Raw genomic sequence first — 119034 nt, forward strand, 5'->3', positions numbered from 1 at the left:
ACAGCTCTCTCCACTTTGCCTATTCTGCCGTCACTCTCACACTTATCACTGTTTCAAGGCCTTCTTCATCATTCCTCATTCCTCACAGGGATTAAAGACACTGACCTGTCTGAGACTGGAGTTGTTCCTATCCTTTATGTAAGTTTTTATGTTGATTCATTTCTAACACTTTTGCCATTACTTCTGTTGTGGATGTGTTCATCTTCAGTCCCTTGCATAGCCACTTTTTTTTGCATTCTTCTTTGCTGTTGGCCATAAATGCCAATTCATCTACAAACAACAGTTACCATGCCAAACCATACTGAGTACTCTTACTTTTGAGTACTAATAGCATTCAGTGCAACAGTGATTGAGTAAATCCCAATGAGAGTTCCTGACACTTCCTTCGGGAGCTATCGTGAACTCACAAGCTACTTCATGGTCTACGGGTTCCCTGGTCTACTCTCCACTATATCTTTGCTAGCAGCTTAAGTTCTTCCACTACATGGCAGAAGGTACAGTGCACTTAACCTTTGTCCACTTGCTGCTATACACGATAATAACTGTGCTCAAATCAACTGGCCAACATTTCTTACTAAGTACATCTGTGAGTAAATTGACATGAGATCATATTTTCCATATAAATAAAGACTTTGTGACATATTTATTAGATGGAATGCTATGATTTTTTTCCGATGAAAAACATGTGCTTTGGCTCAAAATCAAGAAACACTCTCGATTTTATTTGGAAATAAACAACAATTCGACCACCGGCAGATGGCAATCAAAATTGACCCGTCATTTCTATGGGTGTGGCCTAAGTTCTGTTCCGCCTTTTTTTCTCAGCCAATGAAGTGCTTTTCATAATTTGATTGACCCAAGTTCCTGTCAATCAATGTCATCGGTTCTCGCACGCCACGCCCACCACGCTCACTGGAGGGTTCATTCGTGCTTGACAGCTCATGGGTGGCTGTACGGCGCAGGTTGGGGACTTACCATTGTGTTTTTTCTTTGCACGCGTCTCCCGTTATATTTAATATCTGTCCTGTATTTACTTTATAAACCGTTTTTATTTGGCGGTGTTTTGTCGCTGTGAAATTTGGTGGCTTAGCTCCCAGGATTTGTCCAGTGCTCGCTGAACGCCGTGTCACTTGCCGTCGGAATACATGTACAGTAGGGGCTAACAGGCTATTAGCTAATTAGCCGGATAGCTTGTTGGCTAACCAGCTCGCCAGAATTCTGCACAGCAAGTCCCACCCTCCACGCAGTGCGTGGCCGTTGTGCGGAGCTGCAGCCGTGAAGCGGTACTTCCCCACCCCCTACCCTTAACTCGGCCGGCTTCTTGTTACAACCTCCGACGGGGCTACGAGCAAAGCTAAACCATTAAGCCCTAGTACGTTAGCAAGGTGACGCCAACGACATTGTTGGCGCTACGTGGGAAGAGACGTGTCTTCTAAGGAGGGATACGTTCGCTGTTCTGTTCTCATCACCTCGGCGGAGCGGGTTGGCTTCAAGAAGCGGTGGAAAACCAGAGCGGACGAGGAATACTACACGGTGAAGCGAAGGAGGGGACTGGCTGGTTTGGCCGGTGAGATTGAATTCGCATGTAAGTGGACCGCTTGCCACGAGCTTTCCCCGGCGGCTTATCCGAACAAGAACCCGCGATTAACCGGCAGACTGCTTGTGTTCGCTTTAACTTGTCCATCCGTTGATTGGAAAATAAACCATTAAAAGGTGGCTTTACTCCTCGCTAGCATGAAGCTAGCTCACGTCCGGATGCATGGCGAGACAAGTGCCGTCGCACGCACACCAATTTGCCCGTTTGCATTTGGAAGTTGAGATCAACTCTGTTCGGTGTCTTTGTATCTGAAAGGCGCCGCCGCCTTACCGTAACTCACGAGTATTGGTCTCTATTTCAGCCCAGCCCAATTTGACACATCTGTGCGTCTGAACGTGTATGTATGTTTGCGCGTGTGTGTGTGTGCACACGCGAGAGAGAGCACTCGTGCAAAATGAGCAAAAACCTAACCACTGACTGTTTATCTTATGTTCTGTCCACCCCCATGCCCTCCCGCATTGGCAAACGTTAGTCTCATATCTGCCCATTGCAGCTGTGGGAACTCCGTGTTCACTGGTTCAACACGAGATAATACGTCCGTTCAGTGTCAATGTCAGACAGCACCACAAATCGTTACTGCGTTGCACCCACTACCTTGGATTGTCAACATCTGAGTTGATAATTCTTTGGTTAACTTGGCAGTGGAATTTCAGCTGTCATTCAAAATCCACAGCGCATGAAAAGAGCAAAACTTTTGCCATGGACACGAAAACCTTGGCTTTGCAAACCTGCAGCATGGGCCTGTTTTAACCTTGTGGCCGACTCATTTTGATGATCCGATTGATGACCCTAAGTAACAACAACTTACCTTGACAATGACCTCTCCTATCACAGATCGAGAACAAGCACTGCAACTGAGCCACACACACAACCATGAGTATTGAAATACCAGTGGGCTTGAAGGAACTGCTGGAGGGCTACACGGTGGAGGTGCTTCGGCAACGGCCGTCGGACCTGTTGGAATTTGCCGTCCAGTACTTCACCCGCTTGCGGGACACCAGGAGTCAAGATGGGGCCAGTGACGGTGGCAAGATGGGAAAGGGGGTGATGTTCGATGGCGAGCCGATGCAAACAGAGTCCAATGGCGACGATGACGAAGATGACGACTCAGACTTTGAACGTAAGTAGCACTAATTTTGTGTATATCAATCCTCGCTTGTCGCTGGTTGGACTGGGTATCGATTCAGATTTCCAAAATCGATTAGATTCACAAGGGCCCGATTGAATTCATGATTCACTTTGATTGATTTTCACGCGGTACAAATTTTACTTTCATATGGAAAACATTCTCACAGGCAATGGTGCAAATAATAGAAACTAGCTCTAATTTGGTGCATTTGTAATCTAAATATTTACAAGAATTTAACCCTTTAGAGCAACATTAATCATGAATGTATTTTTGAATACGGTGAAAACAATTTATAACAATTCCAATCACAGGGCAGGCTGTGTAAATAAAGTGGCAAAACCCACTTGAAACTCATGACTTTCACATTCCTATCACTGTCTCCCAAAGTTTCATTGCTGTCTTTGTGTTTTTCAAGGCCAAAACTCTTCTAGACTTCTGCCTTCAAGTTGATGCTAATTTCAGCGCTTCCGCCATGTTTTGATATTTGCTATCCACCTGTTGTTGCTATTTATTTTATTTAAAATATTTATATATTTGTCTGATGTAAGTTTATGTAAATTCTAGCTGTGTGTGTTCAATGCACTACATGTTGCACTGTGGTTGAGAGAGGAAAGTAATTTCATCTGTGCTGTCTGTTACACATAGAGCATATTTGACAATAAAAGCTGACTTGACTTGATATGCAACTCCCGCATCTTGGCGAGATCTCATGTGATGCGAGAAGTCACATGAAAAATGGGAAAAGTCCTATTGAAAGGATCTCTTTATGGTTTTATGAATCTATCGAGTGATGGAAAGGAAAATCTATTCGAGATATGAATTTTTTTTTTAAACCCAGCCCTAGTCGCTTGGTATAGGGACTGAGCTTCTTTTCTACAAAACTTAGCTTGTAGCAGACGTGTGCACATTTTCAGCATGACATCTCTGATCCACTGGTGAAACGACACTTTGATCCTCTTTCATCTATAACTGCTTCAGACAACAAAGTATATGCAGAAAAGTGGTGAAGATTGCACAACTGTCTGTGTTGTTGTGTTATTTTTGTTATTTTGACTTCAAAATGGCGCCGCGAGAGTGGCTGTCTTTCTAGCAGCTCCTATATTTTGTTGCTCTACTTCTTCCTTTCATAACTTTGCTTCTGTGAATTGGGAATTTCTCCATTGCGAGACGAAAAAGGTTGTCTTATCTTATTAGCCAGGGACATCGTGTGACGTCTCAGGGTGCTGCAGAAAAAGTACAAAATTAGCCTAGGTGGGATTTGAAACAACACATTCGAGGAGGATGGGAAAAAAAATGTTGAATAGTGGACCATGAACAGATGGCAGTTCCTTGTGTACATATTACCTAATGCAGTGGTCGCAGACGTTTGTTTTTATTATAGTATAGAATTCTAGACACTTATTGTTTGCATTTATTCCATATGGTGCTAACATTGATTTGGAGCGCGGCGTCTATTGATCTGGAAACGATGGCTTGGTCATGGGTCTCTCTCCCAGCAAAGAAAGTTTGGGTTGTCATGTGCGTTTATGAAGCAACTGTGGTTTCAGCCTGCGGCTAATACCCACAACACACAGCCACTTGAGAGCTCAAGTGCCGGTCTCAAACCCGGATAAATGGACGGGGGGATGGCGTGAGGAACCAAATCTTATGTAAAATGGTGTGAGAAACATAACTTATTATGGATACCTTCAGATTCCCTTGATTGACAGATCAGACAAATTGAGAACTGTTTATTTCCGCCCCCCCATCCCTCTATCCAAAAACAGGACATTATTTCAAAGTGACAGTGCTGAAGATGCACAAACAAGTTCTGATTCAGTTGCTGGTTGTCAGAAAATAGGCAAAAATTCTGATCGTAGCTTTCTTTCGTAAAAGCAGATGTTTGCATGCGTCTCTAAAGTCTGTTTTCAAGGACTACAGAAAACAATTACTGTTGAGATGTGCGTCAGATTCTTTGTAACAAAGGGGAGCAAATTGACTGGGACCGAGTCGAAATATATACATCTGCTGTCAGCGTCAACACCTCACCAACTTCTAATGCCATTACATTTGTGATTTTAAAAGCTCGTTAAGCTGTTCTCCCTCCAAGGTATCTTTTGATGCCGCGGATGCAAACTTAACCTCCCTCTCAGTTTGCATACGATTGCCACCCGGTAGACATGTTTGCCGTTGCCGCATGTCTGTTCAGTGCGAAGGAAGGGGAAATGAGGGACGCTACACGGCATGCAGGTCGGTGTCTAGTTGGTATGAACTACGGGTGGTAAGCTTATATGATCGGCACCAAGAGACTGATTGATATATGCCAGTCAAATACTTTCCACAGAAATCGGCGAATCATGATCATTGGCTGATCGATCGCAGAGCCACTATTTCTTTGATATTGCCCCCCGCCCTTCCAATATGTGAATGCCATGCCAGACTTGTTGACTTGCCAATTGGGGACAGTCACACGAAGCGTTTTCCAATAGTGTTGCCTGTATTTAAAAAATGTACACTTTGTTCCTCATCAACAATTTTGATTTTTATTATTTAGTCATTGAAGCCACCAGAGACTACGTCAAATATTGTTGGCCTTGAGCCGAAACCTCCCGTGTCACAATTTTGTTAATTGACTATTTTTTCACAAAGCTAATCCACATGTCTGGATGATATTTCTTCAATGGTTTTCATCATTATTGCCCAATCTAAAGTGTAGAATATGGCTTGCTCCATTTTACGATACCATGGTCATAGTTGAAAAAACATCACGCCTGTGGGGACTCCTGAAAAGTGATGGTTTTGGAGCTAGGAGGATTCAGGCCGACGCCAAAGAAATTGACTTCTACTTTCTCTTTTGAAATGACATTGTTATTTCGGAATTTCAACGTATTCAAATTCGTCCGATTGACAAAAATCAGTCCAAAAAAAAAAAACACTCCACATGTTGTACATACTCTGATCTCTCCTGAGGATTAATAGACTCAGAGGAGATGCAAGCTGCTCCACTGCACTGCTCTGCTCTGCGTATGCTGCACAGAGCAGCGTGGCCTACATCTGTTTAGCTGTGGAGCCGGTACCGGTGTGTGTGTTGTTTTGTGAATGAGATTTCTTTAATGCATTTTCTCAGTGGGTTGATCTTATTTAATGGACTGTGAATCTGCCGAAGGTTTACATGTCTTGGAGCCATTATTAGGTTGCCAGTTACCCTAATTCATGATGCCCACGGATGGGGATAGTCATTGGTTAATTGATCATTATGTGTTTGGTTGGTTATTTATCATTATATTATTCTGTCAAATTAAAATTGTATTCACAAAGTCATGAGTTAATTAGTCATTCATCTCCACCAACAATATATCAAGGACTTTTTGCCCATCCTTACACCAGAAGCAAGGAATGGTTGGCTGGCTTTGGTGGTTGGCTCAGGGTAAAAGCGCAATTACTGTCCGTTTTTCTTTTTCTCTCTCTCGCTCTCCCTCGATCTCTGCATGCATACAAGTGGGTAAGTGTGTGTGTGTGTTTGACAAATGTTCAGCGTACCCCCGTATGTGTGAAAGCCAGCTGAGCTGCTTGTATTTCCCATTCAAATTCCAGTCGGAACATTTTGAGTAACACGCATTCCGCGTTCAGACTTTCCTCAATCCAACGAATCAGTAAAGAACACTGCTTGAAAGTGTTGTGCTTTCTTACCTGAGCAACCCTTATTGCACACAGGACATGAGATTATCCAGCCAGGCTTGCAACACAGCCCCAAGGCACATATCACACGGTGTGACAACACAGGCTTATAGAGCTGTACGCATCATGTGTTCTAGCCTGACCGCTCTTATGCATGGCCTGCAGATAAACAGTAACTCATGCTCAATCGCTGATCTGCTGGCCAGAAATACTTTCCAAAATTACTTTCACCAATCTGAGATGGTTTCTTTAACATTTACGGGTAACTCTTATGATTTATATGCCGTTGGCACGGGATCAAAACCCCATTTGTCACATTTTGGTAACTTTTCTTCACAAATCAATGCTATTGGTCAATCCACATGTGACTGTTCCATCCATCATCGATCCGTTATCTAGCACTTGGAGTAGCGGCGGCAATAGCTTTAGCAGGAAGCCCAGACTTGCCTCTCCTCTGCCACGTTCTCCAACTCTTCGGAGACATCCCACGGCAATTCCAGGCCAGCCGGGGGACTTAAGGCACCTTTATTGGAGTTTTTCGAGGCGGTTCAAATGGAGCCTCTTCTTGGAACCATCTCAGAAGTGGTCCTAAAGCGCCGGCCAAGCAGGGCTGTGTCATCACTGTTATCTGATTGGCCAGCGCCGATACAGCAGGGAACTCCGCCGCTCATGCCCATTTCCTGGTTTTTGACAAATCGCCAGCCGTCCGCCGGCAAAATCATTCGAAATATGTGCACAATTAATATAGTAGAGTTTGACAATGGCGAACTAAATTTCCAATTCGTATGTACTAATGAATGCATTTTTTAAGATTAATGTTAAAAAATTGTCGCCCCATCATGCTGCCACAATTCATTTTTGAAATTGTGAAAGTGAAGGCAAAAGAATGGATAGAAGTATGCAATAATTTTTAGACATAAGAGAATTGACTTTCGGCTGGCAAACTTCACAGCTCCGTCCGAGCTTCGCTCTGCGACTGCTTGCAGACTACGCTAGGGTACATATTCCAACCCCAAAATACAGATCGGCTAAGAGAAAAAAGGCTGCCATCCGGAACTTATTCTACACGGTCAAAAAGACGGCTTAATTGTCAGGTCTTACAATATGGTGCTTCTAAGATTTTGGAGAGGTAGTGTTATATACATTTTTTCTTATTCAATTTTATGGTCTCCCCTTAAGATGAGCAAAGCAGGTTTGTGACAGTCATTGCTCTGCATGTTCAATTTGTCCTCCCTTTTTTTTCTAATGTCTGAGGCTTGAAGGTGCCCTCCTATCATAATCCAATTTTGACCAGTTTTCTGCATTTCCAAATGAGTCTGTGACCGCTTAAGTGAGACATCTATACATTTTGTTGATTGTGTCCAATAGCCAATACAGTAAAACTCCTCGACAACGAAATCATGTTTGCAGCAAGAACTTTTTCACAACAGGGGACTTTTCACTGTAGCAAATTTTATCTCAGACGTAAACACTAACACACATAAAAACGTATATGTGTACTTTTTTAAATTTTATTCCAATGGTGCACAAGTATGAGCATACACTTTATAAAGCCAGCGAAATTTACGATCAGCATTAACTTTCACTTACATCAATTTCTTGCATAATGTCTTTTATTTTGCTTCCTCCATCTTTCATTTTTATTACCTTTATCTCGTCTTCAAGCGGTAAAGCTTTTCTTAACTCCTTGGTATGCAAAGGTCCGTTTTGTCGCCCTTTTAGCAATGCAACGTTCGTGCTGCGGCTGAAACGAATACTTCCTGTAGTACTGCGCATGTGTAAACCAGTGTGGTGGTTGCTGTTGCCGTTTCCGAATGAAGCAGTAGAGATCGCTGTGGCATGCTGAGGTTAGATTAGACTTTTGCGGAAGGCTTGTTTTTGTTGTAGTGAATCTTGTTGCGAGGCAAGAGCAGAAACAAATATTTTGTGTAAGGGAACAGTGGGACTTTCCGTTGTAGGGGGAGCAGAAAAGTGGGAATGGCTTTCATGCATGAAAATATTTTCACCCATGTAGGTTTCATTGTAGAGGAGTTTCACTGTACAAGCATAAGGCTCAGATTTGATTTTGGCGCCTTTGTGATGGAGGAGGGTGACTCGTTACTCAAGTACTTGCCCACTTGGTTTTCGATACATGCCCACTCAACTCTGAAAAGATGACGGCGACCATGCACAGCTTCTAAAAGTTTGCTTCAACTGCCAATCTCAAAGGAGTTGAGGAATATAATGCACCAATTTATTTTTGGGGAAATTCCCGATGCATTTTGAAGACCAGGCTTGTGCCGTGTTTGGTCACTTTTTGTGCACGGTTGATTTCCTTAACGTTCACGCGACACACTTATGTTTCCCGTTTTTAAGCAACATGCGTACGCACTGACAAACATTGATCAGTGTCTCACTTTCCACAGAGACAACAAAATGAAGAGACAACGGCCACAAGATGCCCCTCAGTGGCAAGCCTTTTTCTATATTAGGAGAACAGAGACCCAATCGGGAGTCCAGCTAATTTACGTAATTGAATATATACATGTTTTAATTTATAAGAAATCTGACTGTTCCATGCCTAAATTATTTCTGACCAGCGAAAATATCTTAGGAAAAGGGGCCTCCTATTTATTTCCAACGCAAATTATCCTGCAAATCCCCATAAAAGGACATCAAAGATAATTTTTAGAAAATCACTTAAAAACGATGTCCTCCAACCGATGATAAACTGCAGTACATTGCGCCTGCATTTTCATTCTTTCACCACTTTGCTTATTCTGATAACATAAGTCCCCCCCTAAAAAATAAATCAATTCACTAAATGTGTTCCAACTTGTCTTACGCACAAACTCTTGTACTCGATATCCCAGTCTCCCTTCCTCTGCATGGTTGACCTGGATGTATGAGACCAATCTAATTAGGCAAGATGGCTTACAGGGAGACAAGGTTATTATAGGATTTAGTAGAACTGTCTTTGCCATTCCAAGTCAATAGACTTAATAAAGGTGGAAGCAACCACAATGAATAGGTTAAACATGAATGGGCAGAAGAAACTGAATGAGGAATTATTGATTGAAATTAAGTGAATGAATTGTTTGCTTTTTCAATCCGTATGTCTAAAGGTATTATTCGGGTGAAAGTATCTTTTTATTTTGGGAATGCCTCTCAACGTGCATCAGCCAGCCATTTAACCGGCGTCAGATGGATTGTTTTTCGTATTTGTGAGACTCCCGGGTCACAAGAATAAAGTAGATACGCTCTGCCCGAATGTGATTTTCCACCTTGAGTGCTTGCACAGCAAAACATGCCGATGCATTCCATTTTCACATTAAAGAGGACTGTGTCTGATCCCAAGGTAGGATTGCAAAGCTTTCGAAGACCAGCCCAGTGATTCGGGATGAAGCTCAGCTTTTCTTACTCTGATTAAGGGTATAGAGAGAGAGGTTGCCTGAAGGTGACAATGGCCTGTTTCAATAGCTTTGGAGAACACATGGGCCATTTACCATCCATAGAAAGTGATCCGTGTACATGCTGGATGAACTCGAGCTATTTGAAAGATGTTTTATGGTTTTGTTTTTTTTTTGTGGCGCCACAGAAAAAATAAAATTATTTGGACAAGGAAAGCAATTACAAGTGAAATGTCATCAAGTGTGGATAATTATTCCCCACCGTGCTTGGTACTCGGGTTTGATTTTTATGGACAGTCAACCCTGGCCTATGTTGTTGTTCACTTTGGTGCACAATGCCAATAAACTCCACCACTGAGGAATGTGAGTATCCACTCGCACAGCTTTATGAGAAGGGTGACGGGAAAGCACATTTGTTCCCAGCCGCTGTTTCATTATTTTAAGCAGGATCGGATGAAAATGAAAGAACACTTGAGTGTTTACTCGCTAACAGAGAGTCTAAATAATTCACCTCTCATTTGAAGTTAATTTGGATCCCGTCAAATGTGTTTGGTGCAGTCCGCATAGCTGGTACAGCCACAGTTGCCATAGAAACTGCTGGCCTTGAGCAGCTCAAAGCCGATCCCTCCCGCCCATGACTGCGATAGGCGGTCGGTAGCCTTGTTTCGTTTTGATTTAGATAGTCAGAGGTCACGACAAGTCCAAATCCCTTTCCTTTTCAAATGTTGCTCTGTATGTCTATTCTGAATGTGATGTAAGTGCTGCCATAAGAGGAAAGTCGTTGAGAAACAAAAAATTATTTGTTTCTCAATGAAACAGAAGACTTGCCGACAGCTACAAGGCTATTGGATTTAATGACTCGGCTGTAAACATGCTTGAGTTTGAGGAGGTTTGGACTTCTTTTTGACTGTAAATGGTCATGTAATCGGAGACCAGCTTGGCCTTGTTTATGTTTCACCACAGGGGTTTGAGGAGCACTTGTTCCGATTTCCCTACCCACTGACTGTTCACAATTGTATTTTTCCTGCTGCAGATTACATCCGGTGGTGTGATCTTTTGTCACACTGGCACGCATTACACAGTGTTCATCCTGGAGAATGAAACATTGAAATTTTTACGTTCTGAATTACTCTTTGAATGCTGGTGTCACACTGAGCTAGCTGATGCAGCTTGAAGGTGTTGCCACAGTGGAGGTTTGTGAGAATGGGTCCCCTTCATGTCCCCTTTGAGCTTGGGGGGGGGGGGGGGGGGGGGGAGAAATCGCACAGAGTCAGATTGGGTGAGCTGGGAGGTTGCTCCAGCATAGTGTTCTTCTTCTTAACCAGGAAGTGTTAGATGCTCAGGGCATTGCTTGCAGGTGCGTTGCCATGGTGAAGCTGCCACGAGTTGTCCTACCACAACTTCTGCCAAGTCTCGGGTGAAGTGAACGACATAGGTTCTCCCTCTGTGCCGGTTATTGGTCATTGTTATCATATCGCTAACAATGAAGGAGAATGTCTGTTGCTTATACAGTGGATTGGGTTTGACATACATTGGACCACTGCTTTTTGCGGGGGAAAGATTCTGGGCCGGTCCGTGAACAGCGAAAATCCAATCGCGATTATGCAGGGTCCACTGTATCTTTTGTAACACTCGACCTGGAAATTTCTGACACGCTTCCTAGACTGCTAACAGCACCCAGGAGACGTGTGTGTATGTGTATGTGTTTGTGTGTGTGGTTTCCAGACACTGCGACACAAACGACAGATTGCTTTTTCACATTGTTATACATAGACTACTGTTGTAATCCATGATTGATTAATTGCTATTGTTACCTATTGGTTGTGTTTTATTCAAAGCTGAAGAATGGGCACATTCTTTCTTCCCCACAGTAATAAAACACAATGTTGGGTTTTTTGCTCTATGTCCTGCAAGTAGAAAAACTTGTAGTCACTGATAAAATGTGACACGTTTTGGAGATCAAATACTTTGACTTTGACCCTACCTCTCGATGGATTTGAAAATCCTTAGTTACTTTATGAGGAAAAAGGCTTTATTTGCTGCCAAGAATTTTATTTTGGAGATCCGGGAAGGTGCTCAGGTATTGGGTGTGGAATTCTCTGCTGCCGTGTAATAACAACATAACATTTTTAAAATTCACTTTAAAGCAACACATGATAAGAACAGTAAGTTGCTGTTTTTGACGACTGGGATCCCACTTAGGCCTTGAAAACAAAGCCCTCCCGTAAACTCTGACCTGGACTTGTGCGATCAATGCAATCTTTCCTCCTGCCAGTTATCAGTGAGAAGCTTGCGTAATGGACATGACTAGAGGACTTGAAATAATTCGTATAGAAATGTTGCAGGTGATGCATGCATATAGATGGGCTAGAATCCAAATGAATGCAAAGCAGTTCTTCAAACCATCAATTTATTGTTATTTCAGAGCAGGTTAGATAATTCATGTTTGTGCTCTACAAGACGTTATCCGTTTACATACTTAAATTTTTACGATTTGGAGCCCAACCGATTATTCATCCAACTTCTCCTTATTAACTAGCTGAAGCCTTTCCCAGCTGACGAGTGGTGAGGTACACCCTGGACTGGTTGTCAGCCATTTGCAATTCAAATACAAACATCCTTTCATACACCTAAATACATTTTAAAGTCTCAAATAACCCTACATGTATATTTTTGGAATTTGTGTGCAAACCCGGGGACCTGCAAACAACTCGTGCAAGCAAAGGCAGAACATGCAAATAAGTCCACACAGGAACGTGGGTTCAAACTCCCAATTGAAGATGAGAGGAATGAAATTAGCGCTAGTACACCGTGCCACCCAACTAATTCATGATCCAAAACGCTCGCAGTCACTTCGGGCAAAAGTCATATCGATTGAGATGTCCATTTCCTCCGGTCCCAAACTTTCTTGAGATTATAGTTGCGGTCGGAGTGAGCCACTGGGAAAGGCGATGAGCACGATAAGTGACCAGTGGAGATTGAGTGGGCGGGAGCAGAAGAAACAGTCTGTCGTTGGGAAGGAGATGAACACAGTAAACAAGTGGGAATGTCTCCCACCCTTATTTGTGACAGCCCATAGCTCATTGCGGTCCCAAGGGCCTGGAGCCCCTCCCGGCTGGTGACCGCTCAATCCCAGTGGTTGACGAGTACATTTCAAACATCTTGTCACACCAAACAGCAATTGGGCATTATTCATTTTGTTGCACAAAATATCTTTTTTTTTTAATTTTATTTTTTTAATGTTGCCGGGGAATAGCTGATGTAGAACGTTTAAGATGACGAAAAAAGGAGTCCAAAATAAGTCCACTGTGCTCCATGTTTTGCTTAAGGCCTCCTCAGCCTCGTTTTCCGTATTCTTGCCCCTCTGTTTTCGAACTGTTTTTAAAACGCTTGTTGCGCCGCCTTGCTGTCATACGATTCAAACAGCCGCTGCAAAGAAACACTTCTAAAGAAGGCATTACCCCTGCAAATATTTGTCTCATTGCCCGCTCAATGATCCTAATGTACCATTGAACTATTTGTTTGCTCTGTCCATTAGGCAGATGCAAGTTTGTTCAACTTGTAAGAAGTGATAACAACGCTAAGCATTTTACTGCGGTGGTCCCGAGGGACAAGTGAAATGCAGAGAAGCAAATGTTACAATTTTTTTCATGTGATTCAGAAAGATTCACCCCATTAAATAGATTTAATATATCAACATTCAATCGCAAACATTAGCGAGAGCTATTACCTGCAATCAAAGCTTTATTCCCTTTGTCTTTTTTTTTTTTTTTGCATTCGATTGCCATTACTAGAACAAATGAAATCATTTTGACTATTGAAAATTGCCCGACCAATTATAATGTCATGTTTTTAATCCAGATACGAGTAGCTCATAAATGTATATGTATCGCAATATGTCATGGGGCATGTCAGACCTTATTTCAAGTTTGATGAGCTAAGTGCAGAGTACATACCAAAAATTTATCAGTTGAGAATCGTTACAGGTTAAGCGTCGTAAACCCTCTGAGCACTTCCAATTATCTCGAGTGGAGACCGACAGAAAAGGCAGGCAGACACACTGACAAAGCTTTCCAGGACACCTGAATTCAGCGACTCTAGCATAACCCACCCAAGTGAAACGGTATTGTCTCATTCTACAGTATATCATGTCTTCTAAACGTACTGCAAAGACTTTCTCAGAACGAACTGACCGTCCCAAACGGGGGCCGCTGCTAGATTGCTACTTTAAAATCAACGAACACTAACATTTTCATTTCCATGTATGTTGTTTCTTCTTTGACTCTACTTCAAAGACACGGTAAACAAATAATTTGTCACCTATTAAGGGTAGATGATCACAATGCTTTCACTTTCCAGAGTCATTCCTTCATCCTTCCTTGTCGTCTCTCTTTGTCCACATGCCTTCAATATAATCATGCTATACCGTTCAAGTTTTTTTTTTTAATCCTCTTTTCTTTTCCATGGTGAGCTCACTGTTCATGTGTCCCAACTTACTGCTATTAACTACTAAATAATGTGTCGCATTTCCAGATATTTCACTCTGTTAAACCTTCTGGTCAGTCATTTGTTTCATCATCTGTGTAAACATACCGCCACTTTTTTTTTTTTTTTTTTGGCTCCCTCATCTTGTCGAACAGTTCTGATATAGCGCATTGTGAGTGGGAGGAGGGTGGGGTGGGTGGTGGGGGGGGGCGATTGCGAGAGCTTGTGAGAGGGTTGGCGGAGGAGGAGGAAGGGGAAATGGAGGGACGAGTTGCCACTTGTTCCAAGCTCGATATTGGATAAGGGAGTTGTATGCAGCTAGGAAAGGACGAGGGGAGGGTGAACGGGGTATGGTTGTTATGGCAATGAGATCCTCTTTGTGTTAGGTTGCCAAGGCAACTTCAGCCGTACATTTAATACAGCCACGAGCATCGCCACACTGCCACCAGCGCCACACAAACCGTCTGACTGTGGGGAGAGGCGCTTCACACTTGCTGCACGCAGACTCATGCACCCACACAACTGAACACACACACACGTGCGTGATCAAAAATATTTCCCAGACTGCATTCATGTGAGACAATATATGTGTGTTCAGCACCAGGCCTGAACATAGAGTGGCGGTCAGGTCACTTTAATTTTCATAAATCATGTTTGTTCTTGTCTCTAGGACTCAATGTCTCTGCTGAACTTTTTTTTTTCCTCCAGAAACATGCAGCTCGGTGCTTAATGAATTCTTCTTTAGTAGCTCCGTGCAGTATTCGGAAAAAAGCAGACTTTAAAACCAGACATGGTATTTTTCCACAGTGCCAGTAGTATATTTTGTATTTCAACAACCTGTATGACCTAAAAAAACATTATCATCTCTACACGTCTTTTTTTTTACATTTTTTTTTTAAACTTGTGCAAGTACAAAAAAAGCATTGGAGTTCATGAATAAGGGATGTTTTCACAATTGTTTGTGAGAATGGAAAAGCACTATGAGATAGTTTGGCAATTAGGGAGGAAAGCTAAATCGGAGAGGCTTAATTGATGTGATGGCTGGTGCACTGGTGTAAAATTATTCAACTCATTTGTGAAGTTGGACAAAGGTAGTCTGTTTGCCATTTTGATGGCTTTTTGTTGTGTCAAGCTCATTCAGGCATTGTGCAATGTTAACAGCACAGTTTGAAGTAATTAGACTCGTTCGCTTTTCAACTAACCAACTGGTTGTGAAATGCATAAATGCACATTTCCTTTTCACTATAAAAAAATAAAAAAATACATGGGTGATCCTTGCTCACCCCGCCCGTAATCCAGCACCCTATGGGTGGTCCAATCGTTGCCATGAAGGTGCATCTCGTTCGCGTCTTACATGTGCAATAATAGTATGAACATTATGACAAATAGTAGAAAAGAGTGTCCGGCTCTCACCCTTTCTCAGGTGAGTGAGGAAAGTGGCGTGTATGTATGATTATCTTTCAGTCACTGAGCTTCACAGTCTCGATCTAATGGGCTCTGACAGGATGGTAATACGGTACCGGCACATTCTTAATGTGCGTCTATGTAACGTGTGTCGCAAGAGAGAGCCATGCCCCCATGGCACCCACTTGATAACGCTCGGCATTATCAAGCGGGTGTTGGCTTACTCATCATGTGGGTTAATTGGCTAACTTTACACACACTCGCCCAAATGCAAAAAGGCATTTGAAGGAAATTGAAAAATAAATTGTCAAATCAATGCACAACTGTGTATCCACAGACACACACACATCCCGCACACTCTTTTGAATGGCCTCTTAATTATTCCTAATGCATATTCATATCCCACAGTGTCCCCTTCAGATAGCTCGATGAATACTATGATCAACGGTGCAACAGCACGCAAGCCACGAGCTCAAAATTTGCATTTCCTCAAATAATGGACACCTCTCAAATAGAAACAGGTCCCCTGCCTGCCAGTGGACATGCCACTAAGGCGATACCAATTCACACGTATGGGTGTTGGAACAAAACTCCAAAAACTGTTCCCCAGCCCCTACAAGTCCCCCTGTGCTCCAGTTTTCTGTCCACTGTCAACTTTAAATATTGAGTGTGATGGTTTTCGGTCCATCAATATTCTATACTGTACCACTTATCCAGTACAGGGTTATGGGATGCGGAGGGTGCCATCGAGTGTGAATTCCATCTGTTAATGAAACTGTGAAGCCACTGAAGAATAACGTTGGTATTTTATCAGAGTGAAATTAGTTGTTGCCGTCAGAGCACGTCACCAGCATGACCTTTTCTGACAGGTGTGACATTTTTATTTACCACTGTGTATTCAACTTGTTTTTTAAAATTCTTTCTCTTTAGCCAGTATCATTCCGACTCGTCTGCTTTTTCAGCCCTCTGATTGCTTTTTTAAAAAAATCAAATTTTCCCTTAGAATTGCATTGTATATTCATTAAAAACAGATAACCCAGGTTAAAAAAAATGTCATATTCGTTTGTATAAACTCAATGATATTCATTTGCCCCTCCCCTTTCTTGTCTCTTTGCAGCCCCGCCACCAAGCAGATTCAACAGAAGAGTGTCAGGTGAGATTCCTGTGTCAGTGCGTGCCTGCGGGTTCACTGTTGTATCTTTTGACGTCATCTCCCTTAAGGGCTATTCACACGGACTATGATACTGCATACTTCATTGCGTAACAGGCCCTACTGCGGTGCGCTCGCGCATATTGTGTTGAGCATGCACGTCCAACACAAATTGCAGATAAAACTGACGGCCTCCGTCACTGGCTCCTATTTTGTCACATTGAGTCTATATGCATCTGCATAGCCTGATTACAGGTAGCTGTAGAAATATTTGGGCAGTGACAAGATCATTGTCTTTATAACGCTGTGCATTTGAAGTAATGACCCAAAAATAAATAAATAAATAAATAAATAAAAACCTCCCAAGTACCTCCATTTTCAGGGGCATTGGACAGTATTTTGACAGTCAACAATTGTAAATACAGATATGACATTTTTAATTTAGGTTGTGAATCTTTAAGGCCTGCGATTGGCTGGCAACTGGTTCAGGGTGTCACTAGGTGGAGGTACACTCAAGGAAACACCAACAGAACGATCAGATGTCAGTAAAACTTATTTAATAAAGCAGCGACACATTTCACTTGACCAACATCAAATTATAACATTGACTCGTTAACGTTGAACTCTTGCCGCTGCTCTATTTCAGTGTTCAACTGCGTAACCGATCGCCTTAAGTTTGAACTCTGTGTTAATAGCATGTCTCGAGCAAAGAGACATTTTGGGGTTGACATATTACCGTAATGACCATACACAAGGCACATCGGATTTTAAGGCGCTGTTAGTTTTTAAGAAAATGGAAGGCTTTTAGTGCGGAAAATACGGAAGTCAAAATGTATAATCAAGTCGCCTTAATGAATGTAAACGTGTAGCGGGTTTGTACACACACTTAAAAATGGGTTGTATGCAACGTAACATGGGTGTAATTCCTCAACGTGAAGAAATGTCACGCTAGAAGTCTGCACTTCAATCTTATCTCTAATCCATTGTGGCAGTGTATAAAGGCAACAAAACAATTGCGTAATTATCGGTCCAGTGCCTGTGAACTATCAGTGCCAGTGTCGTGCGTTTGGCGTTTTGTGTCACTGTTGGTGTCAGTTGTCGTTTGTCAATGGTACTCTTGTTTCCTCTCATTTAATTGTTCTGTCTCGTGTTTACATACGCCCAATTGACTCGGTGGCAAGCTGCACTTTGATTAGGCTGTTGGCGTGTCAGCTGATGTTTACCTTTACCACTGTCCCAACATTGCTCAAGACTCTACTGTCTCTTCCTCAGCTTTACAAAAGGCCCGCTGCTGGCAGCGGGGTTTTAATTTGACTATTTTTCAGTTTTTTTTTTAAACCTGTATTGGTAGAACAACACAAATTCTGAGCTCATCTTTTCAATTTTAAATGAACAATCAATCAAAAAAAAAAATGTCATGCCAAACTTGGTGTTTGCAGTATTCTTTGTTTGTAGGTTCCTCTCTGCAAAAGGTAAAACAAAAAATACATTATGCCTCAATAATTTCAACCAACATAGCTTTATGATGCATTATTTTCATGCAATAAAGAGGGGAAAGAAATTCAAAATCTAATATCAATTTTATCATGACCCTCTTAATCTGAAACCTTTATCATTCCATGATCCGGATATTAGGTTATTCAGCTGTGGTCTATTTTGCAAATGTCTAATCTAGTGGAATTATTTAAAAGGGGTATCTGCCTTCCACACCCTCTGTAACTTGAAAAATGGCATTATACATTCATAAGATCCAGCCGTATTTAGTTTGCGGTAAGTGCAAGGCCACTTTCTGAAGTGAATGTATGGCTCATTTGAGGCCACTTTAAAATCAAAACTTATGTACTCTATTAAGATAAAGTAATAATGTTATCACCATGGGAAATGTTTCGAGATGTGGCCGTGTTAATGGCCTGTCACGTTCATATGGCAACAACTCGTCAACAAGTTGACGCATATAGAATTTCATGGGGCGTGTTAGGAGTCAGAATCACCAGATTCGGGCCAAGACGGTCGTATCTGTGCCCTGTGTTCATTAAACCGCCATTTGGGTTTTTTTTCGACTCACTCCATAATTTCTGGAGAATGGAACATAATATATTCTACACCACCCCCAAAATCATCCTTAAAATGCTGATTTCCCTTTGTACTGTGTATTACCAGTACACGCTCCCCTGAATTTCTGCCATCCATGCTCAAAAATGTTAGTGTCAGCCGCGTGGTAATTTGATAGATTGGCTTTGCTTGTGCGCAGACACTTGTATTTGCATAAGGAGAACTTCTCTCACCATGCTAACTGTCCACACTCGAGCCTTCCTCGGAACCACTTCCTGGACAGAAACCCTCTCACGTGACGCCACAAAAACAATCGGGAAAAGAAAGTCCCACCAACCAATCCTTATCAATTCGCTGAGAGCGTTGTGAAATGGCGAGGTGGTGAAAACGACTTGCTTTGGAAAATTCCCTTTGCTATCGGAAGAACCTACTCTTATACAAAACAGGACATCTGTTAAGATGTGGTTTGATTTACGCCGCTCTCCTTCTCTTTCTGCCAAACCCCTTTTTGGGACAGATCCACTTACAAAGCCATTGTAAGCAGCAAAATTTCTACACGTTATATATTCATTTGTTAAGATGAGACGTTACAAATCACGTTGGAATGAAAGCATACCTTTTTCATAATCATAAGGTTCTGGTAATAGTCTATTCAATGTGACAAATAGTTATTTTCCGTGTATTCATGTATAATACCACAACAACACCCACCCACCCCTTAGATTTTTCAATTTTGGAATTTTCTTTCTAAGGACTGGGAGTCAAAAAGTGTGTCTCAACCGTCATTGTTCAGGAACAGACCAAATAGTCATTGCTGGTCACTTAAGTCAAGAGAGAGAACACTATCATTAAACATAAAAAAGAAAAAAAGTCCAGTCATGTGCAAGTGAGATCGAAGAAGAATTCAGTGCAAATGTTTCTTTGCGTGACCTTTCCAGAGTCACCTGATCTCAGTTGACTGTGCACACATCCAAAGCAAATATATATATGCTGAATCTTATTTTCTGGAGTAATTGATATTGTGGATTGTAGTTCAATCTAATCAAATATGCGTATCCCTTGAACAGTGTGTGCGGAGGCATTCAATCCAGATGAGGATGACGAGGACACAGAACCCAGAGTGGTTCATCCAAAAACAGACGAACAGCGCTGCAGACTGCAGGAGGCCTGTCGGGACATCTTGCTGTTCAAAACACTGGATCAGGTAAAGAATGGGAAGGATGATTTGGCATGCGCGCACACTGATTAGAAAAGGTCCCTTAACCCCATTTCTCTTTTATTTGTCTTTTATTATTGATGGCGAAGTAAAACTCCTCTGAGATCCACCCATGTGTGGGATTTCCCCCAAATTCCAAATCTGTCTTGTAAAGTCCATGCCCTTGATTTATTTGCATCTGCCTTGGAATGAGAATGTATTTTCCCGCCTGCGATCCGCAGTGGTTATCACAGTGATATATATCTCTGACATGATATTTGCTTGGACCCCAGGGATGGGATGATTGTCATGAGATTGCGTGTTCTTGTGAAACATGGAAAAACTTCACTTCATGCGAACAACAAGTGGCTTCTCTCTTTTCTTCACCAAATCCCCTCCTTGATATAAAGTAGTTTGAGCTTGCCTCCCTCCAGGGGCCTTACTCACATGAGCAATGTACCTTTTTTTAGCTTCTAGTTCAATTCCACTGTTGCGCCTTGCTTCTCGTCTTTCTTTTTTTTCCTTTCAAGGGTCTGACATGCTTCTTCTTGTCCTTCTCATCTTCACCTTAGGAGCAGTTCTCTGAAGTGCTGGACGCAATGTTTGAATTACGGGTTCAGCCCCAAGAACATGTGATTGACCAGGGAGACGATGGCGACAACTTTTACGTCATCGAGCGGTAAAGAAACAAATAGCCTCACTTTTCAGTTTTCCCTTTTAAGATTAGTGCAGACCATAATTGTGACACGGTGCAGGCCCAACGGTCTACTAAAAAAATACAAGTTATGGGTGGAGCACTTGCCAAATGAGCAAAATAAGAACTTTTAAAGGTTATTGTTTTCCCCCACCGTGACCTCTAATTACTTATCAGTGCAGTGCAGTGAGAGTCCACTGATTGGGATCTCCATATCTACATACACATGACCCAAATCTTTTTTGGGGTTTTCTCTGCGCGCCATGTGTAACGATGACCTTTCGCAGCAGCAGCACGCCTGCCAAGTCATACTATCCGAGGGTGTGACCAACACCGTTAGCAAACATAAATGTTACATCCTCTAGGGAAGCATTCAGACTTGAAATCTGGATTCTCGGACGAGTGAGTGCTCTATGAAGCGCTCCAGTATGGTACACATTATTACTGCTAATCGGTGGAGTACAGATAACGCTACATGCAGACATTTTGCCTGTTGTTTATCCTAATTAGGGTTATGAGTGAGCTGGAGCTGATTTTACTGCTTAACTCATATTGCACAAATGCAGTATTAATCAGAATGTCGTGTTTTGTACTCATAAGAAGGGTTGCATAGAACTTTTTATTATAACGGAAATTTGGGGATTGACTTTCCCTTTTAGGGCCTTCTTTTTATTGGTCACGTGAATTAATCTAATTTTGTGCAACACCGGATTCCTTATTTTTCTGTCTGTCTGCCATATTCATAAAAATTGAAACAAATAATGGCTTGAAATATTTCACTTTGTCGTGAACTAATATAACCTTCAAGTTTAAGTTTTTTAAACTCATTATTGAAACAAGTGAACTTCCCTCGATATTCAATTTTTGGGGGGTCTGCAGCTGTCTATTTGTAGTACACCCAAAAAGGTATTGGTTTGAAGAAGCAGAACGTTTCATTTATCTTGACCCCAAAAAAAAAAAAGTTATCCTGTATCCCAAAAATATTGTATCAAACTTTTGGAATCTCCTAAACTTGTTTGAACTGTAGCCGCAGGTCTGAGGTGCAATGCTTGATTTTTATTGTTTGTTTGTTTTGTTTGTTTGTTTTTGGTTTGAATTAGTTGAATCACATTCTTTTACTGTGCATGGACTGATTCAAAATCTCTCTCATTGTTTGATTTCTCAATCTCCAGGGGCGTGTTTGACATTGTGGTATCGGACACATGCGTGGGTCAGTATGACAATAAGGGCAGCTTCGGGGAACTGGCACTCATGTACAACACACCACGCGCGGCCACCATCATCGCCACCCAGGAAGGATCGCTATGGGGGCTGGTAAGAGCATCTCCATATGCCATCGTTCCAAACTGAAGCCTTTGTAGCTAGCTATGAAGCTGATGATGTCTCTGATGAGAATATTCTGATACCAATCCGGGTCATCATGTGTCGAAATCCTTGTAATTGTCCCATAGCAGCCTCAACATACTGTATGTTCTCAATGCACTGACGGTGAGGCCCGTTAAACCTTGAGAATGAAATGAAATTCTTCGTGAATGGAAGAGGTGCGCTGCTTGTTCCCCCTTGTGGGCACACAGGGAAAAACAAGTCAGACACTTTTGAGAATGCTCTTAGATGATTTTTTTTTTTGGGGTCTCTCCTCCCCCCTTTAGGATCGTGCCACATTTCGTCGACTCATTGTGAAGAACAATGCCAAGAAGCGAAGGATGTATGAATCTTTTATTGAGTCTGTGCCCTTACTGAAGTCCCTGGAGGTGAGTTCAAGACTGGAACGTCAATAAATCTGTGATAACGTTGGTAAACAATAGCCGCCAACAGAGTGGCTCGCCTGCTTGTTAACTCCATGCTCTGCGGTGCGTCTGTCTTCAAGTGTCAAGAGGAGCCACATCTGTGCCATTAGCCTCGTCCGGGCAACAGAAAGCTAAATGAATTAGCCGGGCTCTCAGCGGTCAGGTTAACAATGTCTGAATTTCCACCGCTTCTATTTTTTAAATCAATTTAGCAGTTGAAATGTGAATAGTGGCCAGCAATTCCGTCTTTCTCTGAAAAATGTCACACTTCTTTTCACTTGATACTTTACGCAGTCAAACTGTGGCGGTCAAGGAGGCGGCTAATTTGGTCACTTTAGCTATTTCCCCTCATTCAATCACAAGCATTTGTTTAGATGTGGTTTCATCCAAGCATGCGAGCGCATGTGTCGTCAAGGTAAAAAGGTCTATAGACAGAGACATGTTTGCAAGAGTGACGGAATTCTCTCAGCATTTCTCTCTTTATCTTCCCTCAACTGATCACCCACCGCATTAAATCTGTGCAGTTAACAGAGAGGATGAAGATTGTGGATGTATTAGGGGCAAAGCAGTTCTCAGATGGTGAGCGCATCATCACACAGGTAAGCCCCCTCACATTTGACCTCATCCACGCCGAGCATGATGGTTGCTTACCTGCCATGTTACGTCAAGGAACCTGGAACCTGGACTAGGGCTAAATCACTCAATAATTGAAATGCGATTTTCCCCAATTCATCTCTTGTACAATATAATACCGATACATACATGTTTTGGTTGTGCTAAAATAAAGGCAAATGAACCATAAATTCATATGAAAGACAATGTATCGACTTCACTGAGCCACAGATACAATGACAGAGTTAAGTACAGTCTCCGTGTTCACCTATCTGTTGTTGACAGGGAGACAGTGCTGACTGCTTCTACATTGTAGAATCTGGGGAGGTCAAGATCATGATGAAGAGTAAAGTAAGTCGAGTTTGCATTTCGCAGCTATCAGTTGGTTGATTTCTAGGTAGAGGGATATACAATATTTATTCAATCTGTTTACCAAAGAGTTGAGGCAATTATAGTTTCTCTACAAAAAAAGTGTTTGATGCTTTCAACAAACACTTTTCACAACTCTCGGGATCCCTAAAGTCTGTTAGCATACATTATATTAATCCATTTGTTTAGCATACAGTATGCAAAGTTGTGAAAGCAAATGTATTTTTCAAACCCAAGCCACTGTATCTCGGCTGACTAGAGCAGTCTACCAGGTTGTTTCTGTGTGAGTCATTTTGACAATGACAACCCACACTCCCCATTAAAATGGTTTTGCCAAGCAACAGAGGGAATCACGACTGTCGGCTCGGCTGCCTAGTGCCTCTCTTGCTGGGGGGGGGGTTGTGATACACTCGGTGGTTGCTAACCTTTCATCCTCTTCCCTCCTCTAACATCGTACAGACGAAGGCAGACCATGCAGACAATACGGAGGTGGAGATAGCGCGCTGTAGCAGGGGTCAGTACTTCGGGGAGCTGGCCTTGGTCACTAACAAGCCCCGGGCTGCTTCAGCCTACGCAGTGGGCAGTGTCAAATGTTTGGGTAAGATCAAATACACTTCTCCATCTCCCTTCAATACATTTGTCCGCAGAAGTTTAAAGTTGAAGGGTTTTTTTTTTGGTTGCCCCCCCCCCCCCCCCAAGATTTAATGGCCTCAATAAATGCCTTTTCAGGGGATCAATATCAATCCTTTTATGAGGAGTATGCAATGCATTATTTGAACCACAGCTGTGCAAATGTGTTTGTGACAAATCGCCTGCTAAATTATACAATACATACAATACATGCTGATTTATATAGCGCTTTCACAACAGCGGCAGCTGTAACAAAGCGCTTAACAAAACGGTTAACATAAAGTAAAATAATAAACACAACACATAACATAAAACACAGACATTGAACCAGATGTTGTCATTCAAATATCAAGACTTTTTACATCTCAATAACGCTGTGGATTGTGACTCTCATCCACTCGCCTCTTTTGTCACTAATATAGCTAATTTATTGCATTACAATATATTGTCATTCATTCATTTATTCTCTTGAAAAGGGATTCACTACCCACACAACCAAAGTTCTTGTCAGGCAGGCTTAGAAATAAAGTAACATGATAGAGGTGCCACCCCCTTATATTTTATTATTTTACAATGCTATAAATATGTTTTTTACGTGTCACAATGACTGTTTTTGGATGCTGAAATGGATTAATAGCATTTAAATTCATTTTAATGGGGAAAATCTGACATGGATCCAAGTCGAGGTGCCATTTTAGTAGGAATTGGATTTAATTTAATTCAACCTCATACCAAATTCGTTTTGATGCAAAATGCTTAATGTGTTGCTTGACTAGATGTTTTAGCAGCTGAGTTGAGTCCACTCTCACGCGTGATGCACTCCTCCTTCTTGCAGTAATAGACGTGCAAGCCTTTGAGCGCCTCCTGGGCTCCTGTAAAGAAATCATGAAGAGGAACATCGCCCATTATGAGGAGCAGCTGGTGGCCCTGTTCGGCTCGAGCATGGACCTGAGAGACTGAGCCTCCCACTCCACCCTCCGTGCCTTCTACCATACATACACATACACACACACACACACACAAACACACACACACACATACACTGGCAACACAGACGCATAATAAGCTTTACCCATACTGTCTAAACATGATAGATTGTATTTGGTTCACATGGAAAGGAATAAAATTGATTTTTTTTTTTGCACATACACTGACACGACCGCCTGCATATTCACTTACGCACGCACTGCACTCCCTGATAAATATACACACATGCAGATGGTAGGCCACATGCTTGTTTTTTTTTCACATCAGATTCAAGTTTTCAGCACGAGTATCTTGGCTGTATCCAGGCAAAGCAGCGTTCAGACATAAAACATATGAATAAACAAGCACACATACACACACTCCATTCACAATGTTTTCCAAAAATGCATCACCACTCGCGCTTTCTATGGCAGTCTTCACTATCACAAGAGCATTTTAACAGCTCTGAGTTGCCTCAGCCAAGGACACACACTCCGATACAGGTGGGTACACTAAGTCAACACAAAACCACATTTGCAAAAACACAAAATTGAGCTGACAAACTAAAAAAAAAACACTTTAAAAAATGCAAAAAACGTTTAATGAAGACTAAAGTTTTAGAAACATTTTATGAAGATAAAAAAACAGAAGCTTTGATATAATATTATTTAAATTATATGTATTAAAAAAAAAGAAGTGTTTCCTCCCTGAGAGGCCCGGGTGCAGAACAATGTGAGGGCACTCCATTTCTTCCTCGACTGTTGTTGAGTTCAGTTAGTGCTGGTGATTATTACAGTACCACAGGAAGTGGTGACATCCTCCATTTCTCTGACTTTATTCTATCGTTGACGCCACACTTCAATGTATTGAATTAATTATTCATGTGTTGCTATCATATTTGTTTTTTTTAAATTTTGTTTTGACCAATTGATAATTTCACCCTTAATCTCTGTAAGAACACAGAAGAAAAGCTAATAAAAATTATTAGTGCTTATTTCTCCTCGATTATCCTAAATGAGTTGTCCTGGATGAAAAGAAAACAAAAAAAATAAAATAAAGGAAAACTTTTGTTAAACGGCTGTCTCCATAATATTTTTGTATACTGCAGTTGTTCTGTTGGAAATTATTTGTTTTTGGAATCAAAGTTATGAGATGATATCGAACGGTTCAATGAATTTCAGTGAGGATATTGTATACGGTATATTGAATACAGTGCTGTATTGTGAAGCAATAATTCCATGTGCTCATTGTTACATGTATTTGCAATACCGCTCCTGTGCGAATGGTGGCAGACGAGGACCATGTGAGCAGAAAGCGCCACCGGCCACACGTTTCTATCTTCGAGTCATGGCAGTATTTTTGGTAATGAAACTGTTCCTGGAGCACTTTTGGCAGTTCTCATGAGCGCTACAAGCCAGGAAAAGCCGCAGCTGACCAGCTGTTTCAGGAGCAGGAGTTGCCCGTACCTTCGACCGAGCGACACACATCATGTAGGTAACGTTATAGCGGAAGTCTGGAAAATACCGTGTGTTGTATCTTGCTCAAGAAAACGTCAACATTCAACACGAAAAGTTAGCACCACTCGCTAGCTTTCAGTTTTACCTTTCGTCACTTCCTCTAGTTTTTAGGAAAATGGCAAGCGAGGAGGGACGAATGTTTTGGATTTCCACTACAAGAAATTTGGCCTCCAAGTACAACCGTCTCGTAAAATTTCGTGCTATATTAGAATTGATACTTTTCGAAGAATAATAGTAGAAATAATGTTACTGGTCATAGACAGTCGTTTTAACTGGGCCGTCCTTGTATCACTGCTTTCTAAAAAGTCATTCGTGCAGATCGATTTATATTTGTTGTAATTGCTATGATCTCCAAATTAAAGTCCTCCCTAGTGTCCCTTGTCCTCATTAGAAAGACTGCAGCGCACTTGTAGAACTATCATGTCTGACCCCACCTCATGAGCTCAACACCCGCTTGCCTCTATTGTCCACTAGGAGAAGCTACAGTTAGGTCTCCATTTATACTCAACTGTGTTTGCAAGCCATTAATGTGTAAAGGAGGGACACTTTTAAAATTCTAAAGATCTGGTGGCACATAACCAACAGTCTCAAAGCATATATATAATGAAGCAAGATCTCACAATTATTTACCCACATAATTGGTTCGTGTGAAATCAAGTTAAACACAAAGCAATTACCTTGAAGGAATGACGACACCGTTTAATTGTACCTTCTCCATCTAGTGGAGGATCGTTTAATATTTCAGCCAGTCGATATATGTTGCTGACACGGATAGAAGAATAACGATGCATTATGTGTCGCAATAATGTTGCGACAGTGGTTCAGAATCACTGTTATACTTTTTCGCCTATTTATATGAATAGGCAGCATCACGCTTCATTCAGATGGTGTGCTTCCCCTGGTTATTCGGTACAATGGTACTTTGACTTAACCTACACATTTTTCGAGGCGAGAACCATTGCTTGGGTGATGTATTTCTCTGTTGTGTTGCAATGCAAATTTGAATTACAAATAAGCTACAGATAGACCACCATTTGACTGAAGTCTAGGAAAAAAAGTGACAGTCGTTGATGCAATTTGAGGAGTTTATTGAATGGCGAAAACGGTATGGAGAAGACATTTCTGCCTATGCCCAACCCGAGCTGGAGTCTTGATTACCGGTATATTTTATAAAGCCAGTTTATTTCCTTCCAATCTGTGTTGTATGTTCTTTATTAGCACCCTTTGTCACTGAAACAAATTCATCAGTCAGGGTACTATTTTAGTTTCAAAAAAACACTTATTTATTATTTTTCAGGATGGACATTTCCTATCACTGCTTAAAGGCTAACCTGGATTAAACTATGATCACCGCAGGGCTGAGTCTGGAATGCCAGTTACCAGAGACGGGCTCGATATGAACCTTCATTTTCGGACAGCCTCTGAGCCTTCAGTGTTGGATGATGAAAGTCAAGTAAAAAGTCAAGCGGAACCTGAGCCAGGAGAAGACATCCATGTTATTCCGATCCACCTGCGCCCGGACCTGCTGCTTCCCTGCGCTGACCTGGTCAACTCCGAGTGGCCGAGGAGCCAGACTGCCCGCGTCCACTCGATGCAGAAATCCTGCCCGGATTTCCCCATCTGTCTGGTTCTCCTGCAGGGTCCCAGAAATGCAGAGAAGGTGCTTGGACACGCCCGGCTCTCAAGAGTCGTAGGCCACGGCGGCAGCCTGTTTGTAGAGTCGGTGGTCGTGTCGAAGGCAGAGAGAGGCAAAGGCTACGGGGGAACTCTGATGAAGAAGACTGAGCTTTTCGCCAAAAGGCAAGGGTTCAAACGATTGTGTTTGACCACCCACGATAAGCAGCACTTCTACGCCCACCTTGGCTACACGCTGTCCACCCCAGTGCAGAACACAGGATCCATGGCGTCATTCGTTCCTATGGAGATGCTTCTCAGGTTTTCCGGGATCCATAATGGCGAGGTTAACATGCAAAAACAAACAGAAAGGGTCCAAAAAGGGAACCGAGTTGGGTCTACTCGACCTCATCCTCCTCCTTGTTTCCGAAACCCTCCTCCACCTCTGCCCTCTGTCATACCTCTTCCTCCTCCTCCTCCACCTGCTTCCATCCCTCCTCCAGCTGAAGGAGTACCTCTGATTCAGACTCTCACAGAAACCCCCTACAGAGACGCAAAGGGAGCATCTGTGTTTTGGATGCACAAAGACCTCTAAACGGCACCTATGGGGGTAAACAGTCTAAAGATGGAGAGAAAAGTTTTTTTCTGATATCAAGTTATTACGTAATGTCCTGTTTACTCACAAGTCAGAACATTAGCATTACTGCCACTGTGAAAGTGGTGAGTACAGTAAATCCCTTTACCCGGTAAACGAGCCAACCAGCTACGGCCGTTGTCTGATTTCTCAAGTTTTCTTTTCAGTTTTGGAAAAGTCCGCTTTGAAAATGAATTTTCAATCGTCTATAGTCCTTCGTGTTTATGCAGACACACATGCACACACACTAAATAATTTTGCTGACTTTTTCTTTTGCAAGTAAAATTCTGTATGTACTTTTACGAATGACTGCTCTTTCCAACTGCACATAATTCCATCCAAATTCTCTCAGGCTTCACTTCACTTCCAGTAGAAAAAATAAGAAAAAAACAGTCCCAAAGCAAAATCATGGCTGGTATAGTGATGAGCAATTTAGAATTATAGTCAAAAAGTTTAATCGGTCTTGTTTCATCCATCCATTCATTTTCTTAACCGCTTATCCTCACGAGGGTCGCGGGCCTGCTGGACTCGCTCCCAAATGTCTTTGAGCAGTTGGCGGGGTACACCCTGAAGTGGTTGCCAGCCAATCGCAGGGCACACAGAGACAACAACTATTCATATTCACAATCACACCACACAGTGATCAGTCATCTTACCATGCATGTTTTTGGAATGCTGGAGAAAACCAGACTACGCTGAGAGAACCTACACAAGCACGATGAGAACATGCAAATTCCACATGGGAAGGCTGGAGCCCGGAATCAAATCCACGACCTCTGCACTGTGAGGTGGACGTGTGAACCAATTGACCACAGTGCCACCCCCTTTTTGTCATATCTATTATTTTAATTCTAGGTCCATTTCAGAGACTTTGTAAGTTAAGTTAAATAATTTCCCCCTCTCTATTGAACATCATTAGCTATACGATTTTTCATATCCAAGTATCTGTGCTTGTAATTAAGAACGGAGTGTGAGTGCTTTTTATTTTACTCAAGTATGTAGGTGAGTACTTCCCCCCCCCCCCCCCCTCTGCCCCCACGGAAGGACCGCCCGTGCGTCTCCTCCCACCCGTCTGTGCTTTGCTCCCTTCCACTAGGACTCCAACCCGGGTTTTTCCACGCGCAGGAGTAGAAAAGTTTCGCTCCCCACTGGAGCAAGGCGACGTAAGCTCCTCTTGTTGTGTCCCGCAGTTTCGGAGCAAGTGGACCCGAAGGACGAGCAGTGGGTTCGGACACCGATACCGGAGCGCACATCTGAACAGAATCACCGCGGTGAGTGTCCGCTTCCCTGTGGCGTTTAATGACCGTGCGTAAATTGAACCTTTTTTTTTTTACCCACTCACACACAAATTCGATAGAAATAAAATCAAGAAGTCCTATTAAAAGACTCGTCGCGTGCTCTTGGAATATCAATATATGTATTCATTTTTTTCTAACTAGTAGGTAAACGTATTTCAAAGGCATGCGGTGCGGTTGCTGAAGTTTCCAACTTTCTCCCGCAGGTTGTCTGAGTGCGGCTGTAAGATGCAAGCGTCACTGTTCGTGTTGGTCTGCGGTGAGTGCACTGTACGCCCGCACCTTTTGAAGTGCAGCCTTGGTTTTTGATCCTTGAGAAATCTTTCAGAAGTCATCCAGTGGTGGACTTGCCGAGGCATTAATGATTGTCTTCAGGTCACTGGAGGGCTACACATGAACTGGTTCATGTTGGCTGCACAAAAACAAGTCAAATGTGCCAAACAAGCCAGATCATTTAGCAGCATTCTGGGCTGGGGCGCACACTGTACATGCGCAGAAGGCAGAGGGCCACTTTAGAGTCACCGTTTGTCTTTTTGACAATTAATTTTTAGGGATCCAAAGTCTGGCAAGGGCACCATCGACAACGTGTTTTTCTATTGGCCCAGTCTTAGAACTAAAAAGTAAAGATATTTATATAATTTTCAATTAAATGTTTTCATCTGCAAAAAAAAAATATTTTTCAAAATGTAAATTGAAGTTATTTTTCGTTTCCCCTCACATCCTTTTTTTCCGTATGCGGCCCACAGTTAATAATTACTTCATCATATGAATTTGTATTTTTGTAAATGAAAATACAAAAGACAAACATTTCAAACAACTTATTTTTACTAATAATAAAATAAATACTAAAAGCCCAACCCTCCCTCCACTTCCCTCATGCATCGTTATGTTTTCTGTATGCGGAAAAATTTGGGACAGACAAATCATTTGCCTCAATGAATGTAAAGTCCACAAAAAGAGAACTCTTTGCAAAGCGTTCATACACGGGCAGCTTGGTGGCCTCGTGGTTTGTAAATCTGCCTCACAATCTCAGGAGATTAAGGTTTGAACATCTGTGTGGGCCCTCCACATTCCAAAAAGATACCCGTTCATTTAAGACGCTTAATTGGTCATGAGTGTGAATGTGATTTGAGTGGTTGTTTGCCGGTTACAATATGCGTCCTGCGATTGACTTGCAACCAGTCCAGTGTATAGGCTTTGGTGTTGGGACACACCCAGGACTGGTGGAAGTCAATCACAGGGCATCCTTTCAAGGGTGTCAAACCCATTTTCGTCACGGGCCACATTTTATTTACCATTTCCCTCTGAGGTTCATTGTGACTGAAATCATATGAAGAAGTCAAGAATAACAGTTTATGCAACCATTTAACTCATTCAGTACCAGCCAATTCTGGACCAAGTCTGGAGTGAATGAGTTAAGTTACTGTAATGAGGTTTTTAGCAACAACAAAATGCTGAAAATGTCTCTCATATTTATTACATATGAGAATTTTAAATTTTGCTACATATTTTGGCAAGCATCATGGAAGTTGCCATGTTTGATTGGCGTTCGCGGGCCACATAAGATCATGTGGCGGGCCAGATCTGGCCCCCGTGGCTTGACTTTGACACCCGTGCTTAAAGCAATCACACTGCTTCAAAATTATCTCTTTCCATCATTAAAAACTTGCTTTACTGTACGGCAACGTTTTCAATCACATTTAATGTGCCCTCGATGTTGTACAGGTGTAAAAATAAGTTAACCATCATCGAACATAAGAACCATGAAATCCTCTACTCTAATTTTGATAAAATGACGTACAGTGAAGCTTGACTCTTACAAAGTGTGTAAGTCCACTTGGCTTGTTTTTCACATCGGAAACTTTGTCAACTGTTGACATCATTCAAACTTAATAAATAGTATAGACATCGTTTATTCTATCATTAAGGTATATAAACCATATATCAAAGACAAGCGCACACGTAATTATGTATTAATTCCGCAATTAGTTTTTGATTATTTATATTTTTATTATTCATGTTGTATTGAGCAGCCAGACCCTTTTTGATATGTCGCAGTCTTCACGTCCCAATGCTGTGAAAGTGTTCCTCCTATTCCATATGATTTGTATTTATTTATGTAGTTTTCTAATTGTGATTTTCTTTGAGAGGGAAGACACAAGAAGGTGGGAGTGCTTGTTTTTTTTTTGGTTACAACATGAAGAGCGGAGGTCACGATTGAGTGCTTTAGAATGTGCCCTGCGACCAAAGACCCCCACAATCGATCCCCCCCCCCCCCACCCCAACCCAAATTAGCATAAGGATGTGGGCAAAGGGATGCCCCCAGCATTCGTCACAAAGTCTCCGCTGAGGTGCCCTTGAGCAACAATTGCAAGCTTAGTTTGGAATCCCGAATCACTTGAAAAGCTGAGAGGAAAAGCGGACGAAGGAAATGGCGGTGGAGAATTTGGGGGTTTAAACATCCCACACCGTCATGAGACACAATGACAGACAGCTGGGGATGAAGACTTCGGGACAAGGCGGATGACTCATTTCCAAACCCTCGGGGGTCACAGACGTTAATTGGTGTTTTGGCGTCTTTGTGCATATACGTGTGCGTGTTTCACTTGGACAAAAAGACCAATGTTGTCCCCTCATTGTCACATTTCCCCTTTCTGCGCTTGCATTTCTCTGGGATGAGTGGATTTGTGTGTGTGTGTGTTTGCGCACGTGTGTGCGCGCGCGTTCTGAACTGTCAATGTGTGTGTGTATTATGAGTATTGTGCGTGTGGGCTTGCTTTCGTGTTTGTGAAGGGCACATCAAAGTGGATTTGAGACAAGGCAAATCCTGGTTAATTCAACTTTTCCTGCACGTTGACGTGTGTAAGGACATGGGGGTTCTCGGCTTCCAGCTTGTGTGTGTGTGTGTGTATGTGCGCGCACAACGCTCGCAGGTGAAGGCGGGTTTAAGGCAAATGGGAGTTTGGGAGTGTGTCTCGGTGGCCTTTTGTAAGCGACAGCCTCCGGAAATGTGTAGATATCGGAACAATGGTGCAGCAAAGCCCACAAAGCAGCAGCTAGAGAGAGAGAGAGAGGGAGAGAGAGAGAAGGGCAGGAAAAAGTTAAAAGAGCAAGAAAGGCTTAGGTAGAATTCGGAAACAAAGAACAAGGGGGCTGGGCCTTCGGGGTGGGTGCAAAAGGGAGGGCAGAGAGAGGAAACAGGTTGGTTGATATGAAAGGCTCGACGAGTTGGGTTTTTTCTGTCTGAAAAGTGGAAGTGGAGATAAAGGTGGGGGGAGGATGAAATGAGAAATGGATCTGGCCTCATTAAAAACAAAGGCCCGACTGGCCGAACCGAAGGATTACTGTTGTCCTACTCGGGGAGGCGCGCGGGGGACGGGGGGTAGCGTTTGACATTCTAACCCAGAGAACATTTGACTTCTCGTGGTAGCAGGGTGACAAATCCAAAAGGTTTTTTTTTTAAGCGCAATCGATCAGGAATTTAAACAACCAAATGTTGTTTGTAGAATCGGTTGGCTCAGTAAACAGTCCTGTGTTGGACTCATTATAATTCGGTTTTTCTCTTTACACAATATGAAAATTTTAAAGTGTGCATTTGAGAGTTTGAGTACCTGAGAGTGTGTGCGTGTGCGTCAGGATTTCAGGCAAAGCAGATGACAGTATTTTCTTCACTGATGTCACCGGTAGCCATCTGTGATGGCCTCACAAAAAAAAGTGTCAACATTCGATTTGAGACGTGCCCCTGTAGTTACTTTAAATCAGAACGTTCTGGTCCCTAACCCCCCCCCCCTTTGGAAGAATCTCAATATTATTTCCACACTCTCTGCACCTCGATCATTTTATTTTCCGAGTCTCTTATTTCTGCCGCAAATCCCCCGGCCTAATGGTAATGACAGGCTGCGTAAAACAGCCCTCTTAAACACCTTGGCAACTTGAGAATTCTAATTATCTAATTTCAGAGAAGGTGCAATTGCATTGCGATATTGTCAGGAGGGAATTGGATCTCTCACTCACTCACTCACTCACACACACACACACACACACACACACACACACACACACACACACACTCACACTGGACAAAGCTTGTAAACATGAGCCAGCTGTCACGTATGTTCGAGGTCATCTATATTTGCATGATATTGACATTAGAATTCCCGAGCACCCCTGTGATATTTATTCTAACAGTGTAGTGTAACATCTACTCGGAAGTCGTATCCTCCATCCCCGTTCATGAATCCATCGATGGTCATTCAAGTGTGTTGGCGCTCGAGATTGCTTTTTCTTCGCCTTGCTGCGACGGTTATAATGAAAAGAGCAAATCGACAGTAGCCTTGCTGCCGCTTCCTATGTTGGCCTGGCGAAATGCTTAGATTTGATCAAACCCCCCAATTGTTTTTTTTTTGTGCATATCTCAATGTTTTTATTTTTATTTATTTTATTGTTTTTTTTTTTAAGTCCAATGACACAGCCCCTTTGTCTTTTCCCCTCCTTGGATGGATGGCTGTTGGCAAACATTTATTGCTCATTACCGCCTCCTTCAAGACTTGATCCGAACAGTATTCAGCTCAACTTACTTGTCCTTTTTCGCCGGCTTCACAGTTGTGTGTTACTCATCTCAGTCTCACACTTGACCAGTGTTTAAACCTTGGCAGATACCTGCACGTTATGAAGGATAATAAATTCATGCGAGTAAACACGTGAGCGTGAGCTTATCCGAGCCAACTTTGGGCAAAAACGTGGATAAACAACCATGCAACAATCATATTTGAATCTAATACGCAAATTTGGGTCTTTCTGAAATATGGAAGTGAACGAGTCCGCACAGTCAGACGTGAGCCAAGATCTGAGCGAAGAACTTTTCGACTGAGGCAGACATGCTAACCACGAGTTCAACTTGCTGCCGTCTCATGAATTAGTGATGTGACAATTAATGTCGTGCCCTAATGCGAAGTCCTACGAAATGATGGCCAAAAAAGTGATTTTGTGGCCAAACTATGCAGCTATATCTTTTTTTTTTTTTTTTTTGGTTGCACATCTTACTAAATTCTCATGAGAAAACATTAAATAAAACAGATTGAAAAATAATGTTGCCCGTTTTCTCCGGCTGTAATGGGTAAAAATTGACTTTGACATATAGAATTGGATGAGGTCAGTGTTGTTTTACCTTGCATGATGTAATGTAAGAAAATATATTTTTGGAGGGAAAAAACGGATTTGTTTCACTTATTTGGTAGTGCATTTTAAGCATTAAGAATAATTATCGTAGCTTGACGGTTGTTCTAAATTTTGCTTTAGTTTTTTTTTTAAACTACATTAAAAGAAGAACTTCCCAACAAACAGACTCCAAATAAACTTTGACAAGTCCCTGATGTACTGTGGGTTTTCTCTGAGCTGTCTCTTCTCAGCCGCACCACATTTTGGTCATCAGGCCTCTAATTAGCACGGACAGTGAAGCCAACCTGCAAGCGCCGTTGACCAAAAAGCCGAAGCCAACATCTGTCGGCCATGTGTGCCTCGTCATCTGCTCTCTTTAGTCTGTGGTCAGTAGCTGATCCTTTTGAGATACGATCATCCTAATCACTTTCATTTCATGGCCTTTAACGCTCTTAATAAGCACTTTTTCTTTTTTTTTACAACGTAGGACTCTATTTTCGTAGACAGCACACATGGGCTCGGCGTAAAAACTGACGCCAGTTAATTTTCGTAATTGTACGCCATGCCGGGTGTTTTGGCAGACTGAGGGATTTTTCTTTTACATGCCCCCTGCGCATCTGACAATTTAGTGACAGAAAGTAGAAAATACTTTCGACCAGGTGAAAGCAGATCTCAGTTCCGGTGGAGCTGACGGAACATGATTTTGATTAATTTGATTGCGCAGCGGGCAGACAAATTCTGCGCTCCTCTGATACATGTATGTGTGTTTGATGCCGTGGTATTTTAGTCAATATGTAGAAATCAATTCATTGAATCCATTTTTATTACCATTGCCCGTTTGTGAGAGGTCACGCCCGTACTGGTATGAATGATCGCAGTGGAAGACGATCTCCAAATGCCCTCTTAACAGTAGTGATCTTTGGTTGCCCTGGCTAACTAATTTTCCACCCATGGAGGTCTGTTTGCAATTCTTTATAAATGTAATTTGCGTTCTTCGATCTTCGATCGCACCTCGACTGCACTGAGATTAAATGGAATAAGAAGAGCCACTTTCATTGTCCAGGAAGTAAGTCAGATGTGTTCACGCCCACAACGGCGCAACCCACCATTATCTACAGTGCATGCATAATCTGCATTATCTACTAAATGCCAAAAGAAAAAAAAAATGTAACCCAAGTGTTGAGTTGAGTTTAGGTACGTCAGTCATTTGATGTTATTGGTTCATTAGCATGTGTTTGATGAGCAGCGATGTTTTCATAAATGTTTGCATTTTTGTCTGTTGTCAGCACAACGCAAATAACGCGTGTCGCTCATTACTGCCAGCTACAAGGAATGTTGGAGTGGAATATTATGGCCTTTGGAGGTCCGCGAGTTACTGATGGTGACGTGGTTTATTTGGTTGACGTCCTTGCAAGCGGCACTGGTTCACTTCACGTTCATTGATGGGATGAATGCAACTATGACTTGTTTGGGAGTGTTCTGTATTTGCATGTGACAAATTTGGTGATGTGTGTCAACATATCTGGTGATGCTGGTGTCATCTTTGAACGCGAACGTCCGGTGTACGTTCTGCTTCTGCTCAATTCTTTTAGCATCCCTTGTTGGAGCTGCCGTCAAAAAAAGCCCAGTAAAAAACAAAGCACTGCCAAGTTGATGCTTGCAAAAGTGAGGTCTTGCACGGCAGTGATTGAAACTCAGGAGTTTTGCGCGCTTTCAACTGTGTCTCATCCAAACATTTGGGTTAAATGACAGAATTTAACTCACGGCACTGGACCTACAGGCTTGGCTGTAGTCAAGCATCCAATCCAAATGTTCTTGGCTTGGCGTTGACTGTTGTTCCCCTCAGCTGTTGCTGGATTTGAGAGTGTTTGACTCTGTCTGGAAGTCTAACATAGTCTCTCAGTGAGCGGGCCCAGATGCTGCCGTGACACATTGTGTCAGATTAGCAGGCACATGGAGACAGCTGGAAGACGCAAAGCGCATTCCCGTGTCGTGGGCGAGACGTCTGAAAGGAGAAGCATGTTGTATCATCCGCAACAGGTGGGCAGAGGACCGCGGCTCTCCCAATGCACATGATCAACGTCAAGCCCGCTTTTTTCGCCTTTCGCGCATCTGCAGCCAAGCGTTCTCTTCGAGCGCTTTCACGCTAGCACCCTTCTAGAACGGGGGTACAGGGACCCCTTACAAGTGAGACATTTTTCCACGGGCACCCTCTTTATCCTACCTGCAATGAAATCCAATTGTTCACCCTGAAATTCTTTCCAAAGAATATGTTTGTATAATGTTTCAAACAAAATATTTGTGTGATTAACCCTTTCAGGGACAGCAGTCACTACAGTGGACAGGTTATCATGTTATCGGGTGACACGGTGCGTGAAAGGGTTAAACGAAGGATTCTTAATCAAATTCATATGAAATAAATGTTTATCGTCACATGTTGATGCACACAGCTTCCACTAACAATGTGGCTGCAACCAGAGAGGAGCTCGGTGACAAGAGCGTAGGCACTGTTGCCAACATTGTGACTTTTGCCATTTCTTTAGTGCAGTGGTTCATAACCTGGGTTTGATCGAAACTTATGGGTTCGGTGAAGCAGTCTCAGGGGTTCGACGGAGCCTCTGCCATGGAGATTAATTAATGACACGCCCGCTTGGCCATCACTGGCTGGTTCATTTTGTGCACAATTAAAAAACGTATCCTTTATATTAATTTTGTTTACTTTTTTGTGTTTTTAATACATGTTTCTTTTTAATTAATCGAATTAATCTAATTAATCGTGTAAAAAAAAATCACATTTTTATTTTTCACTCATGAAAGGTTCTGAATGTGCATATGAACTGGTTGGGTTCGGTAGGATCTCTCCAGTACAAATTTATGTGATTTACCCTGTAGGGTTCCAAGTTGAATTCCTCGGTAAAAATAAGTACTGTTCAGATTTACAAAAGGTACACAAATGGTCCAAACGGACAAATGAATCTTTTGTTTGCATGTCAGGGTACTAACCGATGCTAGGCCGCTGTGGAAGCCTTTCGAAAGGGCCCTCTGTTAAAGTACGTGTCATAATCTCCAACTGGGATGGAAAATTTATTGCAATTTGTGCACTTTCTGATCTCGCGGAGGAAAAAAAAACCACAGACGACAGCAACCATAAATATATTGGTCAAATTAAAATGCACTTGATATTTTTATTTTATTATTCTTTAAATAAACTTCATTGGTGTTGCAGTAGGATGCAACAATTTCTTCTTGAAGAAGTGGAGGATAGTAGTGGCAGTCAATGCTAAACACACTTTGTATGACTATCTGGGGGGTGGTGGCCATTGGGAATCTCGTGATTTTTTTTTTCCTGAACGGCTCGTCTTTTCCGAGTCGGTCGAATGCCTGTTGACAGCCGCTGTCCGTCCCGTTTTTCCGAGCATGTAACCTGCCGATGTCCTGTGAGTAGTGGTATGGAATATAATACTTTACACACCGCTTGCGCAATGATGATGCCTTCGTAGGATGACAGAAATGAGTAAACAGCAAGGAAGAAAGGAGGAGTGCAAGCTGCTTAGAGGGATGCGGCATCCAGGCGGGATTGCGATGAGGAGGAGTGGAGGAGAGCAGCCGGTTGTTTGTTAGCGACTCAGTCATCCTTTCGCTAAGTGCTGAGCAAATTAATTAGCCAGGAGAAGGATGTTGACTTTTCTCTGTTACCTGACGGCAAATCTGCAGCTAGAAGATCAACCAAAGCCTTTTTCTGTTCTCTGCCATCATTTACCTTCATTAGATGTTCACCTTATTACCGCCTTTAGTTGCAGACATTGTTTACTTGATGGGGGCAATACATAGTTTGTCTTTTCCATTCTCGGGATTTGGCCAGACCTCTCTAAATGTGTCATGATGATGCCACTTCCTCTCCAGGACACGCCCCTCTCTAAATCCCCCTTTGCCATCCCGTCTGACTGACAGTTTTCCTGCTTCGCTGCTTTTTTTTTTGTGAATGAATTGCAACCATCCACACGGTAGCTGTACTTTGTTGTCATGCAGATGGATTGAGAGTTGAACTAAATATGGAGTGCATCTGCTACTAGATATAGGTTGGACGTGTGTCAAAGGGAGGGTTTTTTTTTGTCTTCATTCATCCTGAGGTAATGGTGCATTTGAGAGACGGTCTGTCTCTGGTCTTAGTAGCTAGACTTCACTGTGTTCACGAAAGGACTTAACCCTTCCAGGGACAGCGGTTACGACAGTGGGCATCTTATCAGGTTACAGGGTCCATGAAAGGGTTGAACCTGGAATGCTTCCTCGTAGAAAAGCACTGATTCTGATTCATATTGCGTGCGCGGAACATGAATTAAGCAGACAAATCTGTCTCAGGGGGTCGGGGGGGGGGGCTGACGTTTTGCCTTGTTACTGCCACTTGTTGTGCACTGAAAATGACATCACTCTGCTTCAGGGCTCAGCCTGCAAGTGTCACATGACCAAACCGAGAAATCATGTCAGCCGCGATGGGCGTTACCTGAGCCCTTAGGTACTGTGATGTCATTTTCAGTAGACAGCGACGGGTGAAAACAGGTGGACTTAATTCACATTCCACAATTACAAGGCACAGAACATATCGTAAAGATGTATTTGACTTGAATTCCCCTTTCATGATTAATTGCCTGTATTAAAAAGTAGTCCACAGCAGTGTGACAGCGCTAATGGTGTATTTCCTGCTCTTGCGGTCTAATTGACAGCAGTGGCGAGTGATCTTCGAGCCTCTCATACACAGACACGGCGGCTCCTTGCTCAGCTGTCATCCAGCATTCCTCCGTGCCTTCTCTCTCCATGTATGGGTGCAGAAGGGGGAGGAAAGATAACCTGCCGTACTGTATTTAATCCAAAGCACTTCCCTGTAACCTTTCACTTCCAATGTTCACATTCGCGCTGATTCTGAGCTAAACGTCAAAGCCATTTTTTCCCCACATAGTTGTCTACGGTAATTTAATAAATACTTGTTTTGAGAGAAGAGTGCAAAAACCATTGCATTTAAGTAATAGAAAAAAAATACGAAGATGCTAGTGACATCAAATTCAAATTATCCAGATCAGGAACTCATACTCTAAAGTTTTTTTTTCTTCATCTTGTTCTTTTTCTGTTCGGAAAGGAACACTTCAATTCTTAATTTAAATACCTCAATTTGCTGTCGCAAGAGCTAGTTACCAGTTTAAAGGGACGCAAAACCATCTCATTGAAAATAAATGGAACATATACAGCGGTGTCAATAAAAATTCCCTCAGCATGATTATGAGTGATGAAACTAAATTTTAAAAAATCAACCAAAGAGGGGGGAAAAAAAGAACATCCAATCTCTAGCATGGAAAATGTGTCTGTCCTTTACTGGAAAACAGTGGGGGAATAGGATTTGCAAAATGTGCACAACTGATCATTCACGAAAGGACTTTTTCACGTCAAAAGTGAGACACGGAAACCGTGAAAGGTTTACACATTCACAGACAGACACGTAGAGAGATAAATGTGACAAGATACAGTATATGTCTGTTTCCCTCCCCCTAATCCTCTCTCTGCTTCTTTGCACACACACACACACACACACACACACACACACACACACACACACACACAGACCGGTTTATGTGATTTGTGGGGACTACTTTTTAGTTCATCACTTTCGGGGACCACCCTTTCTAAATGACATAGAGCTCTGCAAAAAATCAGGGATACACAAGGTGGTGGTGTTAGCTTATAAACACCTTTAAATATCAGAATTTATGAAGTCATGTGGTTGGACCATGTCATATGGGGACTTCAGAAAAGTCCAGTTTACATGCCTTATGAGGACTTAATTTAAATATATTTAAATGTATTTACATAATTCACACAGGATCTATACCAAGTACATGTGATTACTGGGGACCTCACACAAAGTGCATTACTCATCAAAAATGGCAAGCATCTGAACCCAACTGTCAAATGAAAGTCAATTCATTTGAATAATAATCGTTGAAATAATCTATTTTGATATATTTTGTTTGTTAAATGTCATGTGACTCGAATATGTCTGCTTCAGAGAATGGAAGACATTTCTGGCATGTTGTTGCAATCAAAGATCCAGCCAAATTCAAATGAACAGGTTCAATGTCAGGCTTGCCCAGAGCTTGCTGATGATCTGATCATTTGAATCAGGTGTGTTGCAACAGGGAGACTTGGAAAACATGCAGGGCAGCGGCCCTCCAGGACCAGAGTTTGACACCTATGGTCTACCTTAAACAAACATCAAACAAACTGTTGACATTGTTTAAAAATACATTCAAAGTGAAATATCCATAATGAAAATAAAAGTGCCTCAACAGATTGATTGAAAACTTATTTGTGCTGCAATTTCTTTTTGGCAGCCGAAATGCGGTTATAAACATAATACTTGAGGGTTTGCCAGTCTCGTGTTGTAAGGGCTTCTGGTTCAGCCCTTAAACATCTTTCGCAATCCATTTTTCCTGGGACGCAAAAAGATTTGATGAGTCCCATCATGTGCCTTTCCACTGCCTTTATTTCGCTTTCCTGCCAGGGAGTTCTCTTCCTCTTTCCTAGAAGTACTGAGAAAAAAAATAGTTTTATTATTGAAAGTCAAGGAGAGTAGATGATTAAATTCCAATCTAAACACATTGAACATTTTGCTGTTCAATGAGCAACAGAAGCTGCGCTGTTGCATCATTTCACAACATTTTCAGAACAAATGTACCATTCAGAGATGACTTTAAAATGCACATGAAAAGGAGATAATCATGTCTCAGCGATAAATTACATTTATGTCTTAATTTGGACAGTGACAGTACATTTTCTTAAAAGCAGCATGATTTCTCAGTTTACCTTTGAAGGAAGATCTCTTGGCAGGAATACTTGATGGAATTTCATCATCATCTGATGATGGCCTGTCTATTTGAAAATGGTGTCCGTCGCTTGGGTGTTAATTGGCACGGATTATCATTCTCACTTCTTTCTCCTATGGAAAAAGATTTTTCCAAATTGTGATTACACTTATAGAAAACTGAAGCTTTATCACTTTCATTTTTTAACTTTTTCTTAGTCTTTAGAAAGTTCAACCAGTTACGATTAATTTCTAAATGTATCTCAGTGTTCCATTCATTCATTCTCTTCCGTTTATCCAATGTCGGGTCACGGGGGCAGCAACTAAAGCAGGGAAGTTCAGACTTCACCCTCCCAAACAACTCCAGCTCTTGCTGGTGATCCTGTGGCATTCCCAAGCCAGCTGAGAGACAGAGTTTTCAGCTTGTCCTGGGTCATCTTCAGGGGACTCTGATCAGTGGGACATACCCGAAACACCTTTTCATGGAGGCGTCCCGGTGGCATCCTAAACAGATGGCTGAGCCACTTCCTCTGGCTCTTCTCAATGCGGAGGAGCAGCGGCTTGACTCTGAGCCCTGCTTGGATGACAGAGCTTTTTTTTTTTTTTTTCTTTGCTTGGACCAGCAGTATCACAACAGGGTTCAAGTAAAGTCGCCTCTTTGGGTGTTGTCTTGGTCATCTGGAATACAATTCGGAAAAAAAAATTGGAGGATATGATAGAACACATACTGAGCCTCAAGTAAACCATCTAAATATAGATGCACAAGTTATCTGAGAGAAGAACTTTATCCTGTAAAACCGTGTTTGATATGTTTTAAAATCAAAGTCATTGTGGGGACATTCGTGTAAACGCTTTGTCAGTTGTTTATGGGGACCATATTGAAACTCTTGACACAGTTTCCACCCCTCACACAAACTTAGTCAACGAGTGGTGTGGGGACACCGTGACTGTCCACAAAAGAGAAATTACTACAAAAGACGAAATCCCTGTGATAAATTCAATCTTCCTAATACAGTCTACTAACACTAACCTTCCTAATGCATTATGTGAAATTGCCTGTTGTGCGTAACTATAGTACTTTATCATGAAAATTACTGTCCGTCATCACGAATGCACAGTTATAGAGATACCAAATGGAATAAATCGTTGACTGGAAATGAATATACCTGATGTATTTTGCTTGGACCAGCAGTATCACAACAGGGTTCAAGTAAAGTCGCCTCTTTGGGTGTTGTCTTAGTCATCTGGAATACAATTCGGAAAACAAAATTGGAGGATATGATAGAACATATACTGAGCCTCAAGTAAACCATCTAAACATAGATGCACAAATTATCTGATAGAACTTTATCCTGTACGACTGTGTTTGATACGTTTTAAAATCAAAGTCATTGTGGGGACATTCGTGTAAACGCTTTGTCAGTTGTTTATGGGGACCATATTGAAACACTTGACAGTTTCCACCCCTCACACAAACTTAGTCAACGAGTGGTGTGGGGACACCGTGAGTGTCCACAAAAGAGAAATTACTACAAAAGACGATAATCCCTGTGACAAATTCAATCTACCCAATGTAGTCTACTAACACTAACCTTCCGAATGCATGACGTGAAATTGCCTGTTGTGCGTAAGTACAGTACTTTATCATGAAAATTACTGTACATCATCACGAATGCACAGTTATAGCGATACCAAATGGAATAAATCATTGGATGGATATGAAATACCTGATGTATATTGCTTGGACCAGCACTATCACAACAGGGTTCAGGTAAACTCGCCTCTTTGGGTGTTGTCTTGGTCATCTGGAATACAATTCGGAAAACAAAATTGGAGAATATGATAGAACACACACTGAGCCTCAAGTAAACCATCTAAATATAGATGCACAAATTATCTGAGAGAAGAAGTTTATCCTGTAAAACTGTTTGATGTGTTTTAAAATTAAAGTCATTGTGGGGACATTCGTGTAAACGCTTTGTCAGTTGTTTATGGGGACCATACTAAAACTCTTGACACAGTTTCCACCCCTCACACAAACTTAGTCAACGAGTGGTGTGGGGACACCGTGAGCGTCCACAAAAGAGAAATTACTACAAAAGACGAAAATCCCTGTGACAAATTCAATCTTCCTAATATAGTCTACCAACACTAACCTTCCTAATGCATTATGTGAAATTGCCTGTTGTGCGTAACTATAGTACTTTATCATGAAAATTACTGTCCGTCATCACGAATGCACAGTTATAGAGATACCAAATGGAATAAATCGTTGAATGGAAATGAATATACCTGATGTATTTTGCTTGGACCAGCAGTATCACAACAGGGTTCAAGTAAAGTCGCCTCTTTGGGTGTTGTCTTAGTCATCTGGAATACAATTCGGAAAACAAAATTGGAGGATATGATAGAACATATACTGAGCCTCAAGTAAACCATCTAAATATAGATGCACAAATTATCTGATAGAACTTTATCCTGTAAGACTGTGTTTGATATGTTTTAAAATCAAAGTCATTGTGGGGACATTCGTGTAAACGCTTTGTCAGTTGTTTATGGGGACCATATTGAAACTCTTGACACAGTTTCCACCCCTCACACAAACTTAGTCAACGAGTGGTGTGGGGACACCGTGAGCGTCCACAAAAGACAAATTACTACAAAAGACGAAAATCCCTGTGACAAATTCAATCTTCCTAATATAGTCTACCAACACTAACCGACCTAATGCATTGTATGAAATTGCCTGTTGTGCGCAAGTACAGTACTTTATCATGAAAATTACTGTACATCATCTCGAATGCACGGTTATAGAGATACCAAATGGAATGAATCATTGGATAGATATGAATATACCTGATGTATGTTGCTTGGACCAGCACTATCACAACAGAGTTCATGTAAAGTCGCCTCTTTCGGTGTTGTCTTAGTCATCTGGAATACAATTCGGAAAACAAAATTGGAGGATATGATAGAACACATACTGAGCCTCAAGTAAACCATCTAAATATAGATGCACAAATTATCTGAGAGAAGAACTTTATCCTGTAAAACTGTGTTTGATATGTTTTAAAATCAAAGTCATTGTGGGGACATTCGTGTAAACGCTTTGTCAGTTGTTTATGGGGACCATATTGAAACTCTTGACAGTTTCCACCCCTCACACAAACTTAGTGAACGAGTGGTGTGGGGACACCGTGAGCGTCCACAAAAGAGAAATTACTACAAAAGACGAAAATCCCTGTGACAAATTCAATCTTCCTAATATAGTCTACCAACACTAACCGACCTAATGCATTGTATGAAATTGCCTGTTGTGCGCAAGTACAGTACTTTATCATGAAAATTACTGTCCATCATCACAAATGCACAGATATAGAGATACCAAATATCATGAAACAGTGATGGATATGACTATACCTGGTGAATGTTGCCTGGACCAGCAGTATCGCAACAGTTTTCTTGTAAAGTAGTCTCATTGGGTATTGTCTTGGTCATCTGAAATACAATTAGGAAAACAAAATTGGACAATATGATAGAACAAACCAAACTGAGCCTCAAGTAAACGGTCTAAAATTTAGATGCACAAATCGGAGAGAACAACGTCACCTTTTAAAACTGTGTTTTCTACATGTTAAACTCAAAAACATTGTGGGGACATTCTTGTTAACACTTTGTCAGTTCTTCCCCGCTTGGACACTGTTTTTTCTCCCCTCACACACACTTGGTAAACGTGTCCTATGGGGACACCGTGAGGGTCCAGAAAAGAGACATAACTCCAGAACATAATGATCTCTGTGTCAAATTAAAACGACCTAAAATAGTCCGCTCGCATTAGCCTTTCCAATGCATTATGTGAAATTGCCTGTTGTGCATACATACAGTACTTTATCATGAAAATTACTGTCCATCATCACAAATGCACAGATATAGATATACCAAATATCATGAAACAGTGATGGATATGACTATACCTGGTGTATGTTGCTTGGACCAGCAGTATCGCAACAGTTTTCTCTTAAAGTAGTCTCATTGGGTATTGTCTTGGTCATCTGGAATATAATTTGGAAAACAAAATTGGACAATATGATAGAACAAACCGAACTGAGCCTCAAGTAAACCGTCTAAAATTTAGATGCACAAATCTGACTGAACAACGTCATCTTTTAAAACTGTGTTTTCCACATGTTAAACTCAAAAACATTGTGGGGACATTCTTGTTAACACTTTGTCAGGTCTTCCTCGCTTGGACACTGTTTTTTCTCCCCTCACACACACTTGGTAAACATGTCCTATGGGGACACCGCGAGGGTCCAGAAAAGAGACATAACTCCAGAACATAATGATCTCTGTGTCAAATTAAAACGACCTAAAATAGTCCGCTCGCATTAGCCTTTCCAATGCATTATGTGAAATTGCCTGTTGTGCATACATACAGTACTTTATCATGAAAATTACTGTCCATCATCACAAATGCACAGATATAGAGATACCAAATATCATGAAACAGTGATGGATATGACTATACCTGGTGAATGTTGCCTGGACCAGCAGTATCGCAACAGTTTTCTTGTAAAGTAGTCTCATTGGGTATTGTCTTGGTCATCTGAAATACAGTTAGGAAAACAAAATTGGACAATATGATAGAACAAACCAAACTGAGCCTCAAGTAAACGGTCTAAAATTTAGATGCACAAATCTGAGAGAACAACATCATCTTTTAAAACTGTGTTTTCTACATGTTAAACTCAAAAACATTGTGGGGACATTCTTGTTAACACTTTGTCAGTTCTTCCCCGCTTGGACACTGTTTTTTCTCCCCTCACACACACTTGGTAAACGTGTCCTATGGGGACACCGTGAGGGTCCAGAAAAGAGACATAGCTCCAGAACATAATGATCTCTGTGTCAAATTAAAACGACCTAAAATAGTCCGCTCGCATTAGCCTTTCCAATGCATTATGTGAAATTGCCTGTTGTGCATACATACAGTACTTTATCATGAAAATTACTATCCATCATCCCAAATGCACAGATATAGAGATACCAAATATCATGAAACAGTGATGGATATGACTTTACCTGGTGTATGTTGCATCTGACTCTGAGGCAGTACAGAGGGTTGAGGAGCCACATCTGTGACTGTAAAGGCTGGTCATCTAGAAAGACAGTCAACAATGATAGAGATTCAGAATATTATTTATGAATAGGCCAATAGCCCATCTCATCAAGTTATGCAGGATTGTTATTTGCAACTCTGAAGAACTTGGATCAGATCTACAATTTGCAAGGCAGGTGGAAAACTTCTGGTAAATTTAGTCATCCATAAAGACAAAGAGATAAATCATTGATCGTGCAGCACTTAACTTTCTAAAGTATTTTAGAAATTGAATTGGCACTTGCTTTGAGTTTAGGTTTCAGAAAATAATTATTTGAAATGTGTACCAACCTATTCCATACACCTGCCATAAATGATCATTTTGATCCATCCATCCATCCATTTTCTAATTAGTCTATCCTCATAAAGGTTGGTAGCATGCAGGAGCCTATCCCAGCTGTCTTTGGACAGGGTGTACCCCGCCTGGATACACCCTGAACTGGTTGCCAGCCAATCGCAGGGCACAGATAGACAACACCCATTTACGCTCACACTCACACCGAGAGACAATTTAGAGTACTCCATTCACCTGCTAAGCATGCGTTTTGGAATGTGGGTGGAAATGGGAAAATTTGATTCACAATACTTCGAGTAAGATTCTACTATTCTGATTCTTTCAAAAGTTACTTCCATCCTTATTACACAGAGCCATTCTTTATAATCTGCAATGTATACATACTTGTGTTCTCCATGGGCAGTCTTCGCCACCATAATCATCGGTCATTTCTTCTCCCTCTTGAATGTCATTGAAAGCAAACAAACATAGGTGTGGCACACCATCCACATCAATCCTTTTCATCTGGCAATTTGGCCTCCTGTGTTCATCATTCACTGGTCGCCCAAATGACTCATCTTCTTGTGAAGCATCATTGCTTAACAAATATGTGAAAAAGAACAACATGAAATCATTATCACAATATTCTGATATTGTCTATAGTGGTGCAGAATAGGTGGATAATAAGTCTTACCACCATGTTTTCCCTCTCCACTTGAATGCAAACATAAACGCAGCACATGATTGGTGGTAAACTCATCTTCTGCTCTAGTATTCTGCATCATTTATCATATATCCCCGATATTCAGCAACAAATTGTCCTCTGCCGATTGTACTCTTTGCAAATATTTCACATCCTGTAGCAGACAGCAACAATAGTTTTTAGGGGGGAAAAACGGGCTTTGCAATCTAGTCTTCCATTATTGAGAGGTCCATGGTAATTTAGAAAACATATCTTGTCGAATAAAATTGGTTTTATTTGTTCGGTTTCACATGGTGTTCTTCTACTGAAGTAAGACAAAACACGGAATTAATTATTTATATCACGGCTTGTTTACAAACTGAGTCGGAAACTGGAAAAATAAACTCAGGGTTCATATTTAGTGTTCATCTGATAATAACTGTATATGTTTTATCTACAGTATATGCCATATTATGTAATAATTCCGCAGCATATAAATTCAGACAACGCCTTACCTTTGACTGCATTTATGTACCTCGCACACAATTTGCCTGTTTTGTTGGTCCTTAATGAAATGTGACGAATGGCGTCCTGAAGGGGGCTGACTCTTTGTGGGATTTCAAACTTGAGAGAGAAAAAGAGTTTGCATTGTATTCAGTCAGAATTGATTAATATATCGAACATATAAACGCAATATGAAAGACATGAAAAAAAAACGACATAAAGGAAAAAATATCAATACATGTATTTGTTCAGTACAGTTTATATGCTCAAAGGAAATGGCAATAAGTAGAACATTTGTCTGGTTGTACACCTTGATCTTGATAAATTTAGGGAGTTAGCTTCAACTTGTTTGATTGGAAATTGTTGAACTGTGCATATTAATATTATACAATTAAGTTACTTTTATAGTGTTTTCACAACAGCTGTAGCTGTCATCTAAATAGCTTTTCAACCATTTATGTGCCAAACATCTGATACCAGGGGTGCCCAACCTTTTTTGACTGAAGATCCGACTTTTGAAGTGACCAAACACCCACTATTGAACTGATTGCTAGCATGCAAGCATACACACATTGATTGATTCTTCCACAATTTCCATTATTGCCATAGATGTTGCCCTTTTCTCTCTGAAACCGTATTGATATTTGCAGATTACATTATGCTTTGCAATACATTTGTAAAGTTTGTCTGCAAATAGTTGTTCTACAATTTTTGCCGGAAAAATATTGGTCTGTAATTTGTAAATAAGTGCTTCTCTCCGCTCTTGTAAATCGGAATAACTTTTGCGGTTTCCAGTTTTGATGGGAAAACACTAGTTTTGAAAGACGGGTTAAATAAATGTGGGAGGTTGCACAATATATTTTTTAATACTTTTTATTAATGCCATATCAACATTAAAATAGTCAGTATACCTTTTTTTTAGTGTTGAAACAATTTCCATACATTCATTTTCTAAACTGCTTATTTAGAAATACAAGGGTTGCAGGCATGCTGGAGCCTGTCTTTAACAATATTAAATACTAAATTTACAGAACTAAGGAACATAGTGCAGGAATTGTTCTTTATATAGTTACTAATTTCGTATTCTTTGAATCTGGAATGTCACACAATTAGAAATATTATTGTTTCACAAACAGTGTGCGTGCCCTCCATGTATTAGATTATCACTGCTCATCTCACTTTACGAAATCGATACATTAGCTGAAGTGCTTAAACTTTTAATTGTTCATAAACTCCATCATTATAATTAATGGGTAGAAAGAGCAGCGAGACCAGGCAGTGGCGTTTGAGTGTTTAGCATTTAGCTTTAGCTTAGCCGTAGCCGATCTCGGTAGCTCACGTTTTGTTTAGCTTGTCTCCATTACCTACGCTACTTGCTATACTCGACAAAAATCCACGACGGTTTCACTAGTCGCGCTAGTGCGTAATGAATTTTGAAACTGCGGTTAAAAAAAGTTAAAAAGGAATAGTCACCGCTCGTTCGTCTACACATTTGAGTGTTTAGCATTTACCTTTAGCCTAACCGTAGCCGATCTCGGTAGCTCACGTTTTGTTTAGCTTGTCTCCATTACCTACGCTACTTGCTATACTCGACAAAATCCCACGCCGGTTTCACTAGTCGCGCTAGTGCGTAATGAATTTTGAAACTGCGGTTAAAAAAAGTTAAAAAGGAATAGTCACCGCTCGTTCGTCAACACACTCAGTTGTGCTAGCCGTTAGCCGTTAGGCCGCGACTCGGCCATTAGCCCCGAGACGAGCCGAGCCCCGGCTCTCATTCAAGCCTGAGATGCGTGCACCCGAAAAAAAAATCCTCGAGCTTCAATGTAAATGTACAAACTATAATTACTGTATTTTCAGTCGCCAAATAAGTTAATAAACCATAGGGGGAAGCTCTAGCATACAATAGTATGCCAGAGCATACAATAGTAAGCGCTTACTATTGTATGCCAGAGCTTAGTTATTGTTAATACAGTGTTGCTGCGATGCTTGTTAATTCATAGAGAATAGTGACAATATTCTTATTTTAGTATGTACATTTGTAACATTAAACAAATAAATAACTTGTTAATTCATAGAAACTTGCTTACCTTGCATTTTACTTTTGCTTCTTTTGCTGCCATCTTCGAGCTTTGCAGGCTTCTTCTGATGATCACTAATTGAATGATGACCCCCTCCCACTTGTAAAAATCCTTCCATTAGGGGACAAATGGGCGCGGCATATGCAAATTGTGTGTGTGGAGGAGTGAGTGCAATAGCACCGAATAACCATGTGGTGGGCTGCTGAGCACCGTGTACACACACACAATCAGTAAAAATGGTGACTTGTGGGTTTTTGCTAAAAACTTCACAGGCACATTCAGGGCAGCCCTCTGATGCTTTTTATACGTTATTTTTATGGGGACCTGCTTTTTTGTCCCCATAAGAAAAATGGTCCCCAAGACGTGACTGTGTTTCCAATTTTATGTCCCCTCAAAACATGGAAACGAGTGCACACACACACACACACACACACACACACACACACACACACAAACATTTGAGTGCGTGCGTGTGTGTGTGTGTGTATATCTGTTATTTGCGGAGCAGATGTCGACTCACTTCCGAACTGTCAGATAAAAGATAAGTAGGAGTCGCGCACCTCTGGCTCGACTCGTATCACTCACTGCTTTTGTTGGTAATTACTTCCATCCAGGAGGCTCTGTGCCATTTATAAATCTGTTCAGCAGATTACGTATTCCCCCGCTGATTTCAACAGAGCTTTGTGGGAGGGTGGAACCTGCTCTTAGGAAGGAAAGAGAGTTGACCCATTCCAACTCTCAAATTAGATTCCAGCTTCATAGTGGAATCGGTTTCGATACAACTCGTTTTAGTACAGTATGTTCGGAATGCCTATTAAACGACAGTGAAGATTTGTTTAATCAGATGGATCATCTGGTCGACCATAAAGCATACATTTTCAATTAATTTATGTCAATTTCAGCCCTGCTTACGACAGTTGGCTTCAGTTGTTGTCATGCAAGAGTGTAAAACATTAAAAGGAAGTTTGAGCTTGGAAGCGATGCATTTGATAGCTTAGCGGGAGCCAGTAATGCTGCATGAGAAGAAGAGGGATTCCTGGATGGTGTCGGTTTTACAATTGTCGCGCTCCATGTGGGATATAATCCGAGAGTCAACAAGAATTGCTTTTGGTGTGTGGGAAATGGTCACTGCGGCCCGGTGGTCCAGTCGTTAGTGCGTCGACCTCACAGCGCAGAGGTACCGGGTTCGATTCCAGCTGTGGTTGTTCTCCCTGTGCCTGCGTGGGTTTTCTCTGGGTACTCTGGTTTCCTCCCACATTCCAAAAAACATGCATGGCAGGTTGACATGCATGCTGATTGAACACTCCAAATTGTCCATAGATGTGAGTGTGACCGCGGATGGTTGTTCGTCTCTGTGTGCCGTGCGATTGGCTGGCAACCGGTTCAGGGTGTCCCCTGCCTACTGCCCGAAGACAGCTGGGATAGGCTCCAGCACTCCCCGCGACCCTTGTGAGGATAAAGCGGATCAAAAAATTTATGAATGGATGGATGAAAATTGTCTGGTCAAGTAACAACACTCAGGTGATCTTGGATTAGCTAGCGTGCTGTCGAGGATGACACCCAGACTCTGAACTTTGGGGTGGGATAAACCGCGTTTGGTATTTGAGTGGATATTATGAAAGCTGACACACATTTCCAATGACGTTTGCTAATTGAGATATTTCCACATTTTTCTAATCGGCTCGAAACCAATTCAAACTATTCTACCGTTAAACTGATGAACTCATTCCAGACGTTTGTGCATTGTTTCCTCTGGTCATGATTATGTCACGTCTCATACCAACAGTTAGCATAATAGCATTTCCTCAGTAGTACCAGAAAAAGGGGAAATTATTTTCCCTCGGCACTTTATGCATTCAAGTTTCTATCTTACAATATGTTAGCATGCCAATTACTAGCATCTTAGCATTTTATCAGTTTTAACTGAAAATAGTACTTTAATACAGGGCAACATGTCAAACCTTTTTCGCCTGAGCGTGTTGTCTATTTTAGCATACTACCGCTAACTGTTAGCATTTCATCAACAACCCATCATTGTAACATTCTCCATTTCCGACTGAACATTTCAACAAATAAAGTAGTACTTTTCAATTCAGTGCTAGCTTGTCGGTATTCACACACAATTTCAACAGAAATTGCATTTTCTAGTTATTATTTTAGAGAATGTCTCTGCATATTCTAATGTTTCCATATCAGTTTTGTATTGCTAAGTGATTCTTCGCTAAGGAGTTGTGTTATGGGGAATCTACAGAAAGTGGTGGTGGGTGAGGGAGACATCAAAACTCACTCAATCGATCAATCTCTAATTATCTGATAATTGTGCCTTCTCCTGTTCTAGAACACGGCCCCTCCCTCCTCCTTTTTTTACTTTATTTTTTTAACCATTGTGTTAGTTTCTAAGACACTGATGCATGAATAACACAATTTAGACATGGAGGTCTGTGCTCCTCTTAGTGCCAGTTTGGGTCAGTTTCGTCTCTTTAAAAATGACTTTGTTTTGTGGTAACAACTGCCCGTAGGTCTCATTTTCGCCATCATCTATGTATTAGTTTCTCTTGATGATATTTGATCCCTTCAAGCTTCCACTGTAGCATATTCCCATTGAGAATGGTCGCATAATGGAGCAAGGATTAGAACCACCTGCTGTGGACTTGCTATGGACTTGACAGAACGACCCATGGGTCTCCACTCTACTCTCGCAAATTTCCCTCATAACATCATGCAGTCAAACTTGTGCCTGTAGCATGGAGACAGATGAAAAAAAAAGTCAGCCGCCTGCTTCGGGTTGTCACAAAAGTCTGAAAGGTTTTATTTTAACGTAATCCCACGCATAGCACGACAGTGCAGTCACACTGCCTTGCTTACAGTAGTGTGTCACACCATCGCTCTCCTTCTCTTATGCGAAAATAGGCCCAAACATTTGTCACCTGCAAAATTAAACAAAAAAAAGAGGAGGTGACACTGCTTTCAGTTGCAGGATTGGTGTCATAAAATCCTGAACGGTATTGGAATTGGCGTGTAATGCAATCACAAAAATAACGTTGTAAAGTTGTCATTTTGTGGTAACTCTGACAGGTGAGGCATCACATACGGCAGGGGTGTCCAAACTTTTTGCCAAGGGGGCCAGATTTTATGTGGTAAAATGTCGGGGGGGCCGACCTTGGCTGACATTCTTTACATTGAACAACAATATTGTTCAACAAATTTTAGTAAGCCAGTCTGTTTCACATTTCCATTTTTATTTTAATTTCAACAATCTTAAGAATTTCTTTTGGTTCATTTGAAACAGGTATATCACATGCAACTGCTTATTCACTTGACTTTTTCTTAAACAGAAGTCTCCTGAGTGCAAATTGATTGATTTGAAACATAAAATGTATCACCGTGACTTTTCAATAGTCACAAAACCTTTGACTCGAACAACAGGGAAATGAACAAGCAATACACATATCCACAACTGCAAGGATCATTTGAAATATGACATATCAGTCAATATAAACACGGAGTGATGTCTTGTTAACTCGTGAGTGATGCCCTCTAGTGTCTAAATGCTATAACTCATTTAGTGAATGCTATTACTCATTTAGCCACTAGAGGGAAGCAGTACTCTATGAAACATCACTCACCAGTCTACGAGACCTCAGTCAATGCAACACGTGTTCCATTGCGCCCAACCTGCGGGCCAGACGGCACTGATTGTATGACAGGGGTCGAGGGCCGGATGAAATTCGACCGCGGGCCGGACTTTGGACATGCCTGACATACGGTATACGGTAAATGTATGTTTACTATAGCTTCACATTTTGGAAATAAATTATCCAACGTTGATCCTACATAAGCACAAAAGATGATCAGGTTCAATAACGATAACAGCGTCTCAGCGTGTTCAATTGAAATAGTCATATTGATTGCAATTTGCACATTTACATCGTTCATAAAAATCAATCCATCCGTTTTCTATACGGCTTATCCTGTTCAGGGATGCGGGCTCGCTGGAGCTTATCCCAGCTGACTTTGAGCAAAAGGCAAACTACACCCTGGACTGGATCGCTAGTTAATCTCAGAGCACTTACTGAAATCAGTCAAGGTTACCACGACATCATCAGTGACTGGTATTTACAGGATTCACCAGTTATGCCCCCGCCCCCCAAAAATTCATTAAAATGTCGAGCCTTCTTTTAAGTGTATAGATTGCCATTAAAAGAGTTTCTTTGAAAAAAAAAAAAAGTCAGTCGCTGCTATCCGGCAATCATGTTCTGCTCTGCTGCTTCCTGTGCACTGTGATTCATTTCCCGCCGCCCTCCCTCTCATCTACCTTCAGTTTTGGCTACAGCTGCCGGCCAGGAGCCCGACCGCAACCACGGATGTGCCCATGGCAGCTGTTACCCGGCAACGGGGGACCTGCTGGTTGGACGAGAGAAGAACCTGAAGGCCTCATCCACGTGCGGCATGAGGAGGAAGGAGCCCTACTGCATTGTCAGTCACCTGCAGGTGAGTTCGGGTGTGTGATTTTGTCTGGAGTTTATATTTCACAAATATATCTCACTATTAGGAGCACTCAAGAGCATTATTCTCACTCACACGGTTGAGCAAACTTTAAAGTTTGAGAGAGACATACTTCATAAATACCTTTTGTAACTTCTACCTCATAGAAAAAATACTGGTCGATATGACGCCCATGTCATTTTTGTCAGGTTATTTTTTTTTTTGTGGCTTGCTCTCACCTTTCGACCCTTCAACCCCAATGCAGGAGGAGAAGAAATGTTTCGACTGTGATTCCAGACGGCCTTACGACCCCGTTTACAACACCATCAATCACCGCATAGAGAACGTGATCACCGCCTTCAAGCCTCATCGCAAGAAGTCTTGGTGGCAGTCCGAAAACGGTACCGCATTGTCCCCAGCCGTATGGCACCATCACCCGAGCCGGAATAAAACAGAATCGCACAGAGGAGGAAAGAGAAGAACTGTGGTTATTTTTAGTCACAGATGCTTTTGTATCTCCATGACAACGTGGCGGCTTTTCCATGTCTATAGTGGTTTCACTCACTGGCTTGAAAGGTCATTTACTGTATTAGTATTCATACTTGCAGGGGGAGGGGCTGGGAAGAGGGGGGGATTATCATCTGTGCGCATATTTTCCATTAAAACGGGATATGTACGTTAAAATGGAATTCTTTCTCTCTCTCTCTCTCTCTCTCTCTCTCTCTCTCTCTCTCTCTCTCTCTCTCCACCTTTTACCCTCCATGGAGCCGTGTCGCACCCTTCCTCCTTCCTTTTCCGATTTTTCCTTTCCTGTGCTTGTCAGCCGTTGATTAGAGGCCGAGTATGATTCACCTTTCATTGTAAACCAGGAGTGCCCAAACTTTTTGGATCGAAGATCTACTTTTCGATCAACTAACCTCACGGGATCTACCCTTACTGGCGCGCGCACGCACACACACACACACACACACACACACACACACACACACACACACAAATTTAAGATTTACCCGCTTTATTTTATTTTTAAAATATATTTTTTAGTGAAAATGAGACTGATAAATTGATTAGTGTGCAGTGTATATTAACACAAAAAATATATTACTAACATGTACAAAGACACACAAATGGTTGTTTGTTTTTTTTCTTCTCGACACTCCTCGGATCTACTTGGGACCTGTCTTAGATCTACCGGTAGATCAGGATCTACCTAATGGGCACCCCTGTAATGTAAACCATCCGAGGGGGATAATCTTTGGTCAAGTGAACTGTGGCAAGAATGAATTTTGAAGTTCACCAGATTTAAGATAACATTTGGACAACCAGGAGAAGCATGATGAATATATTCACACTGGTGATGAATATTCATAATTTATTATTAAAAAGGGATTTTTAGCAAATTTATTTCGACAATGTGTGTCCGAAATGGTAGCCCTCCAAATTCATCAGTATCCAAGAAGTAGCTTTCAATTTCGAAAAGGTTGCTGACCCCCGTGCTCTGCCACAATCTTAAAATATATAATTGTGGTAATGGGAAATTCGTATTATCCTTTCACCGGATTGGCACACAATTCGGGGGTCATTAAAGGTGCGAACAGCAACTAATGGGCCCTTGCAGCCCCAGCTCTGGGGTCTCCTCATGATAGACATGCCCACCAAATGAATTGTTCGTTCCAGAAACATCTGCACCTTTTTAAATGTTAAAGGTTTATCATCTGTCAGGATATCGTTATCGAGGCACTAATCGGTTATCGGTTAGAATGATTTTCTGAAAAATAGATACAAAATACTGCAGTATGAAACGACTATAATCTATAAACTGATTAAAAAAAATGGAGACACGTATGTACCTCTCTCTATTTTGCAGGAAAGTCAAATGTAAATATCCAACTGGACCTGGAGGCGGAGTTTCATTTCACTCACCTCATTATGACTTTCAAGGTAACTTCAAAATACTTTGCAACCCCCCCCCAAAAAATAAATCTAAGTGCTCATGATTTTCTTTTGCTTTTTTTTCTGGCAGACATTCCGTCCAGCAGCCTTGCTGATTGAGCGTTCGGCCGATTTTGGTCGCACGTGGCAGATCTACCGTTATTTTTCCCATGACTGCGCCGCCAACTTCCCTGGTGTATCCCAGGGTGCTCTGCACAGCATCAACGATGTTATCTGCGAATCGCGTTATTCCGACATCGAGCCATCCACAGAGGGAGAAGTGAGTAAGGAATCACACTGGATTTCATTTGTTATATTTTTTTATTGGGATTTGCTTATATTCGGATTGCTGTGACATTATTAAAAAAAAATCTCCTTTTTCATGAACTCATAGACTGACTATCAAAATACTCAACTCAACTGTATTTATAGAGCACTCAAACAGCCATCCTTCAAAATTGTTCATTTAAAAAGGATGATGTTTACTGTTTCCAACATTGGTAGTAAATTGTGCATGAAATGTTTGTTCCTGGTCTAGGTTATCTACAGGGTGTTGGATCCAGCCATCAGGATTGAGGATCCATATAGCCCAAACATCCAGAGTAGGTCTCCCTCTGGGCCGCTTGCAAATGTTATCAAATTCATCAAATTTCCACCAATTGCTCATTGTTACATGTCGAAGCATGAACATGATCAAACACTGTCTGACACAAGATAGCTGGCGAGACACACTGTGACATACTGTCTTAGCTGCTCATCCTTTTTCTCACTCCCTCCCTGCCAAATGTCTCTTCTGGTACGAAATTATAAATGATTTCTGATCCCAGATGGTTGGTTGAATGAACGCAGCTGAAATCAGCATCAATCAACCGTCAACCAACTTGGAAGCAACATAAGGAGTTCTTTTGACCCATCTGCACCACACGACATCTGCGCTTCCTGGCTGTGTGAACCATGCCTTTGTGCATACATGGCAAAATCAGTTGTTTGTGCCCCACAGAGAGTAACTGTCTTGGACCTCATGTTAACGCCGTCCGCAACATGAGAGTTTCTCCCCTCAAACAGGATATTCAAGTTCAATGCATGAGCTGCATTTATCTTCTCGTACAATATTTATCTGCAATTGAGTGACCCAAGTGATGACTCCTAATTTTCCTCTCAAGCCGAAAATCGAGTCACTCTGCAGGTTAGTTCATGCATCACTTTGGGCCCGGCATTGCTCAAAACCAGCGCTGTGACATTCATCTTGTCTGCTGATTGGTTTAATTAGGGTTATAATCTTATACTGTACTAGAACAGAAAAGCAAAAATCACAACAGGAAAACAAGAAATTAGACATAACAGTGCACTCACTGCAGATGAAATAATCGCATCATGGACTGGGAGAATGGAAAGTCATCACATCAGAAAGCAATAAATTCAAAAGATGGTTCAAGGAGGCAATCGAAATAAGGCACCATCACCAAGTGGCACCATCATCAGGGAAGAGGGGGCTTTTTGCTCCCATACACCTGGAACATATTGCTTCAACGGCGGCAAAGGGTTGGGGAGTCTTATTTTGAAGGGTTCCCGACCCGGACAGCTGTTTTTAAGATACGTAACAAGGAAGCAGTGACAAGCTCCGACGAAGGCTGAAACGATAGCCGAAACTGGCAGCTGGGTAAGAGCTTTTTGCTTCAGCAAAAAAGATTATATGGAAACCCCCCCCCAAAAAAACCCCGTCAACTTATTGTTGCTCAAACCCTCTTGTCAAAAGGACAGTAAAGTACTGTGTTATCTCCATTAGATAATAAAAATGTCTAAAGTGTCCGGTGTTCAACATGCGGCCCGCGGGCCAAATGCGACCCGCTGGATGCTAGTTCGTGGCCCCCGCCTTGATATGAAAGTTTAAGGTTACTGCGGCCTACGCTAGTTTGATATGGATTCTGTATGCGTTAGCACTACCACCATGCTAAATGATAAATAGTAAACACATAGTTTCTGACCTTCAACCAATCACTAACTGTGCCGTGACCCTAACTCCAGCGGCCCCCAATTGAGTTTGAGACCCCTGGTCTAAAGCAAGGTTTGGTGTGGAAGAACAAATCCGTATTGTCTTAATATTTATACTGTATTTTACATCCTGTATTTTACATCCCATACAGGATGTAAAATACAGTATAGAGAACTGTATACATAAATACAGTTCTCCCACACTTTAAGTGAACTAACTAGTTCAAAGGACAAATCAGATACGTAACTTTTTTTGATGCGAATGCCACGCACTCGGCTCCGTCATGCTCTGTTTGCCCTCACCTCCTCCAGCGGGGTTGTTGTACACTCACTCATGTGTGCACGGTCTCGTCGCCCAATAGGGACTTTTTCGGCTTGTTTATCACCACCTTGACAAACATTAGAGTACAGTTCCATATCCAGTTTAATTGAACCATAATGTCATCTCCATTTTGTTTTGCTCAACAGACCAGCTAAAAATCACCAACTTGAGGGTGAATTTCACCAAACTTCACACACTGGGAGACAACCTGCTGGATCCCAGACCTGAAATCAAAGAAAAGTATTACTACGCTATGTACGAGCTGGTTGTGCGTGGAAATTGCTTTTGCTATGGCCACGCCTCGGAGTGCGCCCCAATCGACGGCATCAGGGGTGACATAGAAGGAATGGTGCGCATTCGCCGAACAAACGGATTTGTTTTTTTTTGCTTTCTAAAATCGACATGTCTCTCAGAATGAGTCCTGACGCTCCCTCAATCGGTGATTGTAGGTTCACGGCAAGTGTGTGTGTAATCACAACACGAAAGGTTTGAACTGTGAGCACTGTGAGGACTTCTACAACGACATGCCATGGAGACCCGCCGAGGGCCGCAACACCAACGCGTGCAAAAGTGAGTCCGCCACTGAAATACTGATTTTAAGATTCGTCTCTGAAATCAGTGGCGTGGAAAGTACAAGAACCTTTTCATTTGGAACAAATTCAATTGGTGAAATAAAATAGTATGTCTTTTATTTATTATATTTGATTTGACGTACAGTATATGACGTTCTTCATTCTCATACAGTGGTTGGTAAAGGGGTTCAGCTTTTTCTCCCAATTTTCGAATCGCAATTTGGTGCTTTTGCACATCAAAAGAGAATTCTATTCAAAATACTTATTTGATATTTTAAAGGACAGCATTGCAAAATCATAGCAATGAGCACTTCTTTTTTCTACATTTTACACACAGCATATAAAAGAAGACTAAATGCACAGCGCTTTCCTACAGCTGCGATTGTTGTGCGGTGCTGTATGAATAAAGTTCTGTTGATTTTTAACTAAATTATTCCATGACATTTGAATTTTGAAAGGTATCATCTCAAAGTAAACTGTTCGTCCAGCTCTGGGATTGAACTCACACCAGAAAGAGCGTAGCCCTTTAACGCAGAAGCCATTTGCTATAACCTGTACACGACTTCCTGCCAAAGCCTTTGTTTCGTTATAGTCACTTTTGTAATATCACTTAAATTACACCCTCCGCACCAAATAAAAATCTGTAAAATCCAATACTCGCAATTACTTTGCCTTGTAAAAATTCACATTTAAAAAAAGATGAATGTGACACCAGGCGAGTAAGGATTCTAAGTCAGGTGAAAAATGCATCAAGTAAACGATGAAGCCTCGTAATCATTCCATGTTTTAAAAATGATTGAGCATTGCCTTTGATTGACAACATTTTTCGAGGTGTGTGCCCTTAGCCTGACGAGGGTGTTTGTTGGTTTTTCAGAGTGCAATTGCAATAGCCACTCATCAGTCTGCCATTTTGACATGGCGGTATATTTGGCCACGGGCAATGTCAGCGGAGGCGTGTGCGATGACTGTCTGCACAACACGATGGGCCGAAACTGTGAATTGTGCAAACCTTTTTACTACAAAGAACCGTTCAAAGACATCCGGGACCCTCTGGTTTGCGTAGGTGAGTGCAATGTCTGCAATCACACGTCATCATGGTCTCCAGTTCCACTCCTACGCTGATGATGTCCAATTGTACATATTTACATTTAATTGTACATTTAATTGAAAGATGTTTGTTGTTTTTTTTCTCTTTCTTCTTTCTTCTTTCTACATACATTCTTGCTGCTGGAGGCTGTAAATTTCCCCAGTGTGGGACGAATAAAGGATATCTTATCTTATATCCACCAAATCATTGACCCCAACAACCCACTCCACCCTGTCTAACTGTCTTTCAGATGCCAAATCCTGGTTGCAAACAAACTTTCTCACTCTTAACTGTACTACATCTCAACTGCTTATCAACAATCGGTCCTCGGTCCCTCACCCAAACAACCACCAACACACCAACAACACCTCAAAAACATTTCTCGTCTCGTTTCTTTCAATGCTGCTCAAACCCTCATCCACACCTTCATCACCTCCTTGACTACTGCAATAGCATGCTCTATGGTACAACCTCCAAACTCCTCAATAAACTGCAGTACATCCAGAATGCCACCGCCCGCCTACTCACCCACACCCGCACTCGTGATCACATCACCCCCGTCCTTAAAAACCTCCACTGGCTCCCAGTTCCCCGGCGTATTCAATTTAAACTGCTCCCACTCACCTATAAAGGCCTTCGCAATCAGGCCCCCTCCTATCTTTCCGACCTTCTTTACCAATACACTCCTTCCCGCAATCTCCGCTCCTCAAACACAAAACCTCCTCGCCATCCCCGTGACCAAGCTCAAAACCTGGGGGGGACCGAGCCTTCTCTGTCGCCGCCCCCGCCCTCTGGAACGCTCTACCAAAACACATCCTCAACTGTACTGACCTCCAATCCTTCAACTCATTCCTTAAAACTCACCTGTTCCGCAATGCTTTTAATACCTTTTAATCTCTTTTACCCATTTTTCTTTTGTTCATCTAAACGTTCATTCATTCATCTTCCGAGCCGCTTGATCCTCACTCGGGTCGCGGGGGGTGCTGGAGCCTATCCCAGCTGTCTTCGGGCAGTAGGCGGGGGACACCCTGAATCGGTTGCCAGCCAATCGCAGGGCATTCATCTAAACGTGCTTTTGTAAATTATGTATGCTTGTTTTAAATGCACATTTTTATCCCTTGTTTTAAGCTCTTGTAAAGTGTCTTTGAGTGTGATGAAAAGCGCTTTCAAATATAATGTATTATTATATCTGATCAGACAATAGCCAATAGCGAATGGCAATATGTGAGCACGTACGATTCCTAAAGGTAATCACAGATCATCCTTAAACCCATCCCATTGTGCCTCCCCCAGCTTGTGACTGTGATCCGGAAGGTTCCGAGAATGGAGGCATGTGTGACAGCCACACAGCGCCGACGTTGGGCATGGTGGCCGGTCAGTGTCGCTGCAAGGCCAACGTCGAGGGCCAACGCTGTGACAAGTGTCGGAAGGGCTACTTTGGCCTCAGTGCCGACAACCCTCAGGGCTGCCAGCGTGAGTACGCACAAGTACAAGTATTGACCTCATCCACATGCTTTTGAAGTTGTGCTTGTTTCCCGTCATGGAAGCCAAAGTCAATTTAGTCAAGCCCATTTCTTCAATTGAACTTTCACTTACAATTTAAACCTTTTACTGCCGTGCATTGTTCATTTAGATGCATACATTTTAACATTACTCTTTGGACCTCAAATCGGTAAGGCAGACCCATTTAGCTGCCCTGTTTGTTTATTTATTCATTCATTCATTTTCCGATCCGCTTAATCCTCATAAGGGTCACGGGGGTGCTGGAGCCTATCCGAGCGGTCTTCGGGTAGTAGGCGGGGGGCACACTGAACTGGTTGCCAGCCAATCGCAGGGCTCACAGAGACAAACAACCATTCGCGTTCACATTCACACCTAGGAACAATTTGGAGTGTTCAAGCAGCCTGCCATGCATGTTTTTTGGAATGTGTGAGGAAACCGGAGTACCCGGAGAAAACCCACGCAGGCACTGGGAGAACATGCAAACTGCGGCCGGAGCTGAAATCGAACCCGATCGAATACCTCTGCACTGTGAAGTCAACGCACTAACCACCGGCCCACCGGGCAGCCCTTGTTTGTCCATCCATCCATTTTCCGAACCGCTTGATCCTCACTAGGGTCGCGGGGGATGCTGGAGCCTATCCCAGCCTTCTTCGGGCAGTAGGCGGGGGACACCCTGAATCAGTTGCCAGCCAATCGCAGGGCACACAGAGACGAACAACCATCCACTCCCACACTCACACAGAGGGACAATTTAGAGTGCCCAATCAGCCTGCCACGCATGTTTTTGGAATGTGGGAGGAAACCGGAGCACCCGGAGAAAATCCACGCAGGCCCGGGGAGAACATGCAAACTCCACACAGGGAGGCCGGAGCTGGAATTGGACCCGTCACCTCTGCACTGTGAAGCCGACGTGCTAACCACTGGAACACCGGGCCGCACGCCCTTGTTTGTTTGTTTGTTTGTTTATTTATGTTACTAACCACAATACACTTCTTTCAGTTCTGAGTTTTGTAATTCCTATGCAGACGTGCTTTGGAATGCGCAAAAAAAAAAAAAAGAACAAAAGAAATATCTGAAGAATGACCTGATGGTATTTAATTATTATTATTATTTTTTTTTTTACAAGTATTGGAAAAAAAGGTTCTGTTTCCTCCCGCAGCTTGCCGGTGTGACCACAGGGGAACGGTGGCGGGCAGCACCCAGTGCGACGCGGTCAGTGGCGACTGCTTCTGCAAGCGTCTTGTCACCGGACGAAGCTGTGATCAATGTCCGGTAAGGCGCTCACCGTCGTGCCGATGAAGGTCATCGGTTTACAACTGGCATTCTGCTCCCTAATTACTGAACTTGCTGAATGAAAATCACATCCCATTGACTCAGTTTTGCACTATTAGTTACTCCTTATTATTGTTGACGTCCTTTCCTCAAGTTTGTTTTCACTGTCCGTCTTGTCCCACTCATCCAGGAATAGCGTTGGCAGGAATGTGAGCTCCTGCCTGGACTCTCTGTCTAAATTTAGTTGAGGTATTTTAGGGTAGTCCACTTGGTGTGGGTTTCTATCTGCCTAAAAATGGTCAGGTCTGAAAGTGGATCTTCATTTACGTAAAACAAGAAATCATTGAGTGGGAAAGAGTTAAAGTACTTGAAACAATGAAGCTGCCTTCTAAATGTGGTTGCTGCATCATCGAAAACACAACCACTCTTTTGAAAGAGAAGACAACTCAAAATGTTAAATAACAGGAACCAGACAGTGATGATATACCACAAAGCTGTGAATGTTAGTCTTTGAGATTACAGGGTTGGCTTCAATCTGTGTGACTCAAACACTTCTTTTAGAGAATGACGGGTGACGTTTTCAGTTGCCAAGATTTCTTCTCTCCGTCCCTAGCCCTCGTTTTATCTGTTTATCTATCTCTCCCAGCCAGAACACTGGGGCCTGAGTCTTGACCTGAATGGCTGCCGAGGCTGTGAATGTGACAGTGGAGCTGCTCTGGATAACCAGTGAGTGATGTTAACTGAGCAGATTCTCATAAATTGAGTGTCAGTAGCCTCCTGTTTAGTCTGTGGCTCTAGAGTTGAACATCCTCTTATTTAAATGTCAGCGCTGAATAATAATGACAAATATATTTGGCACGAGAGAGAGAGAGAGAGAGAGAGAGAGAGAGAGAGAGAGAGAGAGAGAGCGAGAGAGAGAGAAAAAGAGAGAGAGGCAGAGCGGTGGTCAAGTGGTTAGCGTGTCGACCTCACAGTGCAGAGGTACCGGGTTCGATTCCAGCGCCGACCTTCTTGTGTGGTGTTTGCATGTCCTCCCCGGGGCTGCGTGGGTTTTCTCCGGGTACTCCGGTTTCCCCCCACATTCCAAAAAACATGCATGGCAGACTAATTGACAGTCAAAAAGTTTCCCTAGGTGTAAATGTGAGCTGGTTGTTCGTCTCTGTGTTCCCTGCGATTAAATGTCCACTTTAATTACTTAATGCAAAAAAGAAAAACAAATCACATATTGCATTGTAAGTACATTCTGGCCACATTTTCTCTATTAGATCGAACGTTGGGATCATCAAGTGTATCCAAAACAACTGTATCCATTTACATTATTGTGGAAATTGTAGCAACGCGAAGAAAGCGATAATTTCTCACGTTCGCGCTCAGAGAGAGTGTGTCATTTTTTTTATTAGCACAAAGAGCAGCAAAAACTTCCCGCGCCAACCGAGACCCGCCGAAAGTCGGTTTCCATAGAAACCAGCAGATAAACATGGCGGTCCTTAAAGGGACTGCAATTATTTCTACCCCGTTACCAAATCGTGAACTCTCTGACATGCATATGCAACATTGCATTCATACGTTTGCAGTTGGTGGTGAATTATATATATAGAAGTCACTACATTATCATCATTCATTCATCAGCAATTATTGACGTTGAAATATGGGCCAATTTATCCACTTGGTTTAGGACTAAAGTCTATTTGTGAATAAAAAAATAAATAAAACAAATGAATAAAAGTAGTACTTTATGTAAAATCATGTGTTCTCCATAGGTGCTCCATCGATAGCGGACAGTGTCGCTGCCGCAGTCACATGACAGGACGCCAGTGTACACAGGTGGAGTCTGGCTATTTCTTCATGGCTCTGGATTACCTCCTGTATGAAGCTGAGTTGGCCAAAATGGGTCAGGTGAGATTTTTGATCGAAGGAACATCTATGACATGACACATTAAATTGCGCAAAAGAACATATTCGTCTTCTATCAGGGCTGCACACTGGAGACCAGGGAACACCAGCAAGGGCGTCCGGCCACATGGACAGGTATCGGGTTTGCCCGCATACCCGAAGGTGGCACTCTTGAGTTCATCATCAGCAACATCCCTTATTCCATGGAGTATGACCTGCTCATTCGCTATGAGTCACAGGTGGGTATATTTCAAGACCAAAGTGTTTAGACACACCTCATCAATTTATCTGTTTGTCCATTATCTATTTCCAATCCCTCATCTATGGTCACGAGCTATGGGTCGTGACCGAAAGAACGAGATCCCGGATACAAGCGGCCGAAATGAGTTTTTTCCGCAGGGTGTCCGGGCTCTCCCTTAGAGATAAGGTGAGAAGCTCGGTCATCCGGGAGGGGCTCCGAGTCGAGCCGCTTCTCCTCCACATCGAGAGGAGCCAGATGAGGTGGCTTGGGCATCTGATTCGGATCCCTCCTAAACGCCTCCCTGGTGAGGTGTTCCGGGCATGTCCCACCGGGAGGAGACCCCGAGGAAGACCCAGGACACGCTGGAGAGACTATGTCACCCAGCTGGCCTGGGAACGCCTCGGGATCCCCTGGGGAGAGCTGGAAGAAGTAGCTAGGGAGAGGGAAGTCTGGGCTTCCCTGCTAAAGCTGTTGCCCCCGCGACCCGGCCCCGGATAAGCGGTAGAAGATGGATGGATGGATTATCCTCACAAGGGGCGCGGGGAGTGCCTCAGCCTATCCCAGCTGTCTCCGGGCAGTAGCCAGGGGACACCCTGAACCGGTTGCCAGCAAATCGCAGGGCACACAGAGACGAACAACCATCCGCGCTCACACTCACACTTAGGGACAATTTACAGTGTTCTATTAGCCTGCCATGCATGTTTTTGGAATGTGGGAGGAAACCAGAGTACCCGGAGAAAACCCACACAGCAACAGGGAGGACTTACAAACTCTACACAGGGAGGGCGGAGCCGGAATTGAACCTTGCACCCCTGCACTCTGAGGCCGACATGCTAACCAGTCGACCACCAGGCCGCTATATATTACCCTTAAATCTTAATTCTAAATTTATGTGAGCAAATGGAAAGGCATTCCCACAGACACGCTCCAAAATGTTTCCCAGATGATTGAAAGCTTTTATTGACACAAAGTGCAATGTTACTTCCTGTTGGTGTAATGGCCAGCTATCTGAATATTTTTGTCTGATACAAAGATCAACTTTGTAGATGACATCCATCGCCTCATGACATTCATCTATTCCAGATGCCCCGGGACTGGGAAGAAGTACGAATCACAGTCATCCGTCCAGGCCCGATTCCAACCAGCAGCCCCTGTGGGAACACAATTCCAAATGATGACAAACTAGTTGTCGCCCTGCCCGCTGGAGCCAGGTTTGTTGCTCTAGCGCACATGCACACACTCAACCGCAAAATATTGGGATGGTGGAAAAACATTCAGAACTACTTCTGTGTGAAGTATTTATGGTGTAGAGTGTTGCGAGTGCCGCACAGCCTTGCTGACTTTTTTTCCCCTCTCATATTCACTTCAGCTTAGGTAGTATTTATTCATTCATGTACAGTAGTCGTCCTGCTTATTGTGCTCATTGTTATTGGCTGGTGTAATAAATAACGTAAATTTGCTCCTATACAACTGGAATTTCCCCATTGTCTGGCCAAGCAAGACTACCGGGAATTCAATTTCTCTGTTGTAGTCTAAAAAGCTCCGCTGGGATAATTTCATCGATTGACAGAACTAATATAGGACTTTTAAAAGTAAACAGGGGTCTCTATATTCGGATTTCTTATATATGCAAGATACATGCTTTTCAGTATTCAGTACTTTGGCTACTGTATATATTGATCTGGAATGATAAACACTTAGGATGTTGTCATGCTAGAACCCTTTCAATGCCATACGTTTCAAAAAATGGCATTCTTACTGATCTTTTAAGGCTCACCAAATATTGGCGTATGTAAACAGAAACTACCAACTTTGTTCTCAATATTCTTTTTTTGTAATCAGCATTCAAATGTGGTTTCATTGAATCAAATCACTTATTTTGTACCAAAGAGTGCAGAAAACAAGCTTTTTGTGGAAAGATATGTTTTATGCAAAACAATCAACTTTATGATAATTATTTTTGTTTTAGTGACACATCAAACATCCTTTTCTACTATAAAATACGCAATGAAAATGTGTTTTTACATTTGACAAACTTTACAAACTATTTGTGCGCTATATAGTAATAGTAGTGTTTAGTCGCATGTGTGCATCATTCCATTCAAGTATGTTTGTGTATGTATATACGTTATTTAAGCGCTTCTACTTGTAAATTTAAATATTTACTCTCCATCATTGCTTGTAACTACGAATTTCCATCAATCCACCATGTTCACAAGCATTGATGTGGTGATCAAAAGAGACGCAATGCTCCCATCTGCTAGCTATAGTTAGTATCGTATTTACTTTCCAGGCTTAAAGGGATACTAAACTTATTTAGCAAATTTTAACAGTAAAAAGTTATTATTTTCTGGAAAATCAATTTGGAAACTTCATTATTGTTCACGTACAGTTAATGCCTTTAAAAACGCATTTTGCTACTTACTGTCGACTGAAAATGACATCACATCCCACTCAGGGTAAAAACCAATATGACTGTAGGATTTAATCTTCTTTTTTTTTTAAACATATCCTTAGGTTCATGGTTCCTCCTCAGCCTGTGTGTCTGGAGAGAGGTGTGACATATACCATTCGCTTCGAGTTCAGACGCTATCAGGACGCCAATGCTGTCCTTAATGGCGCGGCCAATGCCGTCCTCCTCATCGACTCTGTGAGGACGATTCTTTCCTTTTGTCTCATTCCACACGACAACGTCGTTCCCCGGTCACTTTTGTGAGCGTGCCTCTTCGCTCCAGATTGCCTTGATGCCTCGTCACTCTTCCATGGAGCTCTTCAACGCCGGGGACTTGGCTTCCAGCAACAGGAAACAGATCTATGAGCGGTACCGTTGCCACGAGGGGTCGAAGAGCGTGACCCACCCTTCCATGACTGACACCTGTGCTAAGCTAATCGCAAGCATGTCGGCTGTTATTAACGACGGGGCTTTGCGTGAGTACGGAGACACACTTTTAATTTGATTCAATCATGGTACAGTGAACCTATGAATCCCCCTCGTCGCATTTATTTTTCTTTGTGAACCCATCCTCGGGTGTTCTGCAATCTGCGTTTCCCTCCAGCTTGTAACTGCGACCCCCAGGGTTCCATCAGCTCAGTGTGCGATGTCCGCGGGGGTCAGTGTCGCTGCAGGCCCAATGTGATTGGTCGACGGTGCGAACAGTGTGCCCCAGGAACTTACGGTTTTGGACCCTCAGGCTGCATTGGTGAGAAGAGATTTTTTAAAACTGGGGCTCTATTTTTCTCGTGATCCATATGGAGGCTACTGATGGGCGATTAGCGTTTTTGACATAAAATCGTATTGTTTTGCGTTACCAATGAACTAACTGATATAGATATAATTTTTTTTCAAAAAAAAAATTAATACTGTTATCTGGTTACATTTTAAGTACATTTGTATTTGAAAAGCTTTTTTTCCAAAATGAAACCAAATTAACATGTTCAGACTTAGTCACGAATTGTTTTAGCAGGATAAAATTCATGTTTGTAAATTTCACAGATCTGGATCAATAATATAACATAGAAAGAAATCTTGAAGGTTCTCTATACCTTCTGTAAAATGATGTGTTGAAGAGGAAAAAAATAATAACCATCTTATCCCTTACAAGTTTGAGGAAATGCAATCTTTTGCATCCTTGCACATGGATCTGGGTAACTTCTGACATAACCCGAAACATTTTCATAGTTATTCCTATTTTGAAAATGTATGGTTTTTGATAAAAAATAAACACAGTAAATAAATAAACAAATGAAAAAAAAGTTGGACAAACAAATATGTACCAAAATGTGACCCGAGTATGAATAACTGGTACATTCTTCACTTAACCATGAAGTACTACAGTATATAATTATACAATAACTACGATGTAACGTTTAATAATGTCAACTTAATACAATAATGAAAAGAATTGTCAAATGCACTACATTTAGTAAGTGTTAGTTTCACCCGTTTTCCATCTACAGTATTTCTGCATTACAGTACCAAAGTGTGACTTACTGTACACGAGCGCCATCTACCGGTGTTCATTATTTCGCATTCAGAAAATCCCCCACCTCAGTCCTCTTTATTTGAGATCTTGAAATGCAAAATCGATCCATATCCATCTTTCATGTCACGCTCGTCCCGTTTCCTCCTCTCTCCGTGCAGCCTGCGGTTGCAGCGTGGAAGGCTCGCTCACTCGGCTATGTGACAAGTACACCGGGCTATGCCAGTGTCGCCCCGGAGCGTTTGGCCAGCAGTGCGACAGATGCCAGGCAGGTCACTGGGGCTTCCCCAACTGTCGCCCCTGCCAATGCAACGGCCACGCCGACGAGTGTGACCAGAGGAGCGGCGCGTGCATTCGCTGTAGGGACAACACCGGAGGAGACAAGTGCGACAGGTGACGTCTTACTGTGTCATGTCGCCAGACAATTTGTTCCTGTTTAATTTATTCGGGTTGCAATGCACAAATAATGATAACCTGATAAACTGTCCACTGTCGTAACCGCTGTCCCAGAAAAGGATAATGGCAACCATCAGAGTGCGATTTTTTTCCCCACGTCTTTACAAAGTGCAGAGTTTACCAAATGCTCTGACTGTCTCGACTTTGCTGTTTCTATAGGTGTGCCAATGGTTACTATGGTAACCCAATCCTGGGCGTAGCAGCTGGCGGCTGGTGTCGCCCGTGCCCCTGTCCGGACGGCCCCACCAGTGGACGGCATTTTGCAGCATCCTGTTACCAAGACAACCGTAACCGGCAAATTGTCTGCAACTGTAACCAGGGATACACAGGTAAACGGATCTATGATGAGTTGCTCTCCGGTAGTTTTGAGGGTTTTGACAGCGTCTTCCGCTCATTGAAATGGTAAATTGAACCTTTTAAAGTGAGCAAAGAGAACTATTCCATGAAGCAAAGTGCTGGATTTAATATTTTAAACTTATGGTTTCACTTTCTTTCCAGAGCAAGGTCAAATGATGGCCAATTTTAATCCGGTACTTTAAATATCTAACGTTTTGTTGTTTCCTCCCTCCCCTGTATTACTGGTACAGGGATTGTTAAACGCTCCAGGCTAACCATTTGTAAACGTGAGTAAAAAAAAAAAAAAAAAATGGAATTGACCGTCCAGCCCTGCCAACTGCACCACAAATCTGTCTTTATTTTCCACCATGTCCTGGCCATGCATGCTTTGCTTTTGCACCCTGTTTGTTCCAAGGTGCTCAGACATGCCTCCACAAATTAGTTTTCTTTGTGAGTGCCTGTGCTGAGCATTACGTAGTACCGTGGACACTGCTATTAAAATGTCAGCTGACCACTTTCTGAGGCTTACCATGTGTCTTGTTACGGGATGCAATTGTACCCCACATTGAGATTTCTTATCGAAAGCGTCATGAGACGTTCGTTTGACTGTTTCCTGCAGTCGCAAATAAATTGTGCTTCAATTTGTGTTTCGTATACTGTAGGTCTTGTGGGGTACATCGTTGGTCTTTCCAACCATGCATTCTTACTTTCTGAACCTGTATGTAGATGTCGCCCCCCCCCCACCCCCCATTCAAGGATCTGACCAAGATGTCCTTTTTTGTTTTGTAGTTGGGGCGGGGGGGGGGGGGGGGGGGGGGTTGTGAGGCAAGTCTGTGATTGATGTCAACTCTGTTTGAAGAACTGTTCATTCTTCATCTCTGACTTTGTAACATTGGAAATCACCTCCACAACCAACAAAAGAGCTGATACTCCTTCACTTTTGCCACTCGCGTCCAACTTTCATCTTTTCCCCTCCCAAGGCTTTATGAATGTGACTGTTTCATCTTTCCCCACCTTCTCATTGCCTCTTTCTCAAATTTCCTCTTGTCCTCCCTTCTGCCAGACTCAAATATGCCAGGTATTTTTCCAGTCACGCATCACGGTGTGGAACACGGTTAAGAGAGTACTGGCATTCAAACGGTCGAGCTATACCTGGATGCAACTACTGTACATTATTGTAATGCTAATTGTACAAATTAACTGCATTTACTGCGTTCTCCCAAAGAGACACTTGGTCTGCTCTGCGTAAATTCATTCTCCTGAGTTTGTTTGAGAACCGACCTTGAAATGCCGCATTTACAGTACTGACAAGTTCATTCGCATAAAACGTAAAACGATTGTCTCCTTTCAACAAGCAACTTATTGCACGTCACCCTCTTGAACGGAACTGTAACTTCTCAAATTGAATCTTTGAACTTTAAAACGTACCGCCCTCGAACTGAATCGCACTCCAGGAATTCAGCTACGTATCGAATAGTCTTTTTAATTGGAGAGATGGACATCGCGATGAACAAAACCACTTCCTCCGGCCTGACTGATCTGCGTTTCTCTCTCAATTTAGGTACTCGATGTGAGGCGTGTGCTCCCGGTTACTATGGCAACCCTTCTCAGCCCGGGGGAGGCTGCCGGCCGTGCCAGTGCAACAACAACATAGACATGTCCGACATTGACGCGTGCGACCGGCGGATTGGCGAGTGCAGGAAATGCCTTTACAACACGGAAGGACCCGACTGCGGCGTCTGCAAAAGTGGTTATTTCGGAGATGCTTCAAGACGCAACTGCAGGAGTAAGTCACTTTTTGACCCTTCCTGCTGCCCTAACATTTTTTGTATTTCAAATAAATAATGATAGGGCGGCCCGGTGGTCCAGTGGTTAGCGCGTCAACCTCACAGCACAGAGGTACCGGGTTCAATTCCAGCTCCCTGTGTGGAGTTTGCATGTTCTCCCCGGGCCTGCGTGGGTTTTCTCCGGGTGCTCCGGTTTCCTCCCACATTCCAAAACCATGCATGCCAGACTGATTGAACACTCTAAATCAGGGGTGTTAAACCCTTTTTCACATTTGCCGCACCATTAAAATTATACCATACTCTGCTATAAATCACCAAAATAATGTCTTTCCTTATTTTGGTGATTTATAGCAAAGAACATTATGAAATTTTGAAATTTAATAAACAGATCTAGTGGATACTCCATGAATTGCATCTTATTAAAAGTAGTCATTCCATGTCTTTTATGAATTTTTCACTTTTAAATTATCCTGCGGCCCTGATTGAACCTCCTTGTGGGCCAATTACGGCCCGCGGGCTGTATGTTTGGTCTACGCCAAATTGTCCCCAGGTGTGAGTGTGAGCGCGTATGGTTGTTTGTCTCTGTGTGCCCTGTGATTGGCTGGCAACCAGTTCAGGGTGTCCCCCGCCTACTGCCCGAAGACGGCTGGGATAGGCTTCAGCACCTCCGCGACCCTTGTGAAGATAAAGCGGTTCAGAAAATGGATGGATGGATAAATAATGATATGCTTATCCCCCATGTGCACTTTAGAATGCATATGTAACTTCCTTGGTACGGAGCGCAGCCAGTGTATGGAGCGTGAGGACTGCGTGTGTCAACGGCAAACAGGCCAGTGCCAATGTCTACCAAACGTCATCGGTCAGACGTGTGACCATTGCTCCCCCGGCCACTGGAACCTAGCTAGTGGCAAAGGCTGCGAACCCTGCAATTGTGACCCCCACAACTCGGTCACCTCATCATGTAACGAGGTACATACAAGTACACACGAAATGAAACATCATGGCAGAAAAGAACTTGAGTTCAATACACGTATTGACCAAAAAGTAGAATTGGTACGGGATACAAAATATGAAATGTGGGGCTGTTCCGAGCACAAGTCTCGAGCAAGACACCCGACACCAAGTGTAACCTGATTTTGTGAACATGACTATTTGTGGGGGAACCTTGAAGGACAATCTGCCTCGGGATACTGTTCAACCTCCTCTGTTTGGATTTTGAATTTCAGAACGGACAAATAATGGAACTACATATCATCTGTTTGTTGTGGTCAAAACCCGAGTTGCAGAGTTCTGAATGCACTGCAGCTGTGTGATGATCTTTTGAGGGAGTCCAGTAAAAAGATCAGAACTGAGTTTTTGGTGCTCTTTGATCTTAGTAGGTTGAATGAGGCAAATAATAAGGTCTGAGAACTCCAAAATGTTGTGCAGTAGTCGCAGAAGCCCCCCCCCCACCAAAAAAAAAAAATCAAATTCTCCTTTGTGTAACAGCAGAAGTCAAGAAGGTCACACTACTTGTAATTTTGTAAACTTTTTTTCATTTCCATTTCTCCATTTATTTATTTTTTTCAGTTTAGTGGACAGTGTCAGTGCCGTGATGGATTCGGTGGGAAAACCTGCACAGACTGTCAGGAGAACTACTGGGGAGACCCTCGGACACAGTGTAGAGGTCAGCACCATGAGCCAAAGTAATATACATCTTGATGCCACAAGATGGCATCAAAGCACTACTTTTGTTGTAAATGAAGCCGCTTGACTCACTTCAACATGAACTTGATTCCCACGAGATGGTGGCAGAGCATATTTGTCTCTATACCACAAATAGAATTATGAGGGTGCAGGTGTTGACTTCATTTCCTCTTCTCTGGCCCTCTTAACAGCTTGTGACTGCGACTGGCGAGGGATTGAGACGTCTCAGTGCAACCGAGTCACGGGTCATTGCGTATGCCAGCAGGGGGTGTCGGGTGTCCGCTGTGACCAATGTGCCCGAGGTTTCTCTGGCGTCTTCCCCAACTGCCAGCCCTGCCATCAATGCTTTGGGGACTGGGACCGCGTTGTCCAGGTGCAGGATCTTACTTCGAGGTTTATAGTTAGATGGGGTGGGATGAAATGTCATCAATGGAGCAAAAATATTTTCTCTTACAAAAGGACCTGGCGGTGCGCACCAGGGCTTTGGCAGAGCGGGCCCATGAGATTCAGACCACTGGCCTTACCGGCCCATATGAGAAGGCTTTCAGGGACCTCGAGGAGAAACTGTCCCGAGCTCAAAGTATCGTCAACTCACGCAATGCCACTGCTGCCGCCGTTACCTCTCTGATGGAGCTGATTGAACAGCTTAGGTACAGGTTCCTTTATGACTTTATTGATTTTAATCAGTGTAATGCATGCAGATATCGCTCTCAGGTTTAATGTGTGACAGCGCACACCATACAAACTGTAGTTCCAACAAGTGTGGCGATCCCTCTAATACCATTGTGGCCAGGGGCGGGGTGGGGGGTGGGGTTTCACATTTTTGCATGAGCAAAAATATACAAGAATAAAAACGATTGTTTTTGCAATGTTTCAAGGAGGGAAAAAAAGTCAAATTGCCAGACAAACTTCCAATTTCATTTTGGATGAAAAAGAGTCACAAAAATGGCGAATAGTAGCGATTTTATGAGGCTTTAAGTGGTCCAGCTCACTTGAACTCAAATTGGGATATATGTGACCTGAACCGGTTGCCAACCAATCACAGGGCACACATAGAAGAACAACTGTTCGCACTCCCAATCACACTTCGAGACAATTTAGAGTGTTACATGAGCCTGCCACACATGATTTTGGAATGTGGGAAGAAACGGTAGTACCCGTAGAAAACCCAGAGAGAACATGCAAACTCCACAAAGGAAGGCCGGGGCCTGGAATCGAACACTCCACTTCTGCAATATAAGGTGGACATGATTCAAAAGCTGTCAATTGCAGTGAATTAGGTAAAGATGATCTTGCGTTAGGTGGATGTTGTGTGGCAATTAGCGTTCAAGTCGGCTTTAACGTGATTGTGCCACAACTTTGTAAGTGTTCTTGTTTATCTTCTGGAAGCTTTGCCACTTCTCTGCTTTTCTATATCACAACAATATAAATTATATCTTGATGGTCTTAAATGGATTGAGTCGTATGTTAGTCTCCATTGCGTCAACGTTTAAAAATTGTATATTATAAATCACAACATGTTTTATGACTAAAATCCATTTACAACTACTTGCCCTTTTTCCTTAGATCTCAGATCGGCGACACCACCGACACTTTGAACCGTCTGGAAGGAGATCTGACTGTCGTCCAGGACAGCAACTCGGAGGCAAGCAAGGAGCTGAGTTCTCTAGAGAGAGAGGCCAGAGAACTGAACCTTACCTCAGAGCAGCTCCATCACCAGCTTGATATCCTAAAAAACTCAAATTTCCTCGGTGAGCTTATTATCATTATTATTATTTAATTTTGCAAATGTGTCATTACAAAATCCTTTTCATAAAACTCTTATGTATGTATTATACCTGTACTTTAAAAATGTATCGTTCATGACTTAAAAAATTGTGCGGTGCCAACTACTGAGATACCCCGTTGTGCTTTTTTTTTTTTTTTCAAATTCCAATTTATATCATCATATTAAAGTTATAAACCACAGACATAGACATTGAGGATTTAGAATAAAACTATATAACTCAAACAACCGTTTAGATATCTACCAAATAGAAACATACCAGTAAAGTAACAGATTTCATTGGATTCTTTTTCCTGATTTGCCAGACCACTTGTTGCTAGTCAAAGTTCCCAAATCTTAATCATGAAGGCCTAACTCGCCGATTAAAAAATAATAATAATAAATCACATCCCAGCCATGCCATTTGAATGACAAATGAGAGACAAACTAAGAGGAGTGAGGACAGGAGGACAGGTTTATCCTTACACCTACGTTGCACAGTTAAATCAATACTCTGTATTAAATACAAAATTCTGTTGAATAAAGATGCACTCTGATTCCTAAATGTCTGTAATTTACATAATGTGCTATTTCTCCTATTTGTCTTCTTTTTTCTACCAGGCGCATACGACAGCATTCGTACCTCCCACAACAAGTCTTGGGACGCTGAGCGACGTGCCAACCAGTCGACCGTGAACAGGCCCAGCACAGTCAGCCAATCGGCAGACACCCGCCGTCGCACCGAGCGCCTCATCTCTGTTAAGAAGGACGACTTCAACCGTAGAAATGCCGCCAACAAACGCTCGATGGGAGAAATCAAGACCAAAGTCCAGAATCTGGACTTGCGGAAGATCAATGAGAAGGTCTGATCTTGGTCGATGATAAGTATGAATGATGCTGATGTGTAACTGTTATTTTTATGCATATGTGAACGGTTATTATCAATGAAAAAACAAAACTGTCCCACGACAGGTTTGTGGTACAACGGACGACGCTCCCTGTGCGGAAAGCCCTTGCGGAGGTGCGGGTTGCCGTGACGATGAAGGGAACCGTCACTGTGGAGGCCTAAACTGTAACGGTGCTGTGGCGGCAGCTGACAATGCTTTGGAGAGAGCCAAGCATGCCGAGAAGGAACTCAACAAAGCCATGGGAGAAGTGGAAGGACTCGTTACCAAGGTATGAAAGCATGTAACGTTCGTTCTCGTTGTCATGATAGCATCATATCTGTTGCCACCCAAATGGATTCGGAGAAGTCATATTGGGAGTTGTCGAATGGCATTTCATTGAAACAGGCAAAACATATCTCATCAGGATAAGAAACTCTCAATTACAACAAATATGTGAAAGAAAACCCATCAAATGTCAAAATCTGTGCGCAATCTCAAATGACTTCTGAGATTTTGTCAACATTGCGCTGGTCTTCAAACGATGCCAATGCAAGAATACACTCGATTCATTTCAGTGGGACCCGCCAAGATAGCTCTGGTCAGAAGTTTAAAAAAAAATTGGGGGTAGGTTTTTTTTTTGGTCAATATTCTTCACATTTGTCACCAAATACCCTCTAGTTTTATGTTTTCTCTCGAATTAAATTGGTTTTGCTGAGACTTTTTTTTTCATTCATGACATTTTTGCCGTGTCCACCTTCATTGTCAATGACTTTTTTTTTCAAACTTGCTCCGTACAGTGTGCTAATGCAAAAATATACTACAGAGTGAGATATTGAATATCTCTCTAGGCATTGTAATGACTACCATGAAAATAATTACGTTTTGAAATGTGATGCATTTTATTTTGTAAAGCGGCTGCACAAAATCAAATCATCTGGAGGCATATACATTCTTAGGGTTGCCTTTAAATAATTTTTGCACTTAAAAAATGTGTCTGGATCCAGATGATTTTATTTTGGGCGATCACTTCACAAAATAAAATTCAGTAACACATCTTTTTTTCCTCAATTGTTTTATTTTTAATTTAATTAAAGGATAACTCATAATCTTTCACAAATCCAAGCCCATGGTTCTTTAAATGCAAGACAGCAAAAACTGATGAATTATAACAGTAAGTTGAAGTCGTTGTTTTGTTTCGGTGAGGTGGTGGAAGCAAAGACCAAGGCAGAGGAGGCCAGGGGGAAAGCCCAAGCGGCTCTCGACAAGGCCAAGGCCACCAAGAACCAAGTGGAGCGCTCCAACAAGGACCTGCGAGACCTTATCAAACAGATCAGGGACTTCCTCCTGCGTGAGTCCACTCGATTGAAGACGTCATGATGACGACTTCTTAACTTGAACTCGTCTTGTGCCTTTCTCTCAGAGGAAGGGGCCGACCCTGACCATATCGAGGCGGTGGCCAATCGTGTGCTGGAGCTCTCCATCCCCGCTTCTCCTCTCCAGATCAAACATCTTGCGGATGAAATTAAAGAACGCGTCCGCAGTCTCTCCAACGTCGATGCCATCCTGGCGAAGACGCAGAACGATGTCCGTAAGGCGGAAACACTACTGCTGGATGCCAAGAGGGCAAGGTATTTATTATTGGTCAATCAAGCAGCCAAATTGAATTGGTATCGCACCTTTCATATGCAGTGATCCACATTAAAAACACCTGTGTGCATAACCCTATGCTGCTGTGCAGGCATCACGCTGAAGGTGTGAAGACCACTGCAGAGAGAGTGACGCAGGCCTTGGTGGATGCTAAGACTGCCCAGACATCTGCAGAGAAGGCCATCGCCAGAGCCAGAGCCGACATTGATGACACAGAGACCCGCCTGGCACAGGTAACCAAAAGTACCCAGACTACTATTTCAATATTTTCTTTTTTTCCCTCCATGCCCCATAATGCTGATAGAGTGGAACTTCCTGAGTCAAACATAATCATTTTCATGACACAGGATGTTCTCATTTTAAAACAGTTTTCCAATTGGAATAGAACTGAATTGAATTCATTCATTTCCAGGCTCCAAGTGTCACAATCACGCAACCTCTTAACATTGAGTGTGAGAGCATTAGTAACATTTTAATATTCCTGACCGTCATACAGCTATAAAAAGTTGAACATTGTAATGTGTTATATAAATTATAGAGTGAAACCCCTGTTTATTATCGGGGATACATTTGGACTCAGCCATAATACTTGGAAAAGACAAATAAAAACGATTTATGTAATAAGAGACACATTAAAAAAATCAAACACATTTTAAATGTATTTGAACAATGAATTCTTTGTTCTTGTGTTAGCGGCTTGTAACAATTTTAGAACGGTTGTATCACCTAACATCTGTGCTGGCTGCATGGATTCAATTCTCACACATGAACGGTCCCTGAAAGGGTTAATCACGTGTTTAGTGTATTTTGTTTTTCCAAATAGTCTTACTTTGTTTCAAAATTGTAAAACCACAGTGACACACATACAGTACTCATGGTCTGATTTTCACATGACTTGCACGTGAACCTCCACAGATAGAATCAGAGACATCTAACGGTGAGCGGCAACTAAGCGAAGCCATAAACCGTCTGAGCACGTTGGGCCGTGAGATAAATGTGCTGAAGACCAAACGCGCTAACAACAGCATGGCAGCAGCTCGGGCTGAGGAGACAGCCACCATGGCACGAGACAAGGCAAACGAAGCCAAGCAGGTTTGTGTGTCTATCACTCTATCCGGGCAAATGTTGCCTCATTTACTCACATACACTCTCAACTTTTAATACTCAGATTCTAGATGGACAGCTGACCGATAAGTACCATGAGGTGAAACAGCGTGTTGACACCAAAGCCAAAACTGTTCAAGATGCCAAGACGAAGGCAGAGAGCCTCAGGGACGAAGCGAAACAACTACTGCAGGACGCCCAGAAAAAGTTGCAGAGACTAGCAGGTATTTTTTTGTGCATATAAAGAAGTAAATTGTGGGCTCAAAATGGCTATATTCAAATTCAGGGGAATCATTACATTGTCTGTAATTGGTTGCCGACTAGGCCCGCCTCTTGCAAAGTCAGCTGGGATAGGCTCCTAGCTGACCTGTGACCCAAATGAGGACAAGCACTGTTGAAAATGGATGGATGGATTTTCGTGTTAAAAAAATGGACTGAATGTGCATTCAATGTTGATTTCCCGCCGAAATATTTTGCTCCCACAGAGCTGGAGAAAAACTATGAGGAGAATGAGAGAAGGTTGGAAGGGAAAGCTCGTCAGCTGGATGGCTTGGAAGACAAGATGAAAGCACTCCTCAATGACATCAACAAACAGATCCAAATCTACAACACATGCCAGTAGTAGACGCCTATTCTGGGCTGACTTACTCTTCTGCACACTACATGTCGGGTGCAACTTGCCAGGAAAGCAGAATGTGTGCAAGTTGTATTGGTTTTCAGTGTTTAAAAAACAATCTGGAATTGTATGCTTGTAAATGTCCTGAATATTTAAAAAAATGTGCGTGTAATTTAAATCACAGATGTCAAAGTCCAAAGATATGAGATAAAATAACGGTTTTTTTTTCTTATTTCGAGGCAGCAGGTAAAAAAAAGAATTGGGAAGCTTGTTTTGATCTTTACTCACCACATCTGCTGGAATTTACACATGCTGACAACCACTGAGTGGCTTGGTTTTGAACCGATTAAATCCAAACCGTCATGTGTAACCCACTCCTGGTTTTTATCACAATCGAACGTAAGTCAATAAGGAATGTCTCAAACATGCATTCTGGTAATCAACTCCCAAGATTAAGGGCGATATTAAGAACTGGTGAGTTGAACGTACAGTATGACACTTGTCAGTATTCCATCGCAGTTAACATAACTGTTGAATTTTACCAGCCTTTTCATATTCCTTATTCCTCATAATGGTGTCAATTTAACAATACAAACATGTTTTACTGTACAAAGGCATGTTAGGGCCACAGATAAATAATTATACACTATTATAGTTATATAAGAATAAATTGTAAAATGTATTTCACATCATAACTTGACACTACATTCTCTAACATGTGTTTGACAAAATGTGACATACCAAAGACGAGAACAAACAGCAGTGCCTTAATTTTGCCAATAAAGGTTTTAAGTCTGTATTTATTTGATTTATTTATTGAGGAAATGTTTTCATGTTTCCAAATCTTTCGTACTGATAGTCGGTTTACATTACATAAATGTCTTACTTCTTACAAATAGACATGTTTGAAGTTGAAACCAACTCTTCTTTCTTATCTTTAAGTGCTGATTTTACAGTATTTATTTACTTTTTTAAATAACTGTTTTTATTGAGATCTTACCCAGCTTACGTGACATGATTGAAAAAATATCTTTGCGTTCCCTGACAAAGGTTTGCGTTATGACGCAGTTAGGGCTCCGTACATACAGTACTGTATATGTACAGTATTAAGTAAATGAACAGTGATATAACCAAACCACTGCCTAAATATGCCTTACTACTGTACAGATGTCTGATTTTCGTCAAAATATGTTTTTCTTGCGCTGAAAAAAAATTTACTTTACAAAAAAAGTTCGCATTTGAGAAGGGAGCGCGCACACGACCTGCCAAGTACTGTATTAGTTTTAATATTAATTTGCTTCATTTATTGACCCAAATATTTTCGCGTTCAAGCTTCATGTAAATAAAACAACAGCTAAAAAACAAAAGCCCAACACGATTTCGTGAATTAAATGTGTGTCTCTAAACACCACTAATACACGTGTAACCCGTACGTTGTATCAGCGCTTTGTGCCTCTCGGCACCATGAAAGTCATTTTTTATGACTTTGAAAACCTTTAAACGAATCGTCTTTGTCGAGGCTGTCTCTGAATGTCGTTTCGCATAAGGTCATATTTGGTGTGTCCATGCGCAAAAATTAAAGCGAATTGCTACGGATCACGTGGTGTCGCCACCAGGAAGTGACTTGCCGTCGCTAGGCTCGGCCTGGCAGGATGTTGTCCTAAACAAAGTAGACTTATCCCGCGGATTGCCCACTCATCAATGGCACCAGTAGGCTGACCGTCACTCGACTATCGACTTTTGGTTGAAACACATACCCAATTGTCAATTTCACTTTGTCTGAAATGGCTCCTGGATAAAAAAAGAGAGAACATTCCAGAAGCACCGGAGACTGCGAGGTTGCGAGTGCGGCCAAGAGCGGAGTGGCCTGCTGTCGCGAAGAAAGCTTTGCAGCTGGTGGGAACGGGCAGCGAGTCGCCGCTCATTCTGTAAACGCAAAACAACAAATTACCCCTCCTCAAATTGACCCTTGGTGAGTACGATGGTTTCGTTTTAATACCAACACAGCCCTTTGTCCCCAGATGACCGCAAAGCGGTGCCTATTCCCGTGCAAAATGGAGGCAAGCGTTAGCTTTAGCAGCCGCTAATGACATTAAGCGATTGATTGTTCAGCCTTTGCTTCAAAACTCAGCCGTTGTCAATCTAACCACTGCATTTTGGTTGAAGGCTATGGACATTTAACTGATACCAGTAACACTCTTCTTCACGTTAAGTCTTGGGTGGCAGAACTACACGCAATGTAAATGTATCGATGTTTGTATTGACGCCAGTGCTCCGGTTACCGGCGACCGCAAAATCACTGGAGAGTTGTCAATATTTTGTAAACCCTTAAAATAACTGCAGCGGAATTCACAGAGTGGTGCATTTAATAGGTTCTTGAAGATGCATGGCGGCCAATACGCTAATAACAGCCGTCGCGTTTACGCTAGCAACAATAACAAGTGCTATTGCGTGTATAAGCCGGTATTTCCCAGTATTATTGAGGCAAGGGATGCATTTTACATTAGAATGAGCTCACAACACTCGCTCATATTTGTCGCAAGAAAGTACAGTATTGTTTATGGGATGAAATGAGTATATCGTCTCCCCGCTGTGAAATCAGTGCCGGTTTATTTGAAGACAAAGCTATTTATTATTCTCTTCGAGAAATTGCATCAGGTGGACACACATTTTCATTTTATATTCTCATGTTTTTGGAAGAGCCTTTAATTGTTCTGCCTGTTAAGATAGTTTAACAAAATATATGTTTGAAAACATATACCTTATTGTACTTAGTACACTGGGAATCACTGGTTTTAGGCTACTTGGTAGAGCAAATGTTACATTATGTGATATGTTTAGACACTATCGGAATAGGGCTGGGTATCGATTCAGATTTGATAAACAACTCACGATTCACTTTGATTTTTGAGTCACGTCAAGTGCCAATTTTGGTTTAATATGGAAGACATTCTCAGAAGCAATGCTGCAAATAGTAGGAACGTCTTTGATCTAACTTGGTGTATTAGCAAAAATGTGAATGTTTACATTAAGAATTGAACCGAATTCAGTTCCATGAATCATGTATGTTTTATTGAATGCTACCTAACCAAAATAAATACATAAATTCCATACACGGGACAGCCTGTGTAAATAAAGTGCCATAAACACATTTTAAAACCATGATTCTCACATTCTTGTGACTGTCACGCTTTGTTACAGTTGCCGCTGTTGTAAAAGCGCTATATAAATCAGCATGTATTGTATTGTGTCTCACAAAGTTTCAGTTAATTGTGGTCTCTTGTTTTCTAAAACCAAAAATATTCCTGATATCTGCCCTTCAGCTTGTTGATGCTGAAATCGGTGCTTCTGCCATGGTGTTTCAAGTTTAGACTACTCTTGCGTAGTGATGAGGTCTTGCATGATGTCTCACGTGAAATTATGTGAAAAGGAATAAAAAAGTGGCTCGAGTACCCACTGACATGTACACTCTCAGGAAGAAATCATGCTAACTGCAGCAATAGTTGTTCATGTTATACATGACAGTAACAAGCTGCCAACACACTAAAAGGGCCTACTTCAAAATAAACCAAATAATAGGACATCAACACCTTTATGTGCTTTTATTTTGAAGGTTTTCCCGGCAGCGTGTCATGGCGTAACGACTGACTTGACTTGTTTTCCAGACTGTTGTTTGGGGCGTCGTTTATATCCAGTTCCCGATGACAACAACACATCATTGTTCTGTCAAGTTAAGTCAAGTCAAGTCAACAGTATTTATATAGCACTTTCAAACAGCTATCGCTGCATACAAATTGCTGTACATGGAGCAATTTAACATGCATAATAAACAGTAAGACAAATCGGTAATTCTGCATAATATTCAATCACTAATTAAGGGCGCAACAAAGGAAAAAAAAGTCTTAATTACACTGACACTCGATTCAACGGTGCTAGCAGTGGTACCAGCTCTACCAGGGCTGGCAGCACTCAGTGGACCTAAATGACTCTGCACATTTTGATAATGACAGCCCGACAGTTGCAGTTTCAAGTGATCACTTTTTAAGAAAATAAGCTTTATTCAGTGTGTTGTTTTAACCGGCAAAATCGTCACTGAGCTTCTGACGACACTTCACCTCATATTCCAAAATTTATGGGGAGAGATTGATCTAAATTCTCACTCATGTTTCTAGAGAGGAAAGTACCGGTAGTATACAATTTGTGTAAAATTCATGAAACAGCGAAGCCGTGCAAGATAAACCATGTTATACGTGTATATAAGGTGTGTGTGCGTGTGTTTGTCTGAGTGTGTTATTTGTGTGTGTATATACACACAAAAAATGAAGCTAAGATGAATCATTTCAAAACCTTTCCACCATTTATGCAGGCAAAGTTAAAAATACACGTCTGCGATCCTGTGGTGGAACAAGTTTGCAGATCAACTTGGAATGTGGCTATTTTCTGTATTCATTAATCATTTCATTCAAATTCATCGTAAATGGGACTTGACACACACCGGTCACTATTAAAGAAAAGTGCCTCAGAGTTACTTTTTACATCCATTGTAATATTTGTCCAACCCCGAGAAGATCGTGCAGACTGTCATACTTAACAGCCATGGGTACTGATTCATTCATGCATTATTTTTTTTCATGTTCCTCTCCTCGGTGCCTTAGGTTCCCTTCCCTATTCCCCTTCCTGATTGTGTTCTGAGAGAGGTCGGACCAATATCATCGCCAAGATAGCTGGGCCAGGCAGGAAGCGGCACACCTCAGATCCAGACCCCAGCAGCGGTAGTGAATCCGGTGACGGGCGGCCCCTTAGCGCCAAGTGTCTGAAGATGTCCAGCGGCAGTGGTAACGGGGCCGCGGGCCGACGCAGCGGGGTTCAGAATCAGCAGAGGGGAGGAGGTGACCAGTTGTCCTCCAGTGCCAGTAAGAAGAAGCAGAAAGACCGAGCGAACCAGGAGTCCAAAGAGGCCAAGAGAGCTGCTGCTGCTGCGGGAGTGGATGGAGTCCTTGCAGAGGTCAAAAAGGGTAAGTCGGACAGCATATTAAAAAAAACACTCTAATTATTCTAAAGTAAAAATACAATAAACTTTCAATGAATGCTAAAAACGGAGTCAGGTCAAGCCTCAGTGGATCACAAAAACCGCGGCAAATTTGGACACGCTTAAACCTCGTAGTGCACCGCTTGCGATAAATGTAAAATGATATCTTTTAATCAAAGGCAAAGGCATTCAGAAAAACACGAGAAAGCTGAAACTTATGGAGGGGTTCTAAAATGGCCTAAATTTCATGACGTCACCGGCTGATAATTCTCAGGCATTGCAGCAATAATAAAAAAACGTTTTGATACCGTAATCTTCACAATTTACATATTTTGCACCATAGAGACCCATTATAATTCATATTTTTGAATGCATTGTAAACCTAATGTGTATACATACATTTCACGTGATTTTTACGTCAATCGCTTTGTTTTCGCTTGGACAGACGTATGCATGCCACATTGTTGGGTTGAGGTCATTCCAATTATGCAACTTTTAGGTGGCGCCAGAGGATCGCAAATGAGTTTGCCTTTTTGCAGGAGGCTTCAAACCAATGCATTTTACATGAACACGTCCGGTCGGGATTGTTAGTAGGGCTTGGTTGGGACCTCCAGACACATTTTTTTTTTCCCTTTTGCAAAAAATAAAGAATAAAAAATCCCAAAGAACTAATAAAAACTATATATGTATGGATAGCACAGATGCATCTGAACATTTTCAGTGTTTGAAAAAAAAAGAATGTTTTTATAACACAAAATACATCATTACAAAAATTGTAAAATGCGTAACTTAAGTCCTTTTTAATTTGGAGCACACAAGGGTTAATGTGAATTTGAACACCAAATGCGTCCGAAAATATGGCTTTTGAGGACCCAGCCCGATTAAGTTCGGACACAGCCATTTTGACTCTTCAGTTTTAGAGTTCCAATCAACCTAAGATGCATGTTTTGGAATGTCGGAAGAGGTCGGAATACCCGGAGAAAACTCACAGGCACAGGGAGAACATGCCAACTCCACACAGGAAGGTCACACCCATGACCTCTGCACTCTGAGGCAGACCTGCTTTTAATAACTTTAAAAATATGTTTATGTTTCATGGCATATTTATTAAGCCTCAGGGCTCAGTTTTTTTGATATTTTAAAACGTTCTGCATTTGTTGGACTGTTGAGTCTTTTTTCTCCTTTTTTCTGTTCAATATTGACTTTCTGCAATTAAAATGTTGAATTGCTTTATAGTTACCTTAATTTTCAGTACAGACACTTTTGAACTGGGAATTTAAAAACTGGTTGCACTTAATTTTTTGGACGATAAATTGCTCGGGATGATAAGTTGACCAGTCATAAAATATGTAATGATGAAAAACAAAACAAGTCAAGTATAAGTCATTTTTTTAATGTCTTACAAAAACCAAGACCATTTCAGTGAAAATAAATTGGGAAACATTTTCTGAAGTTACGTGAATAAACTAAAGAGAATATCACATTTTTTTTCTCGTTATGAAGATGTATTTCTTGTGATGTGTTCATTATGATGACGTGGTAGCGTGTGAGCATGCAACTCGATATGAAAGCGCTCCCTCCTGCTGCTCTTCTAATAACTAATTTAGAGCCTGTGCAGTTAATTCAACTGCTTTTGCTCAATATGGCACCCCCCCTCTTTTTTTTATTATTGCAGCTAAATGTGTATAACATTAATAGTATGTTCAAAGGTATTGGGGAAGGAGCCTGCCTCCCAACTCTGCCTCCCATAAAACACTGATTTGCTGATTTGTCCCGCAAAAGATTGTAGACAGATTACAGTATTGTTCGATCACTTTAAGATTAAGATATCCTTTATTTGTCCCGCAATGGGGAAATTACAATCAGAATTCAGAAAGGAAAAACGCTGGGTAGGGAGAGGGAAAAAAATCATTAAGGAGTTTTTATTTGACCTATGCCACTACCTTTCTCCTTTTAATTGCATGCGCCGCGTGTACGTGTGTGTGTGTATTGCATGACCAGAAATTTGATTTGACATTAGACATTGCAGCCATCCTGAAAGGATAGAGTGTTGTTCGTGACATTTAGAGGGTGAGAGAGAAAGGGAGAAAGAGCGGGTGTTGGGGGAATGAAAGTCGAGGCTCTTTAGTTGTGTTGCAGACTAAATCGGCAGAGGAGCACACTCAAAACTGCGGCTTCGGATACGATATTTAGCTCGAATCACTTCCACAGCTTTGTCGCATGGAAAACGGTAAATAACTAGTCTCATTATTTTCCTTGATCCAGAAGTTTCTGTTGGATATGATACCGCATTTTGTCAGCTTGTTTAATGTCTATTTAGATGGCGTAAAATATTGCAGCATAGGCAGTTGGCTGTTTCTTTCCGTCATTTCTGCCTTCATTGCACTACTCAGTTTCACCGTTTTTAAGACTACAGTGAGTGCAGTGGCGGGGCTTGAATGAGTGAGCAGGTGTACCTCATGGCTGCGATTTGTCGGCTGGTTGTTTATTTGTATCCAACCTGATACTGCTGATTTAATCCTACCAGTTTCATGCACAGAGCGTCATGGACTGTGTTTCACAAAGCAACATGAATGAATTCACCATGAATGAATTCACGTCTTGTTTTGATCGCTGATTGAAAAATCACGCGCGCAAAGTGTTTTGAGTGTATTCCTTCTACACTAGCTTGAGAATCAGAATGCAGTTTCTTCTTAAACTGCTGACAATGTGCCAACCATAAGGAAGCTCGCTACTCAAGACTTGAGCCAATACCATGAATGTAACATTCGTATCAACAAGAACCCATGACATAATTTCACTACATGGGAGCAACCAGCAGAAGGTGCAAGTAATTCATACGCTACTGGTCTGCAGCCTAAATGGGTTGAAAAAGTAGCCGACCACCGTCATAGCCGGCCTGACAGCATAAGCACACAACTGAACTCCATCTGCATTCTTTTTCTATCATTTGACCCAAACCTTAGGGTGGAACCACACTGGTTGTCATTAGGCAAGGCAGGGCAGCTTTATTTATATAGCATAGAAAACAATACACAAGGTAATTCCATGTGCTTCACACAAGCAGACACACACCCAAAACACTTTTACAAACAGAACAATTAACAACATTCAAAAGCAAAGCAGAGAAAACAAACGTAGCTGACCAAAATCTCACGAAAATAATACACTACACTTAAACACATTCACAGAACACTTAAAAAAATGTTTAAAGTCAAGAAAGACAGGCAAAAAAGGGTTTTTAAACTTACAAAAAAAGATTGGAAGACCTCAATCAATGGTATGTCGGGGGGGGGAAAAGCAGTTTTTCATTTTAATTTCAAAACAGTTACCCTCTAGGCTGACTTCACTTCTGTTAGCAGCTTATTGTGTTTGTCTGCAGCATAACAACGCAATACAGCTTCACCATGTTTACTTTGAACTCTGAGCTCAGCAAAATTGACCCAAGTCTGCAGTTCCCAGAGCCAGACTGGGTATTAGGGCTCGGCTGCAATTCAGTATTTAAAAAATAAATAAATAAAAGGGATGTAAACCCCAACCCGGGCATTTTGCATGCTCTTGCCAGAGGCTACGTTGTGATGTTTGACTTGTGCCACAATTACAAGCACCTAAGATGACAATTTGGAGCACAAAATTGTGAGTAATTGCTCTGCATTCGGGAAACAATTTGAAATCCCGATAAGTTCTTTTACTTCCCGATAACGATATTACTCCCAATATTTACTTCAAATAAATGGCAATTTCCTCAACTCGGCTTATTTATAAAAAAACATTTTATATGAAAAACGCATTACAATAATAAAATATGAATGAATTAATCCGACCACATTTGACAATGATTTTTTTTTTCCTGCTTTCAGATGTCTTTGTGGATTGGAAACAAAATGCCAATGAAGTGATTATCAAGTTGCGCTGTGGGGAAAGTGTGCAAAAGATTGAGGATGTCAACACAACCTTCACTGATACACACTGTCATGTGCACTTCTCAGGTAAAGTCACCTGCACGTCACATGAACAATATTTGATTATACCCCAGAAGCTTCCATGTACTCACAAGGAAATCGTACGCAGAGAAAATATAGAATTTGTGTTCATTCTACATCCATATTATATCCATCCATGCCTATTATATCTACTTGTAGACATAAAATATTGCTCCAGAAGCATGCATTTCCATTTAGTTATAGTTTTGCACATCTGCTGTGTTTCCGTTTTCAGATGGTCGTGAGTGGACCTGCCATTTGCAGGAGGAAATCGAGGCCTCTTGTAGTAGGGTGCAATACAAAGAGAAGGGAGGATTTCTGTTGCTCATCCTGCACAAGAAGATCCCGATTCACATTTGGCCTTCGCTAAAAGTCAGTCGACAATTCATTTTTAACTTTGACTTTGACTGCCACCCATGTCACAGTCTGTTTGATCACAATTTTTTCCTTTGTCGTGTTTAAGTGCAACAAGAAGGAGAAAGAAGTTGGACCCATTGAGACTAAAAATGCCAAGGCGCCGGCAACTGTAGCTTCAGAGTCACCAGAGCATCTCGAGTTGTCCTGCCCGCTGACACAACGTCAATCTCAGGCTCCCTCCTCCCCCTCACGCAACGCATCAAGATGCAGCGGCAGCAAAGCCGAGCGCACCGTCAAGCGCCACCTGAAACACAAACAACCATCTGACAAAACCTCCACGGAGTCTGCGGCGACGACTTTGGGCGGCGGGGACGGCACGGGCGCTTCACCTAAGCCGGTCTCCATTAAGAAAAGCAACCAGCAGTCCCGAGAGCCCAGTGCGAAGCGCACCAGTGCACATCTTACCAGGAACACCAAGGAGGACAAGTCTTCTACTGAAAGAGACATGGACTCAGCCCAGACTAGAACCTCTTATGCACGCCTGCCTGCTGCCGAGCTCCCTCAAACGCCACACAGAGATGGAGACGAGAGTTTAGACAGATTAGTTTGTGAACATGTACATGGGAGCGATGTTGCTGTCGCGAACAAGGTTCAGGTTAGTATAAACACTTGTCGGTAATTTATCACTTGTTAAAACATGTTTGTTTCACTGACGTTGAGCAGGACACCGTCATTACACCAGTATGGAAGCTACAGTATGTTTTGAGATTATGCACAGAAACAACACATAGTGGACCAAGCTAAAATGACCTTGTTCTTGCCACGCATTGTTTCTCACTGCATCGTTTTGTAACAACAAGAGGGACAGTTTTGACTTTTTCAGCCGAGTCCTTCTGCAGGCTGCTGTCAAGTGCTGTATTGAAAAAAAAATAATAATTACAGTCCACAGAACACATAAGAGGGAGCACACAACTTGTATTCTGCCATCCCTCCTCTGGCTGCCTTTGCATTGAGAGAATATTGGAGAGTTATTTTTAAGATTACTTTGTTTTAAAAGCTCTAAATGGTCTCACTCTGTCTTATCTCTGAGCTGTTCCGTTTCTACACTCCTACCGGGTGCTTCAGACGAGCTGACCATCAGAAGCTAAGATGGGCTTTTTGTGTTGCCGGTTCCAAACTGAGATGAGCTTTCTGTGCACATCAAACAAGGCCCCTCTCTCACAGTTTTTTTTTTAAAATAGAGACTTAGCCTTGTGGCGTTGAGTTTTTCCTGGTTTTAACTTTAATGTGTTTACGTATAATTTTTTTCTGTTTCAAGTTTTATTTGTGTAAAGCACTTTAAGCTGCAGTTTTTGAAATAAAATTCAATACTGTTGAATTTTGTTGTTTTCCGTTTAGGAGGCAGATAAACCATCTGATGCTCCAGACACACAGGACAGAGGCGCTAAAACTGGGGCCAGTGAAAACCAACCAGCAGTTCCTGTGAGCGCGAGTGACTCCCTGAAAACGTCGGGCTTCAACAACCATCTTGACTCCGCCTTTCCAGAAAGGAGCACAGACATCACGAATGCCGAGCCGGAGAAAACGGCTCAGCTTCAGCAATCTGTGCGAGACACTCAAACTCACCAACAGCTCGGTTCGAGAGGGGCCACCCCGGTTTCCTCTCGAGATGTGTCTGCCGAACAAGAGCCATCAACAGGTCTGACCCAGATTGAAGGTAGCTGTGATGGCGAGGAGAAGCGTGACCAGTCCAAAGAGGAGCCAGCCCCCATAAAGCAACAGGAAGGTTTGTCATGGCAATATCGAGTCACCCTGGCTCTGTTTTTTTATTTTTTATTTTACTGGTCATCTAAAATCATTGTAATGATGCACATGACTTCACCGTAGTGCCAGAGCCGATGGTAAACCTGCAATATGTGAAGAATGACTCGTACGAGAAAGGCACAGATTTGATGGTCGTGAACGTCTACATGAAGAACATCTGCAGGAACACATCGAGGGTCATTTTCAGGGAGCAGGATTTCACCCTCATCTTCCAGACAAGGTACTGTAAAGAAAGCCTTCCAACATCGTGTTGCCTCCTCCTTTTTCTGCTCAATTAAAATCTCATTTTCCAAACACTGACAAAGCTCTGTGTGTGTCATCATCTTCCTTTGGATAGTGATGCAAACTTTCTTCGGCTTCACCCGGACTGTGGACCAAACACGGTGTTCAAGTGGCAAGTGAAACTCAGGTAACCTTTCCGTCCTTGAAATAGGAATGATGCTTTTCTTGTTTAAAAATAAATAAATATATATATATTTATTTATTGCTATGTCTTTTAACATTAGTAAATACTTTATAACATTAGTATTGCTTGCTGCGGTGATGTATTACTTTGGAAAGCATTTCCTGCATTCAAGAAATTGATGAATCTTTTGAGACACAACTAAAACAGGTGAAAAAACAAAGCCCACATTGCTGACTTCATATTAACATCAAGGATACTCTTAACAGCGCATATATTTGTATTTTTTTTCTTTAATTTTGAGTTTATTCTCCCTCCAAGGGATGAAGATACAACACCCTACATAAGCTTAACAAATAGAAGTGATATACTCGATACGATTTTAGTCACTCAATATTCAGTTTCTTAAGCTGCGTTTGCAGCCGGCCGCAGATGAATGACGGAACGGCAAAATCTATTGAGGCGCCCATCTCTGCAGTTGACTGTGCATGGCTTTCATCTTCAAACTGACATCCCACAGTGTTCGTCAAATCTCTCTCTCTCAATCTGACCTGTCCATATTTGTCTGCCCCCTTGTCTACTGCAGGAATCTGATACAGCCAGAGCAGTGCTCCTACTCCTTCACCGTATCCCGAGTGGACATTACGCTGAAGAAGCGACACAGCCAACGCTGGGAGGGTCTCGAGGCCCCCGCCACACAAGGTCTGATGCCAAGCTTCTATTTGACAATGTGGGCCTTTTTCATTCTATTCAATGTTGTCCCATGTCTTAGCCAAAAATTGACAACATGGATAGGAGTAACATTCTGCTTTGGTAGCTTCATGAAATTTGCATTATTTAAGCTGGGTTGCACTGAATATATAAAAAAATAGCTTAAACCCGGGGTGGGTGATTATTTTCCTGGGGGGACCAAATGAGAAGCAGAAAATATTGTTAGAAATAAAGTTAGAAATAGAAATAGAAAATAAAGAAGATGGCACAATGTCTTTGTATGCCAGTAATAATAATAATGTTAAAAAAGTAAAAATAATGTAACATTCTCCTCCACCATCACACTCAGCACCGGTTCGCCTCAAGGATGTGTACTGAGCCCCCTGTTGTTCACGCTCTACACGTTTGACTGCTCTGCAGTTTGCGGAAAGTTTTTAACATGATAACAATCAAACCATTCTAGGAAATGCTCATTTACTCGAGTCACAAGCAATTCACTCTGAGCATGGAAATTGCCAGAATCGGACTGAGTAATAATCGCTTCCTTGTTTTTCAAAGTCTCTTAGATTTGAGTCTTTCCGACTCCAGGGGTCTCCTGAAAGTTTTGTACTTTGTTACCCGCTTCGTTTAATCAGATACATATCACTTTCCCTTCCATGGTCATTACTCTCTCCCTCTTTCTTTGTCTCCCCCCCCCCCCCCCCATGTGCTCTGCAACTTGAATTAACCGCGCCACCTGGTGTTGAAATACCTGTCATTAGAAGTCCAAACGAAATGAATGCAATCAAACCTTAATTGTGCACCAATCTTCGGCGGGCCCGATTAAAAAGACCAACGGGCCGGATCCGGCCCACGGGCCGTAGTTTGCCCACCCCTGACTTAAACAACGCTGTTTGCAACGGAACCCATCTAGAAAACGGTTGAAGACGTAACTAACTTGAACACATTTTCAAATTGCCTCATGGCAGTATTAGAAATTGCAGGACAATATTCAGCTTAATTATTGCCTTTTGATATCTGAACATCACCTCCTTTTCTAACCACATGGGGCATTCTCCTCTGTTTAAGGTGCAGTGGGTGGCGCCAAGGTGGCTGTGCCCTCGAGCCCCGCCTGCACAGAAAAGAGCAAACCTGGCAGCAGTCAGCACAGCCTGCCGAGCAAGGAGGAGCCCCCCAGGGTCAGTGAGGAGAAACCAAAGGCCCCTAAAGCCCCACCCAGAGTGGAGGACAGTGGTCTGGATACTGTGGCTCCTCGTACAGTCTCTGACCACGTGGCCATCCCTAAGCCAGAGCCCACTGTTCTGACGGTAAATAGGAAAATGCAACTTTTTGTGGGTGTTTGTTGGGTCAGAATGATGAATCATTTTTAAAGCATATGAAACCGTTCCATTTTGTCGTAATTGTGTTTTGTTTCCAATCATAGCCTAAGCCAACATGCATGGTGCAGCCCATGACCCACGCACCCCCTGTTAGTAATGAGCACCACGAGGAAGAGGAGGAGAAGAAGGTGTGCTTGCCTGGTTTCACAGGATTGGTCAACCTCGGAAACACCTGCTTCATGAACAGTGTCATTCAATCCCTGTCCAACACCCGAGAACTCAGGGATTACTTTCATGGTAAATAAAGATGTGAGCCGCACCCGTAGCTTTTCTCGAAGGGTACAGAACACTAACTTCTTTTCACACACAAAAAAAAAAGGAAATACCTTTCTGCTTCACACTTCTCCCAATTGAAAACCTGTTGAGGAAACCCTCTGTCACAACGCAGTGTCACTTCTTAATCACACATTCATCCCAAGAGTATTGAGTTGAAATGTGGCCACTGTATGGTTGTCTATCCCAAACCAATTTTCCTCTCTTTGTCCTCTTTTAGATCGAGCGTTTGAGTCCGAAATCAATTGCAATAATCCATTGGGAACAGGAGGCCGGCTAGCCATTGGCTTTGCGGTGCTGCTCAGGGCTCTTTGGAAAGGAACCCACCATGCCTTCCAACCCTCGAAGCTCAAGGTACGCATGCCATTTATGTGTTCCAATCCACATGCTCCTCCCCCTTTTTTTGTCATGCTTTTAATTGAATTTCCCTTTGCAGGCAATTGTGGCCAGTAAAGCCAATCAGTTTACAGGCTATGCCCAGCATGATGCCCAGGAATTCATGGCCTTTTTACTTGACGGCCTCCACGAGGACTTGAATCGTATTCAGAATAAGCCATACACGGAGACGGTGGACTCCGATGGTCGCTTGGACGAGGTTGGTGTTCAGGAAGAGTGCTGGCGCACTCTGTGGTAGTTCATGATGATGTGTCGCCCCTTCTTGCTGAACATGTTTATTTACATAGATATCGAATGCAATGAAATGACACCGATGGCAGATTTTGTTGAAACATGGTTGAATATTTGTTATCTGTCAAAGGTGGTGGCAGAGGAAGCATGGCAGAGGCACAAGATGAGAAACGACTCATTCATCGTCGATCTCTTCCAAGGCCAGTTCAAATCCAAGCTTGTTTGTCCCACGTGCTCCAAGGTAACGTATGACACTTTTCACATCTGGATTTAAGCTAGCAGCCACTCATTGGTAATCATCGTCTCCTCCTCTCGTCCTTCAGGTGTCGATAACATTTGACCCCTTCCTGTACTTGCCTGTCCCATTGCCACAGAAACAAAAGGTGTTGTCAGTTTTCTACTTTGCCAAGGAACCGCATAAAAAACCCATTAAGGTGAGATTAGAGAATAATTTCCTGTCAAAAATGGACACAGATGTCTCAGAGTGAATATTTACCCCTATTCATGTGCCAGTTTTTGGTGAGTGTGAGCAAGGAGAACTCCAGCACTGCAGAAGTCCTTGAGTCCATCTCCAGGAGTGTTCGGGTCAAGGCTGAAAACCTCAGACTTGCAGAGGTTCAATCCCTTTTGTATTCCAAGTTTAATTTGTGTCACAAGTTTCTTGTCAGCTTGCGCTGAACTTGTTTTCATTTGACATTCAGGTGGGGAAGAACTGTTTCCAGCGAATGTTTTTGCCCTCTCATTCCCTGGACACCGTGTCGTCCTCAGACATGTTGTTCTGCTTTGAGATACTCTCCAAAGATCTGGCCAAGGAGAGAGTCGTGTTGCTCCGAGTGCAGCAGGTAATACAGCTATCCAAGTTCGGTTGAGACGTATGTCTAGCAGTGTCAAATGATGATTCAATTTGTTTATCCCCCCCCCCCAACAGAGACTACAGGTTCCCAATATCGCCATCTCAAAGTGTGCCTCCTGCCTAAAGCCTCCAGTCTCTGAGGAAGATAAACTGAAGCGCTGTACTCGCTGTTACAGTGTCGGCTACTGCAATCAGTGAGCTGTGTTTTAATGCGGTGGCACATCATACGTTCAAACTTCCATCTCATACTGCAGTTGCTAATTTCATTGTTGTGCTTTCTTTTCCCCTGACAGATTGTGTCAAAAGACCCACTGGCCGAATCACAAAGGTCAGTGTCGACCCAATACCGAAAATGTGGGTCTGCCATTCCTGGTTAGTGTACCCGAATCCCGGCTCTCCTATAGCCGCCTCACTCAACTCCTGCATGGCTATTCCAGGTACAAAGACAGACTCTTAGAATCTTGTCATGCAAAATGCACCCATTGGTACACATTGATTATTAAGACAAATACTTGACATTCAGTTGTACTGATAAGTTTCTCCTACCTTAGGCACAACTGCATGTCTGCCTACTCTTGGTGGATAGTGATAATGCAGAAGCCATCGTTTGAATTTCGTTTGGAAAAATGAAATAATCGATCCATCTTACTGGCATAAAATGACCAAAAAAACAATTACATTTTTGGAGTACTTTTTCCTCACCAAATTAATTTTTTTGTGCCGAACATTGCCAGTTATATTTAGAACATGGAAACATTTTGTGTGTGTATACAAATTCTAAATCTTGAATCAAAGATCTCAACCAGCCATTTTAATTATGAAAGGATTTGAAAGATGAAACAACAACTTCCAGGTTCCACAATTGATTACACAATTACAGTTAAATCCATACTCTTGTGTATTTGAATGGAATTTGCAAGATAGAACTTAGATGTCCGGTCTTCTAATGCCATGAGGCGTCACTCTCCAGGATTAGTTAGCCAATTATTGGTTGTGTCCCACTATGTGATGTATATAAATACCGTCCCTCATATTCTTGTGCAGGTTTTCAGTCAATGTGTTCCAGCCTCCTTTCCAGTCAGAGAGGACATCCCCCGAAATATCTCCAGCACTCCCGCCACCACCAGCAGGTTCTCTTGGTGATACAGGCTCAGGAGATGAGGCCATGGGCGGAAGCAGTACTCCAGAATTAACTGACTGCAGACCCAAGAATAGCACTCCGATGCTTGACCCCCCGAAACCACACGCCTATACCTCATCCCATGATTCTGGTGATGCTATTCGCCCTACTTCCCCCCAGACGTTTCTCTCCACCACACAGACGTCAGACTCTGGGTTCTCAGAGTCCATCTCCTCTCCTTCCTGCTGCTCTCCGGACACCCATATTGAAAAAGAAACGTCTTGTGAGAAGGCAGTACGGCCAGAAGGTGGCTGGTGTTTTTTTTTTGTGTTGTTTATTCAAACATGATATCCATAGTTATTTTCTCTCATTCTTATTTGTCTTTGCTGCATCCTGTTTTCTAGCCGCAGTAGCCGGGTATCAACAACCTAATGATCCATCTTCGGGGCACGCTGGTCAGTTCTACATCATTCTGCTGGATTCAAACAACAAGGAGCAGAGACTGGACGAGAAAGGTCGGGTGCCGGGACAATCTTTTTCTGCAAATTCACTTTTTCTTTAGGATTGAAAGAGACCGATACAGATTGGCAACTCTAGAATTGAATCGTGTCGCATCCCATTCTGCAGAAGATAGTCTAATCGACTTACCTGATGATGCAACCGTGGAGCTGGTGTGGAAAAACAACGAGCGTCTAAAGGAGTATGTCCTAGTGAGCGCAAAGGAGCTGGAGTATGAGGAGGATCCCAGTTCTTTGAGTGAGACAGCCAGGGCGGGGCACTTCACCCTGGAGCAGTGCCTCAACCTCTTCACTAAGCCGGAGGTGTTGGCACCAGAAGAGGCATGGTAAGAGTGCCCATTTTGCCATGAGGTAGTTCATGTGTGTATTTTTACATTTCACTATTTACTTGGAACTTAGTTGCATTTTACATCTTGGGAAATAACAGACAAAAAAATGCACCAAGAAGTAGTTGGTTTCTTTTGGCCAAGGTCATTTTGTGATCTTAAAAGTTACCAAACTAGAGGCAGGCCCTTCTTTTTTTCTTTTATAAACAAAATTGCCACCCATACATTATGACAAATTTAAACCCATTTGTTTCATGAACTGTGTAAATTAATCTGAAAAAAGTCAATTTAAAAAAAACCATCATCCTGTCTTTGAATTCCCCTTTATTGCAATGCGAACACCCCATAGAGCTCTGATCACTGTAAGCAAAATGAAGCTTTAATTTGAATATTAACTTGTTTTAACTTTAACAATTACCGCTTGATTTTTCTAAGAGCTTTTGGTCTTATGATGGTGAGCGTAAGCTGCATGATGCTCTATTTCCCCCTCCAAAGGTACTGTCCAAAGTGCCAGCAGCACCGCGAGGCTTCCAAACAACTGCTTCTGTGGCGTCTTCCCAACATTTTGATCATCCAACTGAAACGCTTCAGTTTCAGGAGTTTCATCTGGAGAGACAAGATTAATGACATGGTTGACTTTCCTGTCAGGTGAATGCCTATTGAAATTGTGCGTGTGTGTGTATTAGGGATGTGAATCTCAGTACTGAGGACGATTCGATACACATCTCGATCCACTGCCAGCGATGCGATACTTAAACGATACATGGAATTTTCTGGCGACACGATGCGATACGTTTCACCGTCTTCACGATGTGATACGACGTGATACACATTTAGTTCAAATCAATGCGATCCGATACGATACAGTGCAATTTGTTGTGATATTGTGCAATTAAACATGATGCAAATACGCAAAGAAAAAAAGTTAAAAAAAAGATGGAATTCAGTATGGTATTGCAAAAAGTAGACCATTTTATTCCTTATAAACAGTAGAACGTGTAAAACAACGTATTTAAGCCCTTTCACAATTGGGTTTTGTGCAAAGAAAAGGTTAACAATTTGGCACCTGAGACTCACAGCTTTTGCTGTAGTGTAAACACAAACAGACTACTCACGGAGTGTCCTATATGAAATATCCATCTCCATAGGACAGAAAAAAAATACAATCGAAACAATGTGGCAGTCACAGCCTCAGAGCTGCTGTGTGTATTGTAGCGTACACAGACCACTCTCACTGAGTGTCAAAATGAAATGTCCAAAAGAGTCATCCATATATAGTTTTTCCTTGCGCGGTCACAGTGAGCTGCAAGGGGACCCCCAAAATAAGTGGCGATTTTTTTCTGATACTGACCTGGTTTGCCAAGAGTTTCTCCGGTGTCCAACGAGGAACTGGACGGGGAGGCAGGGGAGGGGGCGGGAAACTTGTCGGTGATGTGGTGCCATCGTCTTAAGTGGTCTGCATATTTGTGGTGCTGCCGTTGTGTGGCTTCGTAGTGCCACATTCTTTGCAAATTACGGAGCTTTTATCAATCTTTCCGTCTTTCTTTTCGAAGCCGTAGTATTTCCAAACATAAGATCTGAATGTTGCGGAAGTATTAAATACAGTAGTTTCCTCGCTGCTGCTTGCGCGAACTTCCATAGTGTTTCGCTAGTTGTGTACTGGACTGTATGTGACGCACGGCTACCGTCCGTATTCAACACAAAACGCAAAACAATGATGGTGCATTCATTGTGCCTAGGAGAGGGCAGATAGGTGACGTTTAACATGAATAAAACGGCGCTTGGATCGGATTTTACCGATACCCACCAATGCATCGTGATGAATCTCGATTTCACCCGTCAATCGCGTCGTACCCAGTGAATGAGCCGATGCACTCGCATCGCGCAAGTGCGCATCGATGTATCGATTAATATGGATTATTTTCCACACCCTTAGTGTCTATATGTATGTGTATATATATTTATTATTATTATTATAATATAATATATAAAATAATGGGCGGCCCGCTGGTCCAGTGGTTAGCACTTCGGCTTCACAGTGCAGAGGTACCGGGTTCGAATCCAGCTCCGGCCTCCCTGTGTGGAGTTTGCATGTTCTCCCCGGGCCTGCGTGGGTTTTCTCCGGGTGCTCCGGTTTCCTCCCACATTCCAAAAAACATGCGTAGCAGGCTGATTGAACACTCTAAATTGTCCCTAGGTGTGAGTGTGAGTGTGAGTGCGAATGGTTGTTCGTCTCTGTGTGCCCTGCGATTGGCTGGCAACCGATTCAGGGTGTCCCCCGCCTACTGCCCGAGACGGCTGGGATGGGCTCCAGCACCCCCCGCGACCCTAGTGAGGATCAAGCGGTACGGAAGATGAATGAATGAATATATAAAATATAATATAAAATACCTGTGTGCAATGTTGATCAGTTTCAAAACCTTTTTGACTTGTAGAAATCTGGATCTGAGTAACTTCTGCATTGGTCAGAAGGATGAGATGCAGCACCCACCTATCTACGACCTGTATGCAGTCATCAACCACTATGGTGTGATGATCGGTGGTCACTACACCGCCTACGCTCGCTTGCCAAGTGACAGAAATAGCCAGCGCAGTGATGTTGGTGAGTTCCTTTTTTTTTTGTGATGTACCAGAAAATATGAAATTGCGCTCTTTTAGTCCTTGTTTCCAACATGTCTGTCCTCGCACAGGCTGGCGTTTGTTTGATGACAGCACTGTTACGATGGTGGAGGAGAGCCAGGTGGTGACGCGATACGCCTACGTCCTTTTCTACCGTCGTCGAAATTCCCCCGTGGAGCGGCCGCCGCGCTTCCTCAGACCCGTCGGAGCGGACTCTCCCCCTGCGATGGGAGCAACTGCCAGTCAGGTGAGGGCACCGCAACAAGCTGTTGCGGATGCTTTGTTATAATACCACAAGACATTTTTGGCATTCTTCTAAATTCTGATTTGAGATCTTCATGTCAATCGAAAATGTGATGTGCAGTGAACAGTTTGGAGTTTTATGGGAAATGGTGTTGTTGCATGCTTTCTGCTGTACTATATATGGCTATTGCGGACTGGATGGGTTGCACTTAATCAGACACCCTGCACAAGAGTGCCATATTCACGCATTCTATCTGATCTACGTTTGGGATTTCCTCACATTTTTAGGATTAATTGTTGAAATCTTGAGATAACACGCGGGTCAACATTCATGAAGAACTCGCCTCCTGTTTGGGAGCCTCATTGCGCTGCATATCATCTTTTCTTAACAGTCTGTCTGTGGGGTTTTTGCTAATATTATCACAATGCACGAATGTGTATGTTGAATGTAACTTGACACCGTTGCTTTCAGCATTTTTACATTTTTCATCACGGTTTCCTTTGACGTGATGTTTTTAGACAAGTTTAATTGCTCATGCTGCGTAATGACCCTGTGATGCTGAAAGAATTAGATCATGGTGGTCCGAGTGTCAGGATGAAAGCGTCTTTTGTATGTGTGTGAACCATTTTCAGTCCCATTGCTCTCATCTGATTGGATGACACTAGTAGCTGAAACTAAAGTAGTTTAATTGAGAGTTGAGAAGGTATTAATTAGCTCATTGGTCACCAACCTACTGTTTGGGTATTGATTAATGTGAAGGGCTACCGGTTTAATACACACTTCTGAAGTTTGATTCATTTATTATAACATTTAACGCCATTCTTTAACTTTGTATTATTCATAATTCATGAATTCCTTCTTTGTGAAGACTTTGAACATGTTATCAACAATGTCACAAACAGATTAATATCAATAATGCAGCGCTGTTTTTCCTCTTGCTCTCTGCATGGATGAATATTTTCAAATGATCTCTTCTCCAACGTTCGTGATAAATCTCAATGGCTCATCAATGGTGAGATACTTTCAGAACAGGCCTGTGGGCACCACATGAGTAGCCACGTTGCTCAGCCCTCAACTAGGTAATTGCTCTGGGTATATTTATTTTGATCATGAAGGTTTTGGTCAGTTGTGGAATTAGACCTGTTTTACGTGCAGTCTCTTGAAGTAGTGGACGAAACACATTCCCCTATTTGGTAACAGCAAGCTGGTGGTAATCAAAGTCTGTTCAGTTCACTGATTAAACTGTCTGCCATAACACCCGCACTTTGGTGTGGGACCATTTTTAACTCAAAATGTTGTAACACTATACTGTATATACCTACTAAGGGTGATAATGTAAAAATAAAACTGTTTTATATATATATATAAAATATTTTTGTTTGATATCAAGGCCATCATTAATAAAAATGATTTGTTGATTTCAAAACTGAGTAATAATTCACGTACCAAAACTAAACTGCTCCAAACTACCATGATAGCCTCGTGCCCATTCATCCCTGCACGCCGAACACTTTTGAACTCTCTTGAACACTCTTATTCTTTTTGTCAAGTTCAAAATGACCTTGTAAATATGTGAAATTCAAGCCTCGTGCATTTTCCTTCTGTTTTGGCTACACCTTTGCTGCATTGCATCTTTGCACACATTCAAACCGTCAATAAGCATCTCCCTTATCTCTTTGTAATTATTTTATTTTATTTTCCACAAGTTTTAGGACTTACTGGGCTAACCTAGGACTGTGGGTATCTATTTCCTGCCATATCAGAAAATGGTGTTGATCTAACCCAAAAAAAAAAACTATCCTTGAATCCATGAAAACTCACCTTTAGATATAACTTGAAAATAAGAAAATAGAAAAGTTAACAAAGTAAGTAAGATGCTCAATAATAGCAATAAAGTGCACTAAATAAAAATAAACACCACCTGCTCCTGATGTGCGCGCTGTGTCGTTGATGCACGGATTACACACTTAAAATGACATACAACGTAGAAGACGAAAATTAAACCCGAGCTCCATGAAATAACTCATTTTTTGCTGATTGGTAAGAATATGTACCTTTTGAGCATTGTTCTTTTCTTGCTATGTTTGTGCTGCTACGCTGTTTGTGAGTGAATATTTATTTGAAGGAATGTCACTGCCTAATCTGCCATCAGCATGTCTATGGGATTTTCAATTGACTTTAGCATTAGCGCTGGCGATGATTTTATTTATTCTTTTCAGCTAAGCATATCTTGTATCTATGCACAGAATCAGTGTCATTCTTTTTGCTACAGTATCTATTAATTTGTAAAATCAACTCCCAAATGTGTGTCATTAAACAGTTTAAAGCACACTCAGGGAGGGCAGAATTGCATTATGTGACACGATTGGTGCATCCAAGGGTACCGTTACAAAGTGAAAAACTTGCACGGTAACCGTAACATCAATCGTTTATCTTTGATGATGATGATGTTTTTAAAAATCGAGGGAAGCCAAAATCATAGTCGCGATGAAATGTCAATGAAATGCCCAGGCCCTACAGAACAACCTTCACCACTCTGTTAAAGTTAGCGCACACATAACTCTGTGGATGGTGCATAGCTCCTGGACTGAATTCACTCTGCACTCACATCCATTGACAGAGAAATTTGTCAGCAAGAATCAGTAAGCTGAAGATCATCCCTCTGTTACGGTTGATTCTTGTGTTTGAAAGTGATGAGGCCAACCTTGGATACTCGGGCCTAAACTCCCTTTCTGTTCTGTCTATCCTAGCTACAGTTCATCTTATTTCTTTATTTCAAATGATTCTTTCAATCATCTGCATACTGAAGTATTTTTGTGACTCCGCGGGGAATTGCCCACCTCAAATGCAAGCAGCAATTCCAACTCAATATCATAATGGCAGTACTTTTTTTAGACCAGGCCTTTTCCCAGAAGTTGACACCGGTTTCCGCCAATCGCAGGCCTCTCTAATATGGCGGGAACTGGAAGAAGACGAAGAGGGTCATGATGAAGCGCCGCACAGACCTTTCTTCTCGGGGCTACGACGGCGACAAGCCCCGAGGACAAGAGATGAGGACAGATCAGAAGGGCACCGTCAACACACGGGGAGGATGTCAGATTGTCCTGATGACGATCGTGCGCGATATTTTGTTCTGGGAACCCTGGCTGCCGTGTTTGCCCTTATGCTCAACTTGATCTACCCACTTATTTACAAATCGAACTAGGCCTGAATCACAGCTGGTGGATGAATTGCTCTGGAGTTGCGCTTGAAAACTCAAACATCGGCGTTTTGTGTGGAAGCCATCTCAGCTGTGATAGTACAGTGGATCGTCCTCATGTGATTTAAAAACAACAACAACAACAACAACAACAAAAAACGCTTATTAAAAAAAGAATATGATCAGAAAGGAGAGCAAAAATCCAGAACCCGAAAACTTGGCAAAACAATAGAAAGCAACTCGGTGTCAGCTGAGCTCCCTCGCGTCCCAGTCCTCACCTTGAATCACTCATTGTATAATGCAATGATTACCCAAAAGCCTTTGCCTCTGTTCAGAGGCACGCATTTTATTCCCTTTTGATTATAATGAGTCCTATATTTGACAGATGTAAAAAAAATATTTAATCTCTTTGTTAGGGGTGTCGGTCTTAATGATGGGTCTCTGTACGCTTGGGGTGGGTGGAACTGTAAGCAAAAAAAAAAAAAAAAAGAAGCCTAAAAAGCTGTTGTTGACAGACGCTTAACACTCTGCACTATGCCTTGTTAATGTACGCCATCTCGATGGTATGATGTCACTTTATTTACTGCGCAGCTGTTGGGAATCCGATACGCCTGATCAGTCGTTACCCAGTCTGAGCACTGCTATGGTAAACTGAACTGTTCTACAAGTTGAACATGTGGCTTAATCGAAAAATGGTAACGATAACCACAGAAAATAAATAAAATGGTAACCTAGGGGCATATTCTCCCATTTGCACGTTTTTTTTTTTTTTTTTTTTTTGATTGAGTCAAGTCTTAAAGGTGGCCCAAATGTCCGGGTTGTGGCGTTTATGTGAAAAGTGAATTCCAAAGAGATCAATTTTGAAAATGTCAGTTTGGTTGCGAAATGAACTCGCGTAGCGAATTCGGAAGAGATATTAATCAACATTAGTGATGTGCGCACAGCTCGGCTAACATTCTCCTCTGAGGGGCCATGCGCATTTGCATTCTGCATTGAATAAATACAATCAAAGTCGTTTGCTGAGCGTACTGAATGCATGTTTGAAGCTATTACATCAGTCGAAAAGCGATTGAGCCAAATACAAAGGATTCAAAATCTTAACTCCTCATCGCCACCATTGCAATCACTGCAGTTGTGAAACGGCGATTTCAGATAAACCTCCAAGCCGCCACCACTAGTCAGCACCAGCGGAGCACCAATTGAATCAGAGCGTGCACTCCAATGTTTCACCTTCAAGTAGTGCTTGACTTTCTACGGCTTCCGGAGCGCGGGATAGAAAAGATGCTTAAGTGTCTGGGATAATTGCGTGCCATGCCAAATTTGACCGGAAAAGCGCTCATTTGAGGGTCACCCCACAGTGAGTGGGTACATTGCACAAAAGCGCGCAAGTGACACGCTTAAAAAGTCGATGTGATGGATCTATGCAGCCCCAAAAGTGCACAGCAGTGCAACTTTGCTGACTTGAGCACATGGGAGAATATTTCCCCTTAGTGACTAAAGCAGTAGTCATGAAGGTAAGCGACACGACATGCTACTTTTACGTTTCAGGTTTTAGTTCCGCTTTGTTTTTCTCTTCAATGAACGCTCAATTTGCTAACATTTTATAAACTGGTAAATTGAAAAGTTGGAGGATTGTGAAATATTGATCTCTGAAATAGATTCCCCTGATGAGACTAATTCAGAATCCAAATGAAACGACGGTCCACCTGTCATTCATCTGTCAACCCTTTAATCACGGAAGCTCAGGTAGCTCAACGCGTGAGGACAGTTTGGATTGTTTAACTATAGAACCACCAGCAATGACGTCTGCGCTGAATTTCCACTATGCATTTAAGAGTCCTGTGCTGGCTGTTTTCAGACAGAACAGGCTCACTTCTTGACCTCAATGGGCAAAATCTCTGATCAGCATTTGTGTTTGCATTTAGTTCTGAATGTTTGAGCAACCTTAAAAATAACAAATTTTCCAGTCAAGAAATATGTGTCGCTTTTGCAAAAATGTTCAGTTCTTCAACACGTCCTCAAGTGACCTATTTGAAGTGTTTTGTTCTGGCTGTAATAGTTTTGGGGTTTTTTGGGGGGCTTTTTTTTTTTAGCCAATGTACTTCTGTTGTATCGTCATTTTAAGCCATATTCTGTTGAATTTTATTTGGATTTATTGTCTCAAATTTTTCCACCATTCACCACCACATTTTGTGACATATGATATGCGATATTAGCTTGAATGTAAAGCACATTGGAGCGTACTGGGTTCATTTTGTAACACTGAATCAATATATTTTATAAGTTGCGTTTTTTTTCCACATAGGACTAGGAATAGGACAAATGCACATTTGAAATCCGCATGTTGACTCCTGTGCTGCTGTGCTGATTCTGATCGTCTTGAAATGCAGGTCTCAGGGATTTTCCACTGTAGCCTTCCTCCAAATATACAAGTATAGAAATGTATAGTATATGGATTATATTGATTGCAATTCCTTGTGTGGAATGTTACTTCATTGTCATGTATAAAAGCGCAAGTTATTAGGTCGGAACAAAAATGTATGTAAGGTTCTTCTATAAAAGTGACTTCCTAATATATGTAAAGTGTTCTATCTTTGGAAATTTAAATCAGTTTGTAAGCTTGCATATCCTTTGCATGTACTCTGCACGACGATTGACAGAAGATGAAATAAACCTGCCTGATTTATTGTCAATACTGATTTCTTTTACAGGCATCAAGTCAGTCACTATTTGGTGCTGACCTGGACTCTGAGGGACCGCCCACATTGAACCCGGAGGTGATCTCTGGTGTCTTTGCGCATTCTGGAGACTGTGCAACAGCATCCTACAGCAACATGGAAGATGTGGACTAATCTGTAACAGAACGCAAACGTGACCTGACTAACATCTCACGGGGACACATTGAATTAGAGTTAAGATCTACTTGGCCGACACACACATTGGTGCTCATCATTACATCAACACTTCAATTGGGCTATCTGACACTGTGGTGTTGGAAGAGCTGGATTTGAGTGCTGTCACGTGGACGTACTAAAAATGTGCACAGACTAACCACACACTTGACATGGACAAATCGATCAGGATACCTAACAATTTACACATGAGCATCTCGAACAGCTTCTACTCTGCCGGGAAATCTGTCGTTCAAATAGGAATGGGGTAAAGTTGATGTTGGACGGGGGTGTCAATCGCGGCTTCACTTTTCATTCATACCATTGGTTTTTGATTGAGGTCAGGGGCCTCAAGATCTTCCACACCGAACTGATGGCTGTGTCCCAAGAATAGGGTCCATTTTAGGGTTATTGATTTGCTTATGCAAATATGTATTAATGTTGCTAAAGATGTACTGAATTGTCATGTAGTTCCATTCATGAAATGCATATATAAGCGCCCTGGGCTTGCAGAAGCTGCTGCCGAAACTGTTCCAAACCTCTGGTCAAGAGTTGAGTGGCGGCGCTTCTCCAGGCTCTCACTTGTCATTGCACCTTGTGGTATGTCAAAATAAAAACTTCACTGCTGACCAGTCCCGTTGATTTAATTGTGAATGTGAGCTAAAGTGTGTTACGTATCCTCTTGTTTTCTTTAGGGGTTATTGTCTAGTTGCTGTTGAAATTCGTGGGTCCTGTGGCTGGATTGGAATTGTAGCAAAAAAAAAAAAAAACAATTGTGAAAAAGGGTGCAGTTTTTCTTTGTTGTCTTATTTGTCATTACATTGAATGCCTTTTAAACGACCAATGCAACTGTAAAAGGCTTCAGCGTAAACTGAAATGTGCATGTCTGCAAGTTCTTTCATGTTAACCAAATTAACACCTTTTGCCAGATCTAATTTATTTCTGTTTTCGCCCCACTAACCCTTTGTAACAGACCGCGTATTAAGGTGGGGTGTTTTTTTATGAAAGCTGTGCTGGATACGTGCAAACGAGTAATATGAATAAAATTTCAAAATTTGATAACATTGTAAGGTACTGCTGAATGACTCGTGTCCATTAAACCATTTCAGGCTGGACCTGAAGGGCCTTCTAAAATAGATAAGAATACTTTTATCATTTATATGTTTTCGATCTCCACCAGCTCAACAACAGCCTATGTTCTGTGACGTGTTATGATTGTAGCGCTTGGCACTGCATCAATTTATACCACCAAAGGGTGGCGCTCAAGTCACCCTGTATGATATTAACCCGCCAAAGAAGAGTTTCAAGCGGTTTAGGAAGGAAGTAACGAAGCTGCTGAATTTCAATTCAGGCAGCCAAATTATAAGTGCTGTCCTGTATATTCAAGCTAACTACCATACGAACTGGTTTACTGATGGCCGACACCAGTGGAGACAACAGCCACCAAGCTGAAGAAAAGGACGAGACAAATTCCCGGCATCTCTCTGAACCTACGCACGGGACAAATGACTGCCCACCGGTGTGTATTGCCAGTCGCGAGCAGAAAAAAATCATCTTGCATGTGGACCTGAACAACACCATTCTGGTGTCGGACGCCGTGACGTGCCAAGGGACAGTGGCTGCCCTGGATTATTTTCTGACGACTGTAACTTGGGGCAAAATGAGTAAAGGTAAAACGATTTTCTTCAGCCCTTTAAAAGAAAAACCAAAACGACAGCTTCGGTTGTGCTGACTGGTGTAATGCGGAGAGTATTTGTCGAATTCAGTTAAACAGCCTTGATTTGATGATCTCGCCATCGCCATCATTACGTTATTATTTGAAACTAAAGGTTTTGTGGAATGTCAACCATGTCAAAAGACGGGTCTGCAGGAGCGGTTTCTCAACCTTTGTGAGTCAAGGAACATATTTCCCCCCGAAAGTGAAACAAAACTTACGACACACCACCAAAGAAAAACTACACGATGAGGTAATTGTACCGCCTCAATCTACTCACAGTTCAAATTGCTCAGTGTGAAATTTGGGCTCGTTTAGTTGGATACGACGGACAATTGGACAGGGTGTCCACTAAGTGGGTACACACAGCTTTCACGTTCGCTAGACCTTGCTCCCCTTGACTTCTCTTTCTGGGCTATGCTAAAAGATAAAGTGTACTCAATGAACAATACACATTTAAAGCTCACCTGAATTATCCAAACACGTCAATATATGCATTGAAAACTATGGAAATCATTTTGAAAATAGAATAAAACTGTTTTGTTTTGAGAAGGTATTTTTTTAACATGTACCCAGACAATTGACACTCTACAGCGGACCCCCATATACTCGCAGTTCGACCCCCGTGCACTCAACTGTTAGCAGATAATTATTCATCCATCCATCCATTTTCCGATCTGCTTTATCCCCACAAGGGTCACGGGCATGCTGTAGCCTATCCCAGCTGTCTTCGAGAAGTAGGCGAGGGACACCCTGAACTGTTTTCCATCCAATCGTAGGGCACACACAGACGAACAACCATCTGCGCTCACACGCACACCTTGGGACAATTTAAAGTGTCCCAGTAGCCTGCCATGCATGAATGTGGGAGGAAACCAGAGCACCCGAAGAAAACCCACACATGCACAGGGAGAACGTGCAAACTCTACACAGGAAGGCCGGAGCCGGAATCGAACCGAGCACCTCAGCACTGTGAGCCCGACGTGCTAACCAGTTGCCTACTGTGCCGCCCCAGATTATCATAATTTTTTTTCAATATTTTCCATCTTTTCCCCCTGCTGTTTAAAAAAAAAAAAAGAAATCACACCTTTAGGTTTGTCAGCGTTTTAAAAGAGTTTTGCACAGTGTTTGGGGTCCACTATATTTTATTTTTGAATGCATGACAAAGACGATATATTTAATATTCAAAATTGATCACCTTTATTGTGTCTTCTCGGTCGGTTCTGGACTCAAAAAGCTCAAAAACCAGCATCTGTAATGGTATGGGGCTGTGTTTGTGCCAATGGCATGGGTAACTTACACATCTGTGAATGCGCCATTCATGCTGAAAGGTACATTCAGGTTTTGGAGAAACACATGCTGCCATACAAGCAATGTCTTTGTCACGGACGCCCCATGCATATTTTAGTAAGACAATGCCAGACCACGTTTTGCACGTGTTACAACAATGTGGCTTTGTCGTAAAAGAATGCGCATACAAGACTGGCCTGCCTGCAGACCAGACCTGGCTCCCATTTAAAACGCGTGATGCATTATGAAGCGTCAAATACAGCAACGGTGACCCCAGACTGCTGAACAGCGGAAGCTGTACATCGAGGAAGAATGGGAAAAAAATTCCGCCCCTTCAACGATCCTCATTTCCCAAACGTTTATTGAATATTGTTAAAAGAAAGAAAAGGTGATGTAACAGAGTGACAAATATGACGCTGTTCTAGCTTTTTTTTTGGAACGTGTTACAGCCGTAAAATTATAAGTTAACTCATTCCCAGTGTGGGACGAATAAAGGATATCTTATCTTATTCAGTACCAGCCCATTCTAGACCAAGTCTGAAAAGACGTTTAAAAACGTCATTGGGAGTGAATGAGTTAATGATTATTTGCTGAAAACAATAAAGTTTATCAAATACGTATTAAATATCTTGTCTTTAAATACAGGTTGAACGTGATTTGCAAGTCACTGTATTCTGGTTTTATTTATGTTTAACACAGAGTGCCAACTTCTTTGGAGTTGGCTTTGTAGCTGACTTTCATGGAATCTTTAAGACCCCAACTGTCTCTTTCCATTGGCAGGCAAGTGGGAATGGTTGAGTGACTCCCCCTCACTGCTCCCGCCACGTGACGATGCCGTCAACTACTACTCTCAGTTTGGAGCGACTCCCAGGTTCACCTCCGGTGCAGGTCGGCGCTTTCGTGGGATTCTGGAGGAACACCTGAACCTGCTTCGCTGGCCTGAAGGTGAAAAGGTAAATATCCTCTCGGACACAATGGATAATCTGACATGACATGAAAGCCTTAGGGCGGCCCGGTAGTCCAGTGGTTGGCACGTCGGCTTCACAGTGCAGTGGTACCGGGTTCGATTCCAGCTCCGGCCTCCCTGTGTGGAGTTTGCATGTTCTCCCCGGGCCTGCGTGGGTTTTCTCTGGGTGCTCTGGTTTCCTCCCACATTCCAAAAACATGCGTGACAGGCTGATTGAACACTCTAAATTGTCCCTAGGTGTGAGTGTGAGCGTGGATGGTTGTTCGTCTATGTGTGCCCTGCGATTGGCTGGCAACCGATTCAGGGTGTCCCCCGCCTACTGCCCGGAGACGGCTGGGATGGGCTCCAGCACCCCCCGCGCCCCTAGTGAGGATCAAGCGGTACAGAAGATGAATGAATGAATGAAAGCCTTATGACGGGCTTTAGGAAAATAATCAGTATTGAATTGCGATTTTATTTTATTTTTTTATTTTTAGAAAATTCATTCATTTTTCAGATTTTATTTGAAAGATTATCATGGTCTTGTAACATTAAGTGTTTTTTTTTTTTGTGGTTGGTGGATTTAGTGAAAATATGCATTACGGCCACCGGTGTGTTACAACTGGTACATTATTTAGTGAGCTATTCACCCTTTGGAAGGTAAACCATGGATAAATCCAAGAAGTGAAAAGTTTCTGGGAAAAGCAGAACATTTGCTCTCCCTGTACTACATAAAGTACTTGCAGCATATTTAAAACCAAACATCACTCACATCCCGCAGATAACCGCTTACAGTCATTTGTCAAAATGAAAGCGATGTCTCATTGCTTTGAATTACCGTTAACCAGGTGAAATAAATCATTGGTGATTATTTTGCAAATACATATATTTGACTTTGTTCAGTGAAATACAGGTTAGCTCGCCTTCAGCGCTCAAACAGAATGTGTTTTGGTAGTTTCGCCAACCAAATGGATCTTTGGAATATGCGGTGTGCTGATGAACTAGCCTCCCCTACAGGGAGACCGAGAGCTGTCAATAAAGGCGGAGGATGGACGACTGTACCACTGGATCCTTCCCTCCTTTTTCCAGTTGCTCGAAGACCTAAAGCGGCAAGGGACCGAGTTTGCCATCCACTTTCGTACTTTTGGAAGCGACCTACCTCATGTGCTCAGTGCCGTATCCAAAGCATTGACGCAGGGCGCTCATCCCTTGTTTCCTGATCTTCCTGATTTAAAGGTGAGGTGGAGTCACACTCAATCTCAGCATTGTCTCCCCGACAGATTAGACCTGTCACTCTGCATTTGCAAATGCACTGCCACACATTTCCAATCTGTTGTGCCGTAAATTACCAAGGCTGCCTTTTTATCTGAAAACAAATCACTTCTCGGAATCACCACTTGGAAGCTGTTTACCTGTTGCCATTGGGAACATTTCTGGCTGTCATTGTTTAGAGTTTCCTCCTGGTCCTTTTGCACATCGTCCGGTCCGGTGTTCTGGGAAATCTTGGGTCATGGTTGACCAATTTGGCAGTCTTGTAAATTGAAAGAAGAAGTAAAATGTCCTGGATGATTCGTTTTTCTCCCAATTTCAACATGACCTTCACTTGCCAGTGAACTCTAATGCCATCTGTTGAAAACGAGCGGATATGTGAAAAACGGCGTGGATACGGACGAGTGAGTTCTGGCGTGCCTGCTTTTGGCTATGTTATGGGGATGCCATCCATGAATGAAGTTTGAACACTTTGATTGGCATTTAATATTCATTCATTCATTCATTCATTCATCTTCCGAGCCGCTTGATCCTCACTAGGGTCGCGGGGGGGTGCTGGAGCCTATCCCAGCTGTCTTCGGGCAGTAGGCGGGGGACACCCTGAATCGGTTGCCAGCCAATCGCAGGGCACACAGAAACGAACAACCATTCGCGCACACACTCACACCTAGGGACAATTTAGAGTGTTCAATCAGCCTGCCACGCATGTTTTTGGAATGTGGGAGGAAACCGGAGCACCTGGAGAAAACCCACGCAGGCCCGGGGAGAACATGCAAACTCCACACGGGGAGGCCGGAGCTGGAATCGAACCCGGTACCTCTGCACTGTGAAGCCGACGTCCTAACCACTGGACTACCGGGCCGCGGCATTTGATATATTTATATATATATTTTTAATGTAGACCGTTGCTTATATTGTGGGTCCTATAATCACAGTTAACTCAACGGTATTTTATGAGAATTAAAATTAGTCTAAAACAAACAATCTGTAACAATGTCCTCCCATGAAATCTTGAATCTTGTCCAATCTAACTCAAGTAAAAGATGCTGTACGACGCAGGTGTGGAACTGCATTGCTCGAGGGCCGTTTTTCTGCATGTTTTCCATCTCCCCCTGCTGCACTTGATTCAAATGATCAGGATTGTTATCGGGCTCCTGCAGAGGTTGCTGATGAAATGATGATTTCTTGAACAGAGTGAACCATTTTGGGACAAATGACTTTGTCACTCACACTTGTCTCGTGCACTCATGTGCTAAAATTGTCTGAAACCACACTCGAGTAGATTGAATCACCTGCATCCTGCGCGCAACTCGCACTTTAAAAGGTTTTCTAGCATCCACATTGACAAAACTACTGACTGGCGTCAGGTGGTGTGAGATCGGGTGCTTCCAAGACAGAAAATGGCTCTTCTCACATCTAATCCTTCAGTTTTGGAACAGCTCCAAAAAACTCCCATAAAAATGTTATTGCTTCAGGTCTGGAGAATGAATAGAAGGTATGTTTTTTTTCTTTCTTTTCTCTCTCCGCCTCCAAGGCTGTCAGGGTAAGCTTGATGTGGAAAATATATTCAAACAATCACTTGTCAAAGGCTAAACATCTTCCACTGAAAGTCTGCATTGATCTGCCATGAGAACGGTGTCGTCTAAAAATGCGGTTGCAGTACTAAATCAAGGGAACTGCGAGAAAAAGCGACTGCACATTGGTGTGATAGTTTTTAACTATGCTGTCATTTACACCGCGTTGCATTTTGTCCTGCGAAAAAACGCGTGTTAGTATTAAAAACATCTACAGGGCTGTGTGGGTACTGTGCCGTGCTTTAATATATCAGAATTTTCATATTGGCACACAAAACCGTCTCAGGAATAAATGTAGATGTCAGGTTGGTCCAAATTGACACTCAGGAATAACCAAAAGGAGGAGACAGGAGACTCGATTCTGGTACAAGGAGGGAACGAGGAGAAGCGTTCGGTTTCAGTTCTCGACACGTAACCCTAACGATCTCCCCCTTCACCCCCTCATTTATTGGGAAAGCTACTACATACTGTAGGTGTGTCCAACCTAAAGGGTGGGGGCTGTTGAACACACACTGAACTTGTTTGACTATGTGAGTGCAATTTACGTACATGTGTGCAAATGTCACATAAACATGTCTCCATTCACGGTTCACCCTTGCTCACTGTTTAGTCTTAACAGTAATCTCTTCGCAACCACGTCCTCGGAAAGGTGGTTGCGACCCTAAACCTTTCACACAGTACAGCAAGCAAAAGTGAGCACATAATGAAGAACATATAATGATTATAGATGTGAGTAAATGATAAAGGATAAATCTTTATTGAAAGCATAAGCGTTCTTCATTGCAGGCAAAGCCAACTAATGATTGCAAGCATAAGCGTTCTTCTTTGCCAGCAAAATCAAACTATACTGACAGGCAGAAGCATTCTTCATTGCGAGCATAAAATGACGACACGAGAATTAACCGAATAATACGTGAATGTATGATTACTAAAAAATAATAAATCCAAAAGTAAAAGTAGAAATATTGAATTTCCTCAAATCATGACCTGTGCCTTCATAGAAATTGTGTCATTGTCCACTTAAATGAGTGCCTACCCTTAAGTAATGCCCTTGGGGGGCGATATAATTCAATGGCTGCATTTATTCATTTTGAGCATGATTTTTTTTAAATGAAAAAATATCAACTACATACTAACGGGACCTCTCTCCTGCTCAGTTAAGTGTGAATAAGACGCCAGGCAAGATCCGCTGCAGCTCGAAAGGGGTTCTTCTGACCAGAGGCGCAGAGCGGCTGTCGACCCGCGATGGCGAGAGAGGCCTCTACCAATTCTTGAGCAGTGCAGATGGACTCGGAGGCTTCCAGGATGACTATCAATGGTACCGCTAATTACCCACGTGCGATCGAGGTGACGTCAGGCTCCTGCAATGTACCCTTATCCACTTTTTTTGAACTCAATTAATCCAAGGTGGGTGACTAAGAAGTTCTCCAGCCAAGGTGGGAAGCCGCTGTGGCTGGACCCCTTTGACAAGCATGTTCAGCACATCTTCATCGATGACAACATACGACAGAATGAGAAGGATACCGTCGTGCATCCCAAGGTAGCACACAACGGCGGTCTTTCGCTCAGATCAATTTCTTCGCTTGCCCCCCCACACCTGTTTTTCATCTCATGCGGCATGCAGTAATCTCACTCCTGTCTTGCTTTTTGCCTCATTAACTTTTAATTGAGGCATGGTTTTTATTTATTTATTTTCCAAGTTTCTATTTAGTTATTTTTGTTTTTGGGGAGTACTCATTTAGTGGGAACAACATTTTAAAGCTCCTTTAAGCACTGTAACTCCCTGACTCAGCTCTTTTGGAGTAAACCGCTGACTCAGTGCTGGTGTGTTGGTTCAGTCGGACGCTGGCAATTACGTGATAACATTTATAGAGGCTTAATTCATTAAGAGCCGCAAGGCCTTCATGTCGTGCCCTAGTCAGCAGCTATTTGACTTCATTTGCCCCGCTGGCGAGTTGCACTGTATTTGTTTCCTTCCAAATGAGGTGAATGTTGAAAGCAAACAAAAAATAGCCCAAGAAATTTTCAGTAAACTTTATAGGCCAAGGGAGATGTCATCACAATTTGGAATAAATTGGTAAAAAAACAACAACAACAAAGGGATGCTCAGAGTCTTGCTGTTTTGAATGTGAGTTTGCTCATTTCTCCCAACTTGTGGAGTTTTTACTTCAAGTATGTACTTTTCCTACTTTTTCCCGGGTTGACAAGGTTCTAATCTTTTGGAAAAGGTTTTGCCTCTAATAGTTCTACAAAGTATTTCAACCCAAACCACAATTACCGTTTTAGTTAAAGTATTTTCACAAACTATTGTCCCAGTATCACTTTTTTTTTTACCTCATTCACTCCCAAAGACGTTTTTCAACGTCTTTTCAGACTTGCTCTAGAATTGGTTTGTACTGTATGAGTTAAAAAGCAATTAAATCTAGTAGGAAGCGTACTTGATTTATTATTTAACCTAATTAAAACCATTGGTCCCCTTTTCACTGCAGTCTCTGGTTAGGCATGCAACGGCATGCACACGAACAATGGGGTTATCTTTTTCTCCCCATTAATAATTCACAAACTGTTGCGCTGAGGTTTTTGCTTTAAGGCATTCTAAAATTGGTCGCTCAGCAGAGCAAGACAAAATTCACGGTTTGTCTCAACTTTACAAACACCATAAAGGTTTGCCTGTGCTTTGGCATGGTTGCGTGATTATTTCAGGCTGGATGCAAAGTCGCTTCAGATGCACTTGTATTGAAAAACGAACAGAAACCCAACATGACTCCTGTGTATGGTCCAGGTTTTCATGGAGCCAGGCGGCTCGGACACTCGCACGGCCTGCATCTCGGAGCTTTATGACATCGCCTTAATCCAGACCGATCTTCTCAAAGCCATTTCTGAGCCCGACTACTTCACCCGCCGTGTCCAGATCTGCCGGGAGAACTATGAGAAGAATGTCCAGCAGGGGTCAGGCTAGAGCACTGCCGAGTGTCTTCTCTCAACCACGGCTGGTCTTGAGGAACTCTATCTCAGGGTATCATTATCTGTTGGAATGCTAGAGACAAGGAGATGTTGGCAATATCCGTAGCAACTCTTAGCTCAGAAGAAAGTAATTTCCAGAAAAGGCAAAATAATGACATTGGCAAATTGAAGAAGTGGGGTGGGGGGATCTTCTTTATTGAGTAAATTTAATTAATGCCAGATTGAATATTTTACCATCCCAAAGAAAATAATAAATCTCCAAACTTTATGTTTTGAGGAAAAAAGTTATTTTTTTAGGCATAATTATCCTATAATGAGGGTATTCGGCCAATACCTGTGGAATCACCTCATGAAAATCTTTGCACTCCCAACATCTGGCCCTTTAGATGCTCATCAACACATTGCGTGATGATTTTTGTCAATGCATTATGCACTCTTGGGTTGCACATCACTATTTACTGTTATGTATGATGTGCAATGTTAAAGCACTGGAACCTATAGTAAGGTTGAGCAGGTGTTAGAGAAGGGTTTAATAAATAATTTTACATCTTAGGTGTCGACAAAGATATTTTATACCTCCTTCAGGGATATTGTTTTATTTGCAGTTAATTTATTGCTGAATTATGCGAGACAAAATTAGATCGATATAAAAGAAACGTTGTGGCGTGGAGCATTTAGAGCCATTTTTTGAAATTGAGTTTTTATTTTTTATTTTTATTTTTTTTAATTAAGGGGTTGATTTTCTTGAACAGAGTTTGCATTGTAGCGACCACAGTCTTCCATATGCAGGAGGTTGGGATCTATGGAGGTGTACAATTTAGTGCTTATCCAAATTAGGGTTATTTGGCTTTTGCTCGTCCTGTAATTTCACTCCACTCCAGTGTGAACATTCTGTGTCATCTTGAAGATACTGTACTGGGTTATTTTTATTAAACAATCATATTTTACTCCACACTAGAATTTCACACCTCAGGTCCACTCCAGTGTAAACATTCCCTGTCATTTTGAAGATACTGTGTTATTTTTATTTTATAATTGCATTTCACTGGTTTTCTTGAATTGCAATTTGGGTGGCGCCATTGGTTACAGGTATTTATGACGGTTTGAAGGCGCAAATATATCTTCTGAAAAATGTATTTTATTTTTTAATTTGTCAAAGATGCCAATCAAATTCGAATCAATTTTCTGCATCTCATCCAAAGTTTTTGGGGGCGGCATGGCTCAGTGGTAGAGTTTACCAACCCAGAGGTTGGTGGTTCAATCCCAAGCCATTGTGGTCATGTCATAGTGTCCTTGAGCAAGATACTGAACCCCCGGTTGTTCTTAATGCTGCGTCATTAGTTGGTGAATGAGCAAATAGTGTGAAGTGCTTTGAGTATCCGCTGTCTAATAAATTCCATTACACATACTGAACATCAACATTGTATTAAACATCTATTTGACTGCTTCTTCAATGAACAATTTTTGTATGCTTCTTTTATGTCAAATTATTTTCTGTATATGTTGATTTTAGTCTCCTCTTCCATCAGAGCTAAACCATGTTGTGTAAGTCGAGGATATATTACGGTTGCTATAAACTTCCAAGTGAGACATCCAATGCCAGATGTAACTTACTGTATTTGCCCGAATATAAGACGATGTTTTTTGCATTGAAATAAGACTGAAAAAGTGGGGTCGTCTTATATTCGGGGTCTAGATATTATACTCATTCACGACGCTAGATGGTGCCAGATATCAATGAAGCGAATGCTGAACTTGACTCCTCAGGCCAAAGAGAACCCCTGCCACGAAGAATAAAAATAAAAATCGCGGTAGCACGAAGAAGGAAAAGAGAAGAAAAAAATAGAAGACATAACAGAAAATGGGGAGGCGTAATGACAATCTGGAAAAAAGTGGGTCGAAGATCGGCCAGGTTAACCGGCAGTTGAGGAGAAGTTATGATGTAATTTACATTTCAAAAACCAGAAGCCATTCATTCACGAATGTGATTGCACTTCGGATTTGAATGAGGCAAAATAACATGCCTTTTCTCTCGAATATATTGTTATAATCATTTGTTTCAGATGTACTGTAATTATTTTCTGTATAAAAATTAATTTGGTGCTCAAAAAGTCTTTTTTCAAAGTTGAGTCTTGAAAAAGGTGGTCGTCTTTAAAATAAGCGCCGTCTTATATTCGGGCCATTACGTTACTTTGTACACAGTTTACTTTGTACAGGTGAGTTGGCTCACAACTACAGTGAATGTGTTGGAAATTCAGCCATGATCATGCCAAGGATTATCTAATTAATCACTTTTTCTGTTGCTCGGATGAACGCCACAGATGTACTCTCTTGACACTGAAATGGCCTAGACCTGACGTTAGCTAGCATTTTAGCCTATATGTGTTGATGAAAGACAACCAACTGAACTTTCTACAGTCTTCTGAGAAAAGGTCTACCACTTCCGAAATCGTGCCTTTAGAAGTGTTTACTCCACCAC

General features: G+C 42.1%; 6 protein-coding genes across 21 annotated transcripts; 5 read left to right on the forward strand and 1 right to left on the reverse strand.

Annotated features, from left to right (window-relative positions):
• The first annotated feature begins 930 nt into the window (after positions 1–930).
• Positions 931–25812, forward strand: prkar2aa (protein kinase, cAMP-dependent, regulatory, type II, alpha A). Its single transcript, XM_052051508.1, has 11 exons — positions 931–1585; positions 2432–2717; positions 16779–16814; positions 19931–20067; positions 20631–20737; positions 21925–22066; positions 22402–22503; positions 23064–23138; positions 23437–23502; positions 23980–24118; positions 24986–25812. The coding sequence occupies exons 2-11, from the start codon at positions 2471–2473 to the stop codon at positions 25108–25110; spliced, it is 1176 nt and encodes a 391-aa protein (XP_051907468.1). The 5' UTR covers positions 931–1585; positions 2432–2470; the 3' UTR covers positions 25111–25812.
• A 529-nt stretch (positions 25813–26341) lies between these two features.
• On the forward strand, positions 26342–28871 carry LOC127591479 (N-alpha-acetyltransferase 80). 2 transcript variants are annotated; one of them, XM_052051703.1, is made up of 2 exons: positions 26342–26606; positions 27990–28871. In XM_052051703.1, coding segments are annotated over exons 1-2 (855 nt in total). In that variant the 5' UTR covers positions 26342–26604; the 3' UTR covers positions 28843–28871. The 2 variants fall into 2 exon arrangements, with proteins under 2 accessions (XP_051907663.1, XP_051907672.1); XM_052051712.1 differs by having other exon boundaries at positions 26345–26606; positions 27931–28871.
• A 292-nt stretch (positions 28872–29163) lies between these two features.
• On the forward strand, positions 29164–81241 carry lamb2 (laminin, beta 2 (laminin S)). 2 transcript variants are annotated; one of them, XM_052050604.1, is made up of 36 exons: positions 29164–30152; positions 30383–30435; positions 55201–55370; positions 55630–55765; positions 57232–57305; positions 57388–57576; positions 57835–57898; positions 59757–59959; positions 60060–60180; positions 61057–61245; positions 62563–62742; positions 63932–64044; positions 64691–64770; positions 65805–65940; positions 66018–66176; positions 67262–67389; positions 68696–68828; positions 68914–69106; positions 69235–69378; positions 70320–70551; positions 70774–70943; positions 71202–71237; positions 72512–72736; positions 73489–73706; positions 74307–74403; positions 74615–74796; positions 74883–75073; positions 75990–76174; positions 76810–77051; positions 77161–77364; positions 78279–78423; positions 78496–78703; positions 78814–78955; positions 79638–79814; positions 79891–80050; positions 80312–81241. In XM_052050604.1, the coding sequence occupies exons 2-36, from the start codon at positions 30405–30407 to the stop codon at positions 80446–80448; spliced, it is 5394 nt and encodes a 1797-aa protein (XP_051906564.1). In that variant the 5' UTR covers positions 29164–30152; positions 30383–30404; the 3' UTR covers positions 80449–81241. The 2 variants fall into 2 exon arrangements, with proteins under 2 accessions (XP_051906564.1, XP_051906572.1); XM_052050612.1 differs by lacking the exon at positions 71202–71237 and having other exon boundaries at positions 29165–30152.
• Positions 40877–51328, reverse strand: LOC127591512 (uncharacterized). 9 transcript variants are annotated; one of them, XR_007959862.1, is made up of 15 exons: positions 50889–51328; positions 48813–48921; positions 48310–48472; positions 48021–48213; positions 47266–47342; positions 46712–46789; positions 46158–46235; positions 45604–45681; positions 45040–45117; positions 44476–44553; positions 43911–43988; positions 43350–43427; positions 42651–42861; positions 42186–42318; positions 40880–41911 (listed from the first exon to the last, which is right to left on the reverse strand). XR_007959862.1 is itself a non-coding variant. In XM_052051756.1 (12 exons), the coding sequence occupies exons 3-12, from the start codon at positions 48031–48033 to the stop codon at positions 42724–42726; spliced, it is 774 nt and encodes a 257-aa protein (XP_051907716.1). In that variant the 5' UTR covers positions 48034–48213; positions 48310–48472; positions 48813–49740; the 3' UTR covers positions 42614–42723. The 9 variants fall into 9 exon arrangements, 1 of the variants encoding a protein (XP_051907716.1); XR_007959877.1 differs by lacking the exons at positions 46158–46235; positions 50889–51328 and having other exon boundaries at positions 40877–41911; positions 48813–49741; XR_007959867.1 differs by lacking the exons at positions 46712–46789; positions 50889–51328 and having other exon boundaries at positions 48813–49740.
• Positions 81242–82045: 804 nt separating the features above from the next.
• usp19 (ubiquitin specific peptidase 19) lies at positions 82046–107427 on the forward strand. 6 transcript variants are annotated; one of them, XM_052050702.1, is made up of 26 exons: positions 82046–82414; positions 85098–85457; positions 89332–89460; positions 89690–89826; positions 89918–90466; positions 91210–91597; positions 91699–91855; positions 91973–92044; positions 92625–92740; positions 93818–94056; positions 94173–94365; positions 94622–94755; positions 94838–94996; positions 95159–95269; positions 95352–95462; positions 95542–95643; positions 95730–95870; positions 95957–96075; positions 96175–96318; positions 96926–97308; positions 97406–97516; positions 97629–97845; positions 98341–98493; positions 100281–100447; positions 100536–100711; positions 106619–107427. In XM_052050702.1, the coding sequence occupies exons 2-26, from the start codon at positions 85262–85264 to the stop codon at positions 106757–106759; spliced, it is 4545 nt and encodes a 1514-aa protein (XP_051906662.1). In that variant the 5' UTR covers positions 82046–82414; positions 85098–85261; the 3' UTR covers positions 106760–107427. The 6 variants fall into 6 exon arrangements, with proteins under 6 accessions (XP_051906662.1, XP_051906671.1, XP_051906634.1 ...); XM_052050711.1 differs by having other exon boundaries at positions 93824–94056; XM_052050674.1 differs by lacking the exon at positions 106619–107427 and adding an exon at positions 103650–104670.
• Positions 107428–108084: 657 nt separating this feature from the next.
• si:dkey-32e6.3 (uncharacterized) lies at positions 108085–118016 on the forward strand. The gene is made up of 6 exons (XM_052051522.1): positions 108085–108468; positions 110583–110755; positions 111766–111984; positions 114749–114909; positions 114999–115131; positions 116374–118016. The coding sequence occupies exons 1-6, from the start codon at positions 108213–108215 to the stop codon at positions 116548–116550; spliced, it is 1119 nt and encodes a 372-aa protein (XP_051907482.1). The 5' UTR covers positions 108085–108212; the 3' UTR covers positions 116551–118016.
• The last annotated feature ends 1018 nt before the right edge of the window (positions 118017–119034 follow it).

The sequence above is a fragment of the Hippocampus zosterae genome, chromosome 2 (assembly GCF_025434085.1).
Source record: "Hippocampus zosterae strain Florida chromosome 2, ASM2543408v3, whole genome shotgun sequence".
Lineage (NCBI taxonomy): Eukaryota > Metazoa > Chordata > Actinopteri > Syngnathiformes > Syngnathidae > Hippocampus > Hippocampus zosterae.

Excerpts from the sequence above, each read along its gene's own strand:
- prkar2aa (XM_052051508.1), top strand. The coding sequence starts at position 2,471 with ATGAGTATTGAAATACCAGTGGGCTTGAAGGAACTGCTGGAGGGCTAC. Across the intron at positions 16,815-19,930 it reads ATTCAACAGAAGAGTGTCAG|TGTGTGCGGAGGCATTCAAT; the intron begins GTGAGATTCCTG and ends TCCCTTGAACAG. Across the intron at positions 22,067-22,401 it reads AAGGATCGCTATGGGGGCTG|GATCGTGCCACATTTCGTCG; the intron begins GTAAGAGCATCT and ends TCCCCCCTTTAG.
- lamb2 (XM_052050604.1), top strand. The coding sequence starts at position 30,405 with ATGCAAGCGTCACTGTTCGTGTTGGTCTGCG. Across the intron at positions 74,797-74,882 it reads ACTGGGACCGCGTTGTCCAG|GACCTGGCGGTGCGCACCAG; the intron begins GTGCAGGATCTT and ends CTCTTACAAAAG. Across the intron at positions 80,051-80,311 it reads AAAGTTGCAGAGACTAGCAG|AGCTGGAGAAAAACTATGAG; the intron begins GTATTTTTTTGT and ends TTGCTCCCACAG.
- LOC127591512 (XM_052051756.1), bottom strand. Across the intron at positions 46,236-46,711 it reads GTCCAGGCAACATTCACCAG|ATGACCAAGACAATACCCAA; the intron begins GTATAGTCATAT and ends ATTATATTCCAG. Across the intron at positions 44,554-45,039 it reads GTCCAAGCAACATACATCAG|ATGACTAAGACAACACCCAA; the intron begins GTATATTCATAT and ends ATTGTATTCCAG.
- usp19 (XM_052050674.1), top strand. The coding sequence starts at position 85,262 with ATGTCCAGCGGCAGTGGTAACGGGGCCGCGGGCCGACGCAGCGGGGTT. Across the intron at positions 91,856-91,972 it reads ACCCTCATCTTCCAGACAAG|TGATGCAAACTTTCTTCGGC; the intron begins GTACTGTAAAGA and ends TCCTTTGGATAG. Across the intron at positions 97,517-97,628 it reads GCAGAGACTGGACGAGAAAG|AAGATAGTCTAATCGACTTA; the intron begins GTCGGGTGCCGG and ends CCCATTCTGCAG.
- si:dkey-32e6.3 (XM_052051522.1), top strand. The coding sequence starts at position 108,213 with ATGGCCGACACCAGTGGAGACAACAGCCACCAAGCTGAAGAAAAGGAC. Across the intron at positions 110,756-111,765 it reads GCTGGCCTGAAGGTGAAAAG|GGAGACCGAGAGCTGTCAAT; the intron begins GTAAATATCCTC and ends CCTCCCCTACAG. Across the intron at positions 114,910-114,998 it reads TTCCAGGATGACTATCAATG|GTGGGTGACTAAGAAGTTCT; the intron begins GTACCGCTAATT and ends AATTAATCCAAG.